The sequence below is a fragment of the Pelobates fuscus genome, chromosome 8, assembly GCF_036172605.1.
Source record: "Pelobates fuscus isolate aPelFus1 chromosome 8, aPelFus1.pri, whole genome shotgun sequence".
NCBI lineage: Eukaryota > Metazoa > Chordata > Amphibia > Anura > Pelobatidae > Pelobates > Pelobates fuscus.
The window spans coordinates 151,533,605-151,647,472 of record NC_086324.1 but is presented as its reverse complement, the minus strand read 5'-3'; the positions used below and the strand labels follow the sequence as shown (position 1 = coordinate 151,647,472).

The 113,868-nt window shown below is 39.7% G+C and overlaps 2 protein-coding genes across 2 annotated transcripts; one reads left to right on the top strand and one right to left on the bottom strand.

Moving 5' to 3' along the window:
- Nucleotides 1-41,621: 41,621 nt before the first annotated feature.
- Nucleotides 41,622-81,813, bottom strand: BRAT1 (BRCA1 associated ATM activator 1). The gene is made up of 15 exons (XM_063429534.1): nucleotides 81,775-81,813; nucleotides 81,598-81,670; nucleotides 74,294-74,428; nucleotides 73,748-73,902; nucleotides 71,938-72,076; nucleotides 70,663-71,041; nucleotides 68,621-68,740; nucleotides 65,424-65,506; nucleotides 63,259-63,377; nucleotides 55,117-55,294; nucleotides 53,889-53,962; nucleotides 51,323-51,422; nucleotides 47,378-47,476; nucleotides 46,152-46,339; nucleotides 41,622-42,861 (listed from the first exon to the last, which is right to left on the bottom strand). Exons 1-15 carry the CDS (start codon nucleotides 81,811-81,813, stop codon nucleotides 42,343-42,345), a joined length of 2,400 nt encoding a protein of 799 aa, XP_063285604.1. The 3' UTR covers nucleotides 41,622-42,342.
- Nucleotides 81,814-82,168: 355 nt separating this feature from the next.
- Nucleotides 82,169-112,143, top strand: IQCE (IQ motif containing E). Its single transcript, XM_063428932.1, has 24 exons — nucleotides 82,169-82,284; nucleotides 85,020-85,121; nucleotides 86,150-86,209; nucleotides 87,614-87,656; nucleotides 90,007-90,153; nucleotides 90,492-90,623; nucleotides 91,499-91,569; nucleotides 92,008-92,121; nucleotides 92,719-92,769; nucleotides 94,104-94,174; nucleotides 94,794-94,866; nucleotides 96,829-96,878; nucleotides 97,401-97,564; nucleotides 99,816-99,871; nucleotides 100,573-100,754; nucleotides 101,248-101,328; nucleotides 102,504-102,603; nucleotides 103,730-103,879; nucleotides 104,112-104,162; nucleotides 105,534-105,644; nucleotides 106,598-106,704; nucleotides 107,439-107,524; nucleotides 111,304-111,438; nucleotides 111,952-112,143. Exons 2-24 carry the CDS (start codon nucleotides 85,071-85,073, stop codon nucleotides 112,059-112,061), a joined length of 2,196 nt encoding a protein of 731 aa, XP_063285002.1. The 5' UTR covers nucleotides 82,169-82,284; nucleotides 85,020-85,070; the 3' UTR covers nucleotides 112,062-112,143.
- The last annotated feature ends 1,725 nt before the right edge of the window (nucleotides 112,144-113,868 follow it).

The following is a 113,868-nucleotide window of genomic DNA, read 5'->3' as shown; positions in this document are numbered from 1 at the left end:
TGTTGGTTTGCTTAGGCAAACATGTTTCTAGATGTGCTGAGGTATTGCTAGGTGGGCCCTCAGCAGCTGTATCCTTTCCTTGGTTTATGGTGACTATGTACCCTATGGTAGGGAGGCGGCTTATAGGTATGTCGAGTTGTAGGCAGGGTACAGTTTGCTGGGGATTTGAATTAGGTTGCTGTCACTTTAACACAATGATATTTTTATTAATGTGTGAGTTTTTGGTACAAAGACTGAACGGGTAGTATATCAATGTTGTACTCAGTTGAGGTCGGATATTTGTAAACACACCCATTACTTAACTACCAAGAAACACATAGATGATGGCAGTTCAGGTTAGCTATGCTGGAGAGAAGAGGTGATAACGAAAGTATCGCATTGATCTTATTGATAATATTGATGAAAAGTTTATATATTTGCGTAGCAGTTAGAAGGATCTGAGATATCACAAGTGGGGTCCGTGTGAGAAAAAAAATCTATACTCCATAGAGTTTGGATAATCTAAAGTGCTTATGTGTTTTTACTTTCAGAGCAATAGCTACATTAAAGCATAGGATAACACACAAAGGAATAAAATAGCCAATTACTAGAAAAGGGATTAGAAAACTGCGTGTTGATAAGACAATTCAATTCCAAATTCCTAGTACTTTATCAATCTCATAATAATTACTAGCATTGACAAAACACATTTTGTCTATGTCTTTTATGGCATCTAGTGGATTGTTTGTGTATGTACTTAAAATAGCTAACTTGTTAAGATCAGAAGGAAATAAACTACACATTGCAGTTCCATTAAACTTATGCTCATTGCTGTATACTTTAACTGGAATACTACAGAGTACAGTTACCACCCAAACAGCTGCACAGATACAGTAGCAAACACATGGAGAATAGAACATGTGATGCCAGATTGGTTTCATCACAGAAAGTAGACGATCAATAGTTAGGGCCCTAATGAGGAATATACTGGCGTACATATTGACGATGGAAAGGAAATTGTACATTTTGCTGATATGATTTCCATAGGACCAGTTTGCTCTTAATCAGGACCGGTGCTAGGATTTTTAGTTACACAGGCGAAGATGCATTTTGGTGCCCCCCACCCTCGTTTAAAATAAGGTTCATACAAACACAGAAATAATCATACAGAGACATACAGACACAGACAGAGACATACATGCAGGCATATAGACATACATACAGAGGCATACCGTCATACAGACACATACATACATAGACAGACATACAGAAACATACATACAGAGACATCCAGGCATACAGACACATACATACATACAGGCATACAAAGACATACACGCATACAGAGACATACCGTCATACAGACACATACATATATACAGGTATACAGAGACATACAGGCATATAGACACATACGTACAAAGACATACAGGCATACAGACACATACATTTGTACATACAGAGACATACAGGCATACGGACACATACATTTGTACATACAGAGACATACAGGCATACAGAAACATACAGACACATACATGCATACAGAAACATGCATACAAAGACATACATGCATACAGAGACCTACATACATACATACATACAGAGACATACACAATTACATACTAGTTCAATCTTGTCCCCTGGATGCATGCTGTCTGGCTCCTTGGAGTCCTGTCCTGCAGCCCAGCCCCATCACAGGGCACCAGCCGCGCTGTGTGGTACACAGGGAGCAGGGATATGATGTCATTCATATCCTCGCCCCCTCCAACACATGGCGGCGGGCACCTGGTCGCAGGGGTTGCAGGGCTGTGACCCCTGCGACCGCGGTATGTACGCCAGTGCATGCAGATGCACACACAATTAAAGGACCACTACAGACACCCAGATCACATCAGCTCAATGAAGTGGTCTGGGTGTCAGGTCCCTTTAGTTTTAACCCTGCAGCTGAAAACATAACAGTTTCAGAGAAACTGCTATGTTTCACCGAGGGTTAATCCAGCCTCTAGTGGATGTCTCACTGACAGCCGCTAGAGGAGCTTCCGCTATTCTAAAACACTGAACGTCCATAGTAAAGCATTGAGTAATGCTTTCCTATGGGCGGTTTGAATGCGTGCGCGGCAAGAGCATTCGGAGCTGAGAGGCGGAGGGATCCCCAGCGCCAAGGGAGTCCGGCGCTAGAGAAAGGTAAGTGCTGAAGACACACACACACTCTCACGAACAGATGCATACACACCAGCTAACAGACACACACATTTACTGACAGACACACTCAGCGACAGACATACATACACACTCACTTACAAAACATACACTCTCACTGACAAACACACACTCACTAACAGACATCAAACAGACTCACTAATACACAAACAAACACACTCAGTAAGAGACACACAGTAACACACTTACTGACACTCACTAGCAGACACACTCACTGACACTCACTAGCAGACACACTCACTGACACTCACTAGCAAACACACACACTGACACTCACTAGCAAACACACACACTGACACTAGCAGACACACTCACTGATACTAGCAGACACACTCACTGACACTAGCAGACACACTCACTGACACTAGCAGACACACACACTGACACTAGCAGACACACTCACTGACACTAGCAGACACACTCACTGACACTAGCAGACACCCTCACTGACACTAGCAGACACACTCACTAACACTAGCAGACACACTCACTGACACTCACTAGCAAACACACACACTGACACTCACTAGCAGACACACACACTGACACTCACTAGCAGACACACACACTGACACTCACTAGCAGACACACACTCACACTAACACATGTTTTTTTTTTAATTTAATCCCTCAGCCTCCTTACCTTTTTGGAGTGCTGAAGGGATTCCCTGGGGTCCAGTGGTGCTGCTGGGCTCCTGGGCTCCTTGGCTGGCTGGCTCCCTCCCTGGCTGGCTGGCTGGCTGGCTCCCTCCCTCCCTGGCTGGCTGGCTGGCTGGCTCCCGGGCGGGCGCGAGGGAGCACTCTCCCATGTGTGCTTCCTCTTCAGCTCCCTCGCGCACCGCGTAGGGATGCCGGCGCCGGAAGATGACGTCATCTTCCGGCTCCGGTATCAGTATGCGGCGCGCGAGGGAGCTGAAGAGGAAGCACACATGGGAGAGTGCTCCCTCGCGCGCCCGCAGAACCGGGCGCTCGGCCACGCTACAACAGGTCGTCGGTTGGAGGGGAGCGCAGTGCGCTTCCCTCCTTCCGGTCAGCCCGATTTTGCGCCCCCAGGGCCGGTGCGCCCTAAGGCGGCCGCCTGGGCCGCCTTATGGTAGCGCCGGCCCTGCTCTTAATACAGACACCACATTAAGTGGTAAAACCAGGAGAAACATCAAATCTGTCCCATGGCCATTTCCTCAGAAACAGAGGGATTATTTATAAAGACATATAGAAAACAGATAACAAGAAAGATAACAAAATTGAACCTTAAAAAAGTAGGGCACATGTGACAAATTTGTTACGGTATGAGGGTTCGTATTTGGCATGTCTATTCGTGGCTAGATAGATCAGTTTGAGCCCTGTTATGAGTTGTTAATATGATGTCCGTAGCCTTTCTTAGAGAGGGGCTTGTAATAGAGCTCATTCACGAAGGTGTAACCAATGCTCTCAAAGGTTGTGGTATGCAGGTTCGTTGGACAGATCGTACCCCTTGCTAGAGGGTCTATCTATAGGGCTGTACCCCACAGGTGTTGGCATCAGCATTTGGGATACATCGTTAACAGGTGTTTAGTTAGTGAGAGCAAGATGAATGTAAAGGTAAAGGTGAAGGAAAACTATTATTGAAATCAACAAATTTTAATCCAAACATACATAAATATTTATTTATATTAAAATATAATAATGTATAATCATTTCAGAATAAAACTGGCAGCTGGGGTCAAAAGGGCATACATTACAAAACATGACCGAAAGCAAAATAAACACAATTTAGGAAATAATGGAGTCAAATTGGTCTACAAGGGACAAACTGGGTTGAACCAACGACAATCTATAAAGTAAAGAAAGAAGACCCACAAAGAACACAGCTTTTTTTATTATTATTATTGTTTTACCTCTGTTAATACTTAAAGCGGCACTGTCATGGCCGAATCCCATTTTTTTTAAAACCCCTTCCCGCCTCCACTACATCCAATTGACCCCCTAGTCACCCTCAAATGCCCCTAAGCCCCCCAGATTACCTATTTTTTATTCTTTATTTTCTGCCCCGATCCTTATTCAGGGCGCCGCCATCTTTGTGTGGGTAGACTCTGTGGGACATGTCATCTGCCCACACTAGATAGACTGTGAGATTCCCGCACATGCCCAGTTAAACATTTGGCCATGCGAACGGGAATTTCATCTATTCATTCATTTATCAGACAGAATGAATGAATAGAAAAAATCAGACGAACAAACTAACACTGAGTATCAGTGTTCGTTTGTTCGTTCAGTTTATTACAAGGAGGGAGCTACCTCCGCGCAGCTCCCTAGTTGTAATATGTACAGATAGATGGATTTCCATAGGACCATGGCTTTATAAGCCTTCCCCCGCCCTGCAGAGCTCAGTCTGCGCGGAGCCCTCCATGGGTGAAGATGGATTATTTTTTTTGCGCTCGGGTTTTTTATTTTATTTTAAATTTGACTCGTATGATGGCTTTTTATTTGGCCTTTTTGGGGCCTGAAAAATGAAGATTTCAGAAAAAAGAAGACGTCAAATGGTAAGTTGAATTTTTCTTTACAGGTTAGATATTTTATTCCCCCCTCATTATTTTTAGGGTGAGGGGGGTAGGTAGGGGATAGTTTTTATTAGGTGGGGGGGTGACTAGGGGCTTGGGACCCCTAGTCACCTTGATTGGGGGGGATTTTTATTTAGGGCTCCCACACACCTCTCAGGGGTGGGGGCCGGGGGGGGAGGACAGTAGGTCCCCCCCTTATTGTTTTTTAGGGCCCCCACCTACCGCTCAGCGGTGGGGGCCGAGGGGGAGGACAGTAGGTCCACCCCTTATTGTTTTTAAGGGCCCCCACCCACCACTCAGGGGTGGGGGCCAGGGGGGAAGGACAGTAGGTTCCCCCACCATTCTTATATAGGGCCCCACCCCCCGCTCAGGGGTGGGGGCCGGGCGGAGGACAGTAGGACCCTCTTATTGTTTTTTTAGGGCCCCCACCCACCTCTCAGGGGTGGGGGCCAGAGGGGGAGGACAGTAGGTCCCCCCCTTATCCTTATTTAGGGCCCCCACCCACCGCTCAAGGGTGGGGGCGGGGGGTGGACAATAGGTCCCCCCCATTGTGCTTTATAGCCCCCACCGCGCAGGACAGTAGGGGTGGGGCTAATAGGTTTTTTTTGTTTGTTTGTTTGTTTTTTACAGTGAGCAGCCACAGGCTGCTCACTGCTTACTAGACATGCCCCTACTCTCGGTATACCGAGTAGGGGCATATTATTTACTAATACTAAGTAATCTGTACTTAGTATTAGTAAATTTGGCTGAAAGACCAATTTAGGTCTTTCAGCCTTTTAGTAGATAGCTCCCTGATACCGTGGGAATTAGGGAGTTATCTACTAAGCGGCTGCAAGATGCAGCCACGGCAATGAATAGGATCGGAGTTTCATTCATTCGAATGAAATTCCGATCCGAACAAAGTCCCGAATTGTGTTCTAACACGAATGTAGAAACAGAACGCAATTCGGCAGTTTTGCCGGCGTTCTGTCTAAGTGACAGGAAGCATCGTGGGAACAGGGAGGAAAACTAAGGATCATGGGAAAATTGCTGTGACCACCGGAAACGAAGCACACTTTGCTCCTCCGCTGGTCACCGCTGGTCACTGCGTAGGAAACCTCCAGAAGTGAAATAGTCCCTACTTTTTCTTAAGTTTTAAAGAAAACTATAGCAGACAGGGAGAAACAGGGAACAGATCCTGAGAGAGGGAGAGAAGATGAATCGATTGGGGAAAGGTAAGTTCGGCATGACAGTGCCGCTTTAAATCAATTACCTCTGTTACATAAATAATATGTAAAAATAAATAGTGGAAGATTGCCAACAGAAATGTCAAAAACTAATCTCAGAAGACTGGCAGGGTTATCCATTAAAGTGAAAATTCAAAGTGAATTTCAAATTCAAGGTAAAAATAGATGAATTGGAAAAATTCTCTAATACGGCTATGCTTCCAGTTTGGATACCTTTGTGCCTTAAATTTTAAATTAACTTTGTATTCACTTTGTGGTTTCACTTTACTGGACACAGATAATACATGTTTGTTTGTCTCCGGGTGTCTGACTTCAAGACTTCAGGAGAGCTTTGAATAAATGTATCAGAACTCATCCACTGCCTAAATTACAATTGGTGTCACCAAAATTATAACATGAGGATTTATTGAAAATGCAATCTCCTTAAACAAAAGCAGAATTGGAAACATTATTTAATTGAGAAAGGATATTAGTAAATGGTGAAATAAAAATCCACTTTTATTGATTTAGGCTTGGGTATTGAAGACCAAATAAATGTACCGTCAATACTGCCAAACATAAACATAAAAAATAAAAAGTAAAAATACATGGCAGAATTTAACAGAGGTGATCAGTATATTTTAAATAAATTGTATTAGTGTTTTTAATTTTGAAAGTGGTAAATGTATGTTCTTGTACAAATAACTTACATGTTACAGAATCCTCTTCTACCAGTCTGGAACTCGGCTCCCACATGAGCCTTAAGTTCTGACATATTGTAGCAGGGCAGGTGGGTACTTGTCTCTTTACCATACAGAAGAAAGCAAGTTGGTACCTCACTAATTTGCCACTTCTTCAGGAAAATGTACATTTATCAACCTGTGGCTGAATTTTCTTTCAACACTTTGCAGATGTAACTTTGTCAACTGAAAGCTGTGAGTTGATTTTTTTTTTTTTTTGGAGAAAGTCCGTGCCCTTTTATGGAACAGTGGCTTCTAAAAACATCTTTTACAGACGTAATTTGTGGATACCAATATTTGTCTCTAATTCCTGTATTAGGAGGCATCTGGCTAGTTCTCAATAAACAGACTCTAACAGTGGCAGGAACTAACTTTTGTGTTGCAAAGTCCAAAATGTAGATTTATGTTTTGAAATGGTTGGTCACATTCAGAAATCTTCTCTTAATTGTGTAAATCAGAGTATTTTTCAGACCTTGTTCAATGTCACCAAGGGAAATTTGAGGCAGGCAAAGTCAGGGTCTATAACTTGAGAACCATCTCAAAGAATATCAGATTCCAGATCTATTTCATCGGTCGTTAATATCTTGCAAATGCATCTATATGATTTCCATTCTCGTGACTCCACTTAAAGCAAAACAAACGTTCAAAGTCTTTTTTTATAATTAAAAGTGACCGGACTGTTGTTGGAGTTTTGGCACGGTGAATTAGCAAAGTATTTATTAAATATAAATTATGTAAATGTGTATTCTAAAGACATTATAAGAAAAAGAAAATGTATAATCTTTAATGAACTTTAACAAGGCAGTTACAATTAAAAAAATATGCCTACATTAGTTTTTCAAAATTATTTTCCGAAGTCTTTAAATTCTTTCCTCTGCTACAAATTCAGCTGCTAAACTAATCCACCCTCCTTTTTTGTTGGGCAGTGTCCAATCTCAGGCTTCACACAGAGAATCATTGGGGACAAAGTGAGCATATTGGAAGCAATGAAGGATATACATGAAAATGCATGTTCATTAAAAAAAAAAAAAAATACATGTAACATTATTAAGTACTGAATATTTTACAAATTACATGAATAATATCAGACACTCACAGTATACCACAATAGGTCCCAAAATCTGATTCTCTGGCTCCTGTGAAGCTTTGTGTGAGAACTTTAATAATCTCACACAGGAGGTGCCATATACATGCACCCTCAGTCAGATAGTGTTAGAATCTGACTGTTAGTCTCTACGGTCTTCCCTGCTTCACTTCCTGCACAGTGAAATGACATAATCAGTTATTGCTCTATGCAGTCTCTAAAGCAAGAAAGACTTAAAGATGCCTGATTAGCATAAAGACAAATTTTTACCAGGTTTATCCCTGCACATCGTTTTACTGTCTGATTATCTTACATCAGCTATTTCAGTCTGCTATAGCTACTTCAGCAAAATCCCGAATAGTAAGACCCCATTGTAGTTTCGATTTAATAAGAGTTTGTATTTGTTAAAGGGACACTATAGACATCAGAACCACTAATGTTTAATGTAGTGGTTCTGGTGTCTATAGTCTGTCCATGGAGGCTGCTCAATTTAAAAGCTGCCTTTTTTAGAGAAAAGGCAATGTTTATTTGGTGCCTAGTAACACTTCTAGTGGCAGTCACTCAGATGGCCTTTAGAGGTGCTTCCTATCTCAGTGCTGCACACAGTGCCGCACTTATGTTCAGCATCTGCACGTTCTTCATGTAGACACTAAATGGTCCCCATAGAGATGCATTGATTCAATAAATTAATGCTGATTTGCCTAGTGCTGTGTTTTGCGTTTTTCTTATGGGAAAGCATTGGATTAGCTGAGATTATCAAGATTGATGAGAGGTGGAGCGAGTTGTTAAAAGACTTGTGCAGCATTGGAGAAAAGGTAAGTATACTATCTTTTAACGCCAGTGGGGATGGGGTAGTGGGTTTTAGGAATACTTGTTTATATTAAGCATCAAAAGAAGTCTTCACGTGGATTTAAATCCTTTGCATTACAAGACCCTGGCTTTACCTCTACACTACTATAAAAGAACAGCTCAGGGTTTGCTTAGTTTATAACTATGTTCAGAATCTGTTGGCACTACGCAGCTCAATTAAAGTGATTTTTTTTTTTATATTAATCATAAAATTGGAGATGTGAACGTTATATTTCAATAATCTGACCTGTAGAACTTTCATATGTGAACACTGAACCAATCTGATTTCATATCCCCAGTAACAGCAAGTATAAACAGACTGAAAGAGAGAAGGAAAGACAGAGAGAGAAAAGGAAACAGAATGCAAGAGACTGACAGCAAATTAATTGAACTGCACCGCAGACATAAAGATTTTGGATCCGTGGTACAGAAAGTTATCTATATTTTATATATTTCACCAGGCATTAAAGAATTAGTCTTAGATACCCATTATACCTTTTCAGGCCATACGAGAATTGGATAGTGAATTAGGAGAAGTCATCACACTGAACCAAAATTGTTTGTCTAAGTTTGTTTGTTAGTTTAGTGAATATGTACAAGGATAATAGATACAGAGTATGTGTATAAAACACTTTGTATGAAAAAATTATTTAAGATTGTTACTTGTGATTATTTGGCTTTATGAGAATTTAATATATTTTTGTATCTTCTGGAAAAAAAAGAAAAGAAAGTTATCTATATTAGAATTTTTTTTATTTACTAATAGAGCTGAGATGTATTGCTTTTTAAGAAACAGTCATATCAAAGTACTCTGTCACTTTAACATGATGACATTTCTATTAATGTGGGAGTGATTGGTCCAGAGGATGAACGGGTGGTAAATCGATATCGTACTCGGTTGAGGATATTTGTAAACGCAGCCATTACTTCACTCCCGAGAAACACATAGATGATGGGGTTTAGGCAGCAGTTCAGGTTAGCTATGCTGGACAGAAGCGGTGATAACAAAACAATCTTAAACACTGATGAAAAGTTTATATTTTGAATAGCAGTTAGAAGGAAGAGCTGGGCTATCACAAGCGGAGTCCGTGTGAGAAAAAAAGCTATGATCGCAGCAACTACAATTCCATAGAGTTTGGATGATCTAATGTGCTTATATTTTTTTACTTTGAAAGTAATTGCTACATTTGAGCATAGGATAACACAAAATGGAATAAAATAGCCAATTACAAGAAGAGGGATTAAAAAGCTGCGTGTTGAAAATAGAATCTCATTCCACATTTCTAAAAATTCACTAGACTCAACATCACTATCGTAAAAAATACACATTAGCTCTGCGTATAGGTTACCATATTCTGGATTGGTTGAATTAAGTAGGTTTTGACGTAAAATAGATAACATGTTAATGTCAGAAGGAAATAAACTACACATTGTAGATCCGTCATTTTCATACTCATTGCTGTATACTATCACTGGAATACTAGAGAGTAATGTTAAAACCCAAATAGATGCACAGATACAGTAACAAACACGAGGAGAATAGAACATGTGATACCAGATTGGTTTTACCACTGAAAGTAGACGATCAATAGTAAGGGCCGTAATGAGGAAAATACTGGCATACATATTGACGATGGAGAGGAAATTGTACATTTTGCAGATATGATTTCCATAAGACCAGTTTGCTCTTAATACAGACACGGCATTAAGTGGTAAAACCAGGAGAAAAATCAAATCTGCCACCGCCAAGTTTAGGAACCAGATTCTGGATTTAAATGTTGTCATCACGAATCCAATGACAATGATAACGACTGTGTTTCCCAACAACCCTAAGATACAGGTGATTATCGATAACACAAAGCTGGAGTACTGGATTGCTGATGGGTTGTCTGTGCTCAGAGCTAAATCTCTGATCTCAGGATCAAAGAAAACATTCATTAAGGAAAGACATATTTCCTGAGCCATATTCAGTTCCATCATCAAATCTAAAAAAGAAGTGGACAAAGTTACTCATTAGCAATCGCCATTGTAGGTTGTTAATTCACAATTCCATGGCTGTGTTTATTACGGAACCCACCAAGAATGTCTTGTTCCCACTTAACAGTTGTTGGCTGCATCAAAATGTAATATATTTAGAAGAAATCAACAAATGTAATTACAAATATGCATAACTGTTTGAGTAAATATAATAATGTAGAATTGTTTTAAAATAAAAATGGCAGATGGTTTTACAATGGCATACGTTACAATTGTTACTCAAAAAGATGACAAAAAAAAGCATAAAAAATAAGGGAGTCAAATGGGTCTAAAAAGTCACAAAATAAGTTTCCCCAATGACAAGCTATGAATTAAAGAGAGATAATATTTTTAAATTTACATTTCCATTGTTCCAATGCAGAACCCAATTGCCACAGTCACATAATAATATTTGAAAAAGAAATAGCGACAGATTGCCTACATACTACATCATGATGCTCTTTGAATGTGTACCAGATTTAAACAAGGATAGAAAAATCCAAACTAATTATATATATATATATATATATATATATTTCTGAAAACAGATTTTTTTTTTTATTTATTTCTATCTGAGACTCTGACTGCTAGACTCAAGGAGTATCAGAACTCATCAACTCTCTAGATTATGATTGGTGTCACTAAATTCATCCTTTGGGGATTTAAAAAAATCTTCATACACAAAAGCAGAATTTAAAACATTATTAAGGCAAGAAAATATTAGTAAATGAGTAAATGGTGAAATAATAATTCTCTCTATTTAAGTTAAGCTTGGATATTGATGACAAAACAAACAAAAAAAGTCTGAACAAAAAAAAAGTTCAAACTTATTTTAGCAAAAAATATATAGTGGTTTTCTTTTGTTTGTTTTTTATGTGTATGAAAAAGGTAAGTGTATGTTCCTGTACAAATAACTTACATGTTAAAGAATCCTCTTCTACAATGTTTGGATCTTTGGATCTCTACTCAGAGTAGCCCCACATTAGCCTCAGTTTCTGATGTATCGTTGGTAGGTATTTATCCTTTCACCACATAGAAGAAGGCCAATTGGTACACTTCCTCACTGATTTTGAAGTCATTATCTGTCTGTGGCTGAATGCTTTTGCAAGACGTTGCAGATGTAACGTTGTAAACCAAAAGCTGTGAGTTAATGTTGTGAGAATCCGTGCAGATTTATTGCAACAGGCACTGTTGAAAACATCTTCTACAGACTCGATTTCTAAGCAGCAACCTTTGCATGTAAGTCCTTGATGATGAGGCTTCTGGTTGGTACCCAACAGTCTCTAACAATGCCAAAAATGATTCGAAGGTAATTTCAGACTATGGTCAATATCCCCAAGATAGTTTCGAGGGAGGCAAACCTAATGCCTTTTACTTGAGAAACTTCTCAAATACTATCAATTTCTAGATCTTTTTTTAACAGTTGTTATATCTTGCAAATACATCTATATAATTGCCATTCTCATGACTCCACAGAAACAAAACAAAGCATTGAAAATATTAGATAATGTTTATCAATAAAGCAATTGTTGGCAATTATTAATAAGTAATAAGTAAATAAGTAATATGTGCTCTTGTGCAAATGAAAAATTCCTAACATGTATCATTATATTTGTATTATCTATATAATGTACATCTGTTATTAATACTTGTACTTTATTTTTTTCCTTTACTATGTTTCTTTTCATTTTTACCTGTTGTTCCTATATAAGGTGCTACTGTCCCTTTTATTTTTTTTTAAACTGAGTTACCTGCCCACCATATTTTTGGATCCCTAGCTAATCTAGGCAGACACCATTTTGTTGGAGTCCTATAAGACTCCAGGCGGGCGGCATTTTTGAGGCTGGGCTCCACTCCCATCTATTCAGGGAGCCTCCCCAAATCTAGTACTCATTAGGGTCTGCCCCTATTTTGGATTGATGCCTTCTTTGTTTACCTCTTTTGCCCTCTCTTAGTTTCTCTTGTTGCCCAATAACCTAAAAACACTTTTTTTTTTTAATAAAAACTTTACAATCCACTTGATACCCACATATATTAGCTAACACCAAGGGACGAAACCTTAGTTATGTGAAAACTGTTTTTTTTTTTTAATTATACTCTCATTTAAACAGCACAGGTCCCATTCTGTAAAACACTTTATAAAGCCTGTTCAAGGAGAAACATATTAAGTGTACTGTTATACTGTTCTATATAATTATTTTACCTTTTATCTTCAAATTTTTTTTTTTTTTAAACAATAAAAGTACTTTTTATTGGACCTGATCTTCTGCTGCTGAATGCTGAACTATGTATCCTTGGTGGGGATAATACCACGTAAGCCAATTTTGCTCTGAAGCATGTGAGTAGGTTTTTATTACTTTCACTCTAATTTTATGGTACACACTATTGTGTTTTTTTTATTTCTCTTTTATATGTGTGTGTACATTTTGTAATTTCCCTTACTCTAAGTAAGTTTCTAACTTACTACACTATCAGTCTTTTTTGTTTTTCCTTTTTTTTTTGTCATTACATACATTTTTATAAGGGAAGGACATATCAGGTGCTACACCTTCTTTTCCTGTTTTATCCTACCCAATATTGGACAAGAGAGACTCCATTTTTGGTAAGCTACCTTTAGACTATGCCAATATTGTACAAGTGCTGATTTCTCTCTTTTTTATCTATTTGTAAACAAAAGGCTGTGTTTTTCAGCAACAAGAATCTTTGCAGGTCTGTGAAGCATGAGTAATTGCAGAAGTCTTATATCTTGATAACAGCTTTGGCAAACTAAACACATTTCTGTGTTGTTCGGTCTTTGATTTGAAAATTCCTGACTGTGTTCCAATATACACTGAAGGATTGATACAATGCCAATAAACTGACTCTCCAATCACCAAGTACAAATTCTTAAGAATTAGCTAAATACCAGTTGATAATTACTGATTTTATCAGAAATCTTCTGTTAATGTTGCACTATGGCATAAAGGTCAAGGGATTATTTACTAAAGAGAGAATTCAAAGGGAATTTCAAATTTAGGGTCATCTGGAAAAATTAGCTAAGTCGGCTACGGTTCCAAATCTTAAATATGATATTGGCGATGAATTTACATTGAATGCTCATTTTTGTAAATAACTCTAAGTCTTTAGAGAAAACCCACAGAGGGGTTTGAAAAGGGCATTCTTAAAACCTTTCACATTTACAAGTTCTTCTAAAAATGTACTGAACCATGTCAACAGTTTTTATATCTGTCACAATATCTATATCCGTTCCTGACCCATGACTTCACTTATAAGTGAAAGAAAACAACCAAAAGTTCAGATATGATTGTCCAACACTTTAACCATTGATGAAAACACCGTCTTTTTTTTAATTCTATTCTCTTGTATTGATCTGTTCTAATTATGAATGCCACCAAACTGATGTCAGATTATTTACAAAGAGTGTTTGTTAGATATAAAGAATGTACATATAAATTCTGAAACAATTCAGAAAATTTAAGAATTTACATTTTCCGCTCCGGACCTCTGATTCCCACACAACCAAGAGTCCCACACTGTCAAGCACAGTAGTAGGATACTGTATTCACACATACTGACACTACATTATTATTATTATTAGCATTTAAAACATATTCAGCAGTACTTTACAATTATAAAAAGGAGATATTTGACAACACATAATTAGCATATGGAATATAACAGAGACAAGAGGCCAAGAAGAACAAACATTCAGACAAAGACAATCACAAGTCATTACATTACTCACATATACATCCATACATTTACACACATTTATAATACACTCAAATGAATCCATATATTGACACTACTCAAAAATATACACACGTGTATTCAGACTTACTCAACATACTGTTAGATACTAACGAACATTCATACAAATATACTTATAGTATTATTCATGAAACTGAGAATTGTGAAATGTTGGCAAAGGAATTGCAAATATTAGGCCAAAATAGCAGACATTAAAATATAGATTGGGGAATTGTTTAAATTTCATAATTTTGACCTAATTTTTTTTTATTATTATTCAATGGTTAGTGAAGTAGTAGACAATTTCTTGGTAGAGCTGTGCCAAAGTAAAACATTGAGGTTCTTTAAGGTGCTAGCCCCTTTTTTTTTTTTTTTTTTAAAGTATCATTTCTAGATGTTTAGGAATTCTGCTTGTGTTGTGTATGAGTGCAGCTGTTTTGTGAGGTGTGTGTGTGTATGATTGTGTGCTATAAGTATGTATGTGGACTCTTTGTGTAATTGTGTGTATGTAAGTGTCAAAATGCCCCAAGGAAGAGTTAACTTGCTCAGTGATGTCATGATTTCATGTTTAATTAGTTCTTGTGATTTACTATTGTCCATTTAACTATTGACTGTGAAGAAATATAAGAGGGGCTAGAATTGTGCAGTGCTTTAAATGTATGGGTTAGCACTTTGAATTGACTCCTATAGGATTCAGGGAGCCAATGTAAGGACTGGCAGAAGGGTGAGGTGTGAGAGGACTGACTAGAGAGGAAAATCAGAGGAAAATCAGTCTGGCGGCGGCATTCATTACAGACTGTAGCGGGGCAATATGGCTTTTGGGGAGACCAATCAGGAGAGGGTTACAGTAATCCATGCTGGAAATTACTAGAGCATGGACAAGCTCCTTGGTAGCATCTTTTGAAAGAAAGGGGCGGATGCGGGCTATGTTTTTAAGTTGGAATCTACAGGATTTGGCAACAAACTGGATGTGAGGCTCAAAGGTGAGGCCAGAGTCAAGTATGACGCCAAGATAGCGTGCTTGCAAGGATGGATTTATGTGGATATCACTGACTTGAATGGAGAGCAAGAGAGGAGGATCAGAATTAGGAGGAGGAAGTTCAGTTTTAGAGAGATTGAGTTTCAGAAAGCGTGAGGACATCCAGTCAGAGATGGAAGAAAGGCAAGCAGTGACACGTTGCAGGACAGCAGGGGAGAGGTCCGGGGAGGAGAGGTATATCTGGGTGTCATCAGAGTACAGGTGGTAGTGGAATCCAAAAGAGGCAATAAGTTTGCCAAGAGAGGCAGTATAAAGAGAAAATAGAAGGGGACCAAGGACGGAGCCTTGGGGAACTCCAACTGAGACAGGACGAGGGGAGGAGGTATCCTTGGAAAAGGAGACACTGAATGAGCGTTGGGAGAGATAAGAGGAAAAACATGAGAGGACAGAGTCACAGAGACCGAGTGATTGAAGAGTTTGAAGGAGGAGAGCATGATCAATGGTGTCAAAGGCAGCGGAGAGTTCATGGAGAATTAATATGGACTAGTGACCTTTGGATTTAGCTGCGATTAGGTCATTAGTAACTTTGATAAGAGCAGTCTCAGTAGAGTGGAGAGAGCGGAAGCCAGACTGATAAGGGTCAAGGAGAGAGTAGGAATTGAGGAAGCGAGACACATGGGTAAAGACAAGTCTTTCCAAAAGCTTTGATGAAAAAGGGAGCAGGGATATTGGACGATAGTTAGAGAGGGAGGATGGGTCAAGAGATGTTTTTTTCAGGATAGGTATTACAGTGGCATGTTTAAGGTCAGCAGGAACAGTGCCAGAAGAGAGAGAGCAGTTGAAGATGTGTGTTAGGGTAGGCACAAGACAAGGGGAGAGAGATCTGATGAGGTGAGATGGTACAGGATTGTTGTGCTATGTATGTGTGTGGCTGTCTGTGATAAGTGTGTATATGTGGGTTGATTGTAGTATATGTATGTGTGTACATGGGCTGTTTGTGGTATTGTGTGTGTGGTGGGATATGTCATTTGTGTTGTATGTGAGTAATGGTAGTATTGTGTGTGTTTATGTGGGCTGCCTGTTATGTATGTGAGTGGGCTGTCTTTGAAGTTAAATGTGTAGATGTGGGTTGCTAGTAATATTTGCACATGAGTGGGGCTTTGTATGGTATTGTGTATGTATGGACTCTGTAGTGTAGTGTGGGTTTTTACATGAAGTTGTGAGATGGTCTTAATTGTTACATAAAATATGAATAAAGATGTTCTTATAAATCTTATCCATGCCCCCTCCCCTTGTCTACCATTTGCCATGGAGGAGACAGGAGACAAGGTTGACAGTGGTTGTAACTTGCGGTCTGCAGTTGCTGTGGGTGCAGAGATCTTGTGTCTCTAGCTCCACTTTTTGTTATGAATTGGGAAATATGGGATCTGGTGCAGTGAATTAGGATAATAATGCATTGGGAAGGAGTTATGGAAATGGTATTCACTGGGAAGAGTGGATTCACTAGTAGAATATACAACGAGGATGAGTTATGAACTGCACGGTGATACAGGAGGCTGTATTAGGGGTATTTTGGAGTTAGCTAAATACCATATGTCAAATTTAAAGCAGTGGAAGGGTTCGTTGATGTCGAATTATGGAGACCAAGGATGTCATATAGGTTAAGAAGAAGGGGGATTGAATAAATAACTGAAAAACTGTATTTTTAAGGAGCATCAGGCAAAGTGACATTCATGGGGTTTAAGTAAAATGTTGTATGTGTTTTTGCAATAACTGTGGGAAGTGCTTTCAGTGTGGCTTTATGACATGAGTTTTTTGGGACAAGACATGATTGTTATTGTGAACCTGGTCAGCAGAAGGTCTCCAAACAGCCCTGGGGATATGATGTAATCTCTAAAACATTTTATCCCTCAATATTTTCTGCAGTGGTTGAAGAAATAAATGAAGTGCAGCCATGCAAACAATATTAGTTTCCATAATTCTGTAAAAGTACCCATTAATATCACCTCGAAATTTCAGTGCTAAGGAAATCCACTAAAAGTACTAATAATCCATAGGAAACCCACAATTAAAGTTTTATGGGATGTCCAATTTCCTCTATCTCATTGCTACAATAACAACTGAAATACAGTGTTTGGTCTAAATGCCCCCTAAAATCTTCTCAATTTCTATCCCACCCACCTGCCCTCTCGATGCCATTTCCTCATTCTTTATTCAATTTCATTACCCTTGTTGCTAGGCTACCCACCTTGTTTAATAAGACAAACAAGAATCCCTTACCTGAATAGTATAAATGGATTTGCCCATAGTTTCTTGCAAGGTGGCATCTAAATGTTTATATATTTCTATTCACTATACAAGCAATGTTGTGAAAAATATGAAAAATAAAATAAAATAAAATAAATAACCATAATACGATGATTCGTAAGCAAGACATGTATAGTTATTGATGGATAGTTAGAGGAGATGGATCATTCCTACGTGTGGATACGGTGTGTACAAGTTCGACAAATGTGATAGAGTTAATGAGGAAGTGCTAAGTTCCCTTTTGTTGTATCTGAGCTAGGGAGGCAAGCTTTTAGCTGCACCCGTTTTTCCAAATCGCTCTAGTTATAAACCACTCTCAGTTTGGAGGTTTGACACGGGCTACTCTCTGCAACATTATCTTTGTAATAATTCAGAGCAGTAACAGAGAATATGATTCAATCTTGCTGTACTAAATGCTGTTTGTAGTGAAAGACCCATTACATAAACAACATTAGAAAATTGATTGGTGCATGGGGCAATTCAATGCTGATGATTTATCAGAAGAATGGGAGAGATCTTAATCGTTTCCTGCACCAGGGCCCTGTGGTTTGTAGTTGTGAACATTTATGCACCAAACCCACTTACATTTTGTAGACAGAATTCGCATCCGACCACCTGCAAATTCAGAATTGCTTGTTTTTTATTAACTGGTTCTGAATTTCAAGCATGCAATTGTATACATCCATCATTTACTTCCAGATTTTAGTTGTGCAGTAATATACAAAATTACAGCCCAATCTCCCTATAACTAATTGTTACCTTAACTACTCAAATATAGAGGTTGTCACAGCCCAATCCTCTTTGGTCTAAATGTCCCCTAAAATATGTTCTGTGTCACCTTCTACTGTGGCCTCTTCCCTCCAGCCATTGGGTTTTCTGCCAATATCCTCTATGTCTATCCTACTATCTACTTAATTGATGTTATCAAAATTATGTCTTTCCTTCTTCCTGCATTTCAGGACCCTGCTGGAAGAATCATTCTTATGCTGGGTTAGCTGAGTGTGATTGTGTGTGGTTGGTAGTGATGTCGCGAACATGAAATTTTCCGTTCGCGAACGGCAAACGCGAACTTCCGCAAATGTTCGCGAATAGGCGAACCGGGCGAACCACCATAGACTTCAATAGGCAAGCGAATTTTAAAACCCACAGGGACTCTTTCTGGCCACAATAGTAATGGAAAAATTGTTTCAAGGGGACTAACACCCCTGTGGCATGCCGGAGGGGGATCCATGGCAAAACTCCCATGGAAAATTACATAGTTGATGCAGAGTCTGGTTTTAATCCATAAAGGGCATAAATCACCTAACATTCCTAAATTGTTTGGAATAACGTGCTTTAAAACAACAGGTATGATGTTGTATCGATCAGGTAGTGTAAGGGTTACGCCCGCTTCACAGTGACAGACCAAACTCCCGTTTAACGCACCGCAAACAACCGCAAACAGTCCATTTGCACAACCGCAAACTCCCCATTTGCACAAGGTTGGATACCAAGCTAGCCATGTCCCGTTCCTTGTCCTCACTGATGTCATTGAAGGTCTCTTCCTCCACCCAGCCACGTACAACACCAAGGGTCCCCGAAAGGTGACAACAAGCCCCCTGTATTATTTTTTTTAAATTGTGGGGATATTTATGGGATAATAATTGTAAACAGAGAGAATTACCCACTAATTTAATTCTCAGATCCCAAAGATCGTTATTGTTATAAGTGAAATGTAAATCATATCAATTAGTCACAGATTTGTTATAAAAATTGATAATATTTATTTTTATATTCAAATGATAATAATATAAATAACATGCGTGATAATAATCAATGGAAATTCACTATAACATGATATGCAATACAATGTGGCAATTTAAAAAAAAAATACATTTCCCAATGACTAAGAAGTAGTTTAGAATCTACACATTAGGCCGTCAAGAGATTTATGACCCTTTCACAGAGAGAGAGGAAAAGTTTCACAGGGAGACAGAGCATTCCTTAGAGCTGCAGTAAAAACTTTCAGCTGGCAGAGTAACCCTTTCAATGCTGGCTAGACCTCCTAAGTAATTAAGATCTACTCTTGTGTAATTTTAAATAAAATAACATTTAAACAGTCAGTAACCACTTCCTTGAATCCATCCAATTAAGAGAAAATCTTACTATGTTACATAAGCTGATATTTTAATTAATTTGTCTAACAGATATTTTATCTTATTTTAGAGCAAATCCATACAGCTGGATAAATGTCACAATATACTAATTTGTGATATGTCACAGAAATAAACACTTATCCCAATTTCATCTGCAGTATGAAATGGTTATAAATATATATTTCTCAGTTAATTAAGATTTCTAAATATTGAAATCTAATCATGATGTATCCAGTCATATATCATGCTATTAATTTTAATTAATTTTAATTAATTAATTAAAGCCAGTATATTTACCAGTTAAGTAGATATTTTCTCATCAGATATTCTCAGGTAGCTTGTTTGTCATGGGTCTCTTTCTCTGCATGGAGTGTAAGAGTTTCTGAGTGTCATAGGCATCTCTGCATTGTCCGATTCTGCCTTCTCTTCCCTTGTCTTAACTTTTTAAAGGGAAAATTCCTCTAAGTGAGAACCAATAGGAAACTAGGGGTGTGGTTCCCTTCTAGGTAACCATTTTAGTATTTGGACTCAAGATGGCAGTCTTGTCCCACTAAACATACCTATCCAGGAAAGAGTTAACTTTTCCTGGTGGCTATTTTGACGTCATTTTGGCCTATCTTTATTTTGCCTAAAACTCAGGTTTCCTTTCAGATCAAAGGGTCTTTCTCAGTTTTATCCAGACTATGCGTCTCCATTTTCTGTAGTAATTCCTGATATGACAGTTTGTAATACTACAAATGACCCCTAAATACAATGGGAATCTGTTAGATATAGAAAGTAAAATTTAATTATTTAATCTTCTCTGTCACCTATGTCTGGATTTAGAATTTATTATATTCCATTAGCATTTAGACAGTCTATCCATCCCCGTCTTCATGTCTTATCTATTTGGTTTGTTTATATTACGCATTCCATTCAGCTCGGGCAAAGCGGTCAGTTTTAGAGAAAGGATAGAAATTTTGTGTCTCTTTTGTTAGCTTGAAACTAACAAAATGGAGTCTGGTATGTTCAGATTACTTCAGAATATATACTTTGTATTTCTATCATAGCACACAATGTCTGCCGTTATAAATACCCTGACAAAATGTACACTACTGTTACACCAGATATGAGTTGCACTGGTGTGACACTGTGCCCTGGCAGGCCCTGAAACGCACATGTGTGAAGGAAATTGACTGCTATTATATTACAGTCAAAAACATTTGTTGTTTTTTTTAAATGCAAGCTATTGTGACACCAGATATGAGTGGTGGCACTGGGACCACCTTAAAAATATTGGATATCGCTAAAAATCATGATCACTATATACTTTCTCTACAAACCTCTAAAACGAACCAAACTACTCATCCATCCATCCGCTATACCACTTTATCCCACCTAGAACTAGTGCCCAGTTAAAATACTTGACTCTTACTTACCTACACTCAGTCATGCCACACACATTTCACCACAACTCTCACTGAATCCCTCTGACTAAATTCATCTTCTACATCAGAACACTACTCCTAAGATTGGGTTGTATCCATGTCTTGGGTCTTTCATTTAGAATAGGGGCAGCTTCGGTCTCCTTCAACACTGACACTCCAGTGCATATTATTAAAAGATTGGGCAGATGGAAATCCTCAGTCTACAACCGATATATGAAAAAATAAAAAATAAAAAATGTCCAAGGGTACTAACAAATAGACCCTAGAACATAACTTGGATATCTGTAAAGAATGGTTTAAATAAAATATAACGAAAATAAATAATTGCTTTATTGAATCAACAAAATCCTAACTACTAATTCAAACACAAAAGAGTGAATCCCAGAGGGGAGCTATAAGAAGCTCAAAATGCCCAAATAAACCTACTGAGACATAAATTGTGAAAAATATATCCCTAAGGATAGTATAGCCTGTGGCTAATGCTATCTAGAGGGTGGATATAAGACCCTTCTAATGAGGTAAATACTACTAAACCCCTAGAACATATAGACACAAGGTTGCAGAATTTCTGTTAGCGAGTGTATGTTTCTGTTAGCTAGTGTATGCGTATCTGTCAGTGAATGTGTGTGTGTATTTAGAAGGTGGGGCGGGGGGAAGGGTTGGGTGGGGGGAAGGGGGGCGCCTTAGTTTTGTCCTGCCTAGGGCAGCACAAAACCAGGATACACCACTGCCTGAACCTGAACCTGGACTATGAATCAATGGCCCATAAGCATATTAGTCCAAAAAAACATATCCAGGGAGTGGGAACCATGTGGGACATCTACACGAAAGCCCAAATGCACACTGAACATACCCACACCCCAAGTGTACTAGACCAAAGGGGGAGAGGCGGGGGAGGCGTGACACCACGTGGAAGCAACTTGTAGAGTTCTTATTACATGACGAATTAAACATGAAACAAGCCCCCTGGTATGGCGGTTTCACCACTGGAGACAATATGGTAGGTGGGACAAGGCGATAGATGAGTGGAAGGGACAATTAAAATTGTCAAATTTAAAAAAAAAAAATGCATTAAAAAATAAAATAAGAGCGATATTTTAAAAGAACCAGTGCAGTAATCATCTGAGACACATCAGCGGAAGCATGGCTATGGCTTAGCTCTCTCTTAGTGAACATTTCTTACTTATATAAGCGGTGTGTAAAAATTGGACATTTGGCACATAAAATTAGATAAGGGGCTGGCTTTTACCTGCAACAATTTTAGCAAATCACTACAGTTTAAAAAAAACACTCACTGCTGAACCTCCGCCAACCCCCTGCCAACAGTGCAGCTTCAATGCTTGACTGCAGGTCCACATTAAATATATGTCCATATATCCAGCATCACCAACATCCTGGCTCCATTGCTGCCTCCATGCACCGTGCCTCACTGAACTAGGGGATAATCGTGATGGAGGCCTGGACTGTCTGGCCCTCCGCCCACCTGCTCCCACACCGGCAAACTACTGCCATCATCCCGGATCCACTCCAGACACCAGGCCTCAAGTGCCCCACGGCCATGGAAAGCCTGGTAGGCCTACAGGAGCATTACCAGGTCGTGTCAGAGATGCAGGGTAAAGCAGACATTATTAAGGGAATGTGCATAGCGTCAGGGAAAGCCACTTCATGAACGTTTTTGGTAATATTGCATGTTATGTCTTACAAGACAGTCTAAAGGCAACATAAAGTCAGTCTGATTTTGTCCCCTGTCTCTGCTGACTGGTAAGTCTCCTCCCTCGGTATCTTTCAAATCCCCCCACATTTGCAACAATAAAGGTGCCAGGTCCCCCTAGTTTTAACCATGCAGCTGAAAACAGCAGTTTCAGAGACCTCTAGCATCAAACAAGATCCCTATAGGAAAGCATTGAGTAATGCTTTCCTATATACGGGATTGAATGCGCACGCGCCTCTGGCTGTGCATGCGCATTCGGCTCCACTCGGGAGCGGACGTTGATGGAGTAGAAGAGTGCCGAGGGAGTGCCGAGGGAGTCATCAGTGCCGAGGGAGTCCGGCGCTGGATTATGGTAAGCAAATTAATGGTTAATTAACCATTAATTCGCCACGGAAAGCGGCCCTAGTCACCGTTTAGGTGACTAGGGCTCTATAGCATTAGGAATACAAATATGTATTCCTAACGCTATAGTGTTCCTTTAATAAGTATTTTTAATCTGGCCCACTAGTTGTTTTTTTTATTTTATGGCAAGACAGGAGACTTCATATTTGCTTTAACTTCTTTACTGAAACCTCCAGTAGCAAAGAAATAGTTAACACAACTTTTAGAAAACAGAACAATAATATAAAACTCTCAGGCAGACCTCCTCCACTTCCTCTTTCTTCCCTCCCACTTCCTCTTTCTTTGCTGCTGCCTCTAGGTGAGCTTTCCCCAACTCAGAGTGTGTCTGCTCTGTGTTTGGTTTATACATTATTAATTGCCTACTGTTTATGTGTTAACATTATTTCTCTGTTTTTTTGCATCTGTATAATAGTGTGTGGGGTTCCTGGGCTTGTGTGGGCTGCTTTGGTCGGTCTTTCCCCTTGTCCCTGCTCCCTACCGTGTGCTGCCGCGATTACAGCACCCTCGTAGTACTGACGCAACCTTTTCCCTGCCCACGCTTCCTTGCCACCTCGTTTTCCTTGGGTTCCATCCTGCCCGTTTTCTGAGTGCCTCTTGGGTCTAATTAGGTGCTTTGCATCGGGCGCCTGTGCTTCCTGCGGTAGGCTGTGGCCTTTTGCCACAACTAAGCAGTGGACATTTTCTTGGAGATGCTTCACTCCCACACGCTTTCCACATGTTCTGGCCTTCTCGGCCTTGCTTGCTCCGCTGCGTGGGGTTCTGCATGCTCCCCTACTCTCTACTCAGTTTTTGTTTGAATAAAATTTAGGTATCTTTTAAATTACACTGGGCCATCCCCCCCCCGGTGTGTTGAATGTATGTGGTGAAGGGTTCCCCTTCTCTCTGTCTGGGGGCTCACCAGGGGGGATGGCCAAGTGTAATTTAAAAGATACCTACATTTTATTCGAATAAAAACTGGCCCTTTAAATGATAGATTGCCCTGCTTCCCTGGATTGTGGAGAAGCCTATTTGCCAGCCTCCTTCCTCATGACTATGGCCCCTGCGAGATTTTGCCCCTGAAAACTTATGGACTTTTATTGGGTGTGTATGGCCCTTTAAGAACCGTCTGGGGACATATTGTGACTTTGTTGAACAATGCCCCTTTAAGATGGTGTCCCCAAACCTTTAATATACTGTGTTCCTGTCTTTCTCTCACTTGGTTCAGTAAATGGGGCTTACTGAACCAAGTACCACACAGGCAGACCACCCAGGAGTGGAAGTGTGCAGGCAATTTACCTCCCAGGCTGTGAGGTTACTGCAGGTTAACTGCCGAGCAATGGGTGGCCGCAGTTCGTGCAAATGAACACGTGGCGGCGGCCATCTTTGTTCTTCAAACGAGGTCAGCGGTATGTGTAGCCAAATTCATGGAACTAAAATCGGCTCCACATTTCACCGAACACCGCTGACCCTTACCTTCTCCCATACTGAACTTTCAGCTGCATAGACTAAGTCCCGTTCGAAGATTCAAATGCACGTTCGAATGGGACTTGGTCGTTTTTCTGCATGAAATTGACCGACCGCACAGCCAAAATCTATGGAACTGTTTTGGGCAGGAAAATGTGCTTGCGGTTGGTCATAAAGGACTTCCGTCTAACTTTTGATCTACTGGATGGATTTGGTTGATTTTTGAGAGTGTTTATGTTTAAAGTGTGCTGATTAATAATATGTATGTAGATTGGATGTATGGTTTTAAAGTTACAGTGTATTTGGAAAAACTGTATTTTTACTGTCTGTGATAATTATGTTAAACCCTTGTGTAACATAATTATATCACAGGCAGAGGGGAGGATTTTGTGTGTAATTGCTGGGAGTGTTTTCTGTAATGTACGTGTGTGATTGGTTGTTTTGTAATGCCCTGTGGGTGGTCCTATCTAAGGGGATCCTGCATAAAAGAAGGTTCTTTTGGTGCCAATAAAACAGAATGACTTGTCCCTCTAACTTGCAGCCTTGACTCATGTTTGTAGGGGACAGGTATAATCACTACAGGGATTGCTATGCTCTTCATGCTCCCTTAGCTACTGAGCTCTTGTAAGAGCTCTTGTTCCTGATCCTGCTTCGCTCTGCAGAAGGAAGAGGTTCACCTACTGGAACCTGGAGCCTGGTCGTAGGTCCAGGGCGCAGAGCAGACGGCGAGATACCAGCCCAGCAGCGGCTCTAGTTATAAACCACTCTCAGTTTGGAGGTTTGACACGGGCTACTCTCTGCAACATTATCTTTGTAATAATTCAGAGCAGTAACAGAGAATATGATTCAATCTTGCTGTACTAAATGCTGTTTGTAGTGAAAGACCCATTACATAAACAACATTAGAAAATTGATTGGTGCATGGGGCAATTCAATGCTGATGATTTATCAGAAGAATGGGAGAGATCTTAATCGTTTCCTGCACCAGGGCCCTGTGGTTTGTAGTTGTGAACATTTATGCACCAAACCCACTTACATTTTGTAGACAGAATTCGCATCCGACCACCTGCAAATTCAGAATTGCTTGTTTTTTATTAACTGGTTCTGAATTTCAAGCATGCAATTGTATACATCCATCATTTACTTCCAGATTTTAGTTGTGCAGTAATATACAAAATTACAGCCCAATCTCCCTATAACTAATTGTTACCTTAACTACTCAAATATAGAGGTTGTCACAGCCCAATCCTCTTTGGTCTAAATGTCCCCTAAAATATGTTCTGTGTCACCTTCTACTGTGGCCTCTTCCCTCCAGCCATTGGGTTTTCTGCCAATATCCTCTATGTCTATCCTACTATCTACTTAATTGATGTTATCAAAATTATGTCTTTCCTTCTTCCTGCATTTCAGGACCCTGCTGGAAGAATCATTCTTATGCTGGGTTAGCTGAGTGTGATTGTGTGTGGTTGGTAGTGATGTCGCGAACATGAAATTTTCCGTTCGCGAACGGCAAACGCGAACTTCCGCAAATGTTCGCGAATAGGCGAACCGGGCGAACCACCATAGACTTCAATAGGCAAGCGAATTTTAAAACCCACAGGGACTCTTTCTGGCCACAATAGTAATGGAAAAATTGTTTCAAGGGGACTAACACCCCTGTGGCATGCCGGAGGGGGATCCATGGCAAAACTCCCATGGAAAATTACATAGTTGATGCAGAGTCTGGTTTTAATCCATAAAGGGCATAAATCACCTAACATTCCTAAATTGTTTGGAATAACGTGCTTTAAAACAACAGGTATGATGTTGTATCGATCAGGTAGTGTAAGGGTTACGCCCGCTTCACAGTGACAGACCAAACTCCCGTTTAACGCACCGCAAACAACCGCAAACAGTCCATTTGCACAACCGCAAACTCCCCATTTGCACAAGGTTGGATACCAAGCTAGCCATGTCCCGTTCCTTGTCCTCACTGATGTCATTGAAGGTCTCTTCCTCCACCCAGCCACGTACAACACCAAGGGTCCCCGAAAGGTGACAACAAGCCCCCTGTATTATTTTTTTTAAATTGTGGGGATATTTATGGGATAATAATTGTAAACAGAGAGAATTACCCACTAATTTAATTCTCAGATCCCAAAGATCGTTATTGTTATAAGTGAAATGTAAATCATATCAATTAGTCACAGATTTGTTATAAAAATTGATAATATTTATTTTTATATTCAAATGATAATAATATAAATAACATGCGTGATAATAATCAATGGAAATTCACTATAACATGATATGCAATACAATGTGGCAATTTAAAAAAAAAATACATTTCCCAATGACTAAGAAGTAGTTTAGAATCTACACATTAGGCCGTCAAGAGATTTATGACCCTTTCACAGAGAGAGAGGAAAAGTTTCACAGGGAGACAGAGCATTCCTTAGAGCTGCAGTAAAAACTTTCAGCTGGCAGAGTAACCCTTTCAATGCTGGCTAGACCTCCTAAGTAATTAAGATCTACTCTTGTGTAATTTTAAATAAAATAACATTTAAACAGTCAGTAACCACTTCCTTGAATCCATCCAATTAAGAGAAAATCTTACTATGTTACATAAGCTGATATTTTAATTAATTTGTCTAACAGATATTTTATCTTATTTTAGAGCAAATCCATACAGCTGGATAAATGTCACAATATACTAATTTGTGATATGTCACAGAAATAAACACTTATCCCAATTTCATCTGCAGTATGAAATGGTTATAAATATATATTTCTCAGTTAATTAAGATTTCTAAATATTGAAATCTAATCATGATGTATCCAGTCATATATCATGCTATTAATTTTAATTAATTTTAATTAATTAATTAAAGCCAGTATATTTACCAGTTAAGTAGATATTTTCTCATCAGATATTCTCAGGTAGCTTGTTTGTCATGGGTCTCTTTCTCTGCATGGAGTGTAAGAGTTTCTGAGTGTCATAGGCATCTCTGCATTGTCCGATTCTGCCTTCTCTTCCCTTGTCTTAACTTTTTAAAGGGAAAATTCCTCTAAGTGAGAACCAATAGGAAACTAGGGGTGTGGTTCCCTTCTAGGTAACCATTTTAGTATTTGGACTCAAGATGGCAGTCTTGTCCCACTAAACATACCTATCCAGGAAAGAGTTAACTTTTCCTGGTGGCTATTTTGACGTCATTTTGGCCTATCTTTATTTTGCCTAAAACTCAGGTTTCCTTTCAGATCAAAGGGTCTTTCTCAGTTTTATCCAGACTATGCGTCTCCATTTTCTGTAGTAATTCCTGATATGACAGTTTGTAATACTACAAATGACCCCTAAATACAATGGGAATCTGTTAGATATAGAAAGTAAAATTTAATTATTTAATCTTCTCTGTCACCTATGTCTGGATTTAGAATTTATTATATTCCATTAGCATTTAGACAGTCTATCCATCCCCGTCTTCATGTCTTATCTATTTGGTTTGTTTATATTACGCATTCCATTCAGCTCGGGCAAAGCGGTCAGTTTTAGAGAAAGGATAGAAATTTTGTGTCTCTTTTGTTAGCTTGAAACTAACAAAATGGAGTCTGGTATGTTCAGATTACTTCAGAATATATACTTTGTATTTCTATCATAGCACACAATGTCTGCCGTTATAAATACCCTGACAAAATGTACACTACTGTTACACCAGATATGAGTTGCACTGGTGTGACACTGTGCCCTGGCAGGCCCTGAAACGCACATGTGTGAAGGAAATTGACTGCTATTATATTACAGTCAAAAACATTTGTTGTTTTTTTTAAATGCAAGCTATTGTGACACCAGATATGAGTGGTGGCACTGGGACCACCTTAAAAATATTGGATATCGCTAAAAATCATGATCACTATATACTTTCTCTACAAACCTCTAAAACGAACCAAACTACTCATCCATCCATCCGCTATACCACTTTATCCCACCTAGAACTAGTGCCCAGTTAAAATACTTGACTCTTACTTACCTACACTCAGTCATGCCACACACATTTCACCACAACTCTCACTGAATCCCTCTGACTAAATTCATCTTCTACATCAGAACACTACTCCTAAGATTGGGTTGTATCCATGTCTTGGGTCTTTCATTTAGAATAGGGGCAGCTTCGGTCTCCTTCAACACTGACACTCCAGTGCATATTATTAAAAGATTGGGCAGATGGAAATCCTCAGTCTACAACCGATATATGAAAAAATAAAAAATAAAAAATGTCCAAGGGTACTAACAAATAGACCCTAGAACATAACTTGGATATCTGTAAAGAATGGTTTAAATAAAATATAACGAAAATAAATAATTGCTTTATTGAATCAACAAAATCCTAACTACTAATTCAAACACAAAAGAGTGAATCCCAGAGGGGAGCTATAAGAAGCTCAAAATGCCCAAATAAACCTACTGAGACATAAATTGTGAAAAATATATCCCTAAGGATAGTATAGCCTGTGGCTAATGCTATCTAGAGGGTGGATATAAGACCCTTCTAATGAGGTAAATACTACTAAACCCCTAGAACATATAGACACAAGGTTGCAGAATTTCTGTTAGCGAGTGTATGTTTCTGTTAGCTAGTGTATGCGTATCTGTCAGTGAATGTGTGTGTGTATTTAGAAGGTGGGGCGGGGGGAAGGGTTGGGTGGGGGGAAGGGGGGCGCCTTAGTTTTGTCCTGCCTAGGGCAGCACAAAACCAGGATACACCACTGCCTGAACCTGAACCTGGACTATGAATCAATGGCCCATAAGCATATTAGTCCAAAAAAACATATCCAGGGAGTGGGAACCATGTGGGACATCTACACGAAAGCCCAAATGCACACTGAACATACCCACACCCCAAGTGTACTAGACCAAAGGGGGAGAGGCGGGGGAGGCGTGACACCACGTGGAAGCAACTTGTAGAGTTCTTATTACATGACGAATTAAACATGAAACAAGCCCCCTGGTATGGCGGTTTCACCACTGGAGACAATATGGTAGGTGGGACAAGGCGATAGATGAGTGGAAGGGACAATTAAAATTGTCAAATTTAAAAAAAAAAAATGCATTAAAAAATAAAATAAGAGCGATATTTTAAAAGAACCAGTGCAGTAATCATCTGAGACACATCAGCGGAAGCATGGCTATGGCTTAGCTCTCTCTTAGTGAACATTTCTTACTTATATAAGCGGTGTGTAAAAATTGGACATTTGGCACATAAAATTAGATAAGGGGCTGGCTTTTACCTGCAACAATTTTAGCAAATCACTACAGTTTAAAAAAAACACTCACTGCTGAACCTCCGCCAACCCCCTGCCAACAGTGCAGCTTCAATGCTTGACTGCAGGTCCACATTAAATATATGTCCATATATCCAGCATCACCAACATCCTGGCTCCATTGCTGCCTCCATGCACCGTGCCTCACTGAACTAGGGGATAATCGTGATGGAGGCCTGGACTGTCTGGCCCTCCGCCCACCTGCTCCCACACCGGCAAACTACTGCCATCATCCCGGATCCACTCCAGACACCAGGCCTCAAGTGCCCCACGGCCATGGAAAGCCTGGTAGGCCTACAGGAGCATTACCAGGTCGTGTCAGAGATGCAGGGTAAAGCAGACATTATTAAGGGAATGTGCATAGCGTCAGGGAAAGCCACTTCATGAACGTTTTTGGTAATATTGCATGTTATGTCTTACAAGACAGTCTAAAGGCAACATAAAGTCAGTCTAATTTTGTCCCCTGTCTCTGCTGACTGGTAAGTCTCCTCCCTCGGTATCTTTCAAATCCCCCCACATTTGCAACAATAAAGGTGCCAGGTCCCCCTAGTTTTAACCATGCAGCTGAAAACAGCAGTTTCAGAGACCTCTAGCATCAAACAAGATCCCTATAGGAAAGCATTGAGTAATGCTTTCCTATATACGGGATTGAATGCGCACGCGCCTCTGGCTGTGCATGCGCATTCGGCTCCACTCGGGAGCGGACGTTGATGGAGTAGAAGAGTGCCGAGGGAGTGCCGAGGGAGTCATCAGTGCCGAGGGAGTCCGGCGCTGGATTATGGTAAGCAAATTAATGGTTAATTAACCATTAATTCGCCACGGAAAGCGGCCCTAGTCACCGTTTAGGTGACTAGGGCTCTATAGCATTAGGAATACAAATATGTATTCCTAACGCTATAGTGTTCCTTTAATAAGTATTTTTAATCTGGCCCACTAGTTGTTTTTTTTATTTTATGGCAAGACAGGAGACTTCATATTTGCTTTAACTTCTTTACTGAAACCTCCAGTAGCAAAGAAATAGTTAACACAACTTTTAGAAAACAGAACAATAATATAAAACTCTCAGGCAGACCTCCTCCACTTCCTCTTTCTTCCCTCCCACTTCCTCTTTCTTTGCTGCTGCCTCTAGGTGAGCTTTCCCCAACTCAGAGTGTGTCTGCTCTGTGTTTGGTTTATACATTATTAATTGCCTACTGTTTATGTGTTAACATTATTTCTCTGTTTTTTTGCATCTGTATAATAGTGTGTGGGGTTCCTGGGCTTGTGTGGGCTGCTTTGGTCGGTCTTTCCCCTTGTCCCTGCTCCCTACCGTGTGCTGCCGCGATTACAGCACCCTCGTAGTACTGACGCAACCTTTTCCCTGCCCACGCTTCCTTGCCACCTCGTTTTCCTTGGGTTCCATCCTGCCCGTTTTCTGAGTGCCTCTTGGGTCTAATTAGGTGCTTTGCATCGGGCGCCTGTGCTTCCTGCGGTAGGCTGTGGCCTTTTGCCACAACTAAGCAGTGGACATTTTCTTGGAGATGCTTCACTCCCACACGCTTTCCACATGTTCTGGCCTTCTCGGCCTTGCTTGCTCCGCTGCGTGGGGTTCTGCATGCTCCCCTACTCTCTACTCAGTTTTTGTTTGAATAAAATTTAGGTATCTTTTAAATTACACTGGGCCATCCCCCCCCCGGTGTGTTGAATGTATGTGGTGAAGGGTTCCCCTTCTCTCTGTCTGGGGGCTCACCAGGGGGGATGGCCAAGTGTAATTTAAAAGATACCTACATTTTATTCGAATAAAAACTGGCCCTTTAAATGATAGATTGCCCTGCTTCCCTGGATTGTGGAGAAGCCTATTTGCCAGCCTCCTTCCTCATGACTATGGCCCCTGCGAGATTTTGCCCCTGAAAACTTATGGACTTTTATTGGGTGTGTATGGCCCTTTAAGAACCGTCTGGGGACATATTGTGACTTTGTTGAACAATGCCCCTTTAAGATGGTGTCCCCAAACCTTTAATATACTGTGTTCCTGTCTTTCTCTCACTTGGTTCAGTAAATGGGGCTTACTGAACCAAGTACCACACAGGCAGACCACCCAGGAGTGGAAGTGTGCAGGCAATTTACCTCCCAGGCTGTGAGGTTACTGCAGGTTAACTGCCGAGCAATGGGTGGCCGCAGTTCGTGCAAATGAACACGTGGCGGCGGCCATCTTTGTTCTTCAAACGAGGTCAGCGGTATGTGTAGCCAAATTCATGGAACTAAAATCGGCTCCACATTTCACCGAACACCGCTGACCCTTACCTTCTCCCATACTGAACTTTCAGCTGCATAGACTAAGTCCCGTTCGAAGATTCAAATGCACGTTCGAATGGGACTTGGTCGTTTTTCTGCATGAAATTGACCGACCGCACAGCCAAAATCTATGGAACTGTTTTGGGCAGGAAAATGTGCTTGCGGTTGGTCATAAAGGACTTCCGTCTAACTTTTGATCTACTGGATGGATTTGGTTGATTTTTGAGAGTGTTTATGTTTAAAGTGTGCTGATTAATAATATGTATGTAGATTGGATGTATGGTTTTAAAGTTACAGTGTATTTGGAAAAACTGTATTTTTACTGTCTGTGATAATTATGTTAAACCCTTGTGTAACATAATTATATCACAGGCAGAGGGGAGGATTTTGTGTGTAATTGCTGGGAGTGTTTTCTGTAATGTACGTGTGTGATTGGTTGTTTTGTAATGCCCTGTGGGTGGTCCTATCTAAGGGGATCCTGCATAAAAGAAGGTTCTTTTGGTGCCAATAAAACAGAATGACTTGTCCCTCTAACTTGCAGCCTTGACTCATGTTTGTAGGGGACAGGTATAATCACTACAGGGATTGCTATGCTCTTCATGCTCCCTTAGCTACTGAGCTCTTGTAAGAGCTCTTGTTCCTGATCCTGCTTCGCTCTGCAGAAGGAAGAGGTTCACCTACTGGAACCTGGAGCCTGGTCGTAGGTCCAGGGCGCAGAGCAGACGGCGAGATACCAGCCCAGCAGCGGTGGTTCGTGGAGTCTGCAGTACTTATGGTGGCTACGCAGTAGTTATGGTGTCGACGGTGCTGATGGTCCTTTGGTGAGTGCTAGGAGCATCCTTTTCTACGGTCCAACTTCCAGCCAGCCTGGAGGCAACCGTAACAGGGAGCATGCAGAACCCCACGCAGCGGAGCAAGCGAGGTCCAGGAGGCCAGAACATGTGGAAAGCGTGTGGGAGCGAAGCGTCTCCAAGAAAATGTCCACTGCTTATTCGTGGCAAAAGGCCACAGCCTACCGCAGGAAGCACACACCCTTTTCATACCTGCCTTCCCAGTCTCTGTTTGAACTTGATTATTATTCTGATCCTGAATTACTGGTTATTTAAATGTGACTCCTGGATATTGGTTGGACTCTGCGTGGAATGAATATTATATTTTATACTCTGATTTTTAGATTTTGCTATTTTTTTATGGTTTACTTTTTGCACTGTTTAGCTCCTCTTTAAGCACCAGACTTTCTCCAGGCAGTGCTATGGAAGATTGTTAGAAGATCAGGAGGATTGCTGCAGATCTGGGATTTCTAAGACCTCCCAAAGGATCCATCCCTATTTCTCTCATTCACCACCTCTAAGGTAACAAGTGTAGTCAATGGAGACATCGTCCCACTAGAGGAATGCAGCTGAAGAACATAATAAAGCCCCAAGCAGTGATAACATGAAGGCTCAACTGTACAATACGATATTGTAAAGAGTGAGAACACAAAAGGAAATTTCTGCCAGTTTTGTACCAGAAGAAGGTTGATGTTGCCACCTATTTAAAGACATGGAAGCTGTTTTGTTTAGAGCCTATACCTTTAAAAGGCTCTAACAAATGTGAGTTTTATGTGCACACACTATACACTTTAAATTTAGAATTTGTTAACAATATTACACTGTTTTGTATCATTTGTTTTCATTTCATGTATGTGGAAAAAATCAGCCGGAAATTTGAGGAGTAAGTTGTATATAAATTGTCTTAGTGCTTAAATGTTTTAGTTGGTGGCAGGGCCATCTATAATATGAATATGACCCTGGGCAAAGCATTTTCTCGGGCCCCCTCCTCCCTCCACCCTCCACCCTCCACCCTCCAATTACTTCCAACCCCCAATCACACTGACAGACATAGACACACAAATATATACTGGCAGACACATTGACACACATTCAGACACACTGACACACACACACAGACACATACACTGACAGAAATACTGAAACACACACAGACACGGACACTGACAGACGTAGTGACACACACACACACACAGACATGCTGACACACATACAGGCATACTGACATACACACACACAGACACACTGACACACACACAGGCATACTGACATACACACAGCAGACATACTGACACACATACTGACAGACATACTGACACACAGTCAGACATAATAACATACACACAGACATACTGACACACAAACACAGACATACTGACAAACACACAGACAGACATACTGACACACAGACAGACATACTGACACACACACAGGCATACTGACATACACACAGACATACTGACACACATACAGACAGACACACTGACACACACAGACAGGCATACTGACCTACACACTGACAGACATACTGACACACAGTCAGACATACTGACCTACACACAGACATACTGGCACACCTACAGACAGACATACTGACACACAGACAGACATACACACACAGACATACTGACATACAGACATACACACACACAGACATACTGACATACACACACAGACATCCACACACACACACACAGACATACTGACATACATTTAGCCACCCTCCAGGTTCTTACCTTTTTCTGGAGGGTGGTTTCCCTGGGGTCCAGTGGCAGGCTGAGGCAGTTGGGAGTTATCCTCTGGAACTCCTCTCCTCCCTGCCTTCCTCCTCCCGCGTGGCTCTGATCTCCGATGGGAGGAAGTGACGAGTGGCACTTATTTCCTCCGAGCTAGCTGACGAACAGGAAGGGGCCCAGTCGCGTTGTTTAAGCATAACAGCGCCTGACCGGGCCTCTGCAGACACATGCCCACACTCAGGAGGCCAGCCGGGGGGCCCCGTTTACCCCGTGTTAAAGACGACCCTGGTTGGTGGGGTAAATCACCTAAACATTAGGTTTAAGTTTTCTTTCTGGTTTATTATATTTATGGATTTTTTTGGATATCCACTGAGTGTTGCACAGCTGCTTTTTACCACACCTATTGTATTATTATCACTCTGCACCTCATTAGCACACTTAAGTTGTATTTCTTCTGTTTGAACTGTGCCTGAGGCAATGTGTCAGGGTGGGTATACCCCCTCCCCAGAACTGGTCAAGGATCCCTGGGCCACATCACATTCCTACGTGGACTGACGGTGACTGCCTCCCTCTCCCTGTCTGGGTGACCCCCAGACAGCCATGCTCCCTGTAACACTTCAGTGGAGCTACTATGGCCAACGAATCAGCCTTTACAGTGCCCCAAGGCCTCAAAGCCTGACTGTGTGCCGCTATTGCAGATTCTCAAATCCCTTATATATAGGAGTGTAATGTGTAACTGTGTACGTAATAATGCACGTTAGTTAACAGTCCCATGAGATTAAATGCATGTTAATTAATAAATGGAAGGGCATTTGCTGTTAGGTTCATGATTTTAGTATTTATTGGATGGAATAAAAGAACAGATACTTGGACTAAATGGACAATGCAGACCAGTGGCAAAAATGAGGCCGGAAAGAAGCATACTTTGATGATGATAATAATTATTTATTCATGTTATAGTTTTCTAAGAAATTATTCAAAGTACATGTTAATAAAATAAGTAATTAAGTGAAAATGTGATGTAATGAAAATGTAATGTAATGTAATGCAGCGATGTACTGTGTACAAGATGGAAAAGAAGGCACATGCTGCCCTCCGTGGGGAGAAACACCTTGCTGCCACGCAGCCTACTCCTCACACTCCTGGCACCAGAAGCTTTGACTCTGGCGGTTCACTCTGCTCCCTGGCAACTCACAGACTGCCATGGAAAGGCCAGAACTTCCCCGCTGACACGGGAAGATCCCTGCCAAGTTGGAACTCCTGGAACTACTGGATTCGCTGGCCCCTGGATAAGGAGATTAGGGCAAAGCTTTGGGCTAAACGCCCTTGGCTAATGCCACCAGACAAATTGGCCCTTACCCCTCATTTCAATGAAGTAGTTGCCATATTTATGAAGAGGTCTGGGAAGAATCCACGCAAAGGCCTAGTACAGGATCTTCACTCTGCCCAGGCATAGATCTTCCTGATGGCAGATGATGCCCTGAAAGACAGGGCCAATGTAAACCTTTTCATTGAATGTCGCAAGACAGCTCTTTATAGGCTCGATGGCAACTGGCTGATTTGGCCTCTAAGGAGCTGGGTCCAGATGCCAAAAGCCTACTTTTCTTGAAGAATTGAAGCATCTCCACCTCCCTCAACAAAGCCCAACAGATATCAGTTCTCCTGCTTTCCACTCCAGATTTATCCTTTATACCCTTAAGTGGCCATGTACCTACCAAATTGTGTGTCATATATATATATATACCGTATATACTCGAGTATAAGCCGAGTTTTTCAGCACATTTTTTGTGCTGAAAAACCCCAACTCGGCTTATACTCGAGTCAATGTCTGTATTATGGCAATTTACATTGCCATAATACAGACTGGGGGCTGGCAGCGAGCGCTTACCTCTCCTGCAGCTCCTGTCAGCTCCCTTCTCCTCCGCGCCGGTCCGTTCAGCACCTCTGTCAGCTCCCAGTGTAAATCTCGCGAGATCCGTTGGGCCATAGTGCGGCTCTCGCGAGACTTACAGTGTCAGCTGACAGAGGAGCTGCACGGACCGGCGCGGAGGAGAAGGGAGCAGACAGGAGGTGCAGGAGAGGTAAGTGCTCTCTGACAGCCCACCTCCCCCCCCCCACTGAACTACCAATGCCACTGGACCACCAGGGAGTGAGAGCCCCCCTCCCTGCCATGTATCAAGCAGGGAGGGGGGGACGAAAAAAATAATAATAATAATAAAATAAAATATTAAAAATAATATAAAAAAATAAATAAATAAAAATAATAATACAAATTAATATAGCAAAAAAAATTACAATTATTATAATTAAAAAATGATAATAAAAATGCCCACCCCCCACCAAGGCTCTGCATCACACACACACTGCACTCATACACACACACTGCACTCATATAAACACTGCATTCATACATACATACACACTGCACTCATACACACACACTGCATTCATTATATACACACACTGTAAATACAAATTAAATTAATATATTTTTTTTAGGATCTAATTTTATTTAGAAATTTACCAGTAGCTGCTGCATTACCCACCCTAGTCTTATACTCGAGTCAATACGTTTTCCCAGTTTTTTGGGGTAAAATTAGGGGCCTCGGCTTATATTCGGGTCGGCTTATACGCAAGTATATACGGTATATAAAACATTTTTAATTACTTTTTTTTATTGCTGCTTACAAAAACATTGGCACTCTACCTTTTTGATACCTTGACACCTTGGTACTTCAAAACGCTTTGTATCAGTACCTATGCCCTTTAATATTATATCAGACATTTTCTTCTAGAAATCCTAGAGTATGCGGCCCATGGATTTATAGGTTAAAGTTATCGGTCCAAATAATATATAGATGATAGACAAGTATGCAGACCTAAATTGGTCCGCTCATAATTAAAGGAACAAGTAGTCCCATATAGGATACACCCTGAAGATACAGAGATTAGCCAATAGTATAGACAAGATAGCTAAAAAAAAAAAAAAAGCAAAAGAAAACTCTGTAAATAACGGTTTCAGGGCATAAACTAGATTTAGCCAGTGTGAAATAAGCTAAACACTGCTGCTTCAATGCAGCCTATCGATTTAGGTCTGCATACTTGTTGATCATCTATATATTATTATACTGGCTCTCAGTGCTTGACCATAAGGGATATTATACTAGGGGCAATTTCAGATTCTATTGTTGGTTTCCTAGCTGTTATACTTTATCAGCCTGGGGTTTACTGCTTTGGATTACCCATAAATTCCATTTTCCTTTTCTTTTCTTAACGATTAGTTAAGCTGATTAATAAGAGTCACTGGTTAACTTAACACCATACAGAGCCTTCTTTACTCTGCAATTTCTGCCTCTGATCCACTACACTGCCTTAGGATCAGTCTGCTATTCTTTATCTACATTTATTGTTATATATTAGATACTATATCAGACTTTCCTAGCCCCGGCAGCTTGTAAAACTTATCTGGGTGCTTTCAATGTGTCTGCATTTTTGAAACATAGTAACAGGTTACCTGCTTTCACCTGTTTTCACGTCTATTTCCAACCTGGGAGATCATTCTGACTATCTATTTAGGATCCATCTGCTTGTCCAATTTTATTTATTTTCTATTTTTTTTCAACTTTATCACATTTTTCTGGCACAGTTTTTTTTGTGTGTGTTTTTGTATCATCCTTATATGGATTTAATAACGTTGTGAATTATAAATTTTGAAGGTTCTCATTCCAATGTCGGACAAGTACTTCAATAAGGGTAAAAAGATTGATATTGGGCTTGTCTTTTACTAGTCTGTACTAATCTTCTAATTGATTTCTATGTTGGGTTATGCCCTAATTACCCCACAACCATTACAGACTCGGTGTTAGATTCTCTTTCATCGTGTTTGTATATTTATAATTTAATTTCTTGTTAATATAGCATAGGGGAATAGTGCACCAATTTGTTTACGGTTTCTGAGTTGCTAAACATACACACACTTACTATATGGACAAAAGTATTGGGACACACTTCAGGTGTTTCATTTAGACCCATTGGCACAGGTATATAATCACGCACCTAGCCTTGCAGTCTGCATTTACAAACATTTGTGAAGAAAATGGGTGTTTCTGAAGAGCTCAGTGAATTCAAGTGTAGTACTGTGATAGGATGCCGCCTTTGCAATAAGTCAGTTGACTAAATTTCATCCCTGCTAGATAACTAAGTGATAACATTGGAAAGTGGAAGTGTTTATGAACAGCAGCAACTAAGTTATGAAGCGGAAGACTATGTAAAGTCACAGAACGAGGTCACCGAGTCCTGAGGTGCCTTGTGTGTAGAAGTTGCCAATGCTCTGCTGATTCCATAGGTGAAGAGTTCCAAACTTCCACTGGTGTTAATACCAGCACAATAGCTGTGTGGTGGAAGCTTCATGGAATGGGTTTCCATGACCGAGCAGCTGCATGCAAGCCTCACATCACAAAGTACAATGTCACGCTTTGGATCAAGTGCTGTAAGGCACGCCACCATTGCACTTTGGAGCAGTGGAAACGTGTTCTGTGAAAACGTCAAATCAGGCTTCCCTGTTTGGTTCCCGGTTTTGCGGATGCCAGGAGAACATTACCTGCCTGACTGCATTGTGTCAACTGTAAAGTTTGGTGGAGGAGAGTGTAGCGGTTACCCCGGGTAGCAGAGGGGTTTCCACCGCTGGAGGGTGTCCTATTGCCGATCAGTGAGGAGGATTCTCAGCATCTAGTAGTGATCCAAGTGAAGAAAGCTCTTACAAGAGCTAGTGTGATAGCTGTATAGCTGTTACCCCTAATAAGAGACAAGACTCTAGATTGAGGGTGAAGAAGAACTGAACGTTTAAGGGCAAGTACTCTCTTTTATGCAGTTCTCCCATGCACGGGAGACACCCACAGACAATTATGCATTAGCCAAACAAACAATGGTTACAACCCACATATTCCCTCCCCTCTGTTTGGGAGATAATGGAGTTACTTACTGTATCTACTCAAATATCTCCAAGCTGCAAAATCATACTTTTCATAATTTTTTTTATAACTCCACGATTTTACATACAATATGAATAAAACCTACATTTTTATAAACAGCATAACTTGGGGACAAATATATCCAAAATTCACGTAATTCCGGTGAGAATACTGGAGATAGTCGAAAGTCTCTTTTGACCGACCGCACGCCTGTTTGCATTCCCAAAACAGTTCCACAGTTTAAGGCTGTGCGGTCGGTCTATCTTTCCATTCGGATAAAGTTCAAATTACTCTCTTTAGATGCGACTTGTTCGTGAGTTTATTCTTGAGAAAGAGCACTCTGTTCACATGAGTTTAGCTGAACGCACGGAAGATGGAAGTTTCAGCGGTGTTCGTGGAAAAAAGTAGTCAAAAATAGTTCCACGCGTTTGACGACCAAACACCGCACAGTGCGTTCGACTAAACAAAATGGCCGCCGCCACGTGTTTGGGCAGACAAACGCCGACTACCCTGTATAGCAATTAAACCGATTGAGTGTTTGCGGTTTTCAAGGTGATACTGGAGTCAGGGAGGTTAATGAGTGCCACACTTCTGTTCTGGATGGTCGGGCGTTCATAGAAAATTTGTGATTCAAACGGCCCTTACTATAACATACAATACAGTCAATTAGCCGAATGATTTTATACGAACAGCTTGTTCACACAAATACAGATCCAGCAACAGGGGAATCTGTTACAGAGAGATAATAGTATAGGGCTTTTTTCAGGAGTTGGCCAGTGAAGGGAAATCTTAATGATTCAGCATACCAAGACATTTTGGACAATGCTATGATTTTACCTTTCTGGGAACAATTTGGGGAAGGCCCTTTTCTAGTCCAGCATGACTGTGCCCCAGTGCACAAATCAAGGTCCATAAACACATGGGTGGATGAGTTTAGTTGGAAGAACTTGACTAGCCCACACAGAGCCCTCACCTCAACCCCATCGAACAACTTTGTGATGATCTGCAAGAGAGATTGTGAGCCAAGCCTTCTCGTCCAACATCAGTGTTTAACTTCACGAATGCCCTACTATGTATTGGCAAAACTCCCACAGATACACTCCAAAATCTTGTGGGAAGCCTCCCCAGAAAAGTGGAAGCTGGTAGAGCTGCAAAGGGGGAGGATTGGACAAACTAAATATCAATGACTATATTTAGAATGCAATGTCATAAAAGTCCCTGGTGGTGTAATGCTAAGGTGTCTGAATACTTTTGTCCATATAGGGTATACACACACACACACTTTATTGATCGAAGGCAATGCCTGATAGTTATTTTGTGTCAGAATTAAATATCACTTACAGTTTGGGGTTTATATATCCATTTGAAACAGCAGGAAAGGAGTGATGTGGTTGAACGTGATTGCACACAGCATATAAAACAGAGGAAGGGGGAGGGGTGGGTCGCAAAATAACTTTATTGCCATTCCAAAAAAGGATAGAAAATGAAAATATTTCAAAGAGTTTTGCAAACATTTTCACCACAAATATACAACAGGTTTTTTTGTTGTTGTTGTTTTTTTTTTTTTTTTACATATTTAATACAGATTTTGACATTTTATTTGGGGTTGCTATCAACTTACCTGAGTAAGTATAAACTTAGTAAAGAATAAAGAAAACCAATTCACGCCCCTGACAAATATATATCAGAGTATTATTGATACTTATTTTTAATATATGTCTTTTGTGTAGATTATTAAAAAAAAAAAAAAAAAAAAAAAATAGACCCTTTTCTTTCCCCAAGTGACAAAGTGTGTACTAGAAAACAGCTGCATTGGCTACCTATTAAAGTGACAAAATTGAGTTTGTACAATAAAAATGCTTTTGCCTCCTCCAAGATTGCTACCAAATGGCATCCCACATATCCTAGTCAGCATACACACATGAAGGATTGTGGGAAAGGCACATTTAAGATTATAGAGAAGACAGACGATGGCACACCTGTTTAGGTGGCCATATTTGTCTTTCAGCAATGTACCAATGGCTCAAACCTATATAAACACAGAATAGGTCACCTGCATAGCCGCAAGAAAATTAGCTAGCATGATATAAGACTGAACTTAATTTTAGCATCACAAATACGTTATACAGGAGGACTAAAACGTAACTGTCAATTCATATAAAAAAAATTGTTATGTTAAGCTCCATGCCTCTCAAATACCCAACCAGGGAAAGGATACTATATCTTCCAGTACAGATACTCAAAGATTAATGGTTTTCAAAAGTAGCACTTCCAAACAGTAACAGTCAACATCTTTCTTATCACCATCCCACAATCGAGCCCGGCTATCCAACAGTAAGGGGACTGGTGCTTAGAGTTACTATGCATTGTTAGAGAACCATCTATGCTAACCATATCCATTCTGTGCACATCACTACTTGCCAATTTTTTGTGTAATGCATTACTTATACTTTATCCACGGTGGAGTTTGAGGAGCCAGTTCTTCAATACATCTTTTAGCCGTTCCACGCCATAGAGTTCTGCATTAACGGTTTCTTCTCCGCCACTCAGTTTGGACTTCAAGGATATGAGGATTTTACAGGCACCCAAGGCCACTGGTTTATCACAGTCACTAAGGGCATCCAACAAATACGTAAAAATCCCCACTTTATTTAATTTTTGCAACGCTCCCACTATTCTGACCTTACTAGTGTTGGAAGGTAATTCTGCATTGTACGGACTGCTATTGGCGACACATACGTTAAATGTTTCATCCACAAATAATCTAGCCAGTTCTAGTGCATTAGATTTCACCTCACAGTCAGAGTCTTTCTTTGCCACATCTAGAATTCTGTAAAGCAACGATTCTGGTTCGTGAAAATTCTGGATATGACCCTGTATCAGCCAATTCACAAACACCTTTATGACGGCCCTTCTGGGCGAAGGATCTTTGTCTTCAGATAAAATATGCATGAAGTTTGGGACAATAACCTGTTCAGATATTTGGTGGAAAAGCAAAACAGAAAAAGCAGACAGTAAGGGAAGGTTGCAGATAATTACAGAGGAATAAAGATGAAACATTAAAAAGGTTTCTAAAGAAATTAGAGGAAAACTATAGTGTTGAAAATACAAATGTGTTAATAGTTTACTTTTTAGTAATTAACAATGCAGTGCGTTCACAGAAATATTTAAATCCAATCAATATTTGTTGTGACGACCGCCTGCCTGCAAAACAGCAGAAAATTATTACACTTGCACAAAGTCTAGGATTTTGTAGTCATATAGTCGGGTGCAAGATTAAACTTTTTACCAAATTGGTAATGATCACCAATCGGGTATTTAGATTAAAACACAATCATTAAGTGAAACCAGAAATAGCAGTGTAGAAGGAATAAACTGGATCAAGAAATGTGAATTTTGTGTTGGAAAAGAAAGCAATTATTTTGTGCTTGCCACGCAAGCAAACACGTTGCCAGCGATCTGGAAAGGAGCTCAAGATGTAAATACTACCATCCTGTGGGACAACGCCACAAATGGCTCTGGTATAGGCCTTTTTTTTTTTTTTTACTTCGTCCTTTCTTGTGTGTATTTAAGGGAATCCCGCATTATTGGTTGGCACCTATCTGCCAAGACTGTGCACAATGTGAAAATATGAAAGGGTGTCAGATTGCATTTTTTATATGCTCAATGCTGGCACATGATGCAAGATTCGTAAATACACTAGTTTATGAGCACCAGCATGGTTTTTTGGGTCAGAAAAACTGTGCTTCTGACCAAAGAGGACATAACAGACTAATTTAGTAAAGTGCAGGAAAAAGATGTACATCAAATGACCATTTCTCATCATAGTAATGGGATCTTATTGGAGGAGCAGGAAGATCTGTGCTAGGTTGTGCAGCCTCATGGAACCAGCCATACATCAGATTGGTTTGCTTACATGAATTCACCAGAGATGTGGTAAAGTAGGGCTTTGGGATTATGTTAGTGACTAGCTGGTGTGAGATTTCTAGAATCTTTGCGACAATAACTTTGTTTTGCAGGTGAAAATGCCCTTTTAAAAATGTGTTGTTGTTTTTTTAACAAGAAAACAAGATATATTTTACTATAAAACCAATATTTCTTTAACCCCTTCAGGACGGAGTCAATAGTGCACGTTCTGATCAAAACAAAACGTAAACAAAAACTAGAATTTACGCTATATATCTGTTCACCCGTAGTTCCCCTCTTTCAAATTATATGCACCCACACTTACTATATATAATTTTGTTCAGGAGAAACAGGGCTTTAATCTATCATTAACTATTCATATATGGAACATAATTTATTATGAATAAAATTAAAAAAAAATGTGAGAAAATAAGTTTTTTTTAAAATTGCATTTCCGTCTGACATTTTAACTGTAAAAGTCATAACACTGTTAGGTTTTACTGCAAAAAAATGCACATATTTGTAATCAGCAATGTCTCACGAGTACAACAGTACCCCCCATTGACAGGTTTTATGTTGTTTTGGAAAGTTACAGGGTCAAATATAGAACATTCTATTTTTAAATTGAAATTTTCCAGATTAGTAATGTTACTTTTGAGACGGTGTGGTAGCCCAGGAATGAGAATTACCCCCATAATGGCATAGCATTTGAAAAAGTAGACAAGCCAAGGTATTGAAAGTGGGGTATGTTTAGTCTTTTTTAGTAGCCACTTAGTCACAAATACTGGCCAAAGTTAGCGTTCATATTTGTTTTTGTGTGAAAAAAGCAAAAAATGAATATTTGGCCAGTGTTTGTGACTAAGTGGCTACTAAGAAAGACTGGACATACCCCATTTGCAATACCTTGGGTTGTCTACTTTTGCAAATGGTATGCCATCATGGGGGTAATTCTCATTCCTGGGCTACCACACGCTCTCAAAGGCAACATAACCAATCTGGCAAATTTCAATGTGAAAAAAATTAAATGCAAGCCTTATATGTGACTCTCTAACTTTACAAAACACCATAAAACCTGTACATGGGGGGTACTATTATTCTCGGGAGACTTCACTAAACACAAATATTAGTGTTTTAAAACAGTAAAACATATTACAACAATAATATAGACCATAAAAGTGCCGTTCGCTTGTAAAAAATGCAAAAAACGTCACTTTTACTTAAAATATCATCGTTGTAATACAATTTACCAGTTTGAAACACTAATATTTGAGTTCAGCGAAGTCTCCCGAGTAAAACAGTACCCCCTATGTACAGGTTTTATGGTGTCTTGGAGAGTTACAGGGTCAAATATAGTGCTTGCGAATTAAATTCTCTGCACTTTCTCCCTGTGTTGTCAGGCATGTCAATCAAATTTTAATTAATCAAATCACATAATTACGTTAAAAGATTATTTAAATATACACGTAGAATTTTAATATATATGCATTTAAAGGTATTTAAATTCTACGTGTATACTAATGTAATCTTTTATGTAATTATGTATTTATCTCTCTCTCTCTATATATATATATATATATATATATATATATATATATATATATATATATTTATATATATATATATAGATAGATAGATATTTGCGGTTATTTGTATTTTATATATAGATAGATATATGTCATTCTAAGTGTATTTTGCATATATAATTTATATTAAATTTTGTTTCAATATTTTATTTATTTATTTTATTATTTGATTTATTATTTTAATTATACGTATTTATATAATATATATATATATGTACATCTATTATATATATATACACATATTATATATATGCAACGTCATTCTAAGTGTATTTTAATATTAATATATATACTTATATTAATATTAACATACACTTTGTATGACGTTACATATATATAATATGTATATATATTAAATATATACACATATTATATATATATATATGCATTTAATTTATTTTTAAACATGTTTAATTATTTTTTTTTACACTACCTACCAGCAGGGGGACTGTCTGATATTTCAAACAGTCCCCCTGCTGGCAGATCCATAGCCAGCTATAGGGGGCCATGTGATCGCTCTTTGAGAGCGATCACATGGCCCCCGGGGGCCTGATTTGCCAGAGGGGGGCTGCCTGGGCTGTCAGGCAGCCCCCCAGAAGAGGATCGCGGCGGAGGTGAGTACACCTCTGCTCCTGGGGCTAAAAGCCGTTACGACGTACCATGCCGCCGCAACGGCTTTAAAGCCCATTTAATGCGGGATGGCATGGTACGTCGTAACGACGTTAAGGAGTTAATTGTGTATTCATAAATGTATTGGTATTTATCACTCACCTTTTTTTTCATTGCGGTCATAGATATAGTGTTTTTGGCCAGTCTTACGTGCAGGTCAAAAATATTAACTAGCCTTGACAAGCACTGCACAGCACCCGCTCGAACCGCACTCACCGGGTCTTTAAGCAGATCTATGGCCCTATGAGGAATGCCAGATCCGCAAAGAGCCAGTTTGAAGCCTTCTCGTCCTATCAAAATACAAGAAAATCCATTTAGTAAAATCTTATTTGCTTAGAAGATATGAGTGTTGGAAAAGTGTTAAAACTACTGAAAAGGCCTGATTTGCAAGATCAGAAGGGATTTTGTCTTGAACTAATTTAAGATTTCAGAGGTTAAAAACTGTTCAGTTTGTATCATTTTAGCATACCAGAGGTAATATTGCCCATCCACAACACTGAACTCATCTATTGCCCTCTTCATTCTGAGCATCAGCGTGATCAGTCAATGTGTTTACAGAACAACAGAAATGTATTAGCTGTTCAACATTAAATAAATATATTCCAGAATTCCCTATGTACTGGAGTCGTATGTAGACTTTAAAGGACCACTATAGTGCCAGGAAAACATACTTGTTTTCCTGGCACTATAGTGCCCTGAGGGTGCCTCAACCCTCATGGTCCCCCTCCTGCCAGGCTCTAGGGTGTGGAAGGGGTTAAACTTGCCTCTTTCTACAGTGCCGGGTGGGGGTCTCTCCTCCTCCTCTCCACCTCCTCCTCTCTGCCTCCTCGGCTGAATACGCATGCGCGGCAGGAGCCGCGCGCGCATTCAGCCAGTCCATAGGAAAGCATTCTCAATGCTTTCCTATGGACGCTGGCGTCTTCTCACTGTGAAAATCAGAGTGAGAAGCACGCAAGCGCCTCTAGCGGCTGTCAATGAGACAGCCGCTAGAGGCTGGATTAACCAAATATAAACATAGCAGTTTCTCTGAAACTGCTATGTTTATAGAAAGAAGGGTTAATCCTAGCTGGACTTGGCACCCAGACCACTTCATTAAGCTGAAGTGGTCTGGGTGCCTATAGTGGTCCTTTAATGAAGGAATCAGATTTACCTCGATGGGTCAAATAGGACCCAGGTTTGCAGCCTACGAAGAATAAACAGGCTCTTACAGTTGTATGCCAGTACGACTAGTATATGAACCAGACAGTAATGCAAAGTGACTTTTTTTTTTTTTTTAGAATTTTTCATTTTTATAATTTTTTTTTTTTATTTTTTTTACTATGAGCTACCTGTATAGCAATTTAGGAGATCACTGATGTAATCTAGCGTGTTTTGACGATGCTCCCAGTGTGTATTGCAGAGACGTTTCAATAACAATGGCAACAGATCTGTGGAAAAATAAAAAATAATTTGCCGCAAGACGAATCTTTTAAGTGAACATATACTGCAGTCATATGATGAGGTAATTCCTCAGATTACTCAAAAATAGCTATACATTTATAAAAACTATATTACAACTATGCTTTGCAATATTAAAACGGCTGCGCTGTTACAGAATTGTAAAGTACTAGGAATACAATGCAAATGACACACACCACCCCACCTCCCATGTGCAATAAAAACAAAGAGAACCAAAAGTCTGTTACAGCGTGTAAAAATAAACGTGTAGGGTGGATAGACAAGAAACCAATATTAGGAAACACACAGAAATAGGGGGAGACCTGGGTGGGGGGAATGTGTAGATTAACAAAGCAGCAATATTTAGATGATGACATTGCACCAAAGCCCGTTTCACACAAGTAATAAAAAAACGTATGCAGGGCAGGTACAAGTCTGAAATAAAAAAATAAAAATAAAATAAAATAAAAAAATAAACAAACAACCAACTTATGTAGAAATGTTTGCAACTAAGTTTTATGGCATGGGGGAGTTGTATGCACAGTAAATTATTATAAAATTTTCCGTAATAAAAATTTGGAAAACCGATAGATAAATTTAGTTGTATGAACTGAAAGCCACAACTAAACAACAGTTGTGGTATATCTGATGTAATATATTACATTTTATATCAGAGTTTTCCCTCGCTAAAGTGTGAACTTGCTGGGAATTCAAAGTGAATTTTTAAGTTTAGGTGACGTTCTTAGCCCCAAAAAAAGCAGAAGGGAAAATATAACTGTCATAAAACGTTTCCAATTATTTTGGCCTAAAATTTTAAATGCGCTTTGGACCTAAATATTTTAGGTTGTTCTAATAGTAATTGTAATTTTGCCACAGTAGCAACTCAAAGTTCCATTATTGGATAGCTTCTTTAGGGACACGGTCATCACATTAAAGTGGCCTGGGTGCAGTGTCCCTTTTGCACCTAGTACTGCAATGTAAAACATTGCAGTTCCAGAGAAATTGCAATGTTCACATAGCATCACTAAGTCATCCTCTAGTGGCTGTCTGGTAAACAGCCACTAGAGGGCTCCCTGAATCGAAATAGATCATAGGTCCGGTATCCGACGCTGCACGTCCTGGACACCCAGGATCAGATTTTTCCCCACAGGAAAGCAATAATTCAATGTTTTCCTATGGGGAGGTCTAATGATCGCACGCCAGGCAGGGGGAGCGATAGTGCCAGGAACACAGCTTTGTATTCCTGAGACTATAGTAGTATTTCTACCTTATAGACCAGGGGTAATCAATCTTTTAATACCTACGTATTTTTGTTGATTTTAACATTTCCTTACTGCCCGCTAGTGCAGCAGTAACTTAATGGTTTGTTTTGCTCAAGTGCGAAAAAATGTTTTCGAACGGAGGGCTTTTTAAAAACTATGTACTTCACTTTATCTTTTTTTTTTACTTTATGCAGGTTTATACATGTAAGTACAATTTATTGAATTTTCAGATCTCAATCGATGCAGCGCCTAATAACGCGGGAGCTGCTTAAATTGAAGAATAAATAATGACAACATTTTTGCAACTTATAAAAGAGTTATATTGGCTCCTTGAAGGTGCACATTAATTTAATTAAATCTCTTGAAAATGCGCCCCTTGTATTACTTGTACGCATTGCTTAATCTTTTCATTTACCTTATGACTATCACTATTTTACAACTTGAGGCTTGCGTGTCTCTTCTCTATATTCTACATTCTATCTTTGAAAAAACTGAAAACTCAATAAAAAACTATTAAAATAAATAAATAAAATTTCTTGAAAATGTCTGCCAGATAAAATGCATCATTCTTTATGGATTTTAATTGTACGTAGAGACCAGCCTGATTATTACCATCAAAAAACTGTATGACACTTGTCAGGGTATTTATATCGGCAGACATTTTGTGCTATGATAGAAATTAAAGTGTATATTGCCTAAATCACTCTGAACAGAGCAGACTCCATTTTGTTATCTTCAAGCTAACAAAAGACAAGATTTCTATCCCTTCTGTAAAACTAACCACTTTGCCAGAAGCTAAGGAATGCTTAGTATATACAAACCAAATTGATAAGAAATGAGAACGGGGGATGGACAGACTGTCTAAATGCTAATGGAATATAATTAATTCTAAACCCAGACATTTGTGACAGAGAAGATTACAGAAAACTTAACAGACAGAAAACTTAAATTATAAATAACCATAAAGATAAGCTAAATGACATCAAAATAGCCACCAGGAAAAGTTAACTCTTTCCTAGATAGGAATGTTTAGTGGGACGAGACTGCCCTCTATAGACCAAATACTTAAATTGCTATCTGGAAGGTAACCACACCTCAAGTTTTCTATTGGTTTATCACCTAGTGAATTTTCCCTTATAAAAAGTTAAGACAAAGGGAAGAGAGAGGTATGCAAACGAAGCAAAGAAGCAAAGAGGTGAAGAGTCGGAGGCAATGCAGAGAAATCCATGACAGGTAGCCACTCCAGGGCACTCAGAATTTCTTACACACCAATCACACATCCATTCAGTTCCTGAGACTACCTACTAATCTGATGAAAATATCTACTCAACTGGTAATTATACTGGTTTAATTTAATTAATCTAAATTAATTAAAATTTTCTAATAGCATGATATATGACTGGATAAATCACGATCAGATTTCGATATTTAGAAATCTTAGTTACTAAAGAATATATAGTTATAATATTCTATTCTGCAGATAGAAAGGAATAATTATATATATTAATGTGACATATCACATGTTAGCACATCGTGATATTTATCCAGGTGTATTGATTTGCCCTAAAATAAGATAATAGATCTGTTTAGGCAAGTTAAGATTCTGCTTATAGAACATGGTAGATTACTCTTATTGGATGGTTCCAGGAAATGACTAATGAGCTGATATAAATGTTATTTTATTTAAAATCACATGAGAATAGGTCTTAATTACCTAGGAGGTCTAGCCAGCATTGAAAGGGTTATTCTAACTGTCAGCTAAAGTTTTATGGCCTTAAGCTGCAAGCTCTGTGTCTGTGTGTAAGTTTCACTTTCGTTTCTCTGTGAAGCCCATCATAAATCATTGTCTTGACAATTGGCAGTATTAGCCATTGGAATGTATTGCCATTTGTATTGCATACCATGTTATACTAAATATTCATTAATTATTGTCACGCATGTAACTTATTATTATTATTTAAATTGTCACAATAAATTGTATCTATTTTTATAACAAATTGTGATTTTATTTATTTGGAATACATTTCACTTACACGATAACGATCTTTGGGATCTGAGAATTGAAATAGTGGGCAATTCTCAACTGTTTACTATTATTATCCCATAAATATCTCCACACACTATCATATAATGAAACAAAACGAGGCTTTGAGAACCACATTCTGCCCTCCACTGAGTTATGGCAAGTTTTGATTTAGTCACTTCTGGTCCACTGCTTTCAGTTTTCCAGCATGGTTGCATGTTCTGAGCATGCATGCACTTCCTTTTAGCCATCGAGAGAGATTAAGCAAACAGAGCTTTTTAGGCGTTTTTTTGTGAGGTTTCTCTCAATGGCTGGAAGGGGGCATGCGCTTGTGCGGAGCAAGTGGATGTGCTGGAGAACCAAGGGTTTGCGGATAAAACCCACCACCGCCCACCATGAATACTTGAATCGCGCACTAGTGGGCGGTAGTTACCAGGTTGACTACCACTGTTATAGACTAAGCGAAACAGCAAGTAATAAAATAAAGGAGGGATTAAAGTAGTGCGAAAAAATAAAAAGCCAAATTTTACACATGCAAAGGAACATCCTACCTTTTAGAAAAATAATGGATTGCGGCCAGGAGTCTTTGTTTTTAGACACGGAAGACGCCCACAGCCATGATGCTGAAGTATTAAAAGTCTTTTTTAGAACCTAGGCAGCAAAAAACATGGTTTAGAACAGTGGAGCCCAAAAGGTAGATCCCCCAGATGTTTTAAAACTACAGCTTCCCTGGTGCTTTGGTGTTCCAAAGGAACGCAAAGTATCATGGGAGTTGTAGTTCTACCACATCTGGGGATTTACCTTTTGTGCACCCCTGGTTTAGAAAGTCCCCACACATTGAAAGGAGTAGGCTTTGCTACTATACATTAAAGCGCCATATGAAGGAAACATTGTTACTTTAAGTAGATGACATATTTTAGGTTACCCACTGCAGTAGGACATTTACAAGACATATCAGTTTTTCCTTCAATTACCTGAAATTGCTCCTTTATACATCAGAAAGATACATGGTGTATTCAATGTAAAATATACTGATTTACTCAACTTCTCTGTTCCAGCACCACTTCGTGGGTGTTACTCTTCGTGTAACACCCACCTCCGGCCGTCCTCTGCACCGCCTGCTGTCTTCTCAGATTTGCCCTGCTTGTGGACGCATACCCAATGCAGGGCAAAACTCCTCAGTGACATTGGCAAGCGTGCTTGCTTCTGAACAGAGTGACGTCAAGTCCTCTGTTCCTATACTCCCTAGGAAGCACCCAGCTAGGGTGTTACCATAGCAACCACCGTGTATGTGCTGTGGTTGCTATGGGTGAAGAGCAGAGGGACCTCCTGTGGGAGGTCTTTCTGGTCTCCCTTGTCAGTGCCACGGCACGCCAAGGCATTGGCTGACAGCTGGGAGAAAAATCCATTTTAAAATGGATTTTTCTCCTAATATATAAATTTGCAAGCACAATATATATATAGAATCATATGCTCACTCTTATGAGCATAAGTTGTTGGGCGTGAGAGGTTCCCTTTAACTATTTGCCTGCCAGCTGCAAGCAATCAAATACTCCAGATATTTAAATGCAAGTGAAATATGGTGACGAAATGGAAAACCTACCAGAAATATTTGGCCCAAAATTTCTTTAAAATCAGTGCTACATCAGAGCTGGATCCTAAAAATAATATAGAATTCTGATTCAATTAAAAAATTGTTTAGTTTTTTTTGGACATCAACTGCATTCGGCTGGATAGTGTAGATTCAGTTGCAGAAGAGGAATCAGTCAGGAGCTATTAACAGTTTAAAAGTGTATCAATTAAACTGTTAATAGCTCCCGACTGATTCCTCTTCTGCAACTGTCATTAATCTAATACTACCCTTACCTTTTTGTGTCATTTTACCCCACTCCCTCTAGCATGTAAGCTCATTGAGCAGGGCCCTCAACCCCTCTGTTCCTGTGTGTCCAACTTGTCTGGTTACAACTACTTGTTTGATGGCGCTATATAAATATCATATTAATAATAATAATAATAATTCAGAGGGAATTATTGCATTTTTACCGGCCTTGACTTTAGTACATATGAGAATTGCCAACCTGGTTGGAGTTTAGTTATTTGCATGGAATTTTGTCCGTACTGACATTTTTGACTAGCTTACCGCTCTGGTGTCAACTTAATGTTTTGATGGCTAGTTCAGCAAATAGACCAGAATTTACTCTGCTCTTCTACACAAATTACTGCAGTAAAGAACGCCTTGTTTTGTTGGTTTCCACTAACCACTAAAGGATTATATTAAACGGAGTGAGAAATCGAACAACGAGCAACAAGATGGGGGTTTAATTTCGATATATCAAACTGCAGTGCATTTAAATCTGAACAGCTGTGATGGTAGCAGAGATAGAGGATGTTTACAAACTGGCTAGTGATATCTTACAGGGTTACTCACTAAAGTAAGCATTCAAAATTAATTTCAAGTATCAGGTCACAATAGCAGAAGTCGAAACGTTCTCTAAGTCTTTCAGTTTGACTACTCTGGCCTTAACTTTGAAATTCCCTTTCAATTCCCACGTTCGTGAATAACTCTGTTAATTCTGTAATATTCAAGAATGGTGTAATAAAAACAATTAAAACCATCCTATTTTGTTCCCCCTCCCCCCAAAGAAGTGAACACTAGAGATACCATGCTGGTGCCTCTAAGCGCTTAGAATTTATAATCTGAAAACGAAAATCACAGACATCTACATCAATATAGTAAATGTGTTAGTTTAGTCTATGACAAAGGATGCTGCTCTGCAAATGCACATGGAGTCTATCCTCTAGAATGTTCTAGAATGTAAGCTCATTGAGCAGGGCCCTCCACCTCTCTGTTCCTGTACGTCCAGTTGTCTGGTTACAATGACATGTCTGTTAGTCCACCCATTGTACAGCGCTACAGAATCCGATGGCGCTATATAAATAATAAAATAATAATAATGTAAAATTTTTGCCACTGTATAAATGATTTGTTTACTTAACAAGGAAAGAGGATATCCAACAAGCTGTAAATGTGTTCCACGGGTGTGGCTTTGGCTTATTTATTTATAATAGTTTAGAAATAGAGTTGCGAAGGAAAATATATCAGAAAAAAAATCTTACCATTGGATCAATGCCTGGATGGTCAACATAAACAAGCAGTATTTTATAGATTTCCTCCTGGCATTTGTGGGCATCTAATAACAAGAAAGAAGAGCAATGGGACACTTAAATGGACAATGCAGAAAGAACAAAATATATATATATATATTTATCTTTATTTACCCAGTTTAGTTTCTTTTTGTTGTAGCTACATGTATATGTGGATAGAGTACCTTTTTAAGAACCCTGGCAAGGTTCTAGCAGGGGTGGATCCAGAACCTAATCTCGGGAGGGGCATTGGTAGATTATGTAAAGGAACAATCCAGGCACAATAACCACTATAACTCTCTATAGTGGTTATGTTGCCAGGTGTGCCGTGGCGCCCTCCCAGAGTAAGTGGTCGAACGGTTTAAGAACAGTTTGACAACTTACCAAGGGTTTGCAGGTATAGGGTCTGTGCTAGAGAATAGGGACCGTAGTTTGTGTGTGGGAGTGTATTGTGGGTGTGTGGAGAGGGGTGTAGTGTGTTACTGTGTTGGGGGCTGATACAAGCCTGTATTGTGTGTAAAGGGACAGATGGGAGCAAATACGTATTCATTTAAAATAAAGTTATACATATATAATATATAAAAATATTTATATTTTTAAATTAAGTAAACATTCTTTATATCCCCCCTGGGAGGAGGGACATTGCTTCCAAGCCCTGGTGGTCCTAGTGGGGAGGGAACTCGAGCTTGGGGCATGGTAACCACGGCAACGCTCCAAGCTCGCAAGACGAGAACCCGGTAGAGTTGTAGTTTAGAGCTCCCCTGGGTCCTCTTTCCCTCCCCTAACGGCTGCCGCATTTCAGATCTCTGATCTCCCCTCTGGTCCGTGAAGGGACACAGCAGGGCCGGCAGGGGAGAGCCTTGGAATTGTTATTTTCTCGGGCAGGGGGCAATTGCCCTGTTGCTACCCCCTGGATCCGCCACTGGGTTCTTGGCTACCTGTGCCCAATACGCCTCCTAATGACACAGGAGTAAGATGACAATACAGGGTAGAGCTTCCCATCTCGGTACACAGCTAGACAGTGCCAAAGAACTTTATGAGCACAGGTCAGAGTGGTACCATGCCCAAGTTACAACTCTGATAAGTAAAGTCCAATGGAACATTTGTTTGACAAGAAGATAAATCTGTACAATAAAAAAAAATAAAAAATAATAATAATAAAAAACACGCTTGGACAACATGTAACCAAAGTCCGACTCACCTAACAAACATGTAAAGTTTGTGAGGGAATCCAGCGCTGCCTTCTGTAATTTAAGGCAACCGAACAAATGCATGCTGAAAATCTTCCCAGCAGGTGTTAAAACAGGTGCTTGGCCAATGCAGAACAGCAGCAATGTTAGAATGGCACAGAACATACCATTGGTGGGTAAAAATCCAACCTAGGAGTAAAAAAAAAAAAAAAAAAAAAAAAAGAGAAATAACCTAGCTGCAGATGTGCCCACATAAACCATCAAAAGTACTCTTTACATCGTGAAATCAAGGCATATGTATCTGTTGAATTCCTTGGCTTTCTAGTCTTTCATTCTAAAAGATCTTCAAAAACATACAAATATCTCTTATTTTAAAATCCTTAAGAGACCTATAAATATCTTTACAGAAGTAATAGTTTAAAACAAGTTTTGTTATTTTGTAATGCACTTCAAATTAGAGATCAATCTGATGTTAAAAAGTATGAGAGAGAGGTCAGTCTGATATTAGGAAGTAAAAAAAAAAAAAAAAGAGAGAGATCAGTCCGATATTAGGAAGTATAAAGCTGCTCAAAAAGTGAAGTAGACCAGAAAGGAAATGTTCCAGGTCATTGCTTCAGCATTCTGTTTTGTCAGTAACTCCATAAGAAAAGATGTACGAGATGCCTAAATCCTGGACTATAGGAGTACACATAGATCTGAGTTGGGAATCTCTGTCCTAAAGTGTGTGCTTAGTACTGTCTGCAGCGCCTGCCCATGGGTAAGTCCAGTCAATCCTCCAACGCGCGTCCTAAAAGATTTACAAAACGAAAGCATTCGTGCATAGTAGAATCAATGCAGTTAAAGGAGTTCTGGAGACATTTATAAACATCTCAGATGTCAGTCTCGTGGTGTTCTCCAGAACACCTAGATATCATTTTCCATAATACACAGTTCACCATGGTGTGTCTCTTATTTTATATGTGTATGTATTATAGATTTACGCTGTAAAAGGATACATTAGGTCAACTAGACTATGGTGCTGAAATTAAAATAAATACGAATTCAGTCTATCAAGACTTTCACCCACTTTCCTCCAAGTTATCGCAGATTACTTTATTGATTTATATTACTGCTCCCTTTTAATATTATGAGAACACAAAAAAATGTAAACTTACATGTAAACCAGTGCTGAGACGGTCTCTTTTGACAAAGCATTGTGGTACTATGGTGCATGCAAGCAAGCGCCAATCTCTGACAATCTAATGCTTCTCATAGAGAGGTCTTAACCTAATTTGGTGTCATCATAATGTGCGTGATGACACTGAATGTGAGGACCTTCAATTCAGTCTTCATGATGAGTGCCTTAAAGGGACACTGTGGTCACCAGAGCAACTACAGCTTAATGTAGTTGTTCTGGTGAGTATGGTCCGTCCCTGCAAGCATTTTGTTGTATACACTGTCTTTTCAGAGGTAAGCAAGTGTTTACATTAAAGCCTAGGGACACCTCCAGGGACCACTCCCACAAGGGAAAGTTGTCACCCTGGACAATCACCATCTCCTCATAGAGATGCATTGAATGAGGAAAGTCCAGCTGAACCTTCAATTCAATGCCTCTCTATGAGGAGATGTTGATTTGCCAGGGCGGCATCTTTCCCTTTGCCCGTCATCAGGATTGGCTGAAATCATCAATTCTGATGACAGCCAAAGAGATAAATGCGGGGCGGAGCCAGCACCTACAGACCCAAGGAGAGCTGAAAAAAGTTTTAACCCTTTCTAAGGGGGCAAGCAACGTGAATAATGGTATAACAATATAGGGTCAGGAATATATGTTTGTGTTCCTAACCCTATAGTGTTCCTTTAAGTGCCACTTGAGGCATTTTCGCTGGCAAACAATGTGGTTTCTCTGAAATGACAATGTTTTATATTGCCAGCGAAAAAGTACAGGGTCTGTGCACCAAAACTCCTACATCAAGTTGTGGTTGTATTGCTTAGCATGTCCCTTTAAAAATGTACACTACAGCTCAGATAGTACTGGCATTGATAATGCACAGGTGTTAATTCCACATTATCACTATAGCTGAGAAGGGGGTGAACAAGAGAGTTTGGCAATGTGGTTTGGCAAAGGGCCAGGGAAGGGGGGTGTGTGGCTATAGAGCTACGTACCACGCTGACAATTTAAGTGTATCAGCGCCCTAAACGGCAAACCAGACGGAACAAACCAAGCGTCCAGAACCTCCACTGACTCCAATAAATGATCAAACTGGGTTGCAAATGGGTCAGATGTATGGATACGTCCACACTCCAGCTTGTCCTCTGCATGAGGTTCTTGCGTCTAAGATGGCGCCCTCTACCCAATCCTCCACATGCTCCGGATCAGAACAGACTACCACATCAGTGTTGACCCAAAGCGTATGGCCGCACCTACGGCCACCAAAGATGACTTTAAGCAACGGTCTACTACACCACATGAAGCCATTAGATCCGAGGTGGCTGCTCTAAAGGATGATGTCATAGCCCACGAGGCTTGAATACAAACCATAGAGCAGCGAAGGCAAAATATTGCAATTCAGGCTGTAGTGAATGACACAGCCATAACCTGAAAAGGCTCAATGCTCCTCATTATGTGAAGACAGCTCAGGGATTTAGATAATAGTAGCCGACGATGCAACCGAAGTCGTCGTCGAAACATGTTGAAGTCATTCTGACCACCCTATTTCGCATGATACTGCAGAAAGAAACGTCTGATCAAATCTGCTATGAGAGGCCGCATTGTACAGTCAGACCCAGACCACCCAATGAGTCCCAAAAAGACTTTGTCTGCGGTCTTCACTCCTTCTCAGTCAAGGACAGGATTATGCAGAAGTTGAGATCGCGCCCGTACTGGAACTACAGGGGTGCAGAAATGTCTCTTTTCAAAGACTTATCTCCAACGACGCTTGAGACCTGAAGAGCTCTGCGGACATTACTGCAGCCTTGTGAGAATGTAACATCCCCTACAAGCGTGGTTTTGCCTTCAGACTCATGGTTCGCCACCGAACTGAATGTACTGATCGCCAGAGGAAATACCTCCGATCACTGCCTCTAATTGGTTCCTGCATCCACTAGAACAGAGGCCTCAACCACAAAAAACATCATGGAGGCATCGAGGTGGATCTCCGATGGGCCCACCACCTAGTCGGTAGTCTAATCGGTCATACCCGGAAGAGTGAACCCAGACCTCCTGGGAAAGCTGCCTTGCTTTTGCACTCACCGTTTGTAACGGAGCTCCAGTACTCCGACCGAGTACCTCCACCAAGCCTGCTTTCTCATAGCTATCAGGTTCCCTGGACCACTTCAGACCCAGTCGCAGAGGCTTGACTGGGATTACTGAGGAACTTTTCCACCATGGACAAAACACCAGACGATACTTGGTGAAGGGTAAAACAGCAACTAACTTTAATAGACATAATACACGTATTTTAAGCCCCCCCCCCCCAACATCCTCATTTACATGCAATAGGCTGCATAGAGTACTATAGTCCAAGGAAGGGTTGGGTCAGACAATAGCAAAGGCTGATGGGAGATTGAGGAGGGACAAGGCAGCTAGTTTAAACTGGTCTGGCAGTGTCCCTGGGACAATGCCCTGCTGGGGAAACAATAGGACAGGAAAAAGGGGGAGAGGCACAGACAGGCAACATATTAAACATACCCTGCACCAATAATGGGCACAGAGTGACCAAAACACAAAAGGAATCTAGGGACTCACAGATTTCAGTCTTCCATCCCCAGTGACGGTGACTACCATCACACCATTCTCACAACTTCCACTAATGATTTGATCTGCTGATCTCTTAGTGCTTACATCTGTACAGCACAGACCCTGCTGTCTTGTCATCCAGTGTGCACATCGCCCTTGCTGTATCTCATTATGCAGATCACCCCCATGAAGTTCCCCAGGCAGAGTGTGAATATGCTCAGGTGGGGTGGTTGTTTGGCCAGCAGTTGCCCAGACACACATGGGCTTGTGAGTTAAGTATCCACTTGTACTGCTTTGTTTCTGTGGGACTAAGCGAGGCACTAGGTTTGTTGCCCGGGTTTCCCTTAGTGACTGCCCCAACCAGACCTCACTCTTAAATGGTATAAACTGCATAGAAGGTGTTGAAGGGAGACCTGTATGGGACCTGTTTGGGCTGTGGTCCACTTTGGATGGATGTGACTAGGGTCTGGAGAAGATTAACGTTCCAGCACTGACAGTGTATGGTACAAGGGCTGCCTCCCCCTCCCTGTTACCCTCTCTTTTTTTCCTCTCTTTGCTCTCCCTCCCCCTAAACTTTTATAATTATTTCATAGGTTCATTCCTAGAGGATCAATTCATGAGACAAATCACTAATTTTACTCCTCATCATGCCGTGAATAACAGGCTGGGAGCAGTGCAGGGATGGAAGACATTGCAGGCATAGTGACCACAAAATCTCTCATCTTCTGTTTTCCTGAGACAATTTGTAATCATACAGAGTTGTTCCTGAACACAGTTTTACATTTGTTGCGGTTTTTGTTTCCATTTCTATATTTGATTAATTCAAGCTATATGTGTGTGGTTGGGCACGGTTACCTCATTTGACTTGTCTTGTTACATTAACTAAATGCTGATAAATTTTCTAAATTGCTCCATTTGGTCAGGCATGGTCATGTCTCCCATCCTTATCTGTGTGAACAATTGTCCCTGTGGGGAGTCTGTGCTATATCCTTGTGTGTGACCCATGGCGAGGAGAGGCACTTTCTGCCACTGTATTCACATTGAATCCCTCTCACTGTAGTGGTACACTGTCCCTCTCCCGGCATGTCTACCGCGACTATTTGGGGACTTATCTTTCCCAACTGTACCTTTATCTCAAGTTTCTCTTTAGCTTTCTTGATCTCTAACCCCACAACTTTGTTCACTATTCTTTTGTGGCTCACTGCCCACCTCTCACATATATTGTGGGCAGGATGAGGACAGGTGACCCCATTTGAGCTGCTCATATCCCTGCTGCACTCCTCTGATGTACTTGGGGTTTTGCTTGTTGCTCCGTGCTTCCCCTGCGACCTCGGGGTGTTGCTGGATTTCCCACCCACACTCCCTGCGTGCCTCTCTTACTTGATTGGGGATCGCCTGTCTGCCTCCCACCCTTTAAACTGGAAGAACGTGGTTAGGTGACCCCGTACATAGGAATTTTCGCTAGGAAAAATCTCTGCTTGCTGTGTCCTACCGACCTGATTCACTTGTTAATCCCCACTCAAAATTGCAGGGACTTAAACATGCCAGAACGTAGATCCTATTTATTAAGGAGCTGCCCCAGTGTTAAAGAAACTGCAACTCCTCAAACTGGATAGGGAAATAGATCCATAAGGCAGGCACATTTTTGTGAAAGGTTACATTTCAAAGAACAGATACACACTAGCGAATGTATATGTCTCAAATAGGAATCAGAACCAATACCTTCGCTGAACCCTTGCCCGCCTAGTCAAATTCACTGAAGGTATATTAAACAGTGAGTTAGCGCACAATTATAGAAAGCTCTCAAATTAGAGAGTAAGGGTGTTTATAGAACTTATTCACCATGAAAATACATGCAGTTAAAAATAAATTCTTATTATATGTACAGTACTTTCAACATAAAAAATCTCAAGGTGTACAGTCCAGATTCCAAATATAGTGGCCCCTTTTTTTCTTTCCAGCACTTCGGGGGTTACACTTCAAGCAGTGATCTGGGGAAATGAAAAGCTGTAATGGTATAAGAACGTCAGGTGGGAAGCCTCCACCATATACACCCAATGACAGCGCTCACTCACAATAAACTCTTAGTAGGGGGACTACCACCATGTGCCTGGAACTTCTTGGGGGGAGCGTATTACATCCAGATCAGAAGGTTCCGGACATCACGAGATTGAAAAATAAAAAGGAAATACAATTTAAAAAGGATTATAATTTTTTTTTTTTTTAAATCAGCGCTAGTGAAGTTGGGAGTTATGACCGTTGACTAATGTAAATTATTTTCATTCCAGACTAGGGAGTAGTAACCTGGGTGGCTGGGGCGAACCATACGTCATACAGTACTGTCTCATATAGGTTAGTACCTTTAATTTACTATTGGGAGGATGCAGAAATACATGTTACTGGGATGCAAGGGGGGACAGGTGGGGCTACTTGGTGACCCTATAGTGTTCCTTTAATTCAAAAACATGTGTAATTCTCGCTGCTAGACTGTATATCTATACTGAAAATATAGTATATGTAGAAGAATGTCCCTTTTCTCTTCCCTTTGTTCGGCTGTCCGTACTCCTCGTTTGTTTAACGAACTCCCATCTGCGTAGTCCCAGAGTTTGGTTATTTTAACTACAGACCACCTCTGGCTGTTAACCTCCAATTTCTCATTAAAGAAGGGTTTCCCCTGTGTGGGCGTATTACCGAATGCACATGTGCAAACAAACGGTGGCCATCTTGTCTCTTGAACGTGGGCAGGGGCATATGGCCGTCGACGGCCTGGAACTAATTTCGGCTACTGGACTCTGCGAACACCCGGTAAACTATTACCACTGCCCATTCAACTTCCTGAACCAGTAGGAAAATGGCATTCGGGAGACCTAAACTACCGAACAATGGGACTGTTCGTTTGCTAGCAGCCAGTGGGAGCCTTCGTCAGCATTCGTGCGAGAACTCCCTAAAGAAGACAGGTCAAAGCCTAAAATCCTCTGGAACTATTTGGGGGCTTCACCTCGTGGTCGACCGGTCTAAACTTCACTCGAATGGCGCTCCTAATCTACCGAAAGGATCTGAGTAATATTTTGACAAAGTCAGCGTTCAGATCCCTGCTATTCAGTGAACTTTTGTGGAGTTCTGAGATATTAAAATGTGTTTTATGTGTTTTTACGATATTGTATATTTTCTATACCTGGGAGATAATGTAATGAAAGAGTTGTTCTTACTCAATTATCTCCCAGGCACAGAGGAGGAGTATGTGAAATGTTGATTTTTCCCTTGTCCCCAACAAAGGACACCAGGGGAAAACCCCTGGAATGTAATTTAAGAAATTACATTGGAAGTTGCATAAAAGCCAGCTGTGGTTGAATAAAAATCAGTTGACTCCCAGAACTGTGTGTCGTCCAGTTACTGGGGGAATTGTGCCTTGGATAACGTATTGCTTCCTCAGCTACAAGGAGTCTACAGCGGAGATATTGATGCTGAATATTGGAGCTCCGCTACAGTATATTTATACTAAATGATCTGTACCCACAACTCATGCGATCATTTATTTGTAATTCTTTATTTTTGCAGTGCAGGTCATGAGTTGCAATCATTAAATGTCAACGTATGAAAAGTCAGGTAAGCAAGGTAAAACATAGCAATATACCACATAGTCAGAGAACATGGAAACTCTGCACCAATTTTCTTGTGTGTGTAGGCAGTGGGGTGAGGTATGTGATGATGTCTATGGCATTAGGGGTAAACTCACTATTAGCGTCAGAGTTGGTAATTGTGCACATGCCTCTGCAGGAAATTGTATCGACGTAGGCGTAGATATTGCAAGGGGTAAAGAAGACACATTTGGACCACCGGTTACGTCTTCGTGGCTGGGCTGTAGGGGTTAAGACTTGGTGTGGGAGATGTAACTATGTGATTATTTGAAGTCTCAATTAAAACGTATTGCTTAGGACATATCTCATCAATTTGTGGTCCTGTAATACCCTACTGTAAGTCTCTCTTTATTGAAAAATGTCATCAATAAAGACATATTTAAAAAAACTAATTCCAGGGTATGAAGTAATATTAGCGACACAACCACTACACTGGACTGTAGAGGCTATGTTGCTTAGAGTGTCATTTAAGCTTGAGGATGTCCGAGTTGCCCGGCATTTTAATGATTAGATCCATGAGTATGTTCAGTTCATTTCATTAGTGTGTAAACACAAAGTTTCTCGACCCCCTAGATAAACTAAAAGTCATCGGTGAATAAAAAACGAAAATGAAAAAATGAAAAGTTTCTTAGTGCTAATTATGCATAACCAGATATACAGTAAATTTTAATGATCTTTAAAACAGATAATGAGCTAACATATACTGACAAAGTGCCAATAAATGTGAGGCAGATTTAGCCATGTACTACAGTGAATTACTGGACACAGCAGGCCAGGTATAACCAACGATAAGCCCTTACCGTTTCACTAATTTCCCTGATGCAGCGAAAAATCAGGCTAAGCAGAGCAATAGCAGACAATTTCATAGACATCGCATTGACAGCTTCTGGATGGCAATAGATTTGCTCTAATGAGAGATCTTTAAGAAAAAGAAAATAAATAAGATTTGTAATGTATATACGGTATATTTATATTCTATTTGTTAAATAGGGCTCAATAATTATATATAAAAATGAATGTAAAATAAATGTAACATTTCTCATTTGAATGTGGTTCTATCATTTACAATAATAATAGGTGACAAAATCTAAGTCAAAAAAATCAGAAAAACCAAATTCCTGTCCATTATAAATCAGGTTCCATCACAATGGAGCTGGCGAAATGGACTGTGTATTTAGCTTAAACCCAGGACAAGTTGCTCTTTGCTCACTACAACATGCAATAGTAAATCTAGCATTCTGGAACACTTATTTAGCTCTTTCAGCCAGGTCATGGAGATACCAAGTGAAAACAATTTACTAAAATTCCATCCATTCATTTACACGCAAAACAGATGTACGAAATTTGAACTGAAGATGTGTTGTGGTAATCCCCTTTTTTCTGCACATCTCAATAACCAAGAGTTAGCTATGATTTCGACTACCGTTTGAAGGGGAAAACAAGTATATCTTCCTCTTCAAAGCATAAGCATTGGCTATGATAACACAGACTGGCATACAATGCAAATGACCTTGACTCCCATGGTACCGCAGGCGTACAGAAACTTAGAAGCAGATTTCAGTTCACACACAAGAATACCTGGAACATCATGGTAAAAAGACAGACACTAAACCCAGAAGCTCTCCTAAATTAATTAAATGCTAAAGATGTTCCTTTAATATTATTACTCCATTCACTAGTAGCTTTACAGCCGTATGGTTAATAATCTATAAATTGTCTTGGCTGTATGGTGGTGTATCAGGCTACCTTGATTACACAAGTTGTAACGTTCTTTTGAGAGTTATTGGGAAAGAAGGTTGTATATCAGAGCTCAAAATCTCAAATTGACCCTTTGAATCAAACTTTTACACTCTGGAGAAGTAGAATGCATGACCAGGACTGACAGCGGCCACATAGCACCTGAGACCGCAAAGTGAAGTAAAGTAGACACTAGACACAACCAGTGAGAACAAGAATAGCTGCAGAGAATTATAGGTGCTCTGTTAAAGCAATTGCCATTCAGCACTGCCCACTGATCTTTATTTAGTTAGACAGAGTTCCCTCTGCAAGCTTCTTTTAACCCCTTAAGGACCAAACTTCTGGAATAAAAGGAAATCCTGATATGTCACACATGTCATGTTTCCTTAAGGGGTTAAAGGGACACTATAGGCACCAAAACAACATTAGCTTAATGGAGCAGTTTTGGTGTATAGATCATGCACCTGCAGTGTCACTGCTCAATTCTCTGCCACTTGGGAGTTAAATCACTTTTGCTTCTGTTTTTGAAGCCCTAGTCACACCTCCCCTGTCTGTGACTCACACAGCCTGCATGTAAACAAAATGGCTTATTTTTAATCAGATGTTAACCTACTTCAGAAGTTTTTATCTATTGCTCTGCTCTGAACTTTAATCTCACTCACACACACACACACACACACACACCGGAGGCTCGTAAAAGTTATTAAGAGCACAGGAGAAAAATTCTAAATTAAACAGAATGTGCAATAAAAGGTGTAAATATTAGATGGCTCTTTACAGAAAGTTTTGATGAAGACTGTGCAATCTGTGACTAGGCTTGTATAAACAAAATTATTTAACTCCTAACTGGCAGATGATTTAAACACCAAAACTACTTCATTAAGCTAAAGCGGTTTTGTGCCTATAGTGACCATTTAAGTCACACAAGGAGGAAGAGGTAGGATGAGGACCGAATTACAGCAAGTCGTTAGTTGGAATGGACTTCAGGAGGCTTAGGTGTAAAATACATGTGGTGTGGAAGAGATTGCTGCGACAGGGGAGACGGCTGAAGGGTGTAACAGGGTATTGCCATTACCAATGCTTTGTTATGCCTGTCCGTCATGTTTTTGGTTTTTCCCTCCCCCAAGCAATCAGTGTAGAAATACATTTAGCAATTTCAGAAATCATTACATAATCTTTAATACACATCACACAGTTGCAGCCTACCAGTTCACAAATTACATCATACCTGAGTATGCAGTAGTCATTTTTAATATGTGATGAAATGGGTAAAGTAGCACCGACAATGCATGATAACCAACCTCCTTTGGGCTGGACAAAAAAAACAAAAACAGAAATGTAAAAAACTATCTAAAATCAACACAAGATGAAAAGAAATATAGAAACATTATATATCACTCAGACATTTGTCAGACATTTCGTGGCTTACCCAAGTAATTTTGAAGTATTGTAGAATTAATAAAATTTTGTATAGTATACTTCTTTTTGCCCTCTTTATTACAGGCACACCACAACCGACTGGTGTTTTCTACATACTGGTTCTCACTTGCAATAATACACACAACTAGACATGTGCAATTCGTCAAAAGTGCCAAAGTGCCGTAATGCCGAAGTGCCGTAATGCCGAAGTGCCGTAATGCCAAAGTGCCGTAATGCCAAAGTGCCGTAATGCCAAAGTGCCGTAATGCCAAAGTGCCAAAGTGCCAAAGTGCCAAAGTGCCAAAGTGCCAAAGTGCCAAAGTGCCAAAGTGCCAAAGTGCCAAAGTTCCGAAGCACAGTATTGCCTAAGTACTTACCCAGTGAAAGAAGAAAAATGTTACATTGTATACAATTTTAAATAAAAAGTATACAAACATAGCCAGGATTCACCTGTAAGCATTTGCAACACTTACAACAATCAAGTAACATACATTCAAATAAAATGTAAGTTACTTGTCCAGTCAATGTAATGACAGGAATGAATAAGTAGATAACTCCCTAATTCCCACAGTATTAGGGAGCTATCTACTAAAAGGCTGAAAGACCTTAATTGGTCTGCCAAATTTACTAATACTAATTAAAGGTCCCCCTTCCCGAGCCCCCACCCCTGAGTGGCGGGTGGGGGCCCTAAATACTAATAAGGGGGGGAACCTAATGTCCTCCCCCCTGGGTCCCACCCCTGAGCGGTGGCTCTAAATAGTAATAGGGGGGGGACCTAATGTCCTCCCCCCTGGCACCCACCCCTGAGCAGTGGGTGGGGGCCCTACAGTAAAATAAGGGGGGGGGACCTAATGTCTTCCCCTCTGGCCCCCACCTTTGAGCGGCGGGTGGGGGCCCTAAATCCTAAAAAGGGAGGGGGACCTAATGTCCTCCCCACTGGCCCCCACCCCTGAGCGGTGGGTGGGGGCCCTAATTACCAATAGGGGGGGCCCTAATTACCAATAGGGGGGGACCTATTGTCCTCCCCCCGGCCCTGGCCCCCACCCCTAAAAAAAATGTCCCCCCAGGTGACTAGGGGTCCCCAAACCCCTAGTCACCCCCTCCCCCCCCCAAAAAAAATTGATCCCCCTACCTACCCCCCTCACCCTAAAAATAATGAGGGGGGACCTTTAACTATAAACCTGTAAAAAAAAAATTAAGATAAAAACAACTTACCATTCGATGTTTTCTTTCTTCTAAAAATCTTCTTTTTTCAGCCCCAAAAAAGGCCAAATAAAAAACCATAATAACCGACGCAATTAAAAAAAACAAAACAAAAAAAACCGAGCGCAAAAAATTAAATCCTTCTTCACCCATGGAGGGTCTCCGCGCAGACTGAGCTCTGCAGGGCGGGGGAAGGCTTATAAAGCCTTGCCCCGCCCTGCAATTAGGCTCAGAGCACTCTGATTGGTGGGTTTAAGCCATCCAATCAGAGTGCTCTGACAGGTAAATGAAGAGACTGACAGGCAAGTCTCTACATTTACCTGTCACAGCACTCTGATTGGTTGGTTTGAAATCCACCAGTCAGAGTGCTCTGTGTCATTTTACACAGCGTGGGAAAATTCTTTGGAATTTTCCCACGCTGTGTAATTTGACTCATAACTCTCTGATTGATTACTTAATCCACCAGAGAGTTATGAGTCAAATTACACAGCGTGGGAAAATTCCAAAGAACTTTCCCACGCTGTGTAAAATGACACAGAGCGCTCTGATTGGTGGATTTCAAACCAACCAGAGTGCTGCGACAGGTAAATGTAGAGACTTGCCTGTCAGTCTCTTCATTTACCTGTCAGAGCACTCTGATTGGATGGCTTAAACCCACCAATCAGAGTGCTCTGAGCCTAATTGCAAGGCGGGGCAAGGCTTTATAAGCCTTCCCCCGCCCTGCAGAGCTCAGTCTGCGCGGAGCCCTCCATAGGTGAAGAAGGATTATTTTTTTTGCGCTCGTTTTTGGGGGGGGGTTTTAATTGTGTCGGTTATTATGGTTTTTTATTTGCCCATTTTTGGGGCTTAAAAAAGAAGATTTTAGAAGAAAGAAAACATCGAATGGTAAGTTATTTTTTAAATTTTTTATACAGGTTCTTAGTTAAAGGTCCCCCCTCATTATTTTTAGGGTGAGGGGGGTAGGTAGGGGGATAATTTTTTTTGGGGGGGAGGGGGTGACTAGGGGTTTGGGGACCCCTAGTCACCTGGGGGGACATTTTTTTTAGGGCCCCCACCCGCCGCACAGGGGAGGGGGCTGGGTGGAGGACATTAGGTCCCCCCCTTTATTAGTATTTAAGGCCCCCAGCCGCCGCTCAGGGGTGGGGGCCAAGGGGGAGGACATTAGGTCCCCCCCTTTTACTATTTAGGGCCCCCACCCACCGCTCTGGGGTGGGGGCCAGGGGGGAGGACATTAGGTGTCCCCCCCTTATTTTACTGTAGGGTCCCCACCCACTGTTAAGGGGTGGGGGCCAGGGGGAGGACATTAGGTTTCCCTCCATCGTTTTACTTTAGGGCCCTTATACCAATTTAGGGCCCCCACCCGCCGCTCAGGGGTGGGGGCCGGGGGGAGGACATTAGGTTTCCCTCCATCGTTTTACTTTAGGGCCCCCACCCGCGGTATAGCGAGTAGGGGCAAAATTTACTTAGTTTTAGTAAATTTGTCTGAAAGACCAATTTAGGTCTTTCAGCCTTTTGTTAGATAACTCCCTAATACCGTGGGAATTAGGGAGTTATCTACTAAGCGGCTGCAATAGAAGTGCCAAAGTCCCGAAATTCCGAAATGACGAAGTTCCGAAGTGCGAAAATTCCGAATTTCGGAATGCCGAACCGAACCGAAAATTTTCCCCATGCACATGCCTACACACAACCACCACCATACATGGTTTCCAACAGAATGTTGGTAAGGATGTTCAGGAAGATATTACCCCTTTCCTTTGCACTGCCTATAGAGTGTTTATTACAGGATTGTAATGAAATACCTACGCGATATGCAGTTTTATAATGTTAGCAGCAAAAGTTATAGACTGGAATAGATGCAAACTTTTTAGCGTTCGTAGTACTAAGACCCACACGTTACAGTTTGGAGCTTGGAAGATTGGTATCCTGAAAAAAAAAAAATAATAAAAATAAAAAACACAAAACAAGCAGAAATTCAAGCATTGCATGTTACAAACAGTGCATGCATCTGGCTCAAGTATATAAACAGACTAGCAGCCAGTTAATCAGGAACAATTTCTTGCGATTCAAAATATCAAAATATGTAACCTGTATTTCTCCCAATTCATATTGACTTTAAAGCAGCAACATTTTCGAAACATTGGGGTTATATAGAATGAATAATGCCAAGTCAAAGTCTACAAGTAGACCGAATGGAACTAATACAATGGAAACAATCACCATGGAAAGCAAAGTAAGGCTCCTGCTGCTGGAAATTGAACAATCTTTCGGCCGAATGCTCCACCTTTTGCCCCAGAATTGTTTTGTGTACATAAACCACTATGGCAGGTCAACTGGATGCAATGAACAAGGGAGGGGCAACAAGGCCTCTAAATATCTTATGAACAAGATTTAACCCAGGATCCTTTGCAATTTAATAAACATTTTGAATATTGAGAGGATAACCACAGAGTGCACAATAGTAACAACAGCTTTTCTTTTGAGTGTGATCACATATATATATATATATATAGTTAATACATTGCTAAACACAAATACACACACACACACCAGTTAAGCCACAGGACTTGCCTTTCCCAAAGAAATCTCACTTTAACAGTGCTCTCACTACTGCAAGGGATTGTGGGTAGGCATATGCAAATGAGCGCAACAAATATTAACGATCCACTTCAGGTGGAAGGGGTTTTCATCCACACTTTTTTCCCCACTAAAACTCTTTTGGTATGAGATATATATATATATATATATATATATATATATATATATATATATATATATATATATATATCTTATGACAATTTCTAAGAGTAGTCAGAAGGATGCAAGGTATCTATGAAAGGTCTTTATAAAATAAATACATTTAATAAAATAAAAGAATAAAACAAAAATGAAAAAATGGAAGCCTAGTAAGCAGAGTGTACACTTCAAGTAATTGTAAACACTGATAATTCTTTCAGTGATAGAAGCCCATAAGGCTAAAAATAGTCAAGCATTTACCAAACAAACCGGTCACTTTGGAAATTACCTGAACAAGGATAATGCATAGTATAGATCAGGGGTGGGGAACCTTCGGCTCTCCAGATGTTTTGGACTACACCTCCCATGATGCTTTGCCAGCATTATGTGTGTAAGAGCATTATGGGGGATGTAGTCCACAACATCTGGAGAGCCGAAGGTTGCCTATCCCTGGTATAGATAATCAGGAGAAGAATCTTATTTTGAGGTGGGAGGGACAAACTTGCTTTTACTATTACAAGGTATCAAAGTTCCGAGGTACTATTTACGCAATAAAGAATTTATAAAGAATTTCAAAATAGATTGAGTTTCAAATCCTCTTCAGGCAAGTCATTTTTAGCCTCTTTTTCCATCCACTCACCTTTATTCAAGTTTTATTAAAAGGGACATAGCAGGTACCAATACAACTTTAATGCATTTGATTTGGCCTCAAAAAATATGCTGTATTTACTGAATGCTCAAATCTTTATTGCACACAAAATAAAATGTTTTGCAGAATGCACCTTCCTCCTTCACCACACCACCTCACTTCAGAAAAACACTTCCTTATTATCAAGTGTATGTAAAGATGTATTGATGCCTGGGAAGTCCCTTAAAGTAGAACAGGTTATAAAATGTATATATCCTAAAGACTGCTATGATTCCATAAAAATATTTGAAGCAACTTATGTCATTAAACATATTAGTCATATTTTTTTTTTTTTACCGAATGGCCTGCACTTGTGTAAAGGTGATTGATATGTTTAAAATGTATCAGAAAAACAGCCAAGTGGTTTCGCTGCAAAACAAATATCTTGCATTGTTCTTGTCCTACCTTTCTCTTTTTCATTTACCTGACCACAGAGAGAAGCAGCTCTTCTAAATAGACAGAATTACGAAGAGGTCCGTCTTCCAGAAACGTGTAGATATAGGCGAACATATGTCTCCAAGCAATGCCAACCACTACTGAGCTACCATCTTTAAAAACGGCGATCAGTGTTCTGATAGCCTGGCTTGCTGCATAAGGACAATCACTACCGAGAGATTCCACCGAACGGCTCAGTAAGACAAATGCAACATCTGGTAATTCGTTTAGCTCATAGACATAGTCAAGGTTTGGGTTTCCCTCAATCTTCACACTTGCAGTGATAGCATGAGCGACTAGGTTATTGATAGCACCAGCAAGAAACATACTCCTTTCTCTTTGCAGAGATAAGATCACAGACAAGCTTCCTAATAAAGAGGAAAGAGAACTGGAGTAAGTAACAAAAAGTAATTTTTTTAGTTTTTATTGTACTTTTCATTTTTTTTTTTTAGAAAAACACCAATCCCCGCTGACATGCTCAGCCAGTGAATGACTGGGCTGTATGATGCTTGAGGCAACCTTTTAAACACACACACCATTTTGTATATCCCTTTCACGCAGCAAAAACAGCTCTGACGAGTCGAAGCATGTCCTGCACAAGGCCTCTTAATGTATCCTATGGTATCGGGCACCAAGACATTAGCAGCAGATCCTTTAAGTACTGCAAGTTGCTAGGTGGGGCCTCCATGGGTCAGATTTGTTGCTTCAGCACATCCCACACATGCTCAATCAGAAGATCTGGGGAATTTGGAGGATTGCCTATGGCAGCCATGTGACCACTTTTTCAAAACGATCACATGGCCCGCGGGGGCCGCAGAGGGTGGACTGTCTGGGCTGTCATGCAGTACCCCCAGCCCGGGAGCAAAACCGAGTGCCGTCGGGTGAACGGCGGCGACCGGGTAAGTAATATATTTGCCGTCCACGGTCCTTAAGGACCCTTTTTTTGTTGGACGTACGTGGAACATCCGCGGTCCCTAGGGGGTTAAAATACACTTATTTTATAGTTTGAACAAATGTATTGTGAGTCCTGCGAGACTCTCACTTATCTTCTTGCTATGTTTCATCTGACATCCTCTTCATGTGCAATACAAATAAAGAATTACAACAACAACAACAAAAAGTTCACAGTTACCACAACAACATTAACCCTAATCAAAAACATTACTTTAGGTTTCTTTAGAGTATTGTCCCATATCATATTTTTGTTCTTTTGAACCTTTTAATCATGGCTACTTTGCCTTATTTCACAGGTCGTTGTACGCACTGTTGGTATAAAAAAACCTTATCGACATTTCGTGCTCCAGCATATCCTGGAAACCATTAAGCCAAGCCAGTTTCACTTCAACACGATCCCACATTGTATTGGACACGGTAAATGAACCATAGAAATCTTCTAATAAACCCTGGAATAAAGAATGATACGGATTGAAAAGCATTTCAGACTTTCACCAAAAAATTACTTGCAAGAGGTGATTAGACAAGTGATAATTCTAAAACATAACTATCATTTCATCGTTACAATTGTTTACATAGTGCAAACATAGGCTGCAAAACAAAGGACTTGTGTCCATCAAGTTCAGCATATTTATATCAACACGTGAACAGAAAAATCAACAGACATAAACAATAATTACACTCCTAAGTCAGACTCTGTCCAAGGGAAATGATACATCTCAATCCAATATTCCCCAGTAAAATACATTGAAAGGGACATTGTAGGCACTCGACCACTTCAGCTCATTGAAGTGGTCTGGTTGCAATGTCCCATAACCCTACAGCAGTAATTATTGCAGTTTCTGAGAAACTGCAATAATTACCTCTGAGGGTTAACTCCACCACTAGTGGCTTTCTACCAGATAGCCACTAGAGGGACTTTCGGAATTGAAACTGACATTTGGTCCGGTATCCGACGCTGGACGTCCTCGCACTCTGCAGCATTCCTATGGGGAAATCCTAATGCGAGCATAGCTATTGCCGCGCATGGGCATTAGGTCTCCCCCATCAGCTGACGGCGGCTGAGGAGCGTGGGCGGAGCCCAACCCAGCGCCGAGAGATATCAGCGCAGGATTCAGGTAAGCAACTGAAAGGGTTTTAAACACTTCAGTGCCGCGGGAGGGGGAGGGTGCGAGAGAGGAGGGCACTATAGAATCCATTTAAAGAGCTTGGGCTCCTCTCTTTTGCTATGTTTTACTATGGAATTTTCAATAAATTTTTCCCAATTTAAATTTTGATATAGGGGTGTGTTAGTATGTAATGTTTGCATTTGTGTGCATGGGCGTGCTTGGCTGTAGTGTTAGCTTTTAAATGAGGATGCACATTTGTGTGTAGTATTAGTGTTTGAGTGGAGGGTGTGTCTGAGTGTATATAAATTTGACATTTGAATCCAGGGGTTTTTGTATGTAATGTTTGTGTTTGCATGTTGTGTTGGTGATTGATTGCTGGGATGGATGCACATATATGTGTTTGATTGCTGGACGTATGCTACGTACATACATACACAAACAAATTAACACACAGACAAACACACATACAGACACTCACAAACAAGCGGAACACATACCTCTAGAGGGCCCCATATTCTATTTAAGCTAAATTGATCATCTCAATAGTAGATATAGCAGTAGATGAACAAATTAGGAGCTTAGAACCTAAAGCACTTTGTTCCACAGTACATCCTAAATAAATAGAAAGCTATTTTGCACCTACTTAGCAAACGGTCAATTTTGACCTGTTAAAGAGCTTGTTGGGACTGCAAATTAGTTTGGTGATAGATGTAGATTTACAGGCCCTTTGATCAGCATTATTAGGTAATGATATTTCAGGGTTATTTGACTAAAATTAAAAATGCTCAGAATAGATAAAGACGGCTGCCTTTTTAAAAACACACACACACACACACACACGGAGCAAGAAAAAAAAACTACACAAGGGCAAGTAGGTTAATGTGTGTTGTCAAACACAGAGGATATCTACAACTACGGAGGTCTCTCTGAACCCAGACCAGTCATTTAACAAATTGTGAATGTGAGGAAAATGCCTTCAGGAGATCCCCTTACAAACCAACATTTACTCACCAAAACAAGTGGAAAGCCATCTTCATGTGCTGCTATAATTCCAGATAGTCTCATGGCAAATGCATAGAGATCGGATTCCTCATCTGGCACATCTAGGATGTCATAAAGCATGTCTACTACACAAACATTCTCAGACATAAATTCATAAACATCTACTGTAAAAAACAAAAACAAAAATAATATTAGCATAGCAGCCAATAAAAGGATATGCAGAACGGCAACTAATCTCCACTGCACATTATTCAATAGCAGTGATCGTACCAGAACCAAATAGGGGACTGTGAAGGGACAATATGTGTAGTAAATAATACAAACATATCTGATTGCTCACTAACAAAATTTTTTTGTTTTTTAAAAATGGTTTTGGGAGAAAAAAAAAGAAAAAAAAAAAAAAACAACAAGAGCTAAACTTAAAAAAAAAAAAAAGTTACAATTTTATCAGCACAAATGATTCCCTTAAAGCCCTTCATGACAAACTACGTTAAAAGGACCACCGAGATAGAATGCCCAACTTTTTTTATGAAGGCTCCCATTCACAAGGATTACCTGACGATGACAAAGCCTTGAACCAATCCAGTAATTTTTGAAAGATGGTATCATCTGACACAAGATGCCGTCTGTTAAGTAGTAGGTCACAAATGTGGGGGAGCAGGTCGGAACAGAAGGTATCCATTAGGGTTTCTGTATAAAAAATAAAAATATGATATCAGCTTTCAAAAACATAACTCATTTAGCTACGGAACATGTGCAACCCCTCGTAGTACTTCTGGCATTTTTCAAAGTTTTCATAAATACAGATTCTTTCTGGAAAAAATAAAAACCTTTATGATGGTGTTCGGGTTTCTTCACAATTCGAAAGCAAACAAACTACATACACACACACAGGACAAATTAAGGACTACAACGCCTCATGTAACGGACCATCTTTGGCAAGTGGAGGTGGTTCTGCTGCAATTTTCCATCAAAAGTGACAGCCGATGGGAACAGGCATGATGTTGGGAGATGTGCAATAGATGCTTATGGCACCATACTTCACAAGTTTGAGATCATCTATTTCAAGATCCTGTGGTCTCACAGAGCCTAACATAGATCCCTCGGTGCAAGTAGCATAAATCCGAACATTGGACAGGTGGTATGCTAGTATTGCCCAAAATGGAAGATCCTGCCTGTAAATGGGAACGTACTGCCCACAGAAGGAGCATGTTAGCCTGGCGTGAATTCAAGCCAGCCTGACTGCCTCCCTGGCTAGCCCCACTCAGGGCAGACCATGCAGCGAGTGTTGCTGAAGAGCTGTGTCCTACTGCCTTCAACACAACACAAGTACCTCTTATAATAAGCTCACATTCTGCTGTTATAGGGATTGTTTCCTGGTGTGCCTCAGTGTTAATTTTATCGACTAACAATTTTAGTTAGATTTTAGTCAAAAGACTATGACTAACTAAATTAAAATTTCCTGCCAAAATTAACACTGCACAGAGGTGCTATGGAAGGGGCAAAATAGAAAGACCAGTGCTTGGGAAAGAAACACCTAGAGAGACTTGAGGGACACAAAGAGACCAAGAGTGACTTGGGAAGGCACACAAAAGACAGATTGAGGCTTTAACTAAACCTAGTAGGTTTTAGTCATGTTGACTAAAATCTAGTGGAGATTTAGTCGACTAAAACACGACTAAAGCGGCTTTTTGGTCAAAAAGACTGACTAAAACTAAATGGAAATTTGCCACCCAAATTAGCACTGGTGTGCATAAATGCGGGTCACCAGGAAACAACCAGGAATGGATGAACAGGTCCCTTCAATTGGGATGGTCCTGTTGGACCTGGGACAGCTGGGGGATATGCACTAGCAACAACAACTCTTGGCAGGTAAAGCCACGTATGATCAAGGAGTGGGAACTTCAAGGGACACTCCAGACAAAGAACTTCAGCTTGCTCTGAATGCTGTATTGAATGCACAGATTAAAAGCATGTGTTGAGGGAAAGAGGGGAGGGCATTCAAAGGCTGCAGAAGAAACTCTGCGGCTTTTGCAAGCCGTTTCCCCACCATATACCCACAAAGAAAATATGCAAAATTAAAAAAAAGAAATACATGTATATCTAGTAAATTGTTAGTTTAGTAGACTTTCTCCCCTGACTACCTGCATCTAATTCTATACAGACAAGTCAGCATGAAGGAGGTGAGGTAAAGGGAAGGAAAAGTTTTAAAAATGCAAGGACCTTGCCAACAATAGAGCCACTGTAAAATACTGGTACCAATTTTAAACCAAACATAGGATCTTAAAACAGTACCCCCATCCCAAAATAACAGACTATAATTCTAGCAGAGGAGAGTAGGCTCTCTTTTTTTTTTTTTTTTTTTTTAAACCATCATTTGAAAAATACCAGAGCCTTAAAAGTTCACCAAGAATAGTACAGCAAATAGTGTATTACTAACATAGGACAGTACAAGTATCTCTTTATTACCAATAGAGGTCATTGCCAGTACAGCTCATTGTAGCGATTATGAGGCAAAGGGTATGTGGCCAATGTCCTGCCAGTTTGTATCAAACAAGGGTTCTCCTTGCACTTGGCACAGAGGAACTCTGAAGCATCATGTCTAATACTGAAGTGCACCTCTCACTGGCCACAGAACCTTTAGCCTATCACAGTCACTTAGAGATGGACAGACAATTCTACATTAGCTGGGCCGCAGCAGAGGTGTAATGCTGTAGGTTTCTATAGAGTGATTTAAACTCTGCGGTAGCTTGTCCAATGCCGACATGGACCTCCCACAGCCCACAGAACTTTCAGTCTATCATTGCCACCAAAGATGGACGGACAACAACGCATTAGCTGACTCCACATACAGGCAAGTGACAGAACCATTTAATACCTGGTGTAGGTAAGCTCAAGAAAATGTTATACATAGCACAGGTGAGTGCCAGCACTATTTAATACATAGTACAGGTGAGTGCCGGGACAATTGAATACATAGTACAGGTGAGTGCCGGGACCATTTAATACATAGTACAGGTGAGTGCCGGGACCATTTAATACATAGTACAGGTGAGTGCCGGGACCATTTAATACATAGTACAGGTGAGTGCTGGGACCATTTAATACATAGTACAGGTGAGTGCCAGGACGATTTAATACATAGTACAGGTGAGTGCCAGGACGATTTAATACATAGTACAGGTGAGTGCCGGGACCATTTAATACATAGTGCAGGTGAGTGCCGGGACCATTTAATACATAGTACAGGTGAGTGCCAGGACTATTTAATACATAGTACAGGTGAGTGCCGGGACCATTTAATACATAGTACAGGTGAGTGCCAGGACCATTTAATACATAGTACAGGTGAGTGCCTGAACCAAAAGTGCACTAATACATAGTATAGGTGATTGCAGGACCAAGGTGAGTGCCAAGACCATTTAATCTAGAATATACATAAGTGCCAGGTAATTAAATATCTGGTCCTTGTGAGTGCCAGGATCATTTTACACCTAGTACAGGTCAGTGCCATGTTAATTTACTATCTAATACAAGTGAGTGTTATGATTATTTAATGTATATTGTACAGGTAAGTGCCTGAACCATTTCATAAATAGTAAAGGTAAGTGACTATATAATTTAATACCTAGTATAGGTAGGTGCCCGAATTATTTAATACGTAGTGCAGCTAAGTGTGAGGACCATTTAATAATTGGTACAGGTAAGAGTCAAAACCATTTAATACATAGTACAGATAAGTGCCAGGACCATTTAATAACTAGTACATGTAGGTGCCAGGACCAGTTAATACCTAGTACAGGTAAGTGCCAAAACCATTTAATAACTAGTTCAGGTAAGTGGCAGGACCATTTAATACCTAGTACAGGTAAGTGCCAGGACCATTTAATAACTAGTACAGGTAAGTGCCAAAACCATTTAATACCTAGTTCAGGTAAGTGCCAGGACCATTTAATAACTAGTACATGTAGGTGCCAGGACCAGTTAATACCTAGTACAGGTAAGTGCCAAAACCATTTAATAACTAGTTCAGGTAAGTGGCAGGACCATTTAATACCTAGTACAGGTAAGTGCCAGGACCATTTAATAACTAGTACAGGTAAGTGCCAAAACCATTTAATACCTAGTACAGGTAGGTGCCAGGACCATTTAATACCTAGTACAGGTAGGTGCCAGGACCATTTAATACCTAGTACAGGTAAGTGCCAGGACCAGTTAATACCTAGTACAGGTAAGTGCCCAAACCATTTAATAACTAGTTCAGGTAAGTGGCAGGACCATTTAATACCTAGTACAGGTAAGTGCCAGGACCATTTAATAACTAGTACAGGTAAGTGCCAAAACCATTTAATACCTAGTTCAGGTAAGTGCCAGGGTCATTTAATACCTAGTACAGGTAAGTGCCAAAACCATTTAATAACTAGTTCAGGTAAGTGCCAGGACCATTTAATACCTAGTACAGGTAGGTGCCAGGACTATTTAATACCTAGTTCAGGTAAGTGCCAGGGTCATTTAATACCTAGTACAGGTAAGTGCCAAAACCATTTAATACCTAGTTCAGGTAAGTGCCAGGACCATTTAATACCTAGTACAGGTAGGTGCCAGGACTATTTAATACCTAGTTCAGGTAAGTGCCAAAACCATTTGATACCTAGTACAGGTAAGTGCCAGGACCATTTAATAACTAGTTCAGGTAAGTGCAATGGTAATTTAATAACTAGTTCAGGTAAGTGCCAGGGTCATTTAATACCTAGTACATGTAAGTGCCAGAACCATTTAATACCTAGTACAGGTAAGTGCCAAAACCATTTAATACCTAGTATAGGTAAGTGCCAGGGCCATTTAATACCTAGTACAGGTAAGTGCCCAAACCATTTAATAACTAGTTCAGGTAAGTGCCAAAACCAGTTAATACCTAGTACAGGTAAGTGCCAGGGCCATTTAATACCTAGTACAGGTAAGTGCCAGGGTCATTTAATACCTAGTACAGGTAAGTGCCAGGGTCATTTAATACCTAGTACAGGTAAGTGCCAAAACCATTTAATAACTAGTTCAGGTAAGTGCCAAAACCATTTAATAACTAGTTCAGGTAAGTGCCATGGTCATTTAATAACTGGTTCAGGTAAGTGCCAGGGTCATTTAATAACTAGTTCAGGTAAGTGCCAGGGTCATTTAATAACTAGTTCAGGTAAGTGCCAGGACCATTTAATACCTAGTACAGGTAAGTGCCAGGGTCATTTAATACCTAGTACAGGTAAGTGCCAAAACCATTTAATAACTAGTTCAGGTAAGTGCCATGGTCATTTAATAACTAGTTCAGGTAAGTGCCAGGACCATTTAATACCTAGTTCAGGTAAGTGCCAGGGTCATTTAATACCTAGTACAGGTAAGTGCCAAAACCATTTAATAACTAGTTCAGGTAAGTGCCAGGACCATTTAATACCTAGTACAGGTAGGTGCCAGGACTATTTAATACCTAGTTCAGGTAAGTGCCAGGGTCATTTAATACCTAGTACAGGTAAGTGCCAAAACCATTTAATACCTAGTTCAGGTAAGTGCCAGGACCATTTAATACCTAGTACAGGTAGGTGCCAGGACTATTTAATACCTAGTTCAGGTAAGTGCCAAAACCATTTGATACCTAGTACAGGTAAGTGCCAGGACCATTTAATAACTAGTTCAGGTAAGTGCAATGGTAATTTAATAACTAGTTCAGGTAAGTGCCAGGGTCATTTAATACCTAGTACATGTAAGTGCCAGAACCATTTAATACCTAGTACAGGTAAGTGCCAAAACCATTTAATACCTAGTATAGGTAAGTGCCAGGGCCATTTAATACCTAGTACAGGTAAGTGCCCAAACCATTTAATAACTAGTTCAGGTAAGTGCCAAAACCAGTTAATACCTAGTACAGGTAAGTGCCAGGGCCATTTAATACCTAGTACAGGTAGGTGCCAGGGTCATTTAATACCTAGTACAGGTAAGTGCCAAAACCATTTAATAACTAGTTCAGGTAAGTGCCAAAACCATTTAATAACTAGTTCAGGTAAGTGCCATGGTCATTTAATAACTGGTTCAGGTAAGTGCCAGGGTCATTTAATAACTAGTTCAGGTAAGTGCCAGGGTCATTTAATAACTAGTTCAGGTAAGTGCCAGGACCATTTAATAACTAGTTCAGGTAAGTGCCAGGACCATTTAATACCTATTACAGGTAAGTGCCAGGACCATTTAATACCTAGTACAGGTAAGTGCCAGGACCATTTAATACCTAGTACAGGTAAGTGCCAGGACCATTTAATACCTAGTACAGGTAAGTGCCAGGGTCATTTAATACCTAGTACAGGTAAGTGCCAAAACCATTTAATAACTAGTTCAGGTAAGTGCCAGGGTCATTTAATAACTAGTTCATGTAAGTGCCAGGACCATTTAATACCTAGTACAGGTAAGTGCCAGGGTCATTTAATACATAGTACAGGTAAGTGCCAGGACCATTTAATACCTAGTACAGGTAAGTGCCAGGACCATTTAATACCTAGTACAGGTAAGTGCCAGGACCATTTAATACCTAGTACAGGTAAGTGCCAGGACCATTTAATACCTAGTACAGGTAAGTGCCAGGACCATTTAATACCTAGTACAGGTAAGTGCCAGGACCATTTAATACCTAGTACAGGTAAGTGCCAGGGTCATTTAATACCTAGTACAGGTAAGTGCCAAAACCATTTAATAACTAGTTCAGGTAAGTGCCATGGTCATTTAATAACTAGTTCATGTAAGTGCCAAGACCATTTAATACCTAGTACAGGTAAGTGCCAGGGTCATTTAATACATAGTACAGGTAAGTGCCAGGACCATTTAATACCTAGTACAGGTAAGTGCCAGGACCATTTAATACCTAGTACAGGTAAGTGCCAGGACCATTTAATACCTAGTACAGGTAAGTGCCAGGACCATTTAATACCTAGTACAGGTAAGTGCCAGGACCATTTAATACCTAGTACAGGTAAGTGCCAGGACCATTTAATACCTAGTACAGGTAAGTGCCAGGACCATTTAATACCTAGTACAGGTAAGTGCCAGGACCATTTAATACCTAGTACAGGTAAGTGCCAGGACCATTTAATACCTAGTACAGGTAAGTGCCAGGACCATTTAATACCTAGTACAGGTAAGTGCCAGGGTCATTTAATACCTAGTACAGGTAAGTGCCAAAACCATTTAATAACTTGCTCAGGTAAGTGCCAAAACCATTTAATAACTAGTTCAGGTAAGTGCCATGGTCATTTAATAACTAGTACAGGTAAGTGCCAGGGTCATTTAATAACTAGTTCAGGTAAGTGCCAGGGTCATTTAATACCTAGTACAGGTAAGTGCCAGGACCATTTAATACCTAGTACAGGTAAGTGCCAGGACCAATAACTAGTACAGGTAAGTGCCAGGACCAATAACTAGTACAGGTAAGTGCCAGGACCATTTAATAACTAGTTCAGGTAAGTGCCAGGGTCATTTAATAACTAGTTCAGGTAAGTGCCATGGTCATTTAATAACTAGTACAGGTAAGTGCCAGGACCAATAACTAGTACAGGTAAGTGCCAGGACCATTTAATAACTAGTACAGGTAAGTGCCAGGACCATTTAATAACTAGTACAGGTAAGTGCCAGGACCATTTAATACCTAGTTCAGGTAAGTGCCAGGGTCATTTAATAACTAGTACAGGTAGGTGCCAGGACCATTTAATAACTAGTTCAGGTAAGTACCAGAAGCTGTTATGGGAACACCGAATTGTGGCTTTAGTAACTATCACTGCACAAAGTCCACATCTTCCATGACTGCCTGGCAGACTCCAGCTCTCACTCACCACTCTCCAAAGCACGCTTTAAACCTTTGGGGAAGATGGAGCCGCCATGTTTAATAAGGGAAACTATTCTCATCTACAAAAAGACACCATTTTATTTGTGGGAATATTAATATTTAAAACGTAAGAAAGACCTCCCAGAATCACAAAAAGACAAACCTCACCAGATCATGCGCAAACCTTGCAGAGAATAGACTCTTCAGAAGTGGGAGCCGCCATCTTTAATGAGGGAAACACCATGTTATGTCTGGGGGGGGGGGAAATGACTATTGACAGCTGAGGACGCTGAATTCAACAATTTAGCCTTCTCACCCCCCACACCCCTCTCTAAACTAGTGCTTCACTACTTTGAAATTAATTTGCATCAACTGAATGCAAACTGAGCACCATAAAGATATTGTGGAAATTAATCATGACATTTAATTCATTTATTAATCTAATTGTGATAATGCTATCCACTCTCCCTCTTATCACCCCACCAGAGATTTATGGATGATTATTATTTTTTGCCTGCCCTTAACAAAGATGGCCGCAATGGTGCTTCCGGTGGCTGTGTTCAGGATAATGGCTCCGGGTTGCTGCTGGTTGTTAGCTGCCTTGGTTGCTAGGGACTCGCTTGGGATCTCTGAGAGCCTCAGCTGATCGGGCCTGAGCAGGAGAGGGGTACTGCTTGATGTTGGGGTGCACAGGGTGAGTGTGGCAGGGAGACAGTGCAATGGCTTGGGCAGATCATTTAATCATAATAGGAAGTCTGAGTGCATCCAGATTAAAGTGATCACTGATCACATGGGGATTGGGGATCCATAATGCAAAATGTATGCTGCTGGAGTGCATTAAAATCTCATTTATTCTATGTATTGCCTGGGTTTTTGTTGTGTTCAGCCATAATTTAGAATATAGGTGAGTTGGTCTCACCCCCTGGTTCAGAATCCAGATGTGGGTCAGCATGCAATTATTATAGATACACAGTAAAACTGCAATCATTATAGATACTCAGTGGTTCATCAAGATCCGTGTAACTGGGCACAATACATTATTACAGTGCAACTGAGAACCCCCTTTAACGTGTTTTATGTTAGTATTCACTGTATTACACTTGAAGAATGGGTCGCTGCGTTTATTTTACAGTCGAAGAAGAACGCTATATACATAACAATATTGGTTGCTGTCTGAAAAAAGGGACACTCTAAACCAGGGGGTCCTCAAACTCCGCCCCCCCCAGATGTTGCTGAACTACAAATCCCATGATTCTTTGAATTACATAGATAGCCAGGGAATCATGGGAGTTGTAGTTCAGCAACATGTGGGGGGCCGGAGTTTGAGGACCCCTGCTCTAAACAAAGGGACACACATCACTTTGCAACAGTTGTCTCATTCAAACGCTTTGTCTTGAACGAGACAATTGTCTCACTCTGCAGGTAGTAAAAAGCAGATAAATATTTGTAAAGATATATATATTTTTTTTATTTATTTACAAGCTTCATCTTTCTCATGGCTTCCACGCCCACTCCATAGGGGCATTAATCTAACCAATCAGTGCGCTAACATCCTAATTTGGAGAAGAGAGGGAGTCTGATCGGGGTGATTAATGCAGAGCAGACTCCGGTGTCATTTCTGCACAATGATGCTGTGTTTCTGTCATTTAGTTGACTGGTATAAAACTGAGAAGGGTGTGTCAGACGGAGGGGGTGAGGCTCAAGAAACTCTTCTAGCTGCGAGGCGTGCCCCACAATGCATTCTGACCACATTTATAGTATATTTGTAAACGTTTATTACATACTTTTCAAAGTTTTCCTTGCTTTATCTTGGTTTGTGTATTTGTTTAAAAGTGGTCGTTGACTGGTTTAAAAAAATAATTGTCAAGTGATGCATGTCCCTCTAATGCAGTGGTCAGGATGCAGAAATGCCACACCTTTTGTCTGGCAATGTAAAACAATAAATTTTCTGAGAAATGGCAATTTTAACATTTTCCATGAACACGTTTCTAGTGGCTGTACATGCCCTTCTTCCTTAACCCCTTAAGGACACATGACATGTGTGACATGTCATGATTCCCTTTTATTCCCGGAGTCTGGTCCTTAAGGGGTTAAAGGGACACTCCAGGCACCCAGACCACTTCTGCCCATTGGAGTGGTCTGGGTGCCATCTCCCACTACTCTTAACCCTTCAAGTATAATTATTACAGTTTTTTATAAACTGCAATAATTACCTTGCAGTGTTAACTCCACCTTTAGTGGCTGTCTACTAGACAGCCACTAGAGCACACTTCCTGCATCATAGCACAGAAAACCTGTGCTAGAGCGTCGCTGGACGTCCTCACGCTGTGTGAGGACCTCCAGCGTCGCTCATTTCCCCATAGGAAAGCATTGAAAAGCATTTTCAATGCTTTCCTATGGGGAGCTCTAATGCGCATGTGCAGCATTGCCGCGCATGCGCATTAGGTCTCCCCGGCCGGTGGACGGGATCAGTCTCGACAACCGGCCGACGTAATCACTGGGAGGAGCGAGGGCGGAGGAAGAAGCAGCGACGTGGGACATGTCGCTACTTCTGATAAGTAACTGAAGGGGTTTTCACCCCTTCAGCAACCGGGGATTGGGGCGTGGGAGGGAGAGGGGACCAGCAGTGCCAGGAAAACGGATTGTTTTCCTGGCACTGCAGTTTCCCTTTAACCCCTTAAGGACACAGGACATGTGTGACATGTCATGATTCCCTTTTATTCCAGAAGTTTGGTCCTTAAGGGGTTAAAGGGACAATCTAAGCACCAGAACCAAAACAGCTTAATGTAGTGGTTCTGGGATGAAGAGACTGCATCTGCAGTCTCAGAAATGCAAGCATTGCATTTTCAGAGAAAAGGCAGTGTTTACATTGCTGGTGTATGCCACCTCTATTGGTTGTCACATAGACAGCCACTAGAGGAGCTTCCTGGTGTGTTCCTTCAATCTTTGCAGGACAGACGTTCCATGGCTTCATGCTCAGCATGAAGGTGCCAAACTCTCCCAATAGAGATGCATTGAGTCAATTGCTTTGCATGCACACTAGCCCCCTAAATGCTTACCAATGTCTAATTATATTATCCATGGAAGGAGTGGCATTTGCAGGGAGATCTGCACACTGGGGTTATAAGGCAAGTATATTCTAATTTTGTTTAGGAGGGCTTGACAAGCTAAATCTAAATACTCTAAAGTTAGGAATACATGTTTGTATTTCACAGCACCCAGAGCAGCACATCAGCTGCCAACAAGATAATGGAGACTTTTGATTCTTCTTAATCCAGCTATGGTCAGCCAACAGATAACCCAGCAGTCTTTGTAGAATTTATACCTCAACCTGTAGTCTGGCTAAAGCATTCTAGGTGTTCTCCAACAGATGTAGGGTTGTTTGTGTGCAGCATGTCTGTCTGTTACAGCACTCCTTTTTATTTTTAGGTTAAAGAGCTTGCAATCTGTTCTCGGACCTGGTGGATAACATCATTCAAAATGTCTTGGATTTCGGGTGAAAACGATATGGAGGCTGATGAACTGGGAGAGGTGCTAGGAAATACAAATCTATTTTATGTCAATAACCATAAGTAATAAAACCAGCTATTGGAGTATACCTTCCATTGCACAATTTTTGTTTTAATATTATATTCTTCTATACAGTGTGGTAGCAGATTTGTTAGCAAATGCACAGGTGTTGTTAAAGCGTGTTTAAAGATATAGTCATTCCACTCACACATAGATAATCTACTGTGTTTATATAGGGCTACACTGAGAATTCAGTGGCAGAGATGACCAAAAAAACTAGGGACTGCAGCCCCGGGGTAATTTTTAACCTGCTCCCAAAACCAGCTCTATTTAACACCCTAAGAGAAGTTGCACTCCCTAATGTGTTCTGCTGTTCAATCTTTCAACCCAGGACAAGCCTGCACCCACAGCCTACCACAGAATACTCTAATGGTGCTCTAGCTGAGTATGAAATTGTGTCATAATTAGACTATTAATAGTTTAAATGTAGGTATGTTTTTCATCATTAAACAGGCTCTCCGTGTTTGAAGGCTCTGTATTTTTATGCATCGTATATTCAATAAATGAAAATTAAAAAATTAAATAAAACTGTGATGAGAGCAATTAATGGTCTGAGACTGGAAGCAGCATTGAACTCCTCATAGACCAGGAAGAGTCTTCACCAATGGCACTGCTCCTTCCAAACCAGAAATAGTCTCCACCAATTAAGAGACTCAATACTGATGTCTGACTTTGTTCCACAAACCCCCTCTAGACGTGAAATACAGCCTCTATCAGCTAATCTACGTATCAGATCTGATAAGCTGAACCACTGTATAAGCTAATAGCCATAATGCTAATGCCATCAGCCAACTGATCACCCCATTACCAGTTCTGTGCAAAGGAAAACCAGGCATAGTATATGGGTATTTGCATTCAGATTTATATAGAGTGGATGCATTCTTTTAGACAACTGTTATATGTAAAACTGAACAACCGCCTAATGAGACTGTTAACTTATGAATCGTGTTTAGCAGAATTAAACAAGTGGTTATGATCTTTTTTTTTAGCTTGGCCACATTACTGATGATGAAGTGTCTGTTGTTACCTATGAATCGGATACAGACAAGGTAGGAATATTTGTTTTAATATTGTTTGTAGTTTTTATAATATTCTAAACATTATCACAGTAACTGCTCATTTTGTATGGATTTATTTTGTTCATGCACATGTTAAGGCTAATTACCCTGTAAGTTTGGGACAGGTCAGAGGATATTTACACATGTTTCCCTTCCCCTCCAGCATGCAGACTCACTGGTTCCCCACCCTTTCTACGTCCCATTTATCAACTTCACTTTGTCAAGATGGGTCTTTTTTAGGCCTACACGTTTTATCTGCATTTGTCACACCTCGATCTATTACCACCACTTACTCTATTACTTTATACGTACTTTAATCTCTCTTTCCAAAAAACTTGACCACAATTAAATATATCCAAAATGTATTGTTGTGCATCAATTACACATCTTAAAAAAAACCTTTCGAAAAGTTTACAATGGGCATAGTAATTCTGAGAAATTATCTTTACACAATTATACCAGAATTTCCAACTCGATGTTCATTGCTTAGCAATGGAATACAGTTTTGATTACAGCTTTTTAAACCAACACATGGTGTAAAGAATAGGCTACCGTGGTACAGGCTATTATCTGGCAACGTTACTACGCACCCAAAACGTGGGCGTACATTGTCGCTGAAATGACAGCGACATTGTGTCCTTAATTTAATGCTATTTTGCAGAAAATAATGATGGTCCAGGCACTCAAGGTAAATCCAAAGTGAGCAGGTTTATTGGAGCAGATGAAAAGCAAAATTTCAGCCCACAATAGGGCCTTTGTCAAGCCCTGTTGTGGGCCAAAACATTGCTTTTCATCTGTTTCACTTTGGATTTACCTTGACTGCCTGGACCATAATTTATTTTCTGCAAATTACATTGTGAGGATAGGCCAACCTCAGACCCGGTTGCACCCTGGGATCCAGGAGAGTGCAGTATCCTTTATGGTAATTACCTAAAAATCAACTATTTTTTTTATTCTCTATTTATAAAGTTTCTTAAAGGGACTGTCTTTCCTCAAAATATCTTCATGAAGTATCTTTGAAGTGATGAGTCCCTGGGAGCTACATGGCCTTAGGTGTTTAAAATGGTTAGGTATGGAGGTAAGGAGGCACCCAAAGATTCCTCGATTCATCACCTATTTAGATGAAGTTAAGAGGATACGATTTGTAGCGAAGCTACGTATTGTCATAGTTCTGTAACTGCAAAGCTTTCTGTTTCTTCATATTGGTAGAATCTAATCGAACCTCTAATACAGAAGTTGCTCCTCACCCCTCTCTCCATTTCTGGACATTTTTTTTTTTTAAATCTCACCAGATAAATAAAGATAGGCTTAGCCACTTATCAGTTAACTGGTGTATACTGCAAGTTCGGATAAATGGTTCTAAAGTAAATTAAATATGTAAATTCCTATTTCCAGAAGGGGAAGAAGAAGAAAGGAATAAAGTCTTCCAGATTACAAAGTAAGTATAAAAATACAATATTTTTAAAAAGAAAAATAACAAGCAGCCCATGTGTAAAGATCATTTCTAGGGTTCCAAAGAAAGGGAATGTGTGTGCAACTGTCTCAAAACACCAATGGATATGGGGCACACAGTCAATAAAACTTGATATTAATTACATTTGATTTTTATTTTAAGAGTTAACTATAAATATTAAGGAAACAAAAAACATTTTTTTTTTGTCTTTCGCTATTGCGTGATTGTAAAACATTGTAAAGGATAAAACTTACCAGGAAAGGTTAAAGGATCTTAACATGTATAGCTTGGAGGAAAGACGAGACGGGGGGATATGATAGAAACATTTAAATACATAAAGGGAATAAACACAGTAAAGGAGGAGACTATATTTAAAAGAAGAAAAACTACCACCACAAGAGGACATAGTCTTAAATTAGAGGGACAAAGGTTTAAAAATAATATCAGGAAGTATTACTTTACTGAGAGGGTAGTGGATGCATGGAATAGCCTTCCAGCTGAAGTGGTAGAGGGTAACACAGTGAATGACTTTAAGCATGCGTGGGATGGGCATAAGGCTATCTTAGATATTAGATAAGACCAGGGACTAATGAAAGTATTAAGAAAATTGGGCAGACTAGATGGGCCGATTGGTTCTTATCTACCGTCACATTCTATTTTTTTATGTTTCTATAATTAAGAAAACCATAAGAAAACACAACACATTGTAAATATCCCCACACTAGGCTAGACTTGTTTAACATATGAAACAGTCTATGTTTCTAAAGAACATGACTTCTATTCTAACTAATTACCATGGCTGGGTTCCAAAGTACATATTTTGCCCATACATGCCGTAAACTCACAGAATGCCTGCTGCTAAGCAGATGTACATTTAAATTCCCACCCCTGAGAATTATAGTGGTACCTACACTAACTAGGTGCTGGTATAAATATGTTGTCATTAAAATAAACACAGTATTAGATGTAGAAAAAAAGATGAGTGGATGGTACTTTAATTAAGGAAGGGAAAGCTGTTCGTGAAAGAATAAAAAAATTTCCGCAATTCACCTAGGGGTGAAACTTAAACCACAACACACATTTTGAGTTTAAAGAACATTAATAAATGTTGTGTTTTATTGATTGTGGTGTCCCATACTTTTTGATGTTTTGAGACTGACTAGGCAACACTTTTTAATTTTAAAGGACCACTATAGTGCCAGGAAAACATACTCGTTTTCCTGGCACTATAGTGCCCCCACCCTCAGGGACCCCCTCCCGCCGGGCTCTGGAGAGAGGAAGGGGTTAAACACTTACCTTTCTCCAGCGCCAGGCGGGGAGCTTTCCTCCTCCTCTCCTCCTTCCTCGCGACGTCATCGGCTGAATGCGCAGGCGCGGCAGGAGCCACGCTCGCATTCAGCCGGTCGCATAGGAAAGCATTTACAATGCTTTCCTATGTACACTGGCGTCTTCTCACTGTGATTTTCACAGTGAGAAGCACGCAAGCGCCTCTAGTGGCTGTCAATGAGACAGCCACTAGAGGCTCTGGAGGCTGGATTAACCCTCAGTATAAACATAGCAGTTTCTGTGAAACTGCTATGTTTATTAAAAAAAAAAGGGTTAATCCTAGAGGGACCTGGCACCCAGACCACGTCATTAAGCTGAAGTGGTCTGGGTGCCTAGAGTGGTCCTTTAACCCCTTAAGGACACATGACATGTGTGACATGTCATGATGCCTATTTATTCCAGAAGTTTGGTCCTTAAGGGGTTAAGTAGAGTTTGTGCCCAAAGCATGTAAACATTTAAAACGCCTCCATAGGATTGTCTAACAAACTTCATTAAACCCTGCTGCTGTATTCACAAGCCTCCATTTATAACATAGGTCCTGGTTAGGTATGATTTGGATTAGTGGAGAGGTTTGGATAAGGTTCAGAATTTACTGTTCACTGTTATGAATGGCGCTATAATGACCTCCTCTCTCATTTCTTTTCTATTGACATTTGTATCCCTTAGTCATTAGCTTATCCACTCCTTTCATTGTAAAAAGGAGAGATTCTATATGTTCATAGACCCCCTTTGGCTTTTGTTAGTAATTAAATAAGTGATATGTAATTAATTTCTTGCACAGAGGCCCATTGTCCACAGAATGCATGGCTGCATATTTAAGTATGCTCTTTTTTTTCTTATTCCAGTTCCAACAGTCTAGCAGACCTGGTAAATGTGATCATCATAATTGGCATCATTACCCTGGCAAATTGTGTCGATTTGCACTTATGTTGTCGAACTGCCCCCCCACTTTTATTAGAAAAAGGATCATCAGCCAAATAAACCGGTTATTTTGTTTGTTTTTAATCAGATTCTCCATATCTTTCGAGCGCTAAGCTGTTCACAAACAAGGCTCCTGTGTGGCGGTCTTTGAAAGGAACGGGTCAAATGCACACCGAGAACCCTATGGCTAAAGTGCCCCGGCAGCTGTGGCTGGCATCTCTAAAACAAGGGAACAGTAAGCATTCTGTCTTGTAGCTGCAATCTCCTAAACCAGTGTCATAGCGTTCAGTCCTCTTACATTAACACGTGAGGTTTTTACTAGGTATTAATGTAGATCTAAACGCACTCCCGGTGTCACAATCGTTCCTTATCTTCGCAGTAGTTCTGATTGCCAGAGTGCCATGGCATTGTGTATGTAGTCTTTGTGCTCTCTCAAGGCACCATGTTTAAATCAAACGTCTTTATTATGATGGTCTAAAAAAATAAAAAGGTTTACTGGTTGTCTATGCGAACCTAGAAGTTGTGTCCAATATGCCTAGTTTCAGTGTGTTTTGATTGTGTGGCTTTCGTTAGGTGTGACTCAGCCTGTGAAATCGAACACAGACACTGGACAAGCCTGGGCCAGTCCTACAAGCAGCACTCCAGAATATCTCAAAGAAGCTCTTGGGATGAAGAAACCTAAATACTCTCGTTCTTCTAGCAATGGTAATTACAAGTAATACACATCCTCTAGATCAGGGGTAGGCAACCTTCGGCACTCCAGATGTTTTTAACTACATCTCCCATAATTCTCTTGCAGCCACAATGCTGGCAAAGCATCAAGAGAGATGTAGTCGACAACATCTGGGGTGCCAAAGGTTGCCTTTCCTTGATCTAGATTAGTTCTGTCACACTGAGGATCAAGCTGACACAGGTTTTTTTTGTAATAATAATTGATGGCAGTGTGACGAGGAGAGAAAAGAGCACAGTGGTGGAAATGATAAAGTCCATGAATTATTAAAATTATTAACGTACCCAAATCAGACCTTGCCATACACGGGGGTGGGGTGGGGGGGTGTCCAGGGGTCTTTTATGCAATGCAAATAATAAACAATATTAGCAAATGAAATTAAGTTAGATTGTTAGATGATGGTGAGTGAGAGACCACCAAGAACTCAGCTCCTGGTAAACACAGCAACCTCGGTTACATGATTGTATGTGACCTGCCACTGCAGATGGACTAATCGGCAAACATAACGGAGTGTGTTATCACATGATGGAATGTTATGTCAATCTGGCAGTTGGCACTTACAGCAGCCATTAGCACTTGATAGATGGTGTAAATGACAGTTGGAGTAGAGAGCAACATATCACATAATTAATTAAAGAGATGCCTATCTACACAAACTTTAGATTAGGTAAGTGGGTATTGTGAATGTAAATATTTAGATGTAATCACTGGGAGCAATGATGGCTGTATTCATGTTTATTACTACGGTATTTATGTTGAACATTTCTGCTTTAAACTGAGCTAGTCTGTCGATTTTCTGTGAATTGATAATCTGATAAAGTAATAATTTCTTATCTTTATACATGCCAAGGTTATATCCCGGGGACACCAGACTACAAAGAGAAAGAACATATGTATGACCAGATCATAGACTTGAAGAAGGTAGTATTCTGTATTGTATTGTAAGAGCGGAGGAGATATTGTCAGATCAGTTGGTTGATGAGCTGCTTTATGGACACGGCAAAATGTTTATGGGAGTTATACCTGAATTACAACCAGAAATCTATACCTGAATTACACCTTCAGCATTTTGAAACAAAAAGAGAAACACGATAGAGTAGGGTTTAAACCAGTTTATGGTTGTTGTGGGATTTTTGTTTCTTTCTAATATTGATTGTTTATTGATTATTATTTTTTTTCCCTGCATTTTTTAAATGAGAAATTAAATTAGTGTTTGATGATGTCCCTTAGGTTATGTGTTAAATTTTTATTTCTGTATCTCTTGGGATACTTACATCAAACCATATATAGCTACATAGGTTATTGTCAATAAAGTGTTATCATGGATTATGTCGTTACTCACTCCCTTTACTTTTTCAGACGCTGCAGAATCAGAAATCTGAGTGTGACATAATGAAAACAAAACTGAGAAGATTGGAGGAGGAGAACAGTCGGAAAGATAGGCAGATTGAACAGCTACTGGATCCTTCCAGGGTCTGTTATATACCACATTTATATTCTTAGATTGCAAGCTCATGTGACCACTTTTTCCCCCCCTCTAATCCCGCTTTTCTTTACTCTCATTATTCTTTTAAGCTGTTAGTTTGCTCGGGTTTCCCTGTTTTCCATCATCAGAAGCATTTTTTTTTTTTTTTTTTTTTTTTTTTTTTTTATTTACCAAATTTGAAAGAATAATTTCATTACCTAGAACAGTGAGCTGACAAATGAGTGCAGAAAAACAAAGCCACTTTTGCAAATAAATGGGTAATGTCAGAATCTACAATTTACCTGTGAGAGTGGTTCTCAGTCCCTCGTGGACGTAGGAGATCATAAAGTGGGACTAATGTAAAAAAAAATTTACAAATAAAAAAATAACCCCCTTTATGGTAAAATTAATCAGAATATTCTACTGTTTAATCATAGTTTATTTCATTATTTTAAGTAAATATTGACTGCAATGTAAACTAAAAAAACACGGATTGTATCTTTCCATTGTAATTGGAATTAATTATTTTTGATCCTTTTAATTACTATTCCAAGTTAAAATGTCTGTGGATTGCCACCAAGCATATTTTTTTTTCTTTTGGACAGAGCTCAGAATATACAAGAAGCTTGGTGGACAAAAAAAATGATAGCAGTATGGTAAGTAATCTTAATATTAACCATGTTTTTTCTTATATAAGATGTTCCAAGTGACCAAATAAGTAAAAAAAGGCATTTAAATTGGTACATTCACTTCCTAGAATTTTTAAAGGAACACTTCACACACCTAAATCACCCCAGCTCACTGAAGTGCTTTAACCCCTTAAGGACACATGACATGTGTGACATGTCATGATTCCCTTTTATTCCAGAAGTTTGGTTCTTAAGGGGTTAAATGTGAAATTGTGACCTTTTTCCCATTTTAAAAAAAGTGCAGATTTAAATAGAAATGTAAACTTTTATAAATAAACATCTTTACACCCCTAAAACCCACCCCAGCTGTCACAGACAACCAATCTGTTACTTGCAATGTCACTTGTTAATTAATTTTATAAGACAATGGAGCACCACATAAAAAGGGTTGGCACAAGTTATTGGTCGTTTTCAATGTTTAATCCATTAGTCTGATTTCAAGAGAAGCGGCACCTCTAATTTAATCATAGGGGCAGAATATACATTTGTAATCGCAAATAAACATTTAACGGTACACTCCAATAGAATTTAGTTTTTTTTAAAACAATTTAATAGATCTACTTCTAATGAGAAATGCATGAATTTATTGCTGCATCTGCTTATTGGGGTATCTAAATACTTCAGTTATTACAACGCCTCTAATTTGAGCAGTAAGTGCTCACAACTTTCAGCCCAAATTCTCCTGCCTCAAAGCCAGTGGGTCAGCAGGCAGAACTGAAGTGGGCTCTGTGGGTGCGGTTGAGATATGCTTTGGAGAGTAGCAGGTGAGCTCTAGCAATCGGCAGAAAAACCTTCCTACCAGAGTGACAGCCAGTGAGCCGTTTCTTACACTTTTTTTTAAAAAAAAGAGCCAACTTCAAAGAAAATGGTTACACTGCAATCAACGGCATGGGGATAGGCAACCTTCGGCACTCCAGATGTTGTGGACTACATCCCCCATAATGCTCTTACACCCATAATGCTGGCAAAGCATCATGGGAGGTGTAATCCAAAACATCTGGGGTGCCAAAGGTTGCCTATGCCTGCGAATAGGAGATTCTTCTCACACCTGAAGCACTCCAACATGCTTGAAGTACTTTCTGTGTGTGGAGTGTTCCTTTCATTTTAATTAAGGCTTATGAATTTTGTATTTGACTTTTATTTATGGGACCGTTTGAAAATCCCTGAGAAGTGAAGAAAACCGTGTGTTTACTCAGCGATCCCTTGTAAAAAAAAAAAAATAGCTGTGCCATCCATCTCTTTTAAATACAGAAGAAATATAACATATTACATGGTGTGACTTTAATCTCTGTTTGTTCTAGCTGGTAAACAATCTTAAACAAAAGATCCTGAAATTGGAAAAGCAATGTAAGGAAAAGGATAATGCCCTAAGGTACATAATCCCATAAACATCCTTCTCTCTATTTTCTCATTTGATGTCTTTAAAACGAAACCGTCTTCAGTTTTTATTATTAATGAATATATATTTTTTTTTACGTTAATAACTCTTTTACCCGCATGACCTGGCTTGCCTATGCTTAGCTATTTCTATGGAGATGCCCCTTTTAACCGATGAACCACTTATCTTAAGGTTTATGTACAATTTTAATATCTGATATCTGCCAGAAGTGCATCTTCGAGATGCTTGGTTGATTGTTCAAGATGTGAAGATTTTTGATTACATTCACAGTTTTTGTCAGGTAAGCAGTGCGTCTGACCAAAGAGGACTTAAAGATGGCCGCCCCCATAGAGCAAGACTAAACTAGACAAGCATGAAAAGAGTTATTTAGTTATAGCTAAACATTACAAAATAATACACACAGAGGTTATATTTTTTGTGATTACCGGTATTTTTTTTTCATAATAGTAAAAAATGATGACAGCTTTCCTTAAAAATTGTATCATGCTTTACAAATGGGATCATGAAAATATGAAACCACTCAATCAGATTTTCTTAGGGAATATTGTGTAATTGTATCTTTTTTTTATTTTATTTTTTTGTGTTCCATTAGCAAACTCCAAACAGATCTGAAGACAACAAGCCTGGAGGAGATGAAGATGGCTATGGAAACCTATTACGAAGAGGTATGTCCTGTTACACTTAACAGACGTATAAAGGACAGTTATTATTGGTCTGGAATCAACCACCAAAACTATATTACTTTAAATGGTCGTCCAAAGCACCATAACCACTTTACATTATTGTAAGCTTGTGGTGCAGATAATAGCCAGTAGCCACTATCCCTGATGAAAATGGCTTATAACTGCAGCCATTTGTAAAGCGGTCTGCAGCTGTAAAGCACCCATGGCTCAGACACAGCAAAGATGGGAATTTTTACATTCGACAAGACGTGTGAAAAAGAATCGCTCTCTTTGAGTGGAGGCTGCACATTCGCTGCAAACAGCCTGATTTACAACATGTGAAGTGGGCTGTATGTAAACTTATAGAACATTCAGTATGTGTGATATTGCCTGGTGGAGTAGTTCCAATTATCATATGTGATGAGTAGAACTCTGCCTGGGGGTAAACTACTTCCCCCATAAACCACTCATTTCCTCCTGGTTAGTTGTTTATTTGTAGCTGCAGACACACTCTCATTTGTGTAGCTGCAGACACACTCTCATTTGTGTAGCTGCAGACACACTCTCATTTGTGTAGCTGCAGACACACTCTCATTTGTGCAGCTGCAGACACACTCTCATTTGTGCAGCTGCAGACACACTCTCATTTGTGCAGCTGCAGACACACTCTCATTTGTGCAGCTGCAGACACACTCTCATTTGTGTAGCTGCAGACACACTCTCTCATTTGTGTAGCTGCAGACACACTCTCATTTGTGTAGCTGCAGACACACTCTCATTTGTGTAGCTGCAGACACACTCTCATTTGTGTAGCTGCAGACACACTCTCATTTGTGTAGCTGCAGACACACTCTCATTTGTGTAGCTGCAGACACACTCTCATTTGTGTAGCTGCAGACACACTCTCATTTGTGTAGCTGCAGACACACTCTCATTTGTGTAGCTGCAGACACACTCTCATTTGTGTAGCTGCAGACACACTCTCATTTGTGTAGCTGCAGACACACTCTCATTTGTGTAGCTGCAGACACACTCTCATTTGTGTAGCTGCAGACACACTCTCATTTGTGTAGCTGCAGACACACTCTCATTTGTGTAGCTGCAGACACACTCTCATTTGTGTAGCTGCAGACACACTCTCATTTGTGTAGCTGCAGGACTTTTTGTCCCCACTTTGAGTTTTTCTTTATTTTTTTTAATGTATGTATTCAGTGCACTATTCATATACCGTAATGTGTTAAAATGTAAGGGTGCAATATTCTCTATATTTGTTTTTCCTTTCAGTTTATTTGTGGTAGTGGCTTAAAAGACACATGTTTTCAGAAAGCCATGATATATTTAATTGGTCTCAGTGAGATGTGCTATGTCCGAAGTATCAGGGAGAGGGAGCTCTTCCTATAGTAATGAAAAGAAAGGATAGAAACACCACATCAGAAGAGTAGATCAAAAACAGAGAATAGGGATAGATAGGTACAGTCACCCAAATGGTAATGAGAAAGTGGGTTGTGTATAAAACCCCCTCGCCACTCCCACACATTCTAGCTAAATTCATTACTAACAATAGAAAATCCACCCTGGTATGCAAATAGTCACAAAGCAAGTGCAATATGCCCACAATCCACAAAAATAATTTGTTACGGTGCTTAGACTTAGAGTCCTAAAACGTAACATTTAGTAAATCAATAATAATTTTCGTAATAACTTTGTTTACATTTAATGCACATGGTACACTAATAATAAGTTGTTATGGTGCTTTGAGTGTTCCTTTAAGATAAAGCGTTTTTGGTGCGTAGACAGTCCCATTAAATGTGTCTGCTTTTAAAACTCTCACCTCCCCAGGCCTCCAGAACATATGTTTATCATGATGCTTCCCTTAGTGACTCAACCCAATCTCTGCTTCTGTGTGCCGCAGCCTCTCTTTTTTAGTACATGACAATGAATCACAGCTTCTTTTCATGTTCACAGATTCAACGGCTGCAGTTACTGCTGGCTAAATTTGAAACAAAAGAGAAAAGGTGCGTTTTACATCACAACCAATATGATCCAACTATTCTAGTAATGTGTCTGCAATCACCATGACCACTCCAAGTGTACATGGTGCTTGGATTCTGTGTGTGCGTTGTTTCAGTTAGAAAGAGATATTGGAGCATGCTGCCACATGTGTACCTCCATCTCTGACAGCGTCACTAGCCAGGCTGGCTAATGTTAAATCTGCGCATTTTGGGCGTATGTCGTTGGCACATATTCATGCTGGTGACAGATTAAACATGGCAGTATTCCCCCACCCCTCCCTCTCCCTGTGCCTCCCAAGCAAGCCCTCCATTCAACCCACCCTCCTTGAAGGGCACTGAGTGATGTCATCAGAGGAAAACTTGACCTTGACATTGGATCGCAGGTATGTTTTTGTTTGTTATTTCGAGGGGAGGGCATGGGTATTAAATCACAGTTTTTAGGTTTGAGTACCCTTTAAAATAATTTTCTTTTTCTTTTAACAGTAGTTATTATTTCATTTTGATTGCTGTCTATTCTTGTGGCAGATCACCACCAGAAAGTAAAGAGTCTCAGAAAACACAGAAAGTCCTGAATTCTGCAGTGGTGCGATTATCCAAGCGTGTAAAGGAATTGCAGGAGGAGAATCACAGCTTAAAAACTGATCTGGACAGAGCGTTGTCCAAGTCTCCCATGTCTGCCAAGTCTAAAGGTGCCAATCACATAACTATAGCTAATAACCTCTTCCAGAATCAGTTTAGATTAAATACATTCAGTTTAGGAAAATTCTAAATGGGAGGGAAAACCACTGTATTAATTGTGTAAGCAAAATACGTCTTTATCCAGGCATTTTGCATATAAAATGTTAACAAAAAAAATTGCTCAGAACTGTCTGTTTTTAAACATCTATTTCGTTCTTTAAGTAACATAGAAAAAGACTGCAATACCAATCGACTTTCACTTTACATGCTAGTAACATTTTGCTTTATAGCTTTTTTTTTGTAAAATGTTCAGCGATAGAATCGCTTAACTTTTAGTTTTTAAAAGCCGGATGGGGTTTGAGATTTTTCTTTTTTTTTTCTCCTTTAAATAAATACTTTGGTTAGTTCAATTATTGTCCCTTTACAAATACATTTTTACTAGCAGTGCATTGCTCACTTTTTTTATTAGTATTTAAAATGTCAAAAGTGAAAAGAAAAATGAAACATTCTCTTTAGAGCAGCAAATCTCTTGGTTGCCAACCTGTGTATTATTTTTTTTTTTTTTTAAATATAAACTAAATTTGCATTTTGATGTGATCTCTTCTTCATATTTCATAGAACAGATCCCTTGATTTTTTTGTTTCTGAAAATGTATAGTAGTTGTGAAAGTGATATCAAAACATTATAATCAAAGATTGAGTCAAATACAAAGGAAAGGGTTTATTATGGTAAGAACAATAAGGATGTGGAATTCTCTGCTTGAAGAGGTGCTTTTATCAGAGTCAGTGCAGATGTTTAAATAACTGGATGAATACTTGCAAAAACATAATATTCAGGGATACCATTTTTAATTAGTCGGGTAATAGATTCTCGATCCAAGGAGAGATCTGACTGCCATTCTGGGATCAAAAATGATTTTTTTTCCTAGTTTGTTGCAAAACTGGAAAGTGATTCAAACTGTTTTATTTATTTTTTTGCCTTTTGAATAAACAGCAAAAAACAGATGTGAGAAATGCTGAACTTGATGGACTCATGTCTAACGTAACTATTTATCATAGTTTCTGGGGGGGGATTCAAGCGACCAATGCTTTATTATAACTCTGCATCTACACATTGAGTGGTTTCTGATACATGTGCACAGGTGACATGCAAGTTGTGTTCGGAATTTGTTTTGCTGGCCAGCATCCGAAAGTCCCCGGTTACAGTAGAACTTAAAGGACCACTGTAGGCACCTAGACCACTTCAGCTCAATGAAGTGGTCTGGGTGCCTGGTCCATCTAGGATTAACCCTTTCTGCTGTAAACATAGCAGTTTCAGTGAAACTGCTATGTTTACTTTAGGGTTAATCCAGCCTCTAGTGGCTGTCTCCGCGCTTCTCACTGTGATTTTCACAGTAAGAAGACGCCAGCGTCCATAGGAAAGCATTGAGAATGCTTCCCTATGGACTGGCTAAATGCACACGCGGCCGATGACCAAAGGAGGAGGAGAGTGCCCGGCGCTGGAGAAAGGTAAGTGATTAACCCCCTTCCTCCCCCTTCAGCCTGGCGGGATTGGGACCCTGAGGGAGGGGGACCCTCAGGGCACTATAGTACCAGGAAAACAAATTTGTTTTCCTGGCACTATAGTGGTCCTTTAACAGCTCTAAACAGTTCTAAATCACTAGCATCACAGAAATCACTGGCAGATTTTCAAGCACATTAAAGATTTATTCCTTTTTATTGATTCAGAAGGCAATGAGAATTTTACATTGTAATGTGTACATAAACCTATGTCCCTTATCCCTCGCACATACATTTAACGATATCTCGCGTTTTTTAAAATTGTATTACCCTAATTTTTTACCCATTTCTAGTTTATTTCCATGGTAGTCATAGCAACTTTATTTTACCTTACCATTGTCACTGATTAATTCTTACGCATGAGAATTTGCAGCCTTTCCCTCCACGTATTAGTGAGCGCTTTTACATTGTGCACAAGTACAGTAATTGCAAAAGATAAATTAAATCAAGATCGTAATTTAGCCTTGGTTTGAGGAGCTGTAGGCTAAGTACATTAGGTAAAATAGTCTTTTAATAATTTTTTTTTATTTATTTTTTTAACAAGGACACTTTTTAAATAGAAATCAGATTGCAATAATCAAGAATTAGATATAAAACTTTTATATGAAATGCATGACAGATTATCCGGAGGGGGGGTTGGGGGGGGGGGTCGACAACATATTTAAATAACACATTTGTGATTTAATGTTCTCCTGACTTAAAGGTTACAGTGACTGGAGTAAGCAGAGGCTGGTGAGAAGAATTTCAGAACTTGAAAAGGTGATATTTCTAAAACCAGATTTCAGTCTTCTGTGAGCTGTTTTCATTTTATTTAAAGGATCACTATAGTGTCAGGAACACAAACATGTATTCCTGACCCTATAGTGTTAAAAACACCCCCTGGGCCCCTCATGCCTCCACAAATATAGCAAAATCTTACTGTATTCAAGCCTGAAGCTGTAAATCTGCATGCTGTTAGACTCAGGAAAAACAAGCAGTCTGCTGACATGTGATAGCCTGATCCAATCACAATGCTTCCCCATAGGATTGGCTGAGACTGACAAAGAGGCAGATCAGGGGCAGAGCCAGCATGATTCAAACACAGCCCTGGCCAATCAGCATCTCCTCATAGAGATGAATTGAATCAAGGAATCTATGAGAAAAGTTCAGTGTCTGCATGCAGAGGGAGGAGACACTGAATGTTTGGATGCATTTTAGGCAGCCGTGACCCAGGAAGGATCTCTAACAGCCATCTGAGGAGTGGCTAGTGAAGTTATCACTAGGCTGTAATGTAAACACTGCATTTTCTCTGAAAAGACAGTGTTTTCATCAAAAAGCCTGAAGGTAATTATTTTACTCACCAGAACAAATTCAATAGACTGTAGTTGTTCTGGTGACTATAGTGTCCCTTTAAGTACCTCTTGCTCACAAACTCGTCCCTGTTTTGCTTCTAATAATATTTTATTTTTTTCAATGCTCAGAAGTTGGAGAAGCAGAGTCCATCCTCTGCAGAGGAAGGCTCTGGAGATCTTAAATCTCAGAAGGAAGGTGACTTAATCCAGCCCAAGCCTGACCTTAAAGAAGAATGCGAGCGCTTGAAGAAATTAATTACGAAAGTAAAAGAAGACCGAGGAGCTCTTCAAGTTCTTCTAGAAACCAAAGAGTAAGAGAATTTACATTTCTGGATAAATGTGGGTCTTCTGGTTATTTAGCAACTTTCTGTAGAGGAAGTTTATGTCTATATACAATTCTGTAAAGGTTTGTTCCACAAAGCAGAGGTTCATAGAATATAATTAAAACCTCTGTAGAAAATGAATCAAAAGGATTGGCCAATAGACCTTTACTACTTTATGACATCTGCTTTCTCTTTGGCATTACTTCTGAAACATTGTTGAACTTAAGAATGCATTGTTCTGTTTATCGCGCCGTGGTTTTCAATATGATTTCAATCATAGCATGCTGTGTTTTTTTTTGTACCTCACTTGCTGTAAGTACACATGCTTCGTCCTTGACAGCGAGCATACCACGAGTTTGCAATCTGCATTGGCTTGTGTGGGATCTATGCTGCCTGCAAAAACTATTCATGAAGGATACGGGTGCTCGTGTTTTTAACTCCCACGCTATACTACAATGCAATGATTTCAATGTGTTTGCAGGTCAGAGACAAAAAAACTCAAGCAAGAAAAGACAGAACTGGAAAAACAACTACAAAAAGCATCGGATAGGAACGCAGAGAGGTATGTGTGCTTGGTTATAGAACCCATATCTAATGATGGAACCTAGTGCCAAATCAGAGAGCATCTCCTCCCGCCTTCCTTATATCAGTAAAAACGTTATTTTAGCACTCTGTCGAGGAAAGGTACAGTAAATACAATAGGTGTACAGTGTATTCATTTATATAACGCTAAGCAGTGTACTTAACACTTTATACATTACAGGGAGGTACAGGAAGTGCTGTATTTATACTGTATATATATTATATTTATATAGCGCCAACAGGTGTACTTAGCACATTACAGGTCACATTACAGTGCAGTACTTATACAGTGTATATATATTTATTCACATAGCACTAACAGGTGTATTTAGAATATTACTGTTTACATCCTGTTGAGTTGTGGCTAGGGCTGTATAGAGAAAAATGATTTAACTCTTAAATGTCAGCGACTTGAGCAGCAAGACTGCAGTGGCACGATCTACACACCAACACTGCTTCAGTAAAGCGACACTAGTTACCAAAACATCTTTAGCTTAATGAAGCAGTTTATGTGTATACATCATGCCCCTGAAGTCTCTCTGCTAAATTTTCTGCCACTTTGGAGTTAAATCACTTTGTTTATGCAGTCTTAGTCACACCTCCCTGCATGTGACTTACACAGCCTTCCTAAAGACTTCCTGTAAAGAGTCATCTAATGTTTACACTTCCTTTACTGCAAATTCTGTTTAATTTAGAATTTCTTATCTCCTGCTCTGTTAATCGCTTACTAGACCCTGCAGGATCCTTCTGTATTTGATTAAAGTTCAATTTACAGAGCAGCAGATAAAAAAACTAAAGTATAGAAGATCTGATTGAAAATGAAATCTTTTTTTTTTTTTTTAATGCAGTCTGTGTCAGTCACAGCCAGGGGAAGTGTGGCTAGGGCTGCATAAACAGAAACAAAGTGATTTAACTCCTAAATGGCAGAGAATTGAGCAGTGAGACTTCAGATGCATGATTTATACATTGTAACTTTATAACATTCTAAATAAAAATAAAACATTGGTTGCTTAATGTTTCCCTGTTTCCCTTTAACTAAGGTTCCATAGCATTTAGGTTTCCTTAGACACCTTTCTCATTCAGTAATTACATTTCTCCTTGTGATTTGTGTATATGAAATAATAATACGACCAACATGTGTTTTGACCTTTTTAGAGAAGAAATGCAACGACTTAAGCAAAAAATAAAGAAGTTGGAGGCCGCGCTGGAGGATGAAAAGCATGAGAAGGAAGCCACGCTGAAAGCTGTAAAAAAGGTTCTTAGTATGATTTCTAACAAAGCCAACAGTTTTTCAACTTTCAAACTTTTGTTTTGTAAACATATGCAATTTCAAATAAAAGGAACAAGAATACATGTTGAGTTCTTCTGCACTCTTTACAAATCACATTGCTCATCTATGGCACTCTTAAAACTTCACTCCTGCACTTTAGGACACTTACAACTTCACTCTTCCATTGTAGAACCCATACAACATCACATCTCTGTTATAGAACTTTTACAGCTTTGCTCCTCCTCTATAGAACCCATACAACGTCACTTCTTTGTTATAGAACTCTTACAGCTTCGTGTAACGGTTTTATAGAACTCTTACAGCTTCTCTCCTCCTCTGTAGAACCCTTACAACGTCACTTCTTTGTTATAGAACTCTTACAGCTTCTCTCCTCCCCTGTAGAACCCTTACAACGTCACTTCTTTGTTATAGAACTCTTTCAGCTTCTCTCCTGCTCTGTAGAACCCTTACAACGTCACTTCTTTGTTATAAAACTCTTACAGCTTCTCTCCTCCTCTGTAGAACCCTTACAACGTCACTTCTTTGTTATAGAACTCTTACAGCTTCGCTCCTCCTCTGTAGAACCGTTACAACGTCACTACGTTGTTATAGAACTCTTACAGCTTCGCTCCTCCTCTGTAGAACCCATAAAATGTCACGTCTTTGTTATAGAACTCTTACAGCTTTGCTTCTCCAATATAAAGTTCAACTTCACTCCTCTACTATAGGACTCCTACAATATTCTTTACCATAGTCACCAGCGATAATATCCTATGCAAGATCATGTTCTTACCATTTTTATTACTTTTTATATTCATAGCATTTTACTTCATACCAACAATACATAAATACAAGTGTATAAAAATAACATAAAACCATTAGGAAATGGTAAATACTGCATCTCCACCACTTGAACAAAAAACACTTACATTTTATTTTGTTTTGTAAAAGAAATATGTAAACATAATCAATGGCATAAATTATTAAAAATGAGCCAGACCAGCACCATCTTATTTTTATCGTAGTGGAGGTATTTTATTAACTGTATTTATTTGAAAACTGATTCAGTGAATATAAAATGCCTATCGACACCGTTATTTCCTCGTGACAGCATGAATTCCTGGGATCCCGTCCCAGTTCTGCAAGGAGCACACGTAGCGTAATGTCAGATTCACAGTCCATTATTACGCCAACAGAAAGGCAGCGCAAACAGGAAGCCGCCCAGCTAATACAAAAGAACTGGAAACTCTATAAAAGCAAGGTATGGATTTAATACATAGGTCAGTAGGCCTCTAAAACATGTCAAGTAGGGAACATTGCACAGAACCTAAGTTGTTTAAATAAAAAAAGGTTGTTAGCAGTGTGTTTCATATTCTTCATGGTATCACAAGTTTTAAACAAAGCATATTATTTAACAATTTTGTGTATTAGTTGTCAATGTACATAGACCGGTATGTCCATTTTAAATTATTATGTTTGTTTTTCTTCTCTAGAAAGAAATCGATAACTCAGAAGAGGTGAAAGGTTTTTCAGGAGACCAAATGGTAATCATAACTCACATAGTTTAAGTGCCACAAGTTAGGCAGGCAACCACTTTCAGTTCAGTATTCTAGAGGTTCGTCTGCTAAGCAGTTAACGACTGACTTTCCAGATTTATTCTGAAGGGGTTGAATTGAATAACAAACAAAAAAAAATCTCTAATTCTGCCAATTTAGCCAAATTCTACAATTTGGTTTTCGAAAACACTGTTTATTGGATAAACCTCAGGTCTCGTGAAGACCCATTATTCGAGAACATTGTGTTGCAGGAACACCATAATGCAGCTGCAATTGTAGAACCATTTTTGTTGGATGTGATGAGGCGTGTGGAGCAGGGTCAGCTCAAATGAACTGCCATTGGTCCAGTTAAGGCAGAGATAACGTATTACCATCTTCTTTAGTTATTTCTGGACCTAAAACAATTCTTCATCATCTCAGGTGGCCCTTGACAACAGAGGAAGCATAGGCCTTCAAATAATAAGCTTTATTTCCAAATGGTTCATCTGCAAAAAAAATCTTATCCAAAAAATGTATCTACAAAAATTCCCATAAACTTTAATGATGACTTCTGTAGCTAAACCGTTTTAAAAGTTTTTTTAACCGTATTAAGTCATTTTGAAAAAGTATTAAACCAAGGCCATTGTGCGTTACTATAAGCCTCGGTGATTGTGATAAGTTTAGCGATGGATGTCATCCATTTCACACGTCTCTGGAGTGTTGTTACAGTTTCCTTGTGTAGATGGTATCTCTTTTCACCCTTCACTTCGTTAATTTCTATCTAAATTTAGGTAAACATACTAACCTTGCTGTATCTAGGAAGCATCGGGGACCAAGTAAGGTCATTAACCTAAAAAGGATTTGAACAGTTATGGGGAGCATGGCCTAAAGTGTGGACTTCTACTCGAATGAACCAACCTCTTCCAGCAAGCATCCCATCAGGGCATGCATGCGACTCATTCCAAGATATTACTTCCTCTAAAATTGCTTCTACATCCTGCTCACTTTCTTCATGTATGAGTAGTGGCACTTTAACACCACTAACTGCATTACATCATACTCCATCTTGTTTATAAGAAAATGGGAAATTAGATGAAGTGTCTTTTATTTAACATAGAACAAAGATCTATGTTCATTAATTATTCTATAGCTTATAGGATCAATTATTCAATTAGTAAGCATAATCGACTGCAATTATACAAACTCCACTAGTGGAAACTTTGTATATTAATATCCTGAACCAGAACTTGCACTTTCGCATTAGCACTGTGTTTTTAGCAGCGACTAGGAAATTGTGGCCATTGTTTTTTATGATACAACGATTTCTCTATATTCAGCCTTCCTGGTCTGTATTTTACTTAGTTGCTTCTTCTTTCATAGGTGACTTTGCTTCAGGCAGCTTTACGAGGACATTTAGCAAGACAGAAGTATTTATCTACCGGTTCACTACCTCGTTCAAAGTCTCCCAAAGCAGAGAGCCTCACGGATCAGGTGGTTAGCAATGTCATCTCTCAAAAATGTTTCTTTATTAAGTACAGAGTGGCATATACCACAATCTAATCACGATGATTACTGCCACTTATTGTAAGGGCTATCATGCAGAGTTTTGGGAGAGGACCCTCAGTTTTTTCTCTCAAACCATTTAATGAGGTTTGAATAAAAGCAGAGCTCTTAATGCAATTTAAATTTTAACAGATTGGTATGAATATTTGGACGTGGCCCAGAGGGCTTGCACTTTGTGTCGTGGGAGAGCCACAGTTCTTATAAAACTGCTAAAATGTTTTGAGAAATATCAGAGTGCCTCCACACAAAGGTTCGAGTTAGAGTGATGTTTAGGTTATTCTTTCAACAAATCATGACTTGTGATAAGCTGTCAGGCAACCTAGTGAAATTTAGAACAAAACAGTTAATTTGAATAACTTGAATGGTATACTTTCCATTTTATGATAAGGCATCACAGTCTGCCATTTCATAATTATCTACCTGTTTATGGCTGGCAGTTATACATTAACAATGCCATCACAATCACACCTCTCTAGATGTTTGCATGCAACACTTAACTTATTTAGTTCCTCAAAAAAGAGCCTATACCTTTATGTTAAAGGAACACAATGTGAGAAATACAAATGTGTAAGCCTATACTCTATAGTGCCTTGGTAGTTCTTTAAAAGTATGGGTGCCTATAGTGACTATTTAACCCTGCAATGTAAATCCTGCATTTTTTAAAGAAACTACAATGTTTTACATTGCAGGGTTAAGAGAACCAGGACACTATGCCCAGGCAATTTCATTAAGATGTCTTGGTCTTGGTAACTAAGGTGTTCCTTTAAGTGCTGTCTTTTACATAGCAGGACAGTGTACATTTGCAGAGAAACCCAGTATTATATACACAACCATAAACATGAATGTATATGTTTTCAGTGACCGTTTTGCTTTAATTGCAGGACACCACCGATACACTAGATAACTATAAGAATGAAGATGAAGCTGTGAGTTTCCTGCAAGCTGCATTTAGGGCACATTTAGCACGCTCAAAAATGCTCGGACAAAGGTAATTCATAAATGAATGTTGGCTCTTTTGACGCATTGCGCTATATCAGTAGTTTACGTCATTGATGGCAGCATAAGTGCATGAAAAGTGCCACCTTAAAGTATGCAGGATTCATGTGTTTCCAGAAGGAACTCGCTAATCAAGGTAGTTTGTATTGGATTCCCTGACTAGGTAACTGATTTCCATCCTTCGTTGTGTGAATTCTACATACCGCAGAGCAGTGCCGCTTATGCTCTGCCCTTCTGCATGTAGATGTGATAATTGGCCAGGAACATGTAGCCACATTTTGATCTGTTGGAATTATTTGTGAAATATACTATATGTCTTTGTACTTTGTACATAGAATATTACACCATTGTATAAAATATTAAAAATGCCCACTAAGTTGGGTTAAAGAAACACTCAAAGCAGCCACTATTGTGAGCTGTGGTGGTTATGGTGCCAGGAGTGCCCTGACCTCCCTGGCCGAGAGCTTCCAGCTCTTTGTTGTTTGTAGTGAAGGTTGAGAGTGACTCCCTGCAAACCTCAGTGCTCAAATATGGTTTGATTACTTACAATGGAAGGAAACCAGGGCACTCCTGACACCATAACCAGCGCAGTGTTAGTGTTCTCCATTTGAAAGCTAAACTCTTTCAGGAGGATCAGTTACCAAAATGGAGTCTCTGGATTTTCTAAAATCTAATTGGTTCTATGGATTAGCACATGTGATTTACTGGCACCTATGTTCATCTCAGGTCAATCGAGCCGAGAGGTCGGGATAGTCCTCGCAGTAGTTTTCAGAAAGACAACAGAAGGTCACTGTTTTCCTACAAATCTTTTGGTAAGTTAGCCATTTTTTATGAAATTAGTGTATGAAAATTGATCATTTTATAAACCAAATGTATTAATGTTTGTTTTTTATGATAACATGCACTGGAGGAAAACAAAATACAAGCTCATCATTAGTTTCATGTATTTGTTTTCAGTTGAGACTTTTCTAGTACATTATTTTAATACTTTAATAATTTTTTGATTACTATTTACAATAATTTTGCGTTTTATATACCCTATACCTGGCACAGGTTTAATCCATTGAGACCTTAGAACATTTAGATAAGTATATGTATATATCTCTGTTCACCCATGGGCAAACTATTTAATCCTGTCACTAATTTGCCATTTTGGATAATATACCTAATGTAATGAAAACATACTTTTGATTTTTTTGAATCTTAAACTTAATTAAATCCATATGGCACTCTACTAATGTTGTGCGCTACCTCAAGGTTCATCTGAACTTGGCAGCACTCTATTATAATAATGACTACCTGTCTGGACGGTGACTGGTGAACCCCAATGGGGGAGGAATAAGTACAGTGATCTAACCTTTTACAGATCGTGCTTATTATAATTTCTCTCTACATTCTGGATTCCCCTTCGAATAAAGGGGATCCTCCCCACTGGGAAGTTTCCAATAACTATTTTGAGGTAGTCTTGTTATATGGCTCACTTAGGGCAACTATAGAGGTAACTAAGTGAGGTGATGGACCTTTAAATTTAAATCTAGGTCTCTGTGCAGCTATTCTACACTGCGCGCGCACACTATGAGGCTGGTTACGTCACCATGGTGACAGTCAACGCAGCCGACACATAGGAGACACGTGACACTCCGATTAATGAGCCCTTTGAATGATGGGGATTCGATCGAGGATTAGCCCCGCCCCCAGCCGACCCTCAGCCGTGCTGATTGGAACGCATGGACGTAAGGGCGGGACTCTCCTCGGTATATACTCACCTCCTCTCAGCTGTGCCAGGAGCTCTTGACAAAGGCGTGTGATCACGCCGAAACGTGTGTCGAGCGTTTGCCGAACTTTATTTTAATACTGGGGGATGCAGACGGCTGATTTCAATAACGTGGGGAATTTGTACCTTATTTAGCTTAGTATCCTGTGCTTCGATCTGGTACTATTAGATTGTCTCTCTAGCAGTAGTAACAGTATTGATTTCTGGTATTACTAGGGAATAGGGACTCAGCATTTAAGGAGTCCATTCTAACCTCTGCCTCTGGTTAACCGTTTCCTTAGTAGTAGCAGTAGTTCCTGGCGAAAATAGTGGATATACTTAGCTATCCCTCTAGCCAGCTCAACAGTCTACGTGTCATATATGGAGATAGGCTGCCTTGAAGCAGCTATTTACACACTTTCTATAGTCAGCTGGACAGTCTGTTTGTAATATACAACGTTAGGCTGCCTCGAAGCAGCAGTGTGTTTAACTGTATCCAAGAGTCAGACCGGGTGGAAAACCACTTTGTCTAGTCAGCTAGACTATTTGTTTGTAACATATAGCGCTAGGCTGCCTCGAAGCAGCAGTGTAATTAAGTATATATAGGAGCTAGACCTGGTGGAAAACATACTCTCATCTGATCTATATTTGCTTTAGCAGCTTATATCCTTGGGAGGTATCTGGTTTATTGGCGGGTATCTACCTGTACATGAGGTCTGTGTCGCTACCCACTTATTTTTGGGACATCTATGGACTGACCCGCATGTATAACCTGCGCAATCAGTCATTTAGCTACATCTATAAAACTGCACTTTAACTAATCTATTGAGACAACTGCTTTTTTGCTACCTCTTAATACGGACTATACAAGTATAAAGTCTGTCTCTAAGGCACTTTAACCTTGTACGGAGATATATGGATAATTGAAATGAATTCTATCCACTATCCACTATGATGTATATAGATACACGGGTACTGATATCTGTTCTTTATTAACTAAACAGCTCCCTATGTATCACCACTCTATTTAAAATACAGAGTGGCATCATAAATACACATTCCCCTCTAGCTCACCCTAGACTCTCTATTACGTATATCAATTTGGATGAATACCACATGACTACACATGGATAAGTAGAAAGGAGCTGTAGATTCACGTTCAAAGCCGGGATATCTACAAAGTCCTGCATATTGTGGGAAACCCCCCCCCCCCCTTTTTTTTAGGGTTAGGGTGTATAAGATATCCGACTGAATATAGATTGTACTATATATTGTACTCTTTACTTTATACTTTATTTCTGATTCTTTTGTCACCCTCATTACCTGTATAGAATATCCATATTGCATCCACCCAGTTTTTAATTCACCTGTATTTTCACGAGTGTTTCACTATTATTTACACTTTGTTTTTGTTTTGTCCGTAAGCGGCTTAATAAAGGGTATACCCCATAATTATTCTAAACATTTTAGAGAAATCATCTTGTGGAATGGATGTCCAATTTTTTCATCTTTAGTGGAGCAACCATTTCACTTTAGTCTTTTTCCTTATTTTAATACTTCCTTACTATAATCATTTTTCACATGAAGTATTTTTAAGCTAGTAATGCCCTGTTGGGCACTATAATTGTCCACCTACCTTTTTTAAAATCACAAAATAGTAAAAACTTACTTTGAATCCAGCGCCTTACCTTGAAGCTTTCTGCGCTGGTTTTCATGCCATGTCATCCCTGGTCCAGAAAATGTTTCTCATAGAGAAGCAATTGATTGGACCATGCTCTCTGGGCCAGAGCGCTACAAGGGGAGAAGCGGATAACGGTAATGTCAGACATATTTTTTTTTTTGCACAGAATTGACATTAGGCAGTCGACGGCAGAGTGCAGTGTTGTAAGTTGAAAGCATAAGTGTTTTTTGGTGTTTGGAGTAACCATTTAAACATTTACTTGACTTATCATATATAAATGAATGCTTGTTTGTCAGAAGACATATTTTTTATTCTGTTGATTATTTTTAAAGGTACACTCCATTTAATTGTTTTTCATTATTTAGTAGATCTACCAGAAAGGAAATCTGCGTATGTTTTCTTTGGGAGTAAATGAAAAACAAATGCTGCAGACCTGTTGTCTGCAGCCTCTGTAATCTCTCCCCTCTGCAGCTATTGCAAGTCCTTTGGTTCCTGGCAGCCAGTGAGGCATTTCTGCCCTCAGTTACAAAAGCGTTGATTTTTTTTTTTAAATCGCTACTTTTATAAACTGCTGAAAAAAAAGTCTCCAGGCACATAATGCACTTCATCAAGCTTGAATATCCAGTTGATATCTGCCATTAAAGTAGCTCAGTAATTTCTGAATATTTCATAAAATATATCATCTTTATGAAATCCTCATAGTGACTTAGTTTACATTTCTTTGAAATTCCATTGCAATCCAAAGATACCCCAAGACAAAATAAATGTACTTTGTCTTATGGGCAAGCCCGAGGGTGACAAATGGTAACATTTTGCCAAATTCTATCAGACTTGCAAGTGCCAGACTTGATCTATGGAGTTCCCCCTCAGTCTTACATGATCCTCCATAGACCTTAATATTCTACTCTCACACATGCGCAAAAGTATAGCACTGATATGGCTCCTGGGAGATGAAGAGCCAGGAGCTGAAGATACCTACCTTCCAGTGAGAATTTGCAGACTAATTTAATTGTAGTTTATGACCATTAAATAAGTGTTGAAAAATCTAGTTATCTAATGTAATAATTTTGAGAACAGCTCCCTTGTATCTATGACTTTTGCCCTGTTTTCTGTTATCTAATACCAACTAGTTATTTGACATAGTATTTGTTCTGCAGAAACCAATACACCTAGTGGAAGCATTGGAGATCTCAGGGAGGATTATATTGAGGAGCTATCATCAGAAGAAGAGAAGGAAGAAGCGGCTCAGAAGAGGGAGTCCATCAAATATTCACCCCAGCGACCACCTTCAGGTAGAGGAGTCAGATGAACAAATGTATATCCACAGCCTTAAAGAACCAGCCTAGGCACTCTAACCATTACATGCAGTGTTTGAGTAGTTTGACCAAAACCCAAGTGTCTGGTCCTCTGCTCATCTTTTGCTAACACGTAAGCTACCTTCTGTTTTGGCAACATCAGATTCATCCATATTTTAAAGCCATTCATGAGTCAGCTGGTCAGTTGATGCATGGACCTTCCATATTCGCAATAGATAAGCAGAGAGCCGGACGAGGGGTGCTTCGAGGACTCCCAATTTTGGTTAAACCAATTGAAAGCAGTTTGACCTAGAATCCGTTGGCACGTGTAGGTTACGGTGCGTAGATTGCTCCATTAAGACTGGCAAAGCATCAATCAGATTTGTAGATGGGTCTACAACAGTTGGGGATCTGCTTTTTGGCCACGCCTGACCTTAATAATTGACTAACAAATTATTTGCCGTTAAATAATATTTTTTTAAAAGCTGATTTTGTTTTTCATGTCCATAGTTTCATCGAAGATCCAGCAACCTATTGAGGAAATACATTCAGATGATTCTGATGACATAATAATTGTGTCTCCATCACGACCTCCCAGGAGAAAAGACTCTAATTTTTAAGGATGCAGCCTTGTGCCTTTTTTCACTCAACTCATGCTGGAAATTCTATGATCTAACTGCAGGGTTTTTTATTTTATTTTTACTAATTACATATTCATTTAAAAAATGAATTGTTATTTAAGACATTTGTATAAAAATAACTATTTTTTTTTGGTGTAAAGTTTTACAAATGGAGAGTGTGTGCTTATTTGCTTATTTATAAAAAAAAAAAAAGGCATATCCACTATCAAAATCCATTACAGAGACAGAGTAAATCGGTTCCTTTGCGGTACATAACGGTGATCAGTGATGGACTTATTCAAACAGAACCCTTAAAGGGATACTATAGTTACATGTTTAATTATCGAAGGTGGGGATAATTCATTGAACTTGGCATTTTGTAGAATTGGCAAGCAGATTTTAATGTTAGGCCAGATTAGCCAAACTTGAAAAATTGCTGAATTTGAGACTTTTCCCAACTTTGCTGCTTTGGTCTAACATTTGCACTTTAGTGAGTAAACTCTACTGTTCTGTTCAGTCATCATCCCAGTAATATTATACAGAAAGAGGCTCTATACATCTGTGTTTTTATACATTTATTTTTATCTTCTTTCACTTAAAATAGTTTTCTGTTAAAAATAGATGTCCGATGTAACGCATGGTATGTATCTTCCTGAAGCTAACCCTGCAGCTGTTAAATGGGTCATTGCATTTAGGATTGGAATCGTTATGACATTATAGACCGTCAAGGGTTTTTAAGGGGTTAAGCAGCAATATATCTATAAAAAGGCAACTGCAGACAAAAAAAATGATTTATTCTGTAGTTCCCACATATCACAAATGATACACCGGTTTATAAACATGAAGTTATACCAACTACAATGCACAAAATAGCAGTCAGTGGGTTCGAAAAAAAAATAATGTGAAATCACATTTTTAGAAGGAATAAAATACACTGAATATCTGGGATTGTGAAAGGTCCTCGCCTTCAGGGAGGAGTCTGGCAGCTATAAGTAAACACTTTAAGTGAAAGCATTTGAGTCTGCAAAACATTGCAGTCTCTGATAAATACAATATGTACATCTAAAAGAACTCCAGAAATATATAATGCATGCAACTTTAAATATATTTTTAGCAGAGATGAAGCAGACAAAATCACTTGACTGGCTAGCAAAAAGGAACCATAAAATACTAGCTGATTACCTTTTTGGAAAAATGTTTGGATGTACAAAAACCAAGTGTTCTTATCATATATTAAAAGGATGCGTTAGGACTATAACGTTTTCATCTAATTGAATTAGTTATAGTGCCTTGAGTTCCCAAGTGCTGTCACTCAATTTAGTGTTAAACCATTTTGAGCAGTTTAACACTAAATGAGGGTCATTGGCTACACACAGCCCAGCCAGCCCCCACTGGAGGTATGGCTAAGGCAGAGATTACACACCTTTCAAGGGTAATCTATAGTGTTAGGTTTGCAAAGATGTATTTCTAACACTATAGTGCCCTCTGGCCCTCCATGTCTCATAGCACATAAATGGTTAAAAACCCTTTATTTACTCATATAATTCCAGCACCGCTGTCCCTCGGTGCTGGGTCGGTGCTCCGCCTCCTCCAATGGCATCAGATGGGATTATCTAATGCGCATGTGCGACGAACGCATTAGGCCTTCTCCATTGGAAAGCATTAAATCAATGCTTTCCTATGGGGACTTCACTGACTCTGGATGTCCTCATGCAGAGAGTTGAGGATGTCCAGCGTCGTTTAAGGGATTTAGACTGTGGTAGACTCCCGGAAGCGCCTCTTGTGGCTGTCTGGTAGACTACTACTA

Bases quoted from the DNA above. Each gene is read 5' to 3' on its own strand.
- BRAT1 (XM_063429534.1), bottom strand. From the start codon at position 81,813: ATGGCGGCTCCCACTTCTGAAGAGTCTATTCTCTGCAAG. The intron at 53,963-55,116 runs GTGAGTCGGACT...TCTTGTTATTAG, and splicing joins AAACTTTACATGTTTGTTAG to ATGCCCACAAATGCCAGGAG. The intron at 47,477-51,322 runs GTAGGATGTTCC...ATTTTTCCACAG, and splicing joins ATCCATTATTTTTCTAAAAG to ATCTGTTGCCATTGTTATTG.
- IQCE (XM_063428932.1), top strand. From the start codon at position 85,071: ATGTCTTGGATTTCGGGTGAAAACGATATGGAGGCTGATGAACTGGGA. The intron at 92,770-94,103 runs GTAAGTAATCTT...TGTTTGTTCTAG, and splicing joins AAAAAAATGATAGCAGTATG to CTGGTAAACAATCTTAAACA. The intron at 97,565-99,815 runs GTGCCAATCACA...CCTGACTTAAAG, and splicing joins CATGTCTGCCAAGTCTAAAG to GTTACAGTGACTGGAGTAAG.